General features: G+C 39.8%; 2 protein-coding genes and 2 long non-coding RNA genes across 10 annotated transcripts in view; 3 read left to right on the forward strand and 1 right to left on the reverse strand.

Annotated features, from left to right (window-relative positions):
* LOC131249029 (uncharacterized) overlaps positions 1-6,962 on the forward strand; it is an 8,144-nt gene extending 1,182 nt beyond the window's left edge. The window contains exons 1-8 of one of the 7 annotated variants that reach the window (XR_009172636.1): positions 1,461-1,560; positions 1,651-1,712; positions 3,094-3,369; positions 3,901-4,065; positions 4,291-4,544; positions 4,836-4,935; positions 6,222-6,328; positions 6,778-6,962. Coding sequence is in view for 1 of the 7 variants with exons in the window: in XM_058249598.1 (XP_058105581.1) it covers positions 1,002-1,154; positions 4,014-4,065; positions 4,291-4,402; positions 4,836-4,935; positions 6,222-6,251 (447 nt within the window). In the remaining 6 variants the exon portion in view is untranslated. Of the gene's footprint in view, positions 1-930; positions 1,155-1,460; positions 1,561-1,650; positions 1,713-3,093; positions 3,370-3,900; positions 4,066-4,290; positions 4,936-6,221; positions 6,487-6,777 lie in introns of those variants that run through there. The other 6 variants (XR_009172637.1, XR_009172635.1, XR_009172638.1 and 3 more) reach the window with 6 other exon arrangements.
* Positions 6,963-30,258: 23,296 nt separating this feature from the next.
* On the forward strand, positions 30,259-70,653 carry LOC131250109 (uncharacterized). Its single transcript, XR_009173067.1, has 3 exons — positions 30,259-30,418; positions 40,443-40,491; positions 70,553-70,653. It is a non-coding gene; the product is annotated as an uncharacterized LOC131250109 (long non-coding RNA).
* Positions 70,654-71,357: 704 nt separating this feature from the next.
* LOC131250110 (uncharacterized) lies at positions 71,358-71,898 on the forward strand. Its single transcript, XR_009173068.1, has 3 exons — positions 71,358-71,415; positions 71,513-71,599; positions 71,695-71,898. It is a non-coding gene; the product is annotated as an uncharacterized LOC131250110 (long non-coding RNA).
* Positions 71,899-79,478: 7,580 nt separating this feature from the next.
* Positions 79,479-111,669, reverse strand: LOC131249030 (uncharacterized). Its single transcript, XM_058249599.1, has 8 exons — positions 111,654-111,669; positions 111,495-111,555; positions 110,679-110,740; positions 80,428-80,488; positions 80,299-80,335; positions 80,114-80,204; positions 79,997-80,035; positions 79,479-79,912 (listed from the first exon to the last, which is right to left on the reverse strand). The coding sequence occupies exons 3-8, from the start codon at positions 110,718-110,720 to the stop codon at positions 79,697-79,699; spliced, it is 486 nt and encodes a 161-aa protein (XP_058105582.1). The 5' UTR covers positions 110,721-110,740; positions 111,495-111,555; positions 111,654-111,669; the 3' UTR covers positions 79,479-79,696.
* Positions 111,670-144,179: the final 32,510 nt, after the last annotated feature.

Below are 144,179 nucleotides of genomic sequence, written 5' to 3' on the forward strand. Positions count from 1 at the left end.
GTGAATGCTATGCTATAGGCTATTCATTCGCTATTTAAAACACTGGTGCTAATACAAAAGTTCAGTCGTAAATTTTACACCCATGTTTATGAGTTCTGTGTTCTTGAATTGTTTCTAGGCATATTTGTTTCTTTTCCTGTTCTTTCACCATTTATGCATCCTTAAACTAAGTGCTTAGGTTTTGGTTCTTTCTATCACCTTGCTCTTCTCTAGGTAGAGGGATTTTTGAGATCCATGTAAAAGCAGATCCAATCTGCTGGAAGACGTGGAGTTTTCTAAATGATCTGTCAGCCCTCAAGTTTGAGAGAAGTTTACTTTGGAGGACATGCGGTGTTTCCAAAGGGTGCTTGCTCCATTTGATTTCACTGCAGTCATTGATTTGAGAATACCTGGAAAAAGGTGGTTTACATTGCCATAGGGCTTTTAGATTTTTGAATTTTCAAGGGGGAAAAAAACGGGTTTTGTTCTTAAAGGTCTTTATAGTCATGTTCATGACTATTGTTGTATTCGGTGCATAGCTTATGCGAAATATATGCTAAAATTTTGACAGGATCCTATCCCTACTTCTTTATTTAAGATAAACAATGATCTGTTAAGTCATTCAATCAAATTATTCCAGATTATCTTGACGTATATGGGAATCGATTCATTGGATAGAGTGGCTCCTTTGAGTTAGAAGAGAGGATTGGGCATGCTAGAAATGTTTATAAGCAAACCATGAAGCGCCCGAAACTACTTGATGAACATTTTGTGCAGATTTGCATGCTCTTTCTTCGTCATAGGTTTCTTTGTTTCGATTTCTATTGTTGGTTTGTTTATTTCTATAGGCAATGGTTGATAAAGGCATAGGAATTAATGTATTTGTGTGCGTCTTCCATGCTTCGTAGTAAGGATATTGGGGATACCTATCTGAGCATGTTCATTGTGTAGCCTATGGGGTGAATGTTGATCCTGAAATCCAAACCCTTGCATTGAATACATGGGATGCTCTAAAGCCTCCTATGAAGGTTGGACCTAGGCAAACAATTCATGCACATGAGGAGATTGAAGATCTGTTGATCGGTAGAAAGCTTACGACCATAGTGTTTTTCTTGGATGAGATGGTTAAAGAAATTACATACAACATGGCAACAACTGTTGCTGATGCTATGAAGGTACTTCTAAACATTTTTTCCCGTTTCTTCTTTAGAGGTTTTCTGACATTCATTATAAATGGGTTCCGGTTCTATTTTGGGTTGCTTCACAAATACTATTTTATGCCATCTTTGGTTAAATCCTTTCGGCTTGAATCACTCTACAGTTTTGAATAATATATAGTGCAGCATAGTCATTGAAAATCGTATTATTCTACAAATGTGGGGATGTTTTAACAATGTATGTATTCAAGTAATGCCTCTCACGTGAAATTTATTGTTTATTACTGCATTCTTATATTTTAATGGACATACCAATTTCTTCAGGAACTTGCTGGGATCATCAAGCTTTCAACACCATCCAGTTTCAGTCTATTTGAAAGCAGAAAAGTTGTCATTTGTACTAAGTCACCTGACCTTGGCAACGGTAATAATTTTTATCACTCTCTTGAATCTATTTGTTTGCCAAAAAGAATATTTTGCAGACCCAATGTTTCTACAGTTATCTTATGTGCAGGTGAGTTTAATGTAGTGACCAGTCGATTGAAGCATTATGTTGCATTCCCTTTGATTTCAGTGGTAAGTTCATCTTCTTTGTTTCAAATTTAGGTAATTTTTGTTTTTCCCATGCCAGTTGCAACATAATTATATTTTGGGGAATTATCCTGTTGGGAGGGATGGTGCTGTGCAATTGTTTGCATTGCAAATTTTGGCCGAGTTTGGATTTGTTGGGAGTCCAGAAACATGCACATCAGAAATTTTATGTTTTTTGAGCATAGGTTTATCTTTTAACCACGGGTAAAATTCAGGTCAGGGTGTGGACTATTTACTAGTTAGGTCTTAAACTCAATCCATTCCTTGAACCTGTAATAAGTTCATCTTCTTTGTTTCAAATTCAGTACTTCATGGTAATTTTTATTTTTCCCATGCCAGTTGCAGCATAATTATATTTTGGAGAATTATCCTGTTGGGAGGGATGGTGCTGTGCAGTTATTTGCATTGCAAATTTTGGCCGAGTTTGGATTTGTTGGGAGTCCAGAAACATGCATATCAGTAATTTTATGTTTTTTTAGCATAGGTTTATCTTTTAACCATGGGTAAAATTCAGGTCAGGGTGTGGGCTATTTACTAGTTAGGTCTTAAACTCAATCCATTTCGTGAACTTCTAATAATCCTAAATATGCCTAGATTTGGTGGTGGCCACTGCTCAAGCATGGTCCATTTGCCACCCTCCTTAGAGGAGTGACAGTGGGTCGGGTTTGGCCCTGTTCAGCATCAGCCCATGCCGAACCCATTTACTAAAAGGGCCAAGAATTTTAGCCCAATCCTAACTCATGACCCATGACCATGCAGCCCGACCAAACTTAAAATTCACCAAGCACAATCCCAACCTGACCTAACCCACTGAACTGTGAATAGGTTGCGCTCGAATGACCTGACCCGCCACACCAAAGACCTTTTTATATCCATTGATTCTTTTACTTTACATGTGGCATACACGTATTGATCCAAACTCAAATCATTGGGCCATCTTTAGATGGGGCGGGGCCTCAAATTCAGATTCTTTGGGAAGTTGTAAGTTTTAACCTCTTACTAATGGAAATTTATTCTTTGAATTTGCTTCATTCCTTAATTTTCATTTTAGAGTCCATTTGACAATCACCAATTAGGTGGTTTCGTTCAGCGTAATATTTGAATCATGCAACATCTAGAACTAGGCCTAGGTAGTGTTTTAAATATCGATGATATCAGCCAATATATCCCACGTTATATCTTGTATCCCACCAGTGCGATACGAAACGTACAAGTAGTGCGATATATCCCACATGTTCAATCTGGCGAGCATTTTCGAATTTCAATCCTTTTATTTTCTGTAATTTATGTTTTCGTGCATTTCTTCAATGTTGTTGTAATTAATAATAAATATCTACTCCAATTGTTGTTTTTTAATGCATTTTAGGACAAGTTTTTCAATGATATGCCTACCACATCGCATATGAGTAATGCAGGGCTGCCCATTTTTGGAGGTTTGTGTCCTTGTCTCACATATGATGCTCTTGTGCATCTTTGGAGGGACAACATGTCTAATTTTGTTTCGGATCTGTCACACAGGAAATGGTTACTATAAGCGTAGATGGTTCTGTACTTGATCTAATATCCAAAATTATGTTGTATCTTTGACTTGGATCACCTGGGAAGTTTTTGAAGGAAAAGAAAAAGGATAGAGATGTAGAAGGTATATATATATTATATCACCGATATATCCCTCCTTCTCTTTAGTTATGTATATATTATATCACCAATATCACCCGTCATCTCTATAGTTCTGTAGTCTGTATACATTGCAGCACTTTATCAGGATTTTCGATGTCATGAGAATATCCATATGAGATAGCATTTGCTGTATTTCAAGACTTGATGAAAAATTTGTAATTTTGCCAAGCATTTTAATGTGAAGTATTGCTTTCTTACTTGCAGCCCCTTACTCTAACACCTTACTCATGTGAACATGTCTCATGTTTGGGAGGGCCTCACTGCCTCGCTATGGATGTAACCATTTCCATAATTATTTATTTATTTTTTTAAAAAAAAAGGTAGGTCAAATGATCCCAATCCAACCGGTAGGATTGTCCAATGGGGTGTGAATTTTGGGATATGGCCCATCCATGGTAGGACCTTCTTGATGGTTGGTACAGATCTCATTTACATTTTCCAATTGTACGAAAAGTGAGTTCCTATATCAAATGTCCTTACTTCTTTAATGCAGGTAAGATTTCTGTTGTTGGCAATGAATACAATGAGGATAACAAACCCTCATAACCTGCTCCCCAAAAGAATCAGTGTGATTTAACAACTGAATGAGATGTGCTTTTTCTGCAGTCAGCAGTAGGTATCCGAATTCAACCGAGAGTGTATAATCCAAAGATCAAAGGTATAGGATCTTCCAATCTTCTAAAACTTAGGGGAATTCCCTATCTCCTTGGTTAAGCATTGTACCTTGGTAAATAGCATTCAATACTACAGTTTTCTAGTCTGTTTGTCTACCTGGATTTGCCATTTGCCTCTCACTAGGCAGTTGCATTGATAGGGACAATCATATCGCATTGTAATGTCTCGCTTTTTGAGCTAATGTGTGACAGCTATTTCTGCTTTACAGTGCTATTGGCCAAAATCTGTAAACAAGTACTTGTGTTTGGGAGATTTTCTTTGTGGTTCTCATTTCCATCCGTGGCTTGGTTTTATTTTCACTTCTCATTGGTAATATGTAGGTTAGCACTAATTCTCATTTCCATTCGTGGCTTGGTTTTATTTTCAATTCTCCTTGGCAATATGCAAGTAACTAATTCCTCAACATCTCATGGCCAACATCAATTTGAGTCAGCATAAACCTTTGGATCCTCTTTTTGAAAGGTATATTGGCTCTAATCCAACTCCCAAGCCCACAAATAAATTCAGCCCACAAATGTATTTCTTGCAATATTTCAAAATCTGAATGATATTTGTCACATTGATGACAGTAACATTGTTTTCTAATATGTGCCACCAAAAAATTGGATATGGGCTGCCTTGCAATTCTATTTGTCATTGAATTGTTTTTACTCCATGTTTTATATTTACTTGATATGGATTTATTGATAGTTTTCAGCAATGATTATTGTATTTTTCAAAACTGCGATACTAATTCCTTACTTGAACTGTTAGGATTACCTTCATTCCAACCATCCAGCATTATAGCATGGCAACAGTTATTGGACTGTGTCTGCGAGTTAAGCTGATGTGTTGTTTCCCTCCACATTTCAAGGTCAGTTAGTGCACCTAATCCTATCTTGACAGGGCTAAGATTTGATTATTTATGTTCTCATGTAAACACTTGATCGGCTCCCGAATTGCAAGCATATCCTTCATTCCGGTCGGATCACATGGGCCTGATGTACATGTGTCAAAGTAACAATCTAAAACTTGTGCGTGCGAATAGAAATCCAAACATGAGTAGCCATCAGCATTCATCTTCGAAGTGAAGGTGGGGCCCAACTACTCTGCTCTTTGCAGGTTCTTCATGATGTCACTACCAAAAACCATCCATTATTGTCACAGCTGTAATAAGATTATATGGCATTATCATCAGCCTACCTTGTCACGTCAATTTGGATAAGCTTTTCAGTTTCTTTGCATTCTGTGAATTTTTCCTCATTATTTTCGATTTCATCCATGTTCAACCAGACCAAAGTCAATATGGCTTGGTCTAGTTACTGAGTAGCTCTGTGATTTTTGACAGTTTTTGAGTTCTGATAACTTATTCATCATACTATTTGCTCCTTCAAAGACAATATTCTGGTTGGTGGATTTTTTATTCATCATACTACTGTAGATTATATTGGAGAAAATGGGAGTATCATGATTGTAAATCCTCTTAAGCATGGTAAAGATGCAAGGAGAGTATTTTCTTTTAACAAAGTGTTCGGAACAAATGTCACACAACGTATGTTCTCTTTCTCAGAGAAGGTTTCTTTTATGAAATAAGGGGATATATATGATTTCTCCATGATATAATGGGAATTTTTCTGAACCGACTTTGCTTCAATATACCAATGAAAATGCCCTGCATTTTAAAAATGGTGAAAATACTTTTCTGTCAGAATAGACTCAATAACTGTCATGAAAGCATTTTGGTTTTTGCCTAAATACTAATGTTGATATGTGAGACTTGGAATTTTATGAGGTTACACCCTTCATAATATTCTTGTAAGAAACAAGAATCAAGCAGTTATTCCAGAATTAGATATTCTTGTCATTATCTACGGAAATATCCACTACTCTTCAATCTCCATCAAACATATACTTATAAACATTTGGGAACATGGGTTGACAGCTTTTTTTAAGCAAAATTTATTGTAATACATGAATACAATCATTCCAATAGTGATTTGGTTTTGTTGTTGATAAGTAGGACATATTGTTATGAAAATATCACTAAATGGTACCTAAAACTGGTGTTGTTGGGTTAATTTCTTTAAAAACATCAGGGATGCATGGTAGGCTTTGGGTAGACATTTTCTTCAGTCACTCATACTTATTGTTTCTGTGCAGAGCAAGTGTTTGCTGACCCACAACCATTGATCAGATCTGTTCTCAATGGTTACAATGCCTGCATCTTTGCATATGGGCAAACAGGCTCTGGGAAGACATACACAATGGTAATATCAATAGTGCACTCACTGAGATAATGTAGCTTTGATTTTCTTTAGATGAAGATGTCCAAGTTAGATAGAAAAACATTATGATCATTGGTATTTCTGCAAGTGAATATTATGATCACACTGTTGGTTCTATGCTTACTGGGCACTGACAAAAACACCATTTTCTATTGCTTGAAATGAATTGGAATTCATTGATATTATTAGAACTTAGATCCTTTTTGTCCTTGCTTTTATATCTTTTGCTTGATTCAGTGTACCCTACAAGTAATTAGGATAATGTCAAGAAGTAGATCAAATGAGGAATAATTTCTTCCTTTTCTATATATAACTGGACAACCAATAGGGGTTTTGTGGTTGTAGGTAGGGTTGTCAATGGGTAGGGTCCTATTAGGCCAATTTGAATGCTACATTTTGACTCTCTTTTTTTTTTTCCCCCTTGTGTGCAGGATTTTAATCAATTGTGCCTAAATTTAGGCCTACAAGCACTTCAGCCTTTTAACGCCACTCGTGCTAGGACTAGACCATATAGAGGATTTGTTATTTTTATTTTTAATTCAAGACCATTTTCAATTTATTATAATAAATATTATATTTTTTTTATTGTGTAGTAATATAAACTTTGTTTAATATTATCGCGTCATTTTTTATATTTCAAATATTAAAAAAATACAGGTTTCAATTGAATTATATATAATAAAAAAAAATTATTGGCTTGCTAGGGCCCCTCAAATCTATACAAAGACTTTTGCGGCGCTTGAATACATTTTAGCGGCGCTTATCCATAATTTAAAGTGTCCAGAAATCATCCTTTAACCGGCGCTTGGTTAGAATTTTCACGGCGCTTATTTTACTTTTCGCGGCGCTTCTTTCAGAAATACTAGCAACCACCAAAAGCGCCGCTGAAGCCAGAACAAGCGCCGAAAAGAATAGTTAGCGGCGCTCAGACAAGCGCCAGTAAATGTCTCTAAGCGCCGGTAGAAGCTTTATGGACAATCAAGCGCCGGTAAAAGAACTAGCAGCACTTTTCCCATTTCTTGTAGTGAGATTGAGGTTTTGATATTAATCCAAGAAGATGAAGATAGAGAAGAGATATTGGTTGCGGCACTGAGAGAATCAATTGATGATATGGCTTATCAGAGGACTAGGGCAGTCCCAGCATCAAAATCTTCAATCGAAGTTTTGGAAAGGATGAAGTTCAACAAGGAAAGTATGATGAAATCAAGTGTACAATTTGTTTGAATGACTTCTCTACAGGGATGGAAGTCATAGGATGCCGTGTTCACGTGTTTTTGATAGTGAATGTATACTTCAATGGTTGGAGATTAACCATGTATGCCCGCTTTGCCGGTTCAAGATGCCGCCTCAACAATTTGAAGAGATTTGATATTTTTTCTTTTTTCCTTTCCCCCTACTTGGGGAGTGGAGAAGCTAGGGGAAGGTTTTTAAAATCGACTGCACAATGCTGAATTTAGTTTGAGAATTTTTTGTGGCGCGCCATGGAGTCTTCATAAGCTTGCTAGTAGGGAGTTAGGGTTAATGGGTGGAGAGAAACGAGCAATTCCTACGAAACAAAATTAATAATGTAGAACAAGTTACTAGAAAAGTGACTCTTTATATTAGGAATGGGCTCTTTGTATATATGTTTTCAAAGTTCATTTTTTTTTTCTTCTCCTTCTTCATTATCTATTGATGCATAAAGGAGGTTAAAGGAATAATAAGAAAGATCACTGTCCGTGGAAGGGAGAATGCTGTAGTGGCGCCTTGCGGAGAATGCTAAAGGAGCGGGCTTGTCTGGAGGTGGGGGTGTCTGTCGGGGAGATAATGGAAATCTGATTTTCGCTTTCTCATCAGGATATGGGGTGTGCTCTAATAATATCACAGAAGTGAGGGCTATGCATGATGGTATCAATTTTTGTCTTTTGAGGGGTCTAAAGAATATCATCGTTGAATCAGACTTCAAGTTTGCCCTCAACCTCATCCTTGGAAAATCCCATATTCCGTGGTCTATGAGACCTTGGGTCTTGTGGATTCTTTCCCTTCTCAAGGGTTGTTCGGTGCCCTTTTCCTATACCTTCAGGGAGGGGAACGGGCCAGTGGATGCCATGGCTTGTATGGGTAGCGAGACCCAAGAGGCCTCCTTCCACGTGCATCCAAACTCCCTCCCATGGCGTCTGCGGGGGCTGCTCATCCTCGACAGGACTGGGTTGGGGGCCTTGAGATCATTTCGTGTTTAAAGTGTGTGTTTCTCGTTCCCGCCCGGTTTTTAGCTTCTTTTTTTTTTTTGGTGGGCCCGTCTCGGGTAGTCTGGGGAGTCTTGCGCTGCATCTCGAGTCTTTTTGTTTTTTTTTTTTCTTGTTGATATTGTAGAGCATATGATAGGAGAGGTCCGGATTTTTTTGTGGTTGCCCTCTTGAATCAGGTTAGTTGTATATCTATGGATTGCTCGTCAATGTAATTATTTTTCCTATATATATATATATATATATATATATATATATATATATATATATATATATATATATATATATATATATATATGGGTGATAAAAAAAAGAAGAAGAAGAAAGATCACTGTCTTTCTCAAGTGATTAAAATATTGAATTCATAAAGGTACTTTCTTCAATACATAAGAAAAATATAGAATTTTATTAATTAATAATTGTCGTGTGTATGCGTTTGAATTATACCATTAATAAAGAAAAAAAAAACTCAAAATTTTAACTCTAATAAAAGTACTAATTCTAGTAAAACTCTTTTAATGCCTAATTTCTAAAAATCAAAATTTTAAATAAACTTTTACTAAAAGAATCCTAACATGATTACAAGTTTTTTTTTTTTTTTATAAATAAAATCTAAAACTCTAAAAGTAAAAAAATAATACAACAATTGAAATTACTAAAAATTGTAATTTTTGTTTAAAATTTTGTTTTTGAGCTAAAAGCGCACGTCTTTTTTTTGAAAAACGGATAAACACAATCCATTTAATGAGTCGGGTTAAAGATTGATAGGTTATGCACCCCTTAACAGTACCTTGATTACAAGTTACCGTTAATTTACAATTTATCTCCCTTTGGTCTAACCATGTTAGGTATATATCTGTGCCCACGTCCTAGGAGGGAAGAAAAGAAAAAGAAAGTCTCTATTAACAAAATTATTTTAGACTTACATGATTTATAGTTTTAATTTGATATTTGGTTAATTTACGTGGAAGGGTGCAAGTAGCTTTTAGTAGGTTGCTGCTAATGCCATGATGACCATATTAGAGCCGTACATTAGTTGTCACCATCCAATATAAGCTTATTGGAAAAATTAGATCATATAAGAAAGAAAAAAAAAAAAAGACAAATGAGTCCCATCTATGCAGAAACATCCTGGCTCTATTTCTAGGGCTGCAATATGGGATCGGGTCAACATTAAGCCCGATTCATGTTGGGCTTGACCTAGCTTAAATTCAGCTTGGATTCAGCTTGGATTCAGGCTGAGCAGATTCATGTTGGCCCTGACATAGGTTGACTGGATATGTCTCACATTTTCAATTTTCGTGCCAAAATTTCCCCACACGACAGCTGCCTTGCAAAGCTGGTTCCACCGTTAGATGGTACGTATGTTTAGAGATCAGGACCATTGTTTATTTACTGTGTGAACATGCCCTGGACAAAACAAACAATAATATCAGTCTAACTGATCAGGTAGATCACATTTGTTTGAGAAAACTGAGTTATTAGAACCTCAACCGTCCAAATTCAAGGTATATGTGTAGTTCACGTGATGAGTGAACTATCCTGACTTTTGGCAGATCGCATGTCTAGATCACGCGACGCCCACGGTTGAAACCTTAAGGCCACCGTGATATTTATTTGCCATCAAATCTATTCATAAGGTCATACGGACCTGAATGAAAAGAAAACAAAAAATATTAGCTTGATTTAAAACTTCCGTGAACCAAGAAGTTTTTAATGGCAGGCATTCAATCCCCACTGTTTTTCCATGGTGTGGCCCACTTGAGTTGTGGTTGTCTCATTTTGGAGCTCATGACCTAAAATAATCTAAAAAAATAGATACACGGTGTGGATCTGACACATATATGGTGCGAACAATATTATGCCACGTGGTAGGAAGGTTGTTAGACGCGGATTTCCTCCGAAAGCCTTATACGCACGAAGTTACTGCGCAGGGATTCTGAGTGGGGTCCGCTGTGATGTTTGTGAGAAATCCAACCTGTTTATCCATTTTTCGAGATCATTTTAGGACATGCCACCAAAAATAATGTCAATCCAAAACTAAAATAGGCCACATGAGAGGAAACAGTGGAGATTTAATGACCACCGATTGAAATATTTATTTGGCTACAAAAGTTTTGCGTTGGTATAAGCTTCCGGTGATTTCACTTCATCCTAGTGAAAATTACCTTATACACGGTTTCGATGGCATATAAACATCAAGGTGGAGCTGCGGAAAGGTTTCAACGGTAGGAATTTCTTTTCCTACTGTTTTATCTTGTATGGCCCATTTGAATTTTGGATACTCCTCATTTGGGTAGCATGTCCTAAAATGATCTCTAAAAATGGATGGATAGGTTGGATTTCTCATAAACATCATGATGGACCTCACCTTGAATCTCAGAGTGCACCAATTCCTGCCGAAGGCTTTCCCAGTAAATCTACGTCGCTAATCAGGTGGATTGTGGGGGACCAATGCGTGTAACGGATTAGCTACTCCCCCCCTGCCACCAGCTGATGGTCGGTGCTCTGTGAGCCCCACCATGATGTATGTGTTTCGTCCATTCCGTCCATCTATTTTTCCAGATCATTTTATGGTATGAGACCCAAAATGAGGTATAAAAAAATCTCAAGTGGACCACATTACAGGAAACAGTGTTGAATGAGCATCAACCATTAAAAACCTTTTGGGGGCCATAAAAGTTTTGGATCAAGCTGATTTTTTTTTTAACCTTCATCTGAGCCTGTATGACCTAATCAACAGATTGGATGTCAAATAAACAGTACAGTGGGCCTTAGGAGGATTTTAATGGTGGATATCGAATCACTATTGTTTTCCTGTGGTGTGGTTCAAACGAGATTTATATCCCTCTAATTTTTTGTATAAAGCACTAAATTGATCTATAAAAATGGATGAACGGAATGGATGAAACGCACACATCATGGTGGGGCCCACAGAGCACCAACCACCAGCCACTGGGCTGGTGGCTGGGGGAGTAGCCAATCCGTTTCCGTGAATGCGAATGTGGATTTTTGCCAAAAGCCGTTCTCTGGAAATTCCTGGGCTGATAGGTGGGACCTACTAATATTTGTGAGAAATCCACTTCGCCTGTAGGTTTTGCAAGCTCATTTTAGGACATGTAACAAAAAATGAGATAATCCAAACTTCATGTGCATAACTGTTGTGGCATTTATATAGCTATAGGTGTTTTATATCAAAATAAGTCTTTCGTGTTTTCAGTTCATGCCTGTATCAATGACCTTATGTTTATAAGCAGTTTGGATGGCATATAAAAATCAACATGTAGGCAGCAGTCTCAACGGTAGCCATTTTATTCCTAATTTTCCCTCCCGTGTGGTTCACTTGAGTTTTGGATCCACTTCATTTTTATTATCATGTCCTAAAATGATATTTTTAAAAAAAGAAAAAAAGAAGAAGATGAATGGAGTGGATTTCTCACAAACATCACCATGGGACCCACCTAACAATAAAAGGGGAAGGACCCGCCTATCATGAAAGAACAGAAAATACAAAGAAACAACATTGCCAAAACGTATTCAAACATTCTTCAGATTCCCTAGACCCACTCTGTTGAGGAATAGAAGTCCTCTAGTCACACTACGTCAAAATCGTGGGTTTGCGACGCAGCAAAAATCTCTTGGTTTTAATGATGAATTTAATCTGTCGCTAATGGAAAAAGTCTGTTGCCAGTCCCGTCTTCCTCAAAAATCCATAGTTCAAACATCGCGGAATTTTGCGACGGACCAAAATCCGTCGCTAAAATCTGATCTGCAATAGATTTTGATCCGTCGTAAATTAGCGACGGACTAAATCCGTCGCAAATTGTGATTTTGCGACGGAATATGATTAGTGCAATTTCCCGCCCAAAATACTAGTTGGCGACGGTTTTCAGTTACTTTTGCCCTAAACATTAATTTTTTTTTTTCATTTTTTTTGGAAAATGGTGGAAAAATATGTTTTTTGTAGTATAATAATTATTTTTAATAGAATTTCAGTGGTTTAATTGTACATATTTGTATATAAGATTATTTTTTATCAATTGATTGAATGTAAAAAAAATTATATTATTTAGTTTCAATAACAAATGAGGGGAATTTTATTTTTTTTTAAATTTAAAACTAATATTTAAATGATTGGTAATATCACATGAAAAAGAATATTGAGAAAAAAAATTAACAATGTTAGAGAAAAAAAAATGAGATTTTAAAAAAATAAAAATCGTGATTTAATAAAAATCTATTTTGTGGGAAAAAAAAGAATATTGAATAAAGTTAATAAATTTGAAAAAAAACATTTGATTTTGAGAAAAAAAAATAATATCTTGAAAAAGAAAAATAAAAATATTTTAAAAAATATGAAAATTTTCACAATGTTGAAAAATGAAAATATTTTGAAAAAGAAAATGAGAGTTTGTATTTTGAAAAATAAAATAAAATTGAGAAGTTCGATAAAAATTGACAAGTTCGAATAAAATGCTTTTAAAAAAAAATGGAGAAGTTAAAAAGAATTGAAAATTTTAAAATACAACTATATTAAAAAATCGATACTTTATCAAAAAACAAACATTTTCAAACGAAAAATAAAGAAGTTGAAAAAATTTGTGATTTTGAAAAATAATTGAAAATGTTCAAAATTTGAAATTAAAAGAAAAAGTTATTTATAAAAACACAGAGATTTTGAAAAAAAATATATCATTTTAAAAAATAAAATTGAAGAGTTGAAAACAAAATGATGCTTTTGAAGAAAAAAATTTGGCATTTTGGAATTTTTGGGACAAAAAAATTGTGAAAATTTTAGAGATTTTGAAAATAAAAATTCAGAATTTGTATTTTAGATTTTTTTTTGAAATATTTTATAATAAAAATGATATTTTGTTAAAAGTTTTGAAAGAAAAATTAAGAGTAAAAAAAATATACATATTGAAAAAAAATGTTATTTTTAAATGGAACTTGAAATTTATTTGTGATTTTTTGTTTTTAAAAATAAATTATTAGGCACATCCACTAATTGAACATTTAACCATTTTTGGACAATCGAATTAGTCTAGATTGAAGAGTAAATAACTTCAGATGTTTAAATCAAATTTCACTCAAATTGTTGATCAATCTTGTATGCCCAATATCTTTCTCATATGTAGCTATCCTGATTGGGGCGAGTAACTAGTCAAATTGAGGGTATTGATCAGTAAAATAGAGTGAATGGACCATACATAAAATGGGCTAAATATTATTGTCAAAATTGTGACCCAACTTTGACCTCGTGAGAACCTATGAATTGATGTTAGTAAGTTTTGTGGGCCCCATCATGTTGTGTGTCGAACATCAACACCATGCATTTGATATGTCCCCTTTAGGTTATGAGATATCTCAAAAATCATCCGTATACAAAACTCAAGTGGGTCATACCATCTAAAACCATGTGAAGACATCCTAAAAAATATAAAAGCACTTGGTGGGGCTCACATGAGTTTTGGATGCGGCTACTTGGTCTGACCCCTCATCCAAGTGGGACACACATAATGAGTGGGTTGGATATGTGAATCACATTTTAGCAGGCTCAATATATGATTATGAATGTTTTAAGGAAACCTCTCTCCACTACATTTAGGTGAGTTACTCATAACCCTTTTGAGAGTAATCTTTGTGGGGTCCACCATTATTTATTTATTTTATTCACTCGTTCAACCATGTTAACAGATAATTTGAGGTCTAAAGAACAAAAAGGAAGCATATCCAAAGCTCAAGTGGAGCGCACCACAGGAAATAGTGTGATTGAACCTCTACCATTGAAAAATTCTTGGAGGCCATAGAAGTTTTAGATCAAGTTGATGTTTGTGTTTTCTCTTCATTCATATCTTTTTGATATTTTGAATAGGTTGGATGTCAAATAAACATTACTGTGAGCCTAAGGAAGGTATCAATGGTAGAAATAATTATTCCACATTGTTTCGTGTGGCATGGTCCACTTGAGTTTTAGATTTACCGAAAATTTGAGATCAACCCACCGTAAGACCCTTATCCTAGTCTGTACTGTTCCGTATGCTTCCGCGGTCCTCCCGGTCAAATTCTGACAATCCTCGACTCATATCCAACATTTGCGTGCCATCCTAAGTCAGGTCCCGCATACCAAAGTCAGCTCGAACTGAAACTTGTACCTTAGCGACCGCACTGTCGCCGCAGTTCCAACGCCTTGACTTGCGCACCGAACCGATACCCAGGCTAAAAGTTGTGGGTCCGCGTTCATTCCGAAGAAACGTCGCGCGTTGAGAATTTCGAGGGAATCTCTATGACATGTCCCATCAATCAATAATCAAGTACACTCCATACCTCAAGTACAAGTCAAGTACATGCAACCCATCTCTCTCTTTTCCATAAGTCAACTTTCTCTCTCCCTAACCATCCCTCTTTTACCAATTTTCAAACCAAACCATACCCATCCATCTCCTTTCCTTACAACCACCACATCATCCCATCCATATCATCCCATCCTCTCTCTCTCTCTCCCTCTCTCCCTCTCTCATTTCTCAAAACCTCCCAAGCAACACCACACGTCCAAGCTACTCTCTCCCAAGCCAAGTGTGGCCCACCCTCTCATCTCTCATCCCCACCATTGAAACCTCATCATCCACCGTTGGAAGTTGATCATAGGAGTTAAGGAGGCTAAGGAAGCAAGGAGAAGGCCGATAGGTGAGTGATCCACCGTTGATTTCAACTTTTGGGCCCACTTCTTAGTGGGACCCATTTTGATGTATGTAACGTATCCATGGAGGGCCCATAGTGGTGGGGTCCCTCCCCTCCATCACTCTCTCTCCCTCTCCCTCTCTCTCTCTCTCTCTCTCTCTCTCTCTCTCTCTTTCCATTGTGATGGTGTGGATCCCACCAATATATGTTATATCTACCACGTCCATCAACATCAGACGGTGTGGCCCACCCTATTGTAGGTGATGATCCACACCATCCACTGTGGAAATGGATCCAATGCCCTTCTTGTTATATATTATATTTTATATAATATATATGATATATACTATAATATATATTATATATATAATATAAGATATATATTATATATGTATATAAGTGCAGGTGGGCCACGTCCATGTGGAACCCACCATGATGCCTGTGTTTGCACCGTCCAGCGTCCCTGGACGCTGGACATGAGTTGGCTAACATGGAGTGCATGTACTGACGTGGGTGTGTACTAACAAAGTTAAGAAAAAAAATTGCTTTTGGGGTGGGCCGCTCATGTAGGCCCCACCTTGATGTATGCATATAATCCAAGCCGTCCATTCCATTCCCAACTCATTTTAAGCGTTGAGCCGAAAAATGAAGTTGATCCCATTTTTTGGTGGGCCATACCATAGGTAATAGTGGTGTTTACCGTTGAAAACCACCTGGATCTTTTTACTCGCCAAAAATAGGCTGCATATTGGACTCATTTAGTCAGTCTTGGACCATGGAATCCAATGGCTAGAGTGGATTCATCTGATGTGGGCCCCACATGGGAAAAACTGTAAAATCTCTGATTAAAAAAAACATTAGGCAGCAGCAGGCGTTGCTGCCGCTGACACTCCAGAGACACATGGCGTCCTAGGGGCGGACGGGCAGGGACCACGGGTCCCAGCCGTGGGCCCCACCATGATCTATGATGCCATCCACTCCGTGCATTGGGTGGGCCCCTAGGACAGTGGCCCCCCTCCCAAAAATCGGCTGTGTGTGGTGCTCAGGTGGCCCACATCACAGGGAACAGTAAGGATTAACATCTACCATTGAAACCCTTTTTGGGGCCAGGAGTTTTGGATCAATATGAAATTTATTTTTCCTCCTCAACCCTGGTCCACGTGACCTCATCAACTAGTTGGGTGGAAAATAAACATCACCATGGGCCCCCTAGTCCACGTGACCCTATCAACAGGTTGGATGCAAATAAATATTACAGTGGGCCCCCTGGTCCACGTGACCCTATCAACAGGTTGGATGCAAATAAATATTACAGTGGGCCCCCAGGTCCACGTGACCCTATCAACAGGTTGGATGGAAAACAAATATTATGGTGGGCCCCAGGTCCACGTGACCCTATCAACAGGTTGGGTGGAAAATAAACATTATGGCAGGCCGAGGTCTGTGTGACCTTTTCCATAGGTTGGGTGGAAAATAAACATTGTGGTGGGTCCCACATGGGACCCACTGATGTATGTATTGTACCCACACCTCTCATGAATGGGGACCTCCACCATGACATATGTGATTTATTTATGTCGCCCATCCTTATGGGACACACCGTAATGCATGTGTCGCATCCAACCCGTCCAACCATTTGAAAGCTCATTTTAAGGCATGAAATTAAAAATAAGGTAGATTTAGGATTAGGTGGGCCACATTTCAGAAAAGCAGTGGGTTTGAACATCCACCATTAAACCTTTGGGAATTCTAATGGTGGAAATCCTTATCATCACTCATTTTTGGGTGTGGCTTATTTGATATACGTGTGGCCCATGTGATGTGGCCCACTTACCTTAATTATGGCCCATGTTATGAGGCCCATTGTGATGTATGCAAGGCCCATGTGACTTGGCCCATCTTGATGCATTTGTGGCCCGTCATTGGGACCCACCTTGATATGTATATATACAAGACCCATGTATGAGGCCCATTTGATGTACTAGAGGCCCATGGGTCAAGGCCCAATAGGGCGTACGTAAGGCCCATTGTAGTGTGATTCCACCATGGTGTATGTGTTGACCTTTATAACGGGCTATGCCTTGGGAGCAATGATGGTTTGATGTCCACATTGTAAGGATAATGTTGGTTAAATGTCCACATTATGACTCTCCCTAGGGCCCATTGATAGGCCCATACTTGTAGCTCGTAGGCCGTCTAGGCCCGTCTTCGTTATGACAGAGCCCATCACCACATAACATATTTATTATAGATCCATAATTCATGATCATACACATCTTATGTATGCCTGATATGAGGATTGACTGATTATAGCATATACCTCCGGGCAGATTGTTTATGGGCTCCCTGATAGGCGGAGTTACCCCACATAAGCGCTCGGTATGCGCAGGATTGTTGCATGTCTGATAGTATGATTCATGCACTTGCATTTATGTGATTGTGATTATTGTATGCCCTAGCGACATCAGGGCCATAGCCTCTACAGACACATCGTGGGTGGCTGGATTGGATACCGAAAATATTGTTACTAAGCATCGGGGCGCTATAGATGTCCCTGGGTGAAAATCCTTAAACCCGATGGTACCAGAGGATGACTCCAAAGTCGAGACCGAGTAGATATATGAGCGCACGAGGGCCGAATACCAGGAGGCCGCGTCTCCCACTGTGTCGTGGTCGGTTGGAAATGGGTGTGACCTTACTCGCCCAAGAGTAGGGGGTAATACTAGGCTGAGTTTAACCAGCTCGTGAATGGGTCCGCTATCGACGTGCCGGATAGGTATTGGCAGACTATTGGCCAGGCGGATAGTGAGGTTTCTTACGCTCACTTAGACTGTGCGGCTAGGAGAGCGGCAATACCATTTGGAGTGTACTGAACCCCGGTGATTATCTAAAATGAGAACTGTACTGATATATGATGAGGATTGACATGCTTAAGTTGCATCTCGCATCGCATGGCCGTGTTATGGCCGATAGCATTCATATCTTGCACCGCATAGCCTTGGTACGGCTGATTTCATTCATGTACTCATCAGTATGATTCTGCATTTCTCTGACCTTACATTCTGAGCACGCTTATATTGCGCACACACTAATACCACCCTCTAAGCTTTCTTTAAGCTTATGCACGATTGATGTGTGCAGGTGACGACGGGACGCAGCCGTAGCCTTGTCGCAGTTGGAGTGTGTAGCCGAGCTTTTGGAGTTTCTGTTATTATCATTATCTTGTATTTCCCTTCATACGCACTATATTCAAAGTTTTTGATCATAGTGGATTTGTGACGGTGTTCTTGTGGTTATTGTTCGTGGGTTATGCTTATGGTTATGCTTATTATGGATCAAATTGATATTAAAAATCTCCTTGTAGGATCTCAGGATCGGAACCTAGTAAATGAGTGTCGGGAGCCAAGAATGGGGTTCTACGGAGCTGTCGGCGCCGGATTCGGCGATCGAAAATTTTGTGAGCCCGGTTTCTGAGTTTAGCGTGTGACAGAAGTTGGTATCAGAGCATAACTTGGGAATAATCGAGAACAACATCACATATTTGCTATGAGTTTTTGTTCTGAGTGCGTAACCTTCCGATTGAATTCCCTAACGTGTGATTCTTAAGGTTGATCGGCGTCCTTATTCTTCCTATAGGACATGCCACGTAGGAGAGTGACCCGATCAACTCCCGCTCTACCACTTGATGCTCCCACTTTACCACCCGCGCCTCTCGTTCCATCGCCAGAGATCCCTGCTCCCTTGCCTGAGGATGACGTTCGTCCACCTGATGCCGGTGCGGATCCGACCGTGCCTGTGAGTGCCTCGCAGCTACAGCAGATGTTGTAGGTCGTGACTGCTGCGCTTCAGGGATAGGGCAGGCGCCCAGTTATTTTGCTCGCACAGGCAGAGCAGGAGCGCACGAGCTCCCTTCTTTGTGAGTTCAGACAACTTGATCATCCACGTTTTCAGGGTGAGCCAGATCTGACTGCAGCTGAGAGATGGCGCTCCGATGTGGAGAAGATCTTCGATACTGTGGCATGTACGACCGAGCAGCGAGTCCGGTTGACAGTATTTCTTTTCCAGGGTGAGGCCGAGCACTGGTGGACCTCTGTTACCCGTGTTGCAGGACCTGATTATGTCTGGACATGAGAGGACTTTATCGACCGATTCAAGGAGCAGTACTTCCCTGACCACATTCGACGTCAGAGAGCACTGGATTTCGAGACTCTGGTGCAGGGGGACATGACCGTGGCGTAGTACGCGGCCCGTTTTGTGGCGCTATTGAGGTTCGTGCCATATATGGTTGATGATGAGGGGCGGAAGGCCCGCCGTTTTGAGAACGGATTACGTTATAGTCTTCGAGGCCGTGTGTTTGGGCACGAGCTCCTGACTTTCCAGGCAGTAGTGCGGAGGGCTCAGATTTATGAGATTGAGTGGGCCGGCGGGCAGAGCGATTGAGATTAGAGGAGAGGCCAGAAGAGGCAGGCCCTCTCCAGTAGCTCCCAGCAGCATCGACGACCGCAGAGGTACAAGAGCCACCCACCTGCTAGAGCACCAGCAGCCCCAACAGCACCTCCAGCGCCACCCCATCAGTCATTTGTAGGGACCTGTTTTGGATGTGGTGGGACAGGGCACCGCCTGTTTGAGTGCCCTCGCCCTCATCTACGGTAGTCGAGAGGGCCACAGTTAGAGCTGGGCATCAGACCGAGTCGGATCGGATTCGGTCCAACTCGACTCTGTTTGAGATTTGCAGGGCCTGACCCAAACCTGATCCGATTTGGGGCCGAGTCCGGGCCATCTAACCCGAACAGATCCGAACTCCTGCTGGCCTGAATCGATCCGAGTCTGACTCGGTCAGGAAAACCGAGTCGGATTGGATTTGGTAAGACTCGGTTAATTCATTTTTTTCAACGGTATGAAAATTATTATTCTCCGTCTCCTATGATGTGATCTACTTGATTATTAAATATACTTAAAATTTAGTATCAACCGCTAAAATGATCTGAAAAAACTAATGGACGGCGTGGATAAACTAAAAAGTTCAAGATGGGCCCCACACAGATAAAAGTGTACAGTTGTATAGCTTGCTGAAGAAGCATTACACCCACTACGTAGCTTCTCCAGGAAGCTTTATAAAGAAATCGGACTGCGTCAGTACGAGTACGCTCTTATCGTACTGAGTAAACTCTATGGTCCTACCGTCAATTCATTTGGTTTATCCACGCCGTCCATCCGTTTTTTCAGATTATTTTAGGGGTTGAGCCTAAAATCGAATCATATCCAAAGCTCAAATGGCCCATATCACAGGAAACAATGGAAGCATTGATTTCCACCGTTAAAACCTTTCCAAGGACTCCGGTAATGTTTATTTGTCATCCAACCTGTTAGTAAGATAAAAAAGACATGCATTAAGTGGAAAAAAAAACATCAGCTTGATCTAAAACTTCTGTGGCCATCAAGAACTTTTCAACAGTAGACGTTAAATTCACATTATTTCCAGTGGTGTGGTCCACTTGATCTTTGAATTTGTTTCATTTTTAGGCTAACCACTTAAAATTAACTAATAAAATGGATGAACAGAGTGGATAAAATGCATAAATGACGGTGGGCCCCACAGAGTTTACTCGCGTACCGAGTTGCTCAACACGCAATCCGCCACCCTTTATTATAAAGGTATAGCCTGTCTATTGCTAGCCTGCAGCTAGCACAGCTGTATTACAGCTGCTATAGTACGTGTCGTGCGAAGACAGCGCGGACGCTCCTCGAGCTCCGAGTTGTGAGAACGGTTCAAAGGAGATCAAAGTTACATGGGCCCCACAGTGATGTATTTATTATATCTACACCATTCATCTATTTTTAGAGATAATTTTAGAGTATTATCCAAAAAATAAATCATATCCAACGATCATCTAGACCACACCATAAATAGTGCCGGAGATAATGATTTTTACCGTTAAAAAATTTGTAGGGCCCACCATAATGTTTATTTTACATCCAATCTGTTCATACTATCACAAGTACCTGATTGAAAAGGAAAAATAAATCTTATAAGGTCACACGTACCTGAATGAAGAGGAAAAATAAATTTGATATTGATCCAAAACTTCGATGACCCTGAAAAGGGTTTCAATGGTAGACGTTCAATCTCTCACTAGTTTTTGCATTGTAGTCTAGTTGATGGTTAGATCTGTCTTATTTTCTGTTTCAAGCATTAAAATGAGCTTGCCAAATGGATGGACAGTTTGAATATAAAGCATACCTCGTGATCAGACCCACAAAAATTACTTCATACACCATTCTTCGATCGAGAGCTGCGACTCTCTTTCTCCTTCCCTCTTTCTTTCTTCCGTATATACCTACAGATCATTTCCCCTCTTTCTTTCTTCCGTATATACCTACGGATCATTTCTCAATATATCTCACCTTCTTCTTGCCTTCTTCTTCAACAGAGATAAAGAGATAAAATCACAGATATAAAGATAGAGATAGAGTTGACGGGAATGGGCGGGATTTTTTTAGCGTCGAACCTAAATCCTAGGCGATAAAAGTAAAAAAATATATATAAATATATATATATATATATACGGTCCGGATCGGATTGGATTGGTTCGAAACAGGGCCTATCCGGATTCGACCCGAAAATAATTCGGATCTGGATTCCGCTGACCGATCCTGACAGATCCTGACCATCGGTTCTGTTCGAATCGGGTCTGATCGGGCCGGATCCACCGGTTCGGGTATGAAATGCCCAGCTCTAGCCACAGCAACCTCAGCAGCAGACTCCAGCACAGCAGCGACCTCATCAGCAGTGACTGCAACCACCTTAGCCGCCGAGGCCCCATCAGCAGCACAGGCCGCCTTAGAGGCAGAAACAGCACCAGGGACCTCAAAGGGGACAGACACCTCCCCTTCCAGCTCAGGTTAGGTTCTACGTGGCTCAGCAGGATCCTCAGTCATCTGGAGGAGTCATTAAGGGTATTCTTTCAGTCTTCGCATGTATCACACGTGTACTGTTTGATTCCGGTGCATCGCATTCATTCATGTCTGAGAATTTTTGTCATTCGACTGGATTGTCGACAGAGTCTGCTTGCGAGGGGTTGACCGTATCGACGCCCTTGGGGAAGACTACAGTGTTGGGCCGTTTCTGTTCATCTTGCCCGGTTCTGGTCAGTGATATCTTTTTGCCCGCCGATTTATTTGTGTTACCGATGTTAGATTTCGACGTCATCCTGGGCATGGATTGGCTTGCCGAGTACCACGTCGTGTTGGACTGTTCTGCGAGGACCGTCACATTCTTTATACCCGGCTTGCCACAGTTCCAGTTCATTGCCAAGCCTAGAGGAGAGTCGTTATCTTGCCTCATGTCCTGCATAGTTAAGGAGCCCGTTGCCTTTTGTATCGATCAGTTGTCGGTGGTATGTGATTTTTCTGATGTGTTCCAGGAGATTCTAGGATTACCGCCGCGTCGGCATATTGAGTTCCAGATCAATCTTGTGCCCGGTACTGCGCCTATATCGAAGGCCTCGTACCGTTTGGCACCAATGGAGTTGTGTGAGCTGCAGCGACAGTTGGACGAGTTACGTGAGTTGGGATTCATTCGTTCGAGCAGTTCTCCATGGGGAGCACCGGTACTCTTCGTCAGGAAAAAGGATGGTTCGTTGAGGCTCTGTGTGGATTACCGCGAGCTCAATCGAGTCACGATTAAGAACAAGTACCAGCTCCCGAGGATAGATGACTTATTTGATCAGTTGAAGGGTGCATAGTTCTTTTCGAAGATTGACCTATGTTCCGGTTATTATCAGATTCGAGTCCGAGAGGAGGACATCCCGAAGACGGCTTTCAGGACACGTTATGGTCATTTTGAGTTTCAGGTTATGTCCTTCGGACTGACAAATGCACTTGCGGTCTTCATGTAGTTGATGAATGAGGTCTTCCGTCCATATCTCGATCAGTTTGTTGTGGTCTTCATTAACGATATTCTGATATAATCGAGGACCCGTGAGGATCATATGCAGCATCTAGAGATCGCCTTACAGACCCTTTATGCCCACCAGCTGTATGCGAAGCTGGAGAAGTGCGAGTTCTCGCAGGAGGAGGTGAAGTTCCTCGGTCACATGGTGACGAGAGAGGGTGTCGCAGTGGACCCCTCAAAGGTTGAGGCAGTGCGTCAGTGGGGCTAGCCCACGACTGCATCCGAGATCCATAGTTTCCTTGGTTTAGCGGGATACTATTGGCGTTTTATTGAAGGCTTCTCCTGTATTGCAGCCTCGTTGACCATGTTGACTCGGAAGGGCACAGATTTTGTTTGGTTTGACGCATGTGAGCAGGTATTTATGGAGTTGAAGGACTGTTTGACGTCCTCTCCTGTCCTCACTCTTTCCTCTGGGAGTGATGAATTTATTGTATTTAACGATGCCTCACATATTGGTTTAGGTGCTGTCCTGATGCAGCATGGCAGGGTTGTAGCCTTTGTGTCCCGTCAGCTCAAGGTTCATGAGCTGAACTACCCCACGCATGATTTGGAGCTGGGAGCAGTCGTCTTCGCACTGAAGGTGTGGAGACTATCTCTATGGGGTCAGGTTCGAGCTCTTCTCAACCACAAGAGCTTGAAGTACTTATTCTCTTAGTCCGAGTTGAACATGAGGCAGAGACGCTGGATGAAGCTTCCGAAGGACTATGATTTTGACCTCCAGTACCACCCAGACAAGGTGAATGTGGTGGCAGATGCCCTTAGCCGTTAGCCATGAGGCCTGGTGGCATATATGATGATTCAAGAGTGGAGGATGCTCGAGGATATAGTAGAGTATGACTTTGATTTTGGTCTACAGTCTACTATCGTCCAGCTATCGAGCCTATCGATTCAACCCTCACTTGTCGCTAGGGTAATCGAGGCTTAGCAGACAGATGAGTCGTTACAGGATTATCGAGCAGAGACAGCATCTGAGAGTCAGACAGATTGGCAGAGGCTGATTATGTGTCCCAGATATTCCTGAGTTGCGCAAAGATCTTATGACCGAGGCACATCGATTGTGGTTTTCTATCCACCCTGGCTCGACGAAGATGTATGGTGATATGAGGAGATAGTATTTTTGGGTGGGGATGAAGCACCAGATCGCCAGTTTTGTGGCAGAGTGTGACATGTGCCAGCGTGTCAAGGCTGATTATTAGAGACCCCCTGGTCTATTGCAGCCATTGAGTGTCCTGACGTGGAAGTGGGAGCACGTATCTACTGATTTTATCATGGGTTTGCCGAGGACTTAGCGCGGTCATGACGCTATCTGGGTTATCGTGGACTGTCTAACGAAGTTGGCACATTTCCTTGCGATTTATATGACTTGGCCTTTGGACTGGCTTGCGAGGTTATTCATTGAGGAGATTGTGAGACTGCACGGCGTTCCAGTCTCGATCATTTCTGACCGAGACCCGAGGTTCACGTCTTAGTTTTGGAGGAGCTTTCAGAGAGCGATGAGCACTGATTTGTAGCTCAGTACCGTGTATTATCCGCAGACCGAAGGCCAGACTGAGAGGGTCAATCAGATTCTTGAGGACATGCTTCTGTCCTACGTGATTGACTTCAGGGGTAGCTGGGATGAGCACCTGTGATTAGCTGAGTTCGCATACAATAACAACTATCAGGTAACCATTGGCATGGCTCCTTTTGAGGCATTGTATGACAGACCATGCAGATTTTCAAGTTGTTGGACCGAGGTCGGAGAGCGGCGTCTCCTAGGTCCCGAGCTTGTGCAGCAGACGTCAGAGGTTATCGATATCATCAGGCAGAGGATGCGCACAGCTCAGAGCCGATAGAAGAGTTTTGTTGATCGCCAGCGTCGTCCCTTGGAGTTTGATGTAGGGGACCACGTGTATCTCAAGGTCTCGCCTATGAAGGGCGTAGTTCGATTTGGAGCGAAGGGCAAGCTTGCCCCCAGATTCATTGGACCTTTCGAGATCACTGAGCGCATTGGCGTCGTGGCCTATCGACTTGCCTTACCATCTCAGTTGTCTGGCGTCCACAACGTTTTTCACGTCTCTATGTTGAGGAAGTGTGGGTCAGACGTAGTTCCTGTTATTGATTGGCAGCCATTGGAGGTTCGTGAGGACACTTCTTACATTGAGCAGCCAGTTCGTATCCTTGATTAGAAGGAGCAGGTCCTCTGGACCAAGGCCATTCCCTTGGTGAAGGTTCAGTGGGGTCACCATTCCGTTGATGAGGCGTCTTGGAAGTGCAAGGCTGAGATTTGAGAGCACTATCCTCATCTCTTTGATGATTGATGATATGTTGTAGCATGTATGCTGTCTCCGATTTTATCTGATGATATCATATTTCCTCTTTTTTTTAGTTATGTTTACATGCAATGATTGTGTAAATTTCGAGGATGAAATTTTTATTTGGAGGGAAGAGTTGTAAGACCCTTATCCTAGTCCGTACCGTTTCGTATGCTTCCGCGGTCCTCCCGGTCGAATTTCAGCAATCCTCGACCCATATCCAACGTTTGCGCGCGATCCTAAGTTGAGTCTTGTATACTGAAGTCCGCTCGAACCGAAACTTGTACCTTAACGACCGCGCTGTCGCCGCGGTTCCAACGCCGCGACTCGCGCACCGAACCGATACCCAGGCTAAAAGTTGTGGGTCCGCGTTCATTCCGAAGAAATGCTGCGCGTTGAGAATTTCGAGGGAATCTCTACGATATGTCCCATCAATCAATAATCAATTACACTCCATACCTCAAGTACAAGTCAAGTACATGCAACCCATCTCTCTCTTTTCCATAAGTAAACTCTCTCTCCTTAACCATCTCTCTTTTACCAATTTTCAAACCAAACCATACCCATCCATCTCCTTTCCTTACAACCCCCATATCATCCCATCCTCTCTCTCATTTCTCAAAACCTCCCAAGCAACACCACACGTCCAAGCTACTCTCTCCCAGGCCAAGTGTGGCCCACCCTCTCATCTCTCATCCCCACCATCGAAACTCCATCATCCACCGTTGGAAGTTGATCATAGGAGCTAAGGAGGCTAAGGAAGCAAGGAGAAGGCCGATAGGTGGGTGATCCACCGTTGATTTCAACTTTTGGGCCCACTTCTTGGTGGGACCCATTTTGATGTATGTAACGTATCCATGGAGGGCCCATAGTGGCAGGGTCCCTCCCCTCCATCACCGTCTCTCTCTCCCTCTCTCTCTCTCTCTCTCTCTCTCTCTCTCTCTCTCTCTCTCTTTCCATTGTGATGGTGTGGATCCCACCAATATGTGTTATATCTACCCGTTCATCAACATCAAACGGTGTGGCCCACCCTATTGTAGGTGATGATCCACACCATCCACTGTGGAAATGGATCCAATGCCCTTCTTGTTATATATTATATTTTATATAATATAAATATGATATATACTATAATATATATTATATATATAATATAAGATATATATTATATATGTATATAAGTGCAGGTGGGCCACGTCCATGTGGAACCCACCATGATGCCTGTGTTTGCACTGTCCAGCGTCCCTGGACACTGGACATGAGTTGGCTAACATGGAGTGCATGTATTGACGTAGGTGTGTACTTACGAAGCTAAGAAAAAAAAATTTACTTTTGGGGAGGGCCGCTCATGTAGGCCCCACCTTGTTGTATGCATATAATCTAAGCCGTCCATTCCGTTCCCCAGCTCATTTTAGGTGTTGAGCCGAAAATGAAGCTGATCCCATTTTTTGGCGAGCCATACCATAGGTAATAGTGGTGTTTACTATTGAAAACAACTTGGATCTTTTTACTCCCCAAAACAGGCCGCATATTGGACTCATTTAGTCGGTCTTGGACCATGGAATCCAATGGCTGGAGTGGATTCATCTGATGCGGGCCCCACATGGGAAAAACTGTAAAATCTCTGATTTCAAAAAAAAAACATTAGGCAGCAGTAGGCGTCCTAGGGGCGAACGGGCAGGGACCACGGGTCCCAGCCGTGGGCCCCACCGTGATGTATGATGCCATCCACTCCGTGCATTGGGTGGGCCCCTAGGACAGTGGCCCCCCTCCCAAAAATCGGCTATGTGTGGTGCTCAGGTGGCCCACATCACAGGGAACAGTAAGGATTGACGTCTATCATTGAAACCCTTTTTGGGGCCAGGAGTTTTGGATCAATATGAAATTTATTTTTCCTCCTCACCCTTGGTCCACGTGACCTCATCAACCGATTGGGTGGAAAATAAACATCACCGTGGGCCCCCTGGTCCACGTGACCCTATCAACTGGTTGGATGTAAATAAATCTTACAGTGGGGCCCCTGGTCCACGTGACCCTATCAACAGGTTGGATGTAAATAAATATTACAGTGCACCCCCAGGTCCACGTGACCCTATCAACAGGTTGGATGGAAAACAAATATTATGGTGGGCCCCAAGTCCACGTGACCCTATCAACAGGTTGGGTGGAAAACAAACATTATGGCAGGCCGAGGTCTGTGTGACCTTTTCCACAGGTTGGGTGGAAAATAAACATTGTGGTGGGTCCCACATGGGACCCACTGATGTATGTATTGTACCCACACCTCTCATGAATGGGGACCTCCACCATGACATATGTGATTTATTTATGCCGCCCATCCCTATGGGACACACCATAATGCATGTGTCGCATCCAACCCGTCCAACCATTTGAAAGCTCATTTTAAGGCATGAAATTAAAAATAAGGCAGATCTAGGATTAGGTGGGCCACATTTCAGGAAAGCAGTGGGTTTGAACGTCCACCATTAAACCCTTGGAAATTCTAATGGTGGAAATCCTTATCATCACTCATTTTTGGGTGTGACTCATTTGATATATGTGTGGCCCATGTGATGTGGCCCACTTACCTTAATTATGCCCATGTTATGAGGCCCATTGTGATGTATGCAAGGCCCATGTGACTAGGCCCATCTTGATTCATTTGTGGCCCGTCGTTGGGGCCCACTTTGATATATATATATATATATATATATATATATATATATATATATATACGAGACCCATGTATGAGGCCCATTTGATGTACTGGAGGCCCATGGGTCAAGGCCCAATAGGGCATACGTAAGGCCCATTGTAGTGTGATTCCACCATGGTGTATGTGTTGACCTTTATAACGGGCTATGCCTTGGGAGCAATGATGGTTTGACATCCACATTGTAAGGATAATGTTGGTTAAATATCCGCATTAATTGATAGGACCATACTTGTAGTACGTAGGCCGTCGGGGCCCGTCTTCGTTATGACAGAGCCCATCACCACATAACATATTTCGTATAGATCCATGATTCATGATCACACGTATCTTATGTATGCCTGATATGAGGAGTGACTGATTATAGCATATGCCTCCGGGCAGATTGTTTATGGGCTCCCTGATAGGCGGAGTTGCCCCACATGAGCGCTCGGTACGTGCAGGATTGTTGCATGTCTGATAGTATGATTCATGCACTTGCATTTGTGTGATTGTGATTATTGTATGCCCTAGCGACATCAGGGCCATAGCCTCCACAGACACATCGTGGGTGGCTGGATTGGATACTGAAAATATTGTTACTAAGCATCGGGGCGCCATAGATGTCCCTGGGTGAAAATCCTTAAACCCGATGGTACTAGAAGATGACTCCAACGTCGAGACCCAGTGGATATATGAGCACACGAGGGCCAAATACCAGGAGGCATCGTCTCCCACTGTGTCGTGGTCGGTTGGAAAGGAGTGTGGCCTTACTAGCCCAAGAGTAGGAGGCAATACTAGGCTGAGTTTGATCAGCTCGTGAATGGGTCCACTATCAACGTGCCGGATAAGTATTGGTAGACTATTGGCCAGGCGGATAGTGAGGTTTCTTATGCTCACTTGGACCGTGTGGCTAGGAGAGCGGCAGTGCCATTTGGAGTATACCAAACCCTGGCGATTATCCAGAATGAGAACTGTACTGATATATGATGAGGATTGACATGCTTGAGTTGCATCTCGCATCGCATGACCGTGTAATGGCCGATAACATTCATATCTTGCACCAGATAACGTTGGAGTGTGCAGCCGAGTTTTTGGAGTTTCTATTATTATCATTATCTTGTATTTCCCTTCATACGCATTGTATTCAAAGTTTTTGATCATACTGGATTTGTGACGATGTTCTTGTGGTTATTGTTTGTGAGTTATACTTATGGTTATGCTCATTATGGATCAAATTGATATTAGAAATCCTCCTTGTAGGATCCCAGGATCGGAACTTGGTAAATGGGTGCTAGGAGCCGGGAATGGGGTTCTACGGAGGCTATTGGCGCCGGATTCGGCGATCGGGAATTTTGTGAGCCCGGTTTTCGAGTTTGGGGCATGACATCCACACCATTCATCTATTTTTCGAGATCATTTTAACGAATTATCCAAAAAATGAATCATATCCAAAGATTAAATGGACCACACCACAAATACCAGCATGGATGGGAATGGATTGGCTACTCCCCTGCCACTAGCCTGTTGGCTAGTATTCGGTGCTATATGGGCCCCACCATGATGTATGTATTTCATCCATTATGTTCATCCATTTTTACAGATCATTTTAGGGCTTGATCAAAAAAATGATAGGGATATAAACCTAAGGTGGACCACATCATAGGAAAACAATATTGATTTGATATCCACCATTAAAATCCTCTTAAGGCCCACTGTACTGTTTATTTGACATCTAATCTGTTGATTAGATCATACATGCCCTGATGAAGGGAAAAAACAATGATCAGCTTGATCCAAAACTTTTATGGCCCCCAAAAGGGTTTCAATGGTAGATGTTCAATCCTCCACTGCTTTTTTCAGTGTCGTCCACTTGATAGTTAGATCTGTCTTATTTTTTATCTCAAGCCTTATGACGAGCTTGCCAGTTGGATGGATGGTTTGGATATAACACATACCTCATGATGGGACCCATATATAGAACTTGCTGATGTTAGCCAACTATTCCTCTCACTTTATTTTGCTGGCCCTAAAACGATCTCTGTTTCTCTCTCCCTCTCATCTGCTCTCCTCTCCGTCTGTCCCTCTCCCAGTGCCGGCCCTAAAATGATCTCTATTTCTCTCTCCCTCTCATCCGCTCTCCTCTCCATCTGTCCCTCTCCCAGCGCCTACCCTACAGATCTCTCCCACCTCTCTCTTCCTGTCGATCTCTTCACGAACATTGAGGTAATTCTCTCTCTCTCTCTCTCTCTCTCTCTCTCTCTCAATCGATTGATAGTGGTGGTTCTCTCTCAATCTCTCTCTCTCCCAGTACCAGCCCTAAACCCCCTGGATTTGGAACCCCTATGATTCGAAAGGGTTTTAAGTTTGAAAAATGCAAGCATAACTTGCTTAGGCATACCATATCTGCGGTGTGCTTACTAGTAATGTAGGAGGAGCATAACATAGGCATCCGGCCCACCCTAGTGCCCAGCATTTTCTGATTTTGAATTGTTTGTTGCAAGACTTGGGGCCTAAATGTTAGAGATCACATTTGCCATTTCTAAGCTGATGTTGAATTATGATTAAAGATTTTGGGTATTTAGCATATTTATTTTTGCTAGGCCAAATCTTTATTAGTTGGATTATTATTTTCTTAAATAAATTATAGATTGATTTAAAATCGATCTAATAATTGAGTGATTTTCATTGGAATTGCTTTTAGAGTCTATAGAAAGGGGGCGGTGTTGGAGGTAGGCATTCCACATTTTTTGAGTTGTGATTTTTCTTTAGTATTGTAGGAAAAGAAGTTTTACATAAATAAAGTTATTTCTCCATCTCCAATCAAATTTTCTTATGGGTGTGTTCTTGTATATTTCTTTGTGATTGGGCTGTCAAGATCTGATTGACTCAATAACCAGGTTGCACCAGAATGGCTTTATTTGCATGAGATCCACCCCATCCATCAAGTACGCCACCCCATATTCGGTCTTGATCCCAAAACTCAGGTGGGCCACCCCATATGGAACAATGTAAATGCCTAAAATCTCAGGGCTGTTTGTTTTTCAAAGAAATGGGAAATATCTGGGAAATAGTAATTATTACAATTTCTCTGCGTTTGAAAATTCATGGGAATTTGTGCCTTTGAAATTAGTTCAAAAGATGTAATTTTAATTTTTTAACTGCAAGGTAATGCGAATGATATATCCATTCTGTTAGTCTGTTTTATTACAATATTTTCAACCATGAGATAAAAAATGAAGCGGATCCAACACTCAAGTAGCCCACGCCAAAAGAAACAGTACAAAGTTTTTAACGGTAAGTATTCAATTCCCTTTTTTGTATGATGTGATCCAATTTAGTATTGGATATGCCTCAATTTTTTACTCATGCTATGAATTCAACTGGAATAATGGATGAACGGTGTAGATAAGTGAAATGCATCACAGTGGGACCCACAGATACTTTGTAATATTCTTGTTTTCGTGTCAAAAAGTAAGTAGTCAAATCAGGTAAGTTGTAAATGTAGGGGGGAGTAATTATTACTTTTTTACGCTGCATTTACCATTTCACCCGAAAATCAAGCACGCCCTAAATGCATCTGGTGTGTACCAAAAAATCAGGATATTACAGTAGCCGAAGTGAGCCACAATTGTACCTTGAATTTGCATCGGAGTTCTTTTACTAACCGACCATTTTTCTCTTACAAGCTTAACCAACATTATTTTAAGTCCCCTGGCAGGTTGGCAGTTGCCTTATCTGATGAATGGCCTGGATCTCTAACATCCCAGCCATTCTACTTCCTCACATGACAGGCCTTCATTGAATCACGAACGTGGAAATTACTGTTGTGACGGAAGCATCCTTTGAATTTTCCTGTGGGCCAACTCATTTCTTTATTATTTAAAAGAACTAATTGCGTACAACTATAAGTACACATACTTTCTGTCCAGCACCATCTTTCCCGCCAACATGCCCCTTTGGCAGGAAATCTGTTCCATGAAAGCCACCGTAAGTCTTGCATTGAGGACCATTTGGTAAGCAATCAGGCCCGTCATCAGGCAGCCACGACTATACCTGAGCCAGATCGTCGGCTGTCCATAGGTTACAATTGTACCCTATATTAACGAACGTACTGACCTGATTTTTGAACTTGCCTCATTTTGTCTCGTGAACTAAAATTTGTGCTAAAATGAAAGGACATTGTGGATGTCATAGAAACATCAACCACAAAATGTTCCATAAGGTGGAAGTAATATGTTATGTTAAAATGGGGGAAAATTGTCTTTTCAGCTGCTAATGTCCATTTTGGTTAATTCCTAGTCGGTCAAAGTCAAAGTTACTATTTATTTTTAAAACCATATGTCTAAAAAGTTCTTTGTTTCCCTTTTCAGATGTAATCTTAGATGTGAGGAATCAGAAGTTTTCCATTGCTTGATTTTTTATTTTTAACTACTTAAGACTCAGAGATTTTTTCAAATTCGAAAGATAAATCTCAAGTGATTAGAGGCAATGGAGGGAGAGAGATTTAAACCCTCAGTATGAATAACTCATACAATGGATTAACAATCCATTGCTTTAGTAGTGTTTATTTTGACGAATTTTTAAAGTAGATAGTTTTTGGAAAATCAACTAAAGGATAGGCATTTATATGAAAAAATCATTATATAATACCTAGGCTGTGTATGGTGCTTCATACCCAGGCACTAAGAAATTGTACACAAGTGGCATACATTAACTCGAATTAAACAGGCTAAATTGTGGAAGCCACTGTTTGCTAAGTCACAATCCTAAAATCAGATTGGTTGAACAATCTTGATCTCTGATTCGTGGAAACTTTTGCTTCTTAAAATAGGACCACTGGATTTAATTTTTTTCATTTGCTGTCCAATAAATCTCTACCAACTTGATGGTCAGATAATCAAATAAGCATAATTTTTGGATAGTTTAATTTGGCTTGACTGCCACATGCAATTTCTAAGTGCCTGTATATCATCCTTGCCAATAAGATGTGGATTTGGAACCCCCTCGATTTGGAATGGGAGGCGTTTTTCCACATGTGCACATTGCCCCTTTTCATATTTATATGTTGATGTGTTTGCTTAACTCATCAGAATGAGTGCCTGAACTCATGACCTGGTATTGAAACTCTTGTAGTTTTGTATGAGGGGAATGATCTGGTGTAAAAACTCTTGTAGTTTTTATCATACGATTACATCTATTTTCATCTCATTGCTACTTTTGTATGAGGGGAATAATATGGGGTAAAGTATCCATTTTGGAGATTTGATAGGGTAGTCTTATCATGATATGGTGTAAAGAATCTCTGCATAAAGCAAATTTATGAGGAATGCCAGAGTTGATATGCAAGTGCACATGGTATGTAATAACTGAAATTAATCTGCCCAAATTGCAGTACCTATTATGGGTAGGTTATTATTCAAAATCATATTAATTAAAAGATCTTAACCTTTGATTAATGGGCATTTTTTTGATGTTGCAGTGTTTATGTTTGCACTCCTATTTTGTACTAATGGTAATTGATTACTATTTTTGGCACTATTCTGATGGCAAAAAAAAAAAAAACTAGAAAAAAAGGGCGCATGCATAAGAAAGGCAGAGACTAAATGTTGTTTCCCATAATCATGTCTACTTTCATGTATGTCCACACCATCCATGAGAGATTACACCCATCTGTTAGAAAAGAATATCACCATCACCATGCTTAATAAAAAGAAAGGAGGATAAACCTGTTACACTTGGATTGAGCATTTTCTTTTTGTTACTACTAGTGAAAGGAGGATTCAATGTTATTCAATGTCATGCTCTAAGTTTTGTTTATCTGTTTATGTATGGAGAAATGGTGGTGCTGGTATTTGGTGAGACTGGTTGCAGGAAAACAACTCAGGTTACCAATTCTTTGGTTTGTCTTGTTTATGGTATCTATAATGTATTTTGTAGAGTTCTATTTAGAAATGTGTTGTTATCAACATATGCATCTATATGGTTATTTGCTTTTATTCTACATTTAGAAATGAGTTGTATTTTGAATTATGTTCATTTAGATTACAAATTTTGATATGATTGTATATAGATTAGGACAATCAGTTACCCATTTGAGGATTTTTATGTGGCCAGGCATAGATATAATGTGCTCCTTGGTGCATAAAAATCCTTAAATTGTCCCTGTTTGGACAGTTCAGGACCGGATAGAATGTAATGCTTTAATTTTAGCAATTCAAATGCACTTGCCTTTTCTATGCATCATCTCTCTTTTTCTCTCTGGATATATTTCTTGCATTTATTTTCATTGTCAAATATCCTCACTTTGTGTCGATACCTGACGTGGGAATCAAATACAAGATCAATATATCTAGAGAGACATGGGGAGATGCTATCGGAATTTTGGTGTAGGCATTTAAATTTGAAAATGGAAGCGTTACAATCAATCTGGTCATGGATGGGCGATTGATTTAGTCAATTAGATAGACATACTCATTTGTAATCTAACTTAAACACATCATGTACGTGTTACTAGAGATGGCTTCCATGACACCATACAAGAATTGAATGAGGGCAGGAAGGTTAATTGTTGAATGCATGGAAGGTGTTGCAATATTTCTAAAGTGCGTGAAACAAAATTCAAATGGGGATGACTGGCACAGCTGTCCTTGTGCCAAGTGTTGTAATATACATGGGAAGATGACATTAGAAACCATTTCCGAACACTTAGTTTTTAATGGCATAGATCAAACGTACACGACATGGTTTCTTCATGGGGAATGTCTCGAAACAAGTGTGAGTACATCTATCGATAATTGTAACGAAGATGTGTTGCCCAAAATGGTCGATTTGGTGAATGATGCTTTCGGTCGTTTTCAACCCGATGAGTTAGATGCATGTATGGATGAGGTTAATAATGAAGATGATATTGAACTTCATGATGACTTAGGTGATGAGGCTCGGTATAGGAAGTTAATGGAGGATGCAAAACAACCCCTATATCCATCGTGTAAACCCGAGCATACAAAGTTATCTATAACAGTGGAGTCGTTGAGTATGAAGGCTAGGTTTCGTTGTTTAGACAATAGCTTTACAGAGTTGTTAAACTTGCTCAAGAAAAATTTTCTGAAAGAGAACTCTTTGCTAGATAGTACTTATAATGCAAAGAGGCTGATCAGTTCATTGGGTATGAACTATGAGACAACACATGCATGCCCTAATGATTGTATTTTGTATTGGAAGGACCATGTTGATAAGCAATGTTGTCCAAAATGTGGAACAAACAGATGAAAATTTAATAGTGTTGTAAGGTCAACCGCCCCACGTGTACCTTGTAAGGTGCTAAGGTACTTCCCATTAACGCCGAGGTTAAAAAGACTCTACAATATACCAGAGATTGCAGAGAATATGATATGACATTCAAATTCGGCTCAAGATGATATTTGCATCCGTCATCCTGTGGATTCGTCTATGTGGAATATTGTAGATGAAAAGTATGCTGATTTTGTTGCTAGCCATGAAACGTTCGTCTGGGACTTGCAACGGATGGATTCAATCCTTTTGGTAATATGAGCAATTCATATAGTTGCTAGCCTGTTATGATTATTACGTATAATCTCCCACCTCATTTATGCATGTGGAAGGAGTTTATCATGTTAACACTTTTGATCCCCAGAAAAAATGGTCCAAGACATGACATTGACGTTTACTTGCAACCGTTGATTGCAAAGTTGCTTGAATTGTGGGAAGGATCTGTGACATATGACTCACACAGTAAGAATATGTTCACAATGAGGGCAATTTTATTATGGGCAATACACGATTTTCCAGCATATAGACATCTTTCTGGTTGTAGGATAGGAGGAAAGTACGCATGCCCTATTTGTAGTGAGGAGATGGAATCGGTTTGGCTTAAACATGGAAAGAAGTTTACATATATGGGACATAGAAGATTCCTGCCATCAGGTCATGACTTTAGGAGCGACAAAACCAAATTCAATGGGAAAGAGGAAAAAAAGGAAGGCTCCGAAGCGTATGAAAGGTTCAGATGTACTACGTAAAATGAATAATATTGAAACTATTTTTGGAAAGCAAGTGGGAAAGAATAGTAAAAAGTCTAAGAATGACCCGGACAACATTACTGCCTGGACGAAGAGATCAATCCTTTTTGACTTGCCATACTGGGAGCATTTGCCCATTCATCACAATCTGGATGTGATGCATGTTGAGAAAAATGTCACCGAGAACCTCATCGTAACAATCATGGATACAAAAGATAAGACTAAGGATGGTTTACAAGCCCGCCAGGATCTTCAGGCCATGAAAATAAGAAAGTCTATGTGGCTTAAAGAAAGGAACGAAAAGTTATTCTTACCCAAAGCTCTTTTCACGTTGTCCACATCTGAAAGAAACTTGTTTTGTTTGACACTGAGTAATTTGAAAGTCCCGAGAGGATATTGTGCAAATTGGACACATCGTGTCAATTTAGAGGATTGTCAGCTAAAGGCCCTCAATTCGCATAATTATCACATTGTGATGCAGTAATTGTTACCAGTTTTGTTGATGCACTCTTTTTTAGGAAAGAAGAAGACATTGCACACCGCCATTTGTGAAATGTCAAGATTCTTCAACGTCATATGTTCAAAAGTTATTAATTGCGAAGAGCTTCAAAATATAAAAAAATAAAATAGTGGAAACATTATGTGTATTTGAAAAATATTTTTCCCATCTTTTTTTGTTCCTATGACACACCTATTGGTATACTTAGCAGAGGAAGTACAACTTTATGGACCTATCAGATATCAGTAGATGTATCCTTTTGAGAGGTAACATGAATTATCAGAATTTATCAACTTTCTTTTTTTGATTTTTTTCTATTTATATCGATATCTAATTTTAATGTGTATAGGATGATGAGAACATACAAAAAGTATGTGACGAATCAAACTTATCCAGAGGGTTGTATTGCTGAATGCTACATACTAGAAGAGTCCATGATGTACTGCATGAACTACATGCCTGATAAGATGTTAGGAAGCCATAAGAGAGTAAAAAAGATATTCTATGATGAGGGTGATGATAATGCCGATAATTTCCAAATCGATAATAAAGGAAAAAGTTATCTTCTTACTAATGTCAATATCAACAAGCACGCAGATGGGTATTATAATATCACGCTGAAAATTCTCAATAGCTGGGGTATGTTGAAAAAAGTCTATGTTTCTATCCTTAATGTTTTTAGATTGTACCATGTAAAGTAAAATTTTAATTTTCATATTATATTATATGTGAATTGTAGGAAGTACAATGTATATATTCATGGCCAAACACGTAGGGGACAAAATTGGAGGGGCAATCCGTCGGTACAAAAAGAAGTATACTACAATGCTTGGTTAAGGGAACAATTAGAGAATGAAGAAATGTCACAATTTAAGAGAATCGTTGCTGGTCCTAGCTATGATGCCACATCATACAGTACATACTCAGTAAATCGATATGTTTTTTGCACATCAGACTCTGAAAAAAACTTAACAACAAAAAACAGCTGGGTAAGCCTTAACTATGTTCAGGGCGAGTGCCAGGGATAAGAACTTGGTAGAACAGGAAACCACCTACTATGGCATCATTAGACAAATTCTTGAATTAAACTACTTCACCTTCAAGATAACATTGTTCTACTGTGATTGGGTGCATATCGGAGATACTTCAAATGGATGTTATATAGATCCTGAAACAAATATGATATTTGTTAACCTAGGAAGGTTTAGAAGGAATATCAAGGGAGAGGATAAGCCATTTATCCATGCATCTCAGGCGGCTCAAGTCTTCTATTTCAAGGATCCGACAAGAGATGACTGACATGTTGTATTAGATGTTCCAAAGCGACTGACAAAAGATGCATATGCATTTGAGGATCCGCTAGTGTTTGAGGTCAGGTTGACTGCAGGTTCCTCGAGCCCTTTGTTAATAGACGATCTATATGACCCAACTAGTGAAGATATGCAAGAAGGGTCATCTGTAGAAATTGAATCAAGTAACCCACGTATTCGGAAGCGGATAGGAAACTGATCAATTTTCATATCAGGTTAAAGTAAATTTAATTACATTACTATATGAGATTATTTTTCCTTTTCAAATTTTTTTTTTTTTAAATTCTATAAAAATATATGCATGTGTATAGCGTCACCTCTTTATAATGTATAATAACATATTAAATGACTAATAATCTTATTTTTTTTAAAAGAATTATGTCATATGCAGGGCCTTCTTCTAGTTCTACCCCAGGAAGCACTACAAAGATAAAAGTTTCAATCAGTTTACTTGGAGAGATTACTGGAGATAACAAAAATCAATTCACCTCATTTTTAGGAAATTTGGTCAGGATACATTGTCCAATTTCATACAAAGACTTGTGGCTTCTACAAAAAACCATTAAGGATAATGTTTGGTCGACCGTTTTGGTAAGCATTGAAATACATGAGTTTTACTTTCTAATGTTTATAATATAATTATTGTTGACTAATTACCCTATGTAATGAAATACATAGGCTAAATATGATGTCGACAATAATGAGAGACGTAAAAATGTATAATTAAGCATGCTAATGATATGTGGAAGGACTGGAAGAACAGATTGTGAGTTTGTGTCTTGAATAAGTATGATCATGATGCAGACAGGAAAAAAATTGTCCTAATGGTGTGAAGCTAGAAGATTGGGTCAAATTCGTTGATTACGAATCTACAGAAGAGGTGAAGTCTCGTCGTGAAAAGGGAAAGGTATCTAAAATAGAGATGAAGTTCCCTCACATGATTGGTTGATGGGGATCTGCAAGGACGGCAAAGTTGATTGTAAGTTTTTAACATAACTTTAATTTCTTTTAATCCAATTTAAGAATATAGAATAATTAACATGATTTCTCATTGTAAATTACAACAACAAAAAAAATAAAATCTAAATACTCAAATCACGAGAACAGAATTGTTTCTGGCAACTCATACTAAATCCGATGGGTCTCTCCCTTCACAGGAGCTGAGCATCACAATGGAAAAAAAAATAAAAGAAATAGTTGCCAATGACCCGGCTAGTATACATAATGATTTAAATCATGACCTGGTTGCACAGGTTTTTCATTCATTCTCTTCACTTTGACATACTTAGCTTTCTGAATCTTTTCTGTTATTAATATACATGCATTACTAATAATGATGGATTATCATTTAGGTTTGTGGTCTTGATAAAAGAAGACGTGTTAGGGGGTTGGGTCATATTTCAAAAACTACCATTATTGCTTCAACCCCTTACATTAATGAAATTAGAGAAGGAAAGGGCGAAATTGCTGAGGTTAAAGCATCATTGAATGAATTAAAACAGCAAATGGAAAACAAGATGAACGAGAAATTTGACATGTGCCAGAACATGATATTCAACATTGGAGAACGTTTGGTTGAAGTTCAGAATCAAATAAATAGTCTAGTTCAACCAATGCAACGCTCTCCTAGCAATACTACTGGTTCTTAGGTATTTTAACAATTAAAGAATAATGTATAGTTACTATTTTATCCATGAAAATAATAAAAATTATTTATTGTAGGCATTTTTTTGATCTGGCGAGACCTCAAGTCATCGTGATGAGTCAGCTCCACCTCCACCTCCAACTCTGCGGGTGGAACAAATCTGTCGTTTGACAGATATTTGTAGTCATGTTGTTGCACGTGGGCGCCTGATTAGAGATAATGTAGGCATCCCTCTAGATTGCATCAAAGTTATATTGGATGTTGTTGAAGTTCCCAGTGCGGATGTGTTTGGTGACATTGGGAAGAAGACGTTGGCTGATTGCGACGTGGGTGATGTTCTCGTTTAGCCTAGAGTGCTGACGAAAACAATGATATTAAAGGAGTTTACTTAAAACTTTTCTTAAGTCAAGAACATACTTTTGTAATTTGGTTAGGACATGTGGATTGTGTTTCAGGTTATTTTGAAAATTATTTGACTAAATCTTTATCTTGAATTATTTAGTAGTTTTGCTTGACTAATCTAGTGATTTGTTTTAGCTTTTCATCTTCTCATCCGTAACAGAAGGTACACATATTTCTATTATGATTTGTTTTAATTTTTTCTTTGCTTATGCGTAAAATGTTCTGATTTAAATATTAAGAACTATGTAGTGGCTTGATCCCAATCTTCCAAACATTGGGTACGTAGGCAACTGTTCATACTAGACTGTATCGGTGCAACCACAAATTTTATTTTATTTTCCCCTTCTTGTAGTGTGGATGCATTTTCGTCAGGATTACTTGGCAGTAAGAGTGAGGTGGATGTAAGTTCTCGAAACGTTAAATTAATCTTAAATCATTTATATCTTTATCGCTTCATTTATATGCTATCGTCAGGGTCAACTTGTAACTCCTCAAAACCCGCTCTGTTGTAAGACATTACAGTGCATGACGGTTCCTAGTAGCTTAAGTTGCAAATTAGTATTTAGAGTTGGTTGGATATATTTTATTTTTTATAAATGTTGTTAATAGTTGGATGGATGATGAATGTATTTACGAATGTAAATGAAAATAAAAAACTTATATATATATATATATATATATATATATATATATATATATATATATATATATATATATATAGGGAAAAGGTACTATGCGCTCGACCTCACGAGTCCGTCCCATGAGGTCGAGCTGTGTGGGCCCCACCGTGATGCGTTTCGAACATCTACCCCATCAGTCAGATGCACCATTCCATCATGGGCCTAGGTCTCAAGAATCAAGTCAATCCGTGACTTGTGTGGGCCACACCACATACAGAAGTGGAGAGGGGCCGTGCACCATTAAAACATTCATAACCATTTTTTGGGCCCACCGAGATGTGGTTTGCAAATCCAGCCCATCCATTATGTGTGTCCCACTTGGATGAGGGTTCAGACCAAGTTTCAAACGCATGCAAATTTCAGGTGGGCCCCACCAAGTGCTTTTATATGTTTTAACGGTGTCTTCACATGATTTTAGATGGTATGGCCCATCTGAGTTTCGTATATGGCTGATTTTTAGGATATCCCATAATTTAAAGGGAACCCATCAAATGCACAGTGTTGATGGTCGACACGCATCACGGTGGGTCCCACACAGCTCGACCTCACGGGAGCTTATCGTGAGGTCGAGCACATAGTACCTTTTTCCCATATATATATATGTGTGTGTGTGTGTGTGTGTGTGTGTTATCAATGGAGGATACCTTGTTTAAGGGGACATGAAATTCTTGTAGCTTATGGTATGGTGCCCCAATATTGGTTGTATGTTACTAGTATGTAGTAGATAATACTAGGTCCAATATTTTTATATGTGAAATATTGGTTTGTGTAGCCCACTCGTGTGCGTTAGCCATGCCACTAATGCTTGATCATCTCTCTCCAGCAGGTGGGGCGCGCTATTTAGATCTGATACTCTAAAAATCAGGCCATTTCACACATGAGGGGGGCCATACATACGAAACAAATGGACGGCTAAAAAAAGTGTTTTAGTTTTAATGCGGCTAGTGTATGATGAAACTAGTTGCAGAAAATTGAATAATACATACCAGATTTAGAGCTTCAAAATATCATAAAAAAGAAGAAAATGTTAGTGCATAAATCTTTATATATAATGATAACAGTTTTGGATGATTTTACCTCTGCAATTAAATTTTAGGAGAGTCCTCGAATTAAAGATTTGAAAGGGCGTACAAGGGAATTCCAATATAGGCGGTATTTGAATTAAAAATGTGAGTCATTGAACCAAGGCTATTTTTGTCATTTCATCCCAGCGCTTGCTTTCTCTCTCCATGGTTCTCTAGCCATTACTTTCTCTCTCCCAGTCTCTCTTCCTTCATGGTTATACTTTGATGGCGAGTAATCTCCTTGACATCCTAGATTGCCTCTGTATGATGGTTATCCCCCCTTAAAATTAGCCACTAAAAAGAGACCTTCTCAGGATAATTTAATTCAAACTTATCATCAAAAGGCCATGCATGTGGCCAAAAAGCCATTTTTACAGAGAACCTAGTCACAATACGTCCTAAATTCATCAACAGAACATGGAATTCTAAGAAAATAAATGGCAATTAAAGAAAGAGCACAAAACTACGAGATGATATAATAGATTGCATACAAATGGAAATATCCCATCTCCATCTATGCATAGAATGTTGTGTTCGCAATCACAACACATTTGGTAAATCAACATAAGTCGGTGTGAACTAGGCTGTTACACGATGGGCCCCATCATGAATGCACCCTGGACCTAAATCAAACAGTTTGGTCACCGCTTGGGCCACATATGTACCTTGACACAGTTCAAATGTAATTTAGCTTGAAACACACAAGAACACACACACACACACACACACACAACTGATTGTACATCTAACTAGTTGGTATGTGGAGGCCACAATGTTGTTTGTGTGGTATCTTGCTACCCCAACAAGGTTGTCCCACCATGAAAGTGTGATGCCCCAAAGATCTAGTTAGTCCAACCATGAGAATGGGATCCCAAATGAATGTGGAGTTTTTTAGTTGGTTGTTCTTGGTTTTCTATGGTGTGTCCCACCTGATAGTTGGATTAACCTGATTTTTGGGGGATCCAATTTTCATAAAGGGACAACCTTGCTGGTTGGCGAGATGTCACGATATAAATACTATGGTGGGTCCCACAAGCCAACTAGTTGATGTACAGCTAGTTGTGTGTGAGCATTTCTCTATATATATTTTGAGGCAACTAAGTATCAATTTATCGTGAAGGCTAGTAGCAAGGCCATATTTAAGCAAGACTTTAATGTTTTAGTCAAGAAAATGATGTACTAGTAAAAGAAACAAATGTATAAGACAATCACAAGCATTGTCACAGAAGCAAGTGGATAAAATTGACATTGACTTCCAACATGCTAGTCTTGTGCACATTGTCGTAATCTACCAAATTGTCGATGTCTTGTAAGACCCATATCCTAGACCGTATCGTTCCGTAGGCTTCCGCGGTCTTCCCGGTCGAATTCCGACAACCTTCGATCTTTATTCAACGTTTGCACGCGATCCTAAGCCGAGTCCCACAAACCTGAGTCGACTCAACCCAAGATTGTACCTTAGCTTCCACAGGTATATCGTGGTTGGAATGATTGGATACCAAAAATCTTATTCTACATGGGGTGCTATAAATATCCCTGGGTTAAAGTCCTTAAACCCTTATGTTACCAGGAGGTTGCTCCAACGTCTAGACCAAGTGGGTGCATGAGCGCTGAGTGCCGATTACCAGAAGGTCGCGCTTTCCAGTGTGTCGTGATCGGTTGGAAGGGGGTGCGACCTTACCCACCCGAGTGGAGGGGACAAAGCTAGGCTGAGTTTGAGCAGCTCGAGGAATGAGTCCGCTACTGACAAGCCGAGCCCGATGTTGGTAGGCGGATAGTGAGGTCTCTTCCACTCACCTTATTACACGTGATGGGGCGACAATCTGGTTTGAAGTGCACTAGACCCCCGTTATATTTCAAAGTTGAGTTGTATTGATATGTGGACTTAGATGAGGATTCGTATGCTTGAGTTGCATCTCGCATCGCATGGCCTTGGTATGGCTGACATCATTCATGCCTTGCATCGCATGGCCTTAGTATGGCCGACATCATTCATGCTTTGCATCGCATGGCCTTGGTACGACCAATTGTATTCATGGATTCATCAGCATATTCCGCATTACTCTAATATTGCATAATTATATTATTACATTGTACACACACTTTCACCGCCCTCTAAGCTTTTCATAAGCTTATGCACGACCGTTGCGTGCAGGTGACGTTGGACCGCAGCAACGCTGAGGTAGGACCACTTAACAGATCATCTTGGAGCTTTTTTGTTCACCATTAGTGTATTTTCCTTTATGCGCTTTGTACTTGTAAATTTTTTTTATCATAGTGGAAATGTGATGGAGTTTTTGGTTGTTGTTTGTGGGTTATACTTTTGGTTATGCTTATTACAAATCAAACTGATGTTGAAAATCCTCCTCATAGCATCCCAGGATCGGAACCTGGCGAATGGGCGCTGGGAGCCGAGAATGGGGTACTATGGAGGCTGTCGACACGGGATTCGGTGATCGAGAATTTTGTGAGCCTAGTCTCTGAGTTTGGGGCATGACACGTCTTGTTGATGCAATCAATGGAACAACTGTCTAACAGAACCAAACTCAACATTCTCTTCTAAAGGAACACTAACAGAATAACAACTTGAGGTTAAGAAATATTCCATGAGAAATTAACTTAAAGGGTGTTTGGATGGAAGGAAATAAAAGTATGCATAACAAAATGTAACTTAGAATCCTCAAGAAATGGAAAACCAAGGATTCCAATTTTCATCTGTTGTTTGTTTTGAATTCCAATTATACATGAATTTCATCTCGGTTCTCTCATTTAATGTGTTTTCTCAACCTTGGAAATAATTGTAACATCATTTTTGGGAGAAATGAATGTCCTCAGGTTTTTTAAGTGGATTTTTCACTGAAATTGATGTCATTTCTAAGGTTTCCCACATTCCTAAGAAACCCTCTAGAAAAGTCATATTGGGTCACAGGTTTTTCATATTATTTATTGGTGGGTCAATACACCGATACTCAGTATTTCCATAATATGAAACTTCAACTATATTGTAAGTTGTTTTTATTATGTTCAAATGCAATGTGCGATGCTTACACATCCAACATGAGTACTTAAATAGTAGACAATCAAACACTACAATTGAAGTTTTATTAACTGAAGTTTTATTAACTGAAGTTTTCTGCTGTAGAAGCTCAGACGATATAGTTTAGAGTATCTCAACATGCTAACATGTCCATCCAATTACGTGATGATGTTCAAAAATAGTGTTCTCATAAAATTCTGTTCATGGTAAATATAAATGCAAAAAATGTGTAACCATGCAATCAGGAAAATGAATTAACAAGGGATTTTTTTATAGGATAGTTATGAGACCAGCCATGCTTTATGGTACAAAATGTTGAGCTGTCAAGGAACAACATGTTCATAGGATGAGCGTAGTAGATACGCTTGTAACACCCCGTACCTCTGATACTCGGGTGTTACCTTTTAAACCCACAATTATTAAAACTTGGGACCCGCCAACCTAACTACTTAACTTACACGCCCAGGGCAGGATTTCCCAAGCAGCATTGAGACCATCCGCCACGACTCGGGAGACTCAACTTACGCTCCACACCAATCAAAGAGGTAAGCATGATCGAATGATCTAAGCCAGATCAATTTTTAAGACAACTTGTGTTGGCATTATTTCAAGGACTAAATCCCCGAGAGTCAGCGGATAGCCAACAGGGTATCTCTGCCTTGAAGACACATATTTAACTATTGAAAACAAGTATCAAACTCCCTTGAACAATTGATCACATCATTCGGTCCAAAGTCAGTCCTAGAAGGCATGATACGACCCACCTGGGCCTCCGCCCCGCCCCAAACTGGGCCGGGACCCTTATGACCAGTCCCCAAGATAGTTGAACGAGGCAGATCAAGTACCAGGGGCATGATGAGCCCCCAAAGCTAGGTGCATATACACCCCAAACACTAGTACACGATGAGCGTTGGATGACCACTTGTGGTCAAATAGTGTTTGATCGAACTCAAATACAAAGTTCTCAAAACCATTCCCGCCAACACCCTATTTGAAAACGTTGGCCTTTGAGCTTTAAGTGGGCCACCATAGCTATTTTTCGGACGATCCAAGCCATCCATCTTCCTCATGGGGTCCGCCCGGCCAAAACGGTATAGCGATCCGGCCCCACGCATAGGGACTGGGGATTTGTATCCCAACCGTCCATTCCCTTCACTAGCGGATAGGATCAAGAGAGAGGAACCATTCGGTGGCGTGAGAGGCAAGCCACCGCCCCCTATCCAGAGGAGTGAGGTCTACACCGAACTAGCTGGGGAGAGTCCCCTCATAATCGACAATGGCTGAGAAAACCTTAAAGGCTGACACAGCCATCGAAGGTCTCCATTTCCGGCGGCGAAAGGCTGACACAGCCATCGGAGGTCCCCATCCTTTACCTATAAAAAGAGCATTTATGCCCTTTAGCTCCCTCACTAAAAGGAAGGAAACAAAGTGAGAAAAGAGAGAGAAAATAGGGAGAGGGAGAAAACAGAGAGAACGAGAGCATCCTTGGTGAGCTTGGAGCACATTGCCCTAATTCAGTCCATGAAAACCCGACCGAGCCGAGTCAGTGTGGGACCACAAAAACACCATTTGAGAGAGAAAGAAGAGAAAGAGAAGAAGTAGGTGAGGGTGGTGGGTGTGTGCGTGTCAGCCCAAGTTCGGGTCGGACCCATCTGTTGGAGGTGAGACCTTCTTTTCCATTCCTTTTCTCTCTAAAGATAAACCCAAAACCAGGGCCCCATCACACTTCACCCACACCTGTTCATGGCTGAAAAACACCCATCACCATGGACTATTCATGAAGCCAGAAACAAGCTCTGTTTTGAAGATAAACATGCCTTGCGTTTTAAGACAAAAAACAGACCTGAGTGCAGGCTTTATTTGGAGCCAAACAATGGTGTGGGAATGGCCTTTAGCTGGGGGACTGAAGCTCGGTCCTGGGACGGCCTACAAATGGACTCTGTTAAGCTGCTGCAGTCCCAAAAATCAGACCAGAAACTAGAGAGAAAATGCCCAGCTTCGGCCGTTTTCTTGGCTAAAAGAGATGGCAACCACCATGCCACCATTTAGGCGTCGATGTGAGCGTAAAACGGCCAGGAAATGGGCCATGTTTGAGCTAAAAAATAAGGCGGGAGCGGCCTCCAAAATAGCCTGCAACAGAGGTTGTTTCATGTCAGTTGCTGGGGGACAGCCCAAAGCACGTTGCAGGGGAGCTGTATTGCATGTAGGCTTCACCAAAATGACGGTGGGCCTCACCCAAAACCTATGGAATGCTCGAATTATGGGCTCTGTGCAAGTGCTGGTAGGCCGCACCCTACGTCAGCAGGTGGACCTCACCCTACCACGATTGGTGGGCCATGTATGTGGCCCCACCTTGGTGACGTGGATCACCTAGGCCGTCCATCAAAGGACGTCTGGCCCTGGGTAGTTTGCCTTACATGTTGAGAAAAAAAATAATAAAATAATGGTAATCATAAACAACATATAATAATATAATAAGAAAATAGTATGCATATATAATGTTATATAGGTTATGGTGGGCCCCACGTGGGACCCACCTGTTGTGATTATATGGAGTCTCTCTCCATTACATATAACATATAATAAAATAATATGTGGGCCCCACACCCATGTGGAACCCACGTTGTTATAATATATACATGTATTGTATATATGAGGTGGCCCTACGTGGGACCCACCTATTGTGACTAGCTGCAATACCATCCAGTGCATGTAGCATATAATAAAATATTATGGGGTCCCACATCCATGTAGGACCCAATAGGAGCATATGCCCGTACATATAATATTTATATATTCCATGATGGCCACACCACGTGGGAGGAGCTCCACTGATGGACGTACTCCATCCTAGCCATCTATCCACTTGTCGAGCTCGTATTTATGGCAGTTGGCCATGTATGTGGACCCCACCCTGATATGGGTGATTCATCCAAACCAACCATCTGTGCAGTGGACCCCACCATGATATATGAAAATATCCACAACATTGAACGGTGGGTGTGTTTGGCGGGCATACCTCACGCCAGTTACATAACTGTTGTATGTCACCAGCAGCCTATGAGGCCCCGTACATAATGTTTGTGTTAGATCCAAACCATTCGCCCATTGATGGACCACCATGATGTATACATTGTAATCCTCACCATCCAAATAACTGGATAGTGGCTCCACACCGATACTTATATTGCCTTAAGGTTTGAGGAAAAAATAAAACAGATCCATCAGGAGGACTGTAGTGCATAGTGGAGATTAAATGTCCAGCATTGAAACCTTTCAGGTCACAGAAGTTTTGGGATCAACGTGATAATTAATTATTTTCCCTGGTCCAAATCCTTGTGACCTCATGAGCGGCTTGTATGAAAAAAAAAACATGATGGGCCTTGTGGGGTCCAACAGTAGAGATCATTACCCCTTTTGAACTTTTGTACAAAGCCAGAGAAATGCCTGACAAATATGAACCATAATTTAAGGAAATTCCTCAAGCAACCTTGGACCACAAGAAGGCTCGGGCCAAGTTCGAGAACACTACCATACAAGTGATGACTTTCCCCCTGGGCTTTCCATTTTTAAATTAGCTAAACCTAGTTTGTACTAGATTACCACTATTGTGATACTTGCTTCCACTATATGATAAGCGCATATGCTAACCCTTGAACAATGACTTGGTAGCTTATCATTTGTAGTTATTAACTCATGATGCTTCCTTACATGTTTTATTTTCATATGTTGTCACATGCTAATATGATTACCTCGTTGTATAACCTTTTGATGCTACACATGGAAGATTCCATAATTACATGCAAGCCACACTTGGGAATGTAATTAGACAAAATATGTGGGGAGATGGGACCCTTGGACTAGTGTCATTTTGATCAAAGGTATCCTATCAAGACATCCCAAGGTGGGGAATCTCTTGAGCCGAGGATGGTGGTAATGGGACATTATGCTTGAGCTGTCGGCCTATGCTGGGTGACGAGCCCCCCTAGTGACCATTGAGTTACTTAAATTGGCTGATTGTAACTGGATTAATAACGGCTGATTAATCATGCATTCATAGCATATTGGCGATGACGGATGGCTATTCTGGATGCTGTAGCATGTGCTTCAGAGTTGTTGGGGTATCGTTTCCCTAGCTCCTAGACCATCGACTATCGACCCCTATCCGACTGGATGATCATTCCCAGGTCAATGATTGCATGGGTGACAAGCCCAAGTCCGGCTGGATGTGTATCCCCAGGCCGATGTGTATTTATGCATCCATGCATCTAATAAGACTGCATATTGCCTATTTTGGATTACTGTTAACTATGTTTGCTAAGGCAGAAATGTGTAATCTTGAGGAGAATTCACACTGAGCTAGCCACTCATCCATCGACTATCCAACCGTACAGAACATGCAGGGACGGATGTAGAGGGCGTCGGTGCCAGCCTTGATGATGCCACCATGGAGTAAGAGGAGTATTATGAGGATGAGCCGCATCAGGACGCAACACCATTTTTTGGTGTTAATTAGTAGCTTGAGATTTTAACTTCAGTAGTTTGATATTTTGGAAAATTTTGGGAACTTTGTAACTAAGACCCCTAGTTGAGCAGGTCAAATATTGGGCTCTCATGAATATACATGCTTCTTTTGGTTATTGCACTCTGAGTTTATATTCCGTTGTTTCTCCGATTTATAAACTCCTGGATTTCTGAAAACGAGTCTCATACTCAGGTTTTAGAAATCGGGGCGTTACAAGTTGGTATTAGAGCGGAGTCTGAGATAGCCTAGCTGTAGGATCTAAGTTTACAAAACCCTTAGGTAAATGACCTAGGACAAACATAGAGATTTCCCTTAGAAAGTAGCTAGGGTGAGAAAATGTAGAAACCAAAACACATAGGACCCCTTGAGAAACATCAAGACAGTCGTATGAACTTAGAAACAAAAATCTTAGCCTCCCCTCAGAAAAAAATTCAACCAGGGACAGCCCTCAGGCACACTCGCAATAGTCAAGTAATGAAATAACTAACCTTGACACTACTTCGCGGAAGATTAAGGACATTGAAAAGGCCAAGCTATATGTCCTAGAGGGGGGGTGAATAGGACAATGCCAAATAAAAACTTATAACAGTGGAATAATAAAGAATATGATAGCCAAAGTGAATAACAATGCAGTAAATTAAAATGACCTCAAAATTCAGATCTTGAGAGGTTGATACAAACGTTGTTCTAAGGACAACCTTACACCAAAAACAGAGTTTATGGTAGGACAACCTTATTTCTAGAAAGATCTTTGTATCAAGTCTCAAATCGAAGAGGAATACAAAAATAAATATAAACTGAATTGAAATAACTTGTAATAAAAAATGTATTGTTCTAGGGACAGCCATACACCATAAAAATGGCAGGGCAACCTTGCTGGAACAACTTTCAAATGAAATTGAAATTCAAGCTGATAAAGGAATAGCTGAAAATAAATTCTAAACTATTACAACATTCTCACAAAGCTTGAATTAAATGATTACAACATTCACCACCATACATACAACCCACAAAAGAATAATTAAAAATAAGAAGTATAAAATAATCAACCACAACACAAGGGTTTATAGTGGTTCGCCTGTGTGTCCACCAACTGTTAAACAACAGCCACACAAAAAGCTACTCCTCTCCTAATATCCTCACACAGGGGATATTAGCGTTCACTAAAAATAGGTTTTCCCAAGTTCACCCAAAACCCTTACAATTGTGTCTTTGTATGTGGGCTTACACAATTAAAAAAACCCCCACTTACGAGTTTCCTGGCTCTCCTCAGATAACCAATATAACAAGATTTTTCTGGCAAATCTTGAAAGAAACCAAAATAGGAAGGGATTTACAATATGTAAAATACCTGAATATCTTCTTCGTTGTAGCAGCCCGGTAGAACCAAATCAAAGTAGATGATTGAATGTCCACGTTCAATGTCCAGTACTCGATTACAATGGTTCTAGTTCTAATAGATTTTAAATTAAACCAAACAGGGCTTGCCTTAATTGATTTTGATTCCAAAGAAAGGGAATAACAATTCCTCTTTCAAATCAGATTGGAATAGCAGAAACAAAATCAATTAAAATAAAGCTAAGGAAAGAAGAATATTAAATAAGCACACTTAGCTTAGATGGAGCACAGAATTATCTCTCAGAAGTTCGACGAAGATTGGCTTGAAAGAATTAATTAAATCGATGATTTCTTCTGAGATTCATGCACTATTTATAAGTGAGAAGATCGGGTCTTCGACTGGTCTAGAGTGCTCTTCGACTAGTCGAAGCCATAACAGATATTTGAAAAAACCGGCGGGATATGCTTTGACCGTTCTACGACTGGTCGTAGGTTTCCTTCGACTGGTCGTAGGTCCTGTAAACCATCGCTGGACTTCGAGTCGAAGGTTTTATGACTGGTCGAAGATCAGTCGACACTGTTCCTACGACTGGTCGAATAGATTCCTGGACTAGTTGAAGGCTAACAGATTTTATCCGGAATTTGTAACAAACTCACGATTGGTCGAGGAATATCTTAGACTGGTCGAAGCAAGTCTAGGACTAGTCGAAGAAGACCTAGGACTAGTCGAAGAACAGACCAATCACATGTAAAATAAACATTCGGTTTATGTATCTGAAATGACCTACTTCTAAGGTCAACCTATGGTCAATCAAACCTCAATCATGAAGTATGGACATTGAAACATTAGGAACAAGTGACCTTGAAGTATGAGCCTTGTAATCTTGATGTAGATCAAACCTTGATGTAGCTCAATCTTGAAAGTATACAAACTGCCTTGAACTCTTCTTGAAGTCTTGCAGCTTGAGTCTTGTCTTGTGAGCAGTTCTTTCATTCAAGATTGATCCTTGTACTTGTGAGCTTTGCTTGTTGTGAGCTTAGCTTGTTCATGAATGTTGATCTTTGAAAGAGCTTCACTTAAGCAAGTTATATATAACATAACAGTGATTTTGTCATCACAAATTTGACAACAGATAGGGATAAAAACTATAGCACTTACAATCTCCCCCTTTGTCAAATTAGTGACAAAATACATAACCAAACAAAAGTAAAATAACTGGTTAATACCTGCAAATCAATATTCAATATTCAACATTCAACCAGTTTCATTCAACAAGATCAAACATATATTCCAGATCAAACATATACTCCCCTTGACTCCCCACTCCCCCTGAGTAACATAACCAATGCTGCTCCTCTCATAATCACATTAAGATCAAACCATTCTCCCCCTTTTTGTCACAATATGACAAAGGAGAACTAAATAAAGGAAGTCATGAGAGGAAACATGAGGAAGTAAGAGAGTATAGCAAAAGAGTCAGAGAGATAGTCAAGATAGCATCACATATATCCAGAATAAATATTACATCAAGAACAAATATCCATCATAAAATCCAACTCAAACTCAAGCAAACAAGTGCTAAGTAATAAAGTTATTACAGACCAGAAGTCTCATAAAAACTAGTCAGAACTAGAACTTGATGACGGAGCAGGAATAGAGGGATCAAGTTGGTGCATGCCTTTATTCAAGCGCCTTAGATATTTGCGCATGTATTTGAATTGCAAATCATGAGCAACAGACATGTTTTCCAACTTAACATCAATATCCTCAACTTTACCCTCTAATGCACTAAGACGTGCATCAACATCAGATGGTACAAAATCTGGATCAATAGCTGAGTCAGAATCTAGTTCCTCAAAAATGTCATCCATATTAATATCAACACCAGCTTCTTCATGACCACCATCACCACCACCACCTTGTTCAGGAAGCAGATCCAACTTCATCTTATTAATATTTGTATTGTTGAAGATCAGATGATGGATAGGTGCTTCATCAACAGGCATATCGACTAACATATGAGTAGCCAATACAATCATAAAATAGGTAAATGGAATGTCACTATGACCAGGATGGAGTCGAAACTGAATAATGAAATGACAGATTAAGGATGGCAAATAAATCTGAGTACCATTTGAGATAGCATGGATAACACGAACCATAAACGAAGTCAAGTCAGATTTATTACCCGAACGAGGATACAGATCAGACATAAAGATTCTGTGGAGAATTCTGTATTTGGGTAACAAATACCTTGCGGGGAGCGCATTCCCTTTTTGAGTCCATTGAACATCCATATTGCACAAGTCTCTAGTGAGCATGCGTTTTTTAGCCATTGAGGGTTTATCAGTTAAATTATGAATAGGAATACCCTCATCATTCACAGGAATTTCCCTAAGGGCTGAAATTAAATGACGATCAACGTCAAATGGCCCTTCTCTAGTAGAAATTTGAAAAGTTAAATTATCCTGTGAAAATGCACTAATACATGTAAACATGGATTGGGCAATGGACCGGTATGCGGCCCACCCCAATGCAATAAGTTAACCTAACCTACAACTTTAAGTATAGGAAGGATGTCAAAAGGTGCAATATGATTGACATCAACAGGATGTTCAACGATAACATTATGAGATCTAATGTCCCTAACATATGATGGATCATCATTAGGAACAAGAAGATGACGCTTAGAGATAGCGGTCGATCTGGAGGAAGAAGAAGGACCACGTGAAGTAGTTTTTCTACCTCTAGAAGCCATTTGCAACAAGGATTTCAAGAGAATAGGAAGTTACAAAGGATTGAGAAGTGGGTTTGCTCAAAACAGATTTTTCAAAATCTAAACCCCAAATCTCAATGATTTTCAAAATAGAAAGCTTCAAGAGAGAAAAGGAAACAATCTTGACACAAATATGCAAGAAAAAGAGGATTTAAAACACTAACCTTGAAGGATTTGAAGGATGGGTTCGACGAGTCGAAGTTCGGCTCCAAGGAGAAGAAAGAAGAAATGAGGAAGAAGGTAAAAAAATCCCCAATTTAAGTGAAACTCGTGTTCCACGACTGATCGTGGGTATCTACGACCGGTCGTAGTATGACTGGTCGTACAAACCCCAAAAATCAAAATTTCTTGCAATTTAAACAAAAATTGAAATTCAATCTAGCAAATATATACAATATTATACAAGAAGGCATAAATTATCAATTTAAAATGCACATGCCAAGATCAAATTTCATCTTTTTGAACCTGCTTTTATCAAGAGGTTTTGTGAAAATGTCAGCTCGTTGATCTTCAGTAGGAATATATTCTAGAGATATAACTTTTTCTTCTACTAATTCCCTTATATAATGAAATCTAATGTCAATATGCTTAGTACGAGAATGCTGAATAGGATTTTTTGAAATATTTATCGCACTGGAATTATCACAATGTAATAACATAGAATCCTATTTAATTCCATAATCACTTAGCATTCGTTGCATCCAAACAAGCTGTGTACATGCATTACCAGCTGCGATATACTCAGCTTCAGCTGTTGAAAGTGATATAGAATTTTGTTTCTTACTAAACCAGGAAACTAGACAATTTCCAATAAAAAAACAACCACCACTGGTTGATTTTCTATCATCTAGATTACCAGCCCAGTCAGCATCCGAGTACCCAGCTAATTGGACATTGGTTTCATGAGGATACCAGAGACCAAGATTTACAGTACTTGCGACATATCTAATAATTCGCTTGACAACAATCAAGTGAGATTCTTTTGGATCAGATTGATATCTTGCGCAAATACCAACACTTAGAGAAATATCAGGTCTTCGTACTTAAATATAACAAACTACCAATCATACTCCGATAAAGTTTTGAGTCAACATTTTTACCATTAGAGTCCTTTGATAGTTTTAGGGTAGTACTCATAGGAGTATCGAAATTTTTGCCATTCTCCAAATCTCTTGATTAGATTCAAAGCATACTTAGATTGAGAAATGAATATTCCTTCAGATTGTTGCTTTACTTGCAATCCAAGGAAATAAGTCAATTCCCCAACCATGCTCATTTCGAACTGTGATTTCATCAAATCTGCAAACTCAGTAGTCAAGTTGATCCATAAATGATATCATCAACATAAATCTGTACCATTAAGATATGATCATTATGTTTTTTAACAAACAGAGTTTTATCAACAGATCCCATTTGAAAATCATGACTTAAAAGAAATTTTGTTAGTTTCTCATACCATGCCCTAGGTGCTTGTTTTAAACCATGAAGTGCCTTTTTAAGCCGATATACATGATCAGTATTTCTGGAATCTTCAAATCCCATTGGCTGTTCAACATAAACTTCTTCATGTAAATCGCCATTTAGAAAAGCACTTTTCACATCCATCTGATAGATCTTTATCTTTCTAAAACATGCAATGGATATAAATAGTCTGATAGATTCAAGACGTGCTACTGGTGCAAAGGTTTCATCGAAATCGATTCCTTCAATTTGAGTATAACCTTGTACCACTGGTCTAGCCTTATTTCTAATTATATTTCCACATTCGTCAGACTTATTTTTGAATATCCATTTTGTTCCAATGATGTGTTTATCTTTAGGTCTTGGTACGAGATACCAAACATCATTTCTTATGAATTGGTTGAGTTCAACTTGCATCGCAACAATCCAGTTCTCATCAGCAAGAGCTTCTTTTACATTAGATGGTTCAATTTGGGATGTAAAACATACATAATTACATATATTCTCAAGTTGTCTACGGGTGCGAACACCAGTGAGAGGGTTTCCAAGAATTTGTGTGGTTGAATGATCTTTAACAGTCCTCAACTCAGAATCAGTCTAATTTGATGAAGTATCGGGTTTATCAATGATTAGTACTTCATCAATATCTGAATTAGAAATTGGTGTGTTTAAGTGATCATCAATGACAACATTAATGGATTCTTGAATCACACCAGTCCTTTTGTTTAGAACTCTATAAGCTCGACTGTTTAAAGAATATCCTAGAAAAATACCTTCATCACTCTTCGTATCGAATTTTCCCAAATTTTCACGATCACGTAAAATATAGCATTTGCTGCCAAAAACTCGAAAGTATTTAACAGTAGGCTTTCTATTGAACCACAATTCATAAGCCGTTTTATTTTTATCTTTGCTAGTGTAAACTCGGTTAATAATATAGCAAGCTGTGTTGACTGCTTCAGCCCAAAGATTTTTAGAGAGCTTCATGCTATTCAATATGACATTAGCCATTTCTTGAAGCACCCTATTCTTTCTTTCAACAATTCCATTTTGTTGTGGAGTTTTAGGAGCAGAGAATTCATGTAATATTCCTTGGTCGGAACAGAACTTCTCAAAATTGCTATTCTCAAATTCAGATCCATGATCACTACGAATTTTACTGATTTGAGAAGAGTTTTCAGTTTGAATCCTTTTGAGAAATTTTCTTACTTCTTCAAGGGTTTCAAATTTGTCCCTTAAGAAGACTACCCACGTATAACTGGTAAAGTCATCAACTATTACCAGGATATACTTTTTCCCACCACGACTTTCCGTTCTGGTAGGTCCTATCAGATCCATGTGGAGAAGTTCGAGTGGTCTTGATGTGGTATTTGAATTCACCTTTTTGTGTGAGTTCTTTGTTTGTTTGCCTATCTGGCACTTACCACATATTTTATCTAATTTCTGAAGTTTAGGTAAACCTCTTACAAGTTCTCGTTTGCTCAATCGATATAAATTTTGATAATGTACATGTCCAAGACGTTTGTGCCATAAATCAGTCTCGTCTGTATGGACCATGTAACATGTTTGATTAGATGAGCTGGATTCACTAATAATATAGCAATTTTCAGACGTTCTATGTCTAGTTAATATTACAGAACCCTTATTGTTTAGTATTTCACAGCTTTGATTAGAAAACCGAACATTATGGTTATTATCACATATTTGTGATATACTAAGCAAGTTGTGCTTTAGGCCTTCAATGTATAAAACATTTTTAAACACAGGAAGATTAAAAAGTTGAACCGTACCTTGGCCTATAATCTTGCAGTTGCTACCATCACCAAATTTGACTGAACCATCAATCATATCTTTCAGATCGGTGAATAAAGCTTTGTCACCTGTCATATGTCTGGAGCATCCACTGTCTAGGTACCACTTTGAATGACTTGTTGCTTTGAAAGCAGTGTGAGCAACCAAGCAGGTGACGTTAGGAACCCATTTCATAACTGTTTTGGGTTTAGGAACGTAGTTGGTCTTCTTTTGTGTACATTTGTAGGAATGACCTATAGAGTTAGATTTTAAGAGCTCCTTGAGTAAATCAACTATCTTTTCAGCTAGAGGATTTCGTTTCTAATTAAAGTTGACATGGCTGTTTCTAGGTTTTTGAAAAGTTTTTGAATTTTTAGAAAAATCTTGATAAGTATTTTTCACTTTTGAGTTTGAGGACTCTCCTTTAACAAACATAAGAGGAGTATACTTTTGTTTAGGAGGTAAATTTTTATCATAGCCCAACCCGGATCGATCACCACATTTTCTTGATCTGGATAAAAGTTTCTCTAACTTTGGATCACCTTGGGCATATTTCCATGTGTCCTTTAAACTCAGAAGAGAAGATACTTCTGTTTTAAGATTCTCAATTTCAGATTTTAAATCAACAATTAGTGAGTTTTTGAATTCCAAATCACATTTTGATTTTTCAAAACAATCTGAAATTTGTGATTTTTCTAAGACAAGTGATTCAAAATAATTTTTGAGTTTAGAAAACTTTTCTTTTTGAATTTTAAGTTTGACAGCAATTTTACAACTTTCCTTATATAGGGCATTGTAAGCATCTTGAAGATCATCTTCATTTTCACATTCACTATTCAGATTTTCTTCACTTGTAGAGTCATTATCTGAAAATGTGAATTTGGCTAGAGTCATAAGAGCTTTAATCTCATTGCCCGACTCAGTTTCAGAATCTTCTGATTCAGAAGAACCTTCAGAATCAGATGATTCATCCCATGTAGCCAACATACCCTTCTTCTTGGGTTTGTCCCTTTTAGGACATCTATTTGCTAAGTGCCCATATTCTAGACATTGTAACATTGACTATCTTTCAAAGATTTTCGAGATTTGGGTCTAAACTTCTTTTTGTCATTTGATTTTTGAAAATCAACCCTTTTCTTGCTTTTGAAAATCTTGTAAAATTTTTTAGCTAAAAGAGCCATATCATCTTCTGAATCAGAATTTTCTTCTGAATTACATTTAGAAGATTTTAGTGCGATAGATTTTCCTTTAGGAGCTTTAAAGTTTAACTCGTAGGTTTGTAGTGAACCAACTAGTTCTTTTACCCTCATATTATCCGTATCACGAAGTTCCTGGATCGCGGTTGCTTTAGAATTGAACCGTTCAGGAAGTGAGCATAGTATTTTTGCACACACTTTACTTTCTGGGATTTTATCGCCAAGACCCCACATTGAGTTTACAATGTCATTCAATCTAGTGTAAAAGTCTATAAACATTTCATTTTCCTCCATATGAATTTCTTCAAATCTGGTTGTGAGGAGTTGGACTTTAGATTTTTTGACAATTGTAGTACCCTCGTGTGTCATTTCTAATATATCTCAAGCTTGCTTTGCAGTATCACAGGAAATGATTCTTTTGAACTCATCCGGTGATAGTGCGCAAGTAATTACATTTAGTGCTTTAGCATTTGCACTACTCTCACTTTTCTGAAGTGTGGTCCATTGGTAATATGGTGTGACTTTCATTGATTTTGAACCGTCAACCCCAGTAACTTCCATGATAGGAGGATTTCATTCAGTCACTGTGGCTTGCCACACATTTTCATCCATTGATTTGAGGAAGATCCTTATTCTGGCTTTCCAATAGGCATAGTTGGAGCCATCAAAGGGTGGAGGCCTAGTGACTGAAAGGCTATCAAAATTTGACATCTTAAATAGCTTAAATCGTTAGCTCAGGAATTAAATCCAAGAATAAAAAAGAGCTATTAGGCTCTGATACCACTTGAAAAGGCCAAGCTATATGTCCTAGAGGGGGGGTGAATAGGACAATGCCAAATAAAAACTTATAACAACGGAATAATAAAGAATATGATAGCCAAAGTGAATAACAATGCAGTAAATTAAAATGACCTCAAAATTCAGATCTTGAGAGGTTGATACAAACGTTGTTCTAAGGACAACCTTACACCAAAAACAGAGTTTATGGTAGGACAACCTTATTTCTAGAAAGATCTTTGTATCAAGTCTCAAATCGAAGAGGAATACAAAAATAAATAGAAACTGAATTGAAATAACTTGTAATAAAAAATGTATTGTTCTAGGGACAGCCATACACCATAAAAATGGCAGGGCAACCTTGCTGGAACAACTTTCAAATGAAATTGAAATTCAAGCTGATAAAGGAATAGCTGAAAATAAATTTTAAACTATTACAACATTCTCACAAAGCTTGAATTAAATGATTACAACATTCACCACCATATATACAACCCACAAAAGAATAATTAAAAATAAGAAGTATAAAATAATCAACCACAACACAAGGGTTTATAGTGGTTCACCTGTGTGTCCACCAACTGTTAAACAACAGCCACACAAAAAGCTACTCCACTCCTAATATCCTCACACAGGGGATATTAGCGTTCACTAAAAATAGGTTTTCCCAGGTTCACCCAAAACCCTTACAATTGTGTCTTTGTATGTGGGCTTACACAATTAAAAACCCCACTTCGAGTTTTCCTGGCTCTCCTCGGATAACCAATATAACAAGATTTTTCCGCAAATCTTGAAAGAAACCAAAATAGAAAGGGATTTACAATATGTAAAATACGAATATCTTCTTCGTTGTAGCGGTAGAACCAAATCAAAGTAGATGATTGAATGTCCAAGTTCAATGTCCAAGTCTTGATTACAATGGTTCTAGTTCTAATAGATTTTAAATTAAACCAAATAGGGCTTGCCTTAATTGATTTTGATTCCAAAGAAAGGGAATAACAATTCCTCTTTTCAAATCAGATTGGAATAGCAGAAACAAAATCAATTAAAATAAAGCTAAGGAAAGAAGAACATTAAATAAGCACACTTAGCTTAGATGGAGCGCAGAATTATCTCTCAGAAGTTCGATGAAGATTGGCTTGAAAGAATTAATTAAATCGATGATTTCTTCTGAGATTCGTGCACTATTTATAAGTGAGAAGATCGGGTCTTCGACTGGTCTAGAGTGCTCTTCGACTAGTCGAAGCCATAACAGATATTTGAAAAAACCGGCGGGATATGCTTTGACCGTTCTACGACTGGTCGTAGGTCTCCTACGACTGGTCGTAGGTCCTGTAAACCATCACTGGACTTCGAGTCGAAGGTTTTACGACTGGTCGAAGATCAGTCGACACTGTTCCTACGACTGGTCGAACAGATTCCTGGACTAGTCGAAGGCTAACAGATTTTATCCGGAATTTGTAACAAACTCACGACTGGTCGAGGAATATCTTAGACTGGTCGAAGCAAGTCTAGGACTAGTCGAAGAAGACCTAGGACTAGTCGAAGAACAGACCAATCACATGTAAAATAAACATTCGGTTTATGTATCCGAAATGACCTACTTCTAAGGTCAACCTATGGTCAATCAAACCTCAATCATGAAGTATGGACATTGAAACATTAGGAACAAGTGACCTTGAAGTATGAGCCTTGTAATCTTGATGTAGATCAAACCTTGATGTAGCTCAATCTTGAAAGTGTACAAACTGCCTTGAACTCTTCTTGAAGTCTTGCAGCTTGAGTCTTGTCTTGTGAGTAGTTCTTTCATTCAAGATTGATCCTTGTACTTGTGAGCTTTGCTTGTTGTGAGCTTAGCTTGTTCATGAATGTTGATCTTTGAAAGAGCTTCACTTAAGCAAGTTATATATAACATAACAGTGATTTTGTCATCACAAATTTGACAACAGACAGGGATAAAAACTATAGCACTTACAGACATTCCCCCAAATAACTGAACCACGAATTTTAACTTCTTCGGGAATCATGCTGCCATTGTTGCGATCACACCATACTGACACGGTCGATATCCACCATATCCCCTCAAGTGAGCGTCGAAGAGAGCGCAGTCCAGAGTATACCCCAAGCCTTCCACCGGGCATCGCAAATATAGACAACACATCAGAAACGGTGGGGGAATTCTCCTTCCCCACGGGATTTCACCACCGGGCTACCATCCCAGTACTTCGCACAAGGGACGCCGACCGCTGGAGCATCTGCAAGAGATCAGACTAGGGTTGCAGCCTTTGCAGCCGTTGAGCAAATGGCTACAACTATGCAGCAACAACAAGAAGTATTCATGCGCCAACAACAGGATATGCATAATCTCTTGATGGAATCCTTAGGTAACAGAGATTGCAGGGAGGCATCCTGAGAAAGATACAGTCAAGGCGCAGACATTTTCAAAAGGTTCCTAAAGCTCTGACTGCCAACGTTTAAAGGATCGCCGGACCTCATACCAACAGAACGTTGGCTAGCAAGGATTTCTAAGATTATGCGGCCCCTGAAGTGCACCGATTCACAAATGGTAAACTTGGCCATGTTCCTGTTGGAGGGTGAGGCAGAGAACTGGTGGCAGGTCATACAACGGAGCGTCCCGCCCACATATGCATGGACATGGGCTGGGTTTAAGCTGAAGTTCCTCAAAAAATACTTCCCTCGATCATGTAGGAATGAGAAGATAGCTCAGTTCTTAAAGTTGGAATAGGGCAGTCTGATCGTTGCCCAATATGAGGCCCGGTTTGATGAACTTTCTCGATATGTGCCGAAAGCTCTGGAAGATGCTAAGTACGAGCTACAGAAATTCAAGGAGGGGCTCAGGCAAGGAATCCATTCACGACTGTGTGCTTGGGACTTCGAAGACTTCGCCGAGTTGGTGGATAAGGCTATGAGAGTCAAAAAGGATTTTGAACGCACCCTAAGGACTCGTTCCTCAGCTACGGAAGCCCCAGTCAGGCCCAGACAGGCACCTCCAGCCCCATCTACATTGAAAAGGGGGCCAGAGTCATGCCTGCAGGTGCACCCCCCATGCTTACCTTAAAAGGCTGCGAGTACTGCCACAAGACCGGGCATTCTGCATGAAGTTGTTTCAAAAAGATGAGAGACGAAGGCATCTCTCCACTAGCAGGTTGCCCTCAGACAGGACCAGTAGTTGCCAGGCCAACACCAAAGCTGCAGATACAGAGATCGGGACCTCCAGTCCACCAGAGGACCCCTGCTCGCGTATTCGCTGTAGCTGCGGTAGACACCGAGGAAGACCTCCATTAGACCATTCACGGTACCGCTCACATCCACGGTACCCATCTTTCTCTTATTTAATTCTGGTGCAACCTTATCTTTCATGGACTCTACTATTGCAAATAGATTAGGGCTGAACATAACTCGCATACATGCTCCCTTAGTCGTAGCATCCCCCATGGGTAAATTCATCGAAACAGACAAGATATGTAAAGATTGTCCCCTAACTCTCGCACACCATGAAGTGGTTAGGGACCTAATCCTCATGCCTATGAAACAATTCAACATCATCCTCAGGATGGATTGACTTTCTCGAGTCCGGGCAGTAATGGACTGTCTCAACAGAACGGTCACCATAACCGTCCCTGGGCAGGCCTCCTTCACCGTAAAAGGGAAAAGTAAGCACGGTATGCTGGAAAGTTTACAAGCCCTGAAAGAATCAGAATTAGTCGAATCCGTTGTGAGCCAAATCCCAGTAGTGCGGGAATTCTCTGAGGTATTTTAAGAGATACCAGGACTACCCCCAAGGTGAGTAGTAGATTTCTGCATCGACTTTAAACCAGGAACTGCCCATATATCATTACTACCATTCCGAATGCCCCCGTGTGAAATGGAAGAGCTTAAGAAGCAAATAAATGAGTTGCTGACCCAAGGTTTCATTCGCCCTAGCATCTCTCCTTGAGGAGCACCAGTCCTCTTCATGAAAAAGAAGGATGGATCGATGCGCCTTTGCATAGATTACCGGCGGTTGAATGAAGTGACGATAAAGAATAGATATCCTCTCCCGTGTATCAATGACTTGTTCGATCAGCTCAAGGGCGCCAGATATTTCTTGAAGATTGACCTACGATCAGGATATCACAAGCTAAGAATCAGGGATGAGGATATTCCTAAAAACGCATTCAGGACTCGTTATGGGCACTACGAGTTCCTATCAATGTCCTTTGGACTTACAAATGCTCCGGCGGTATTCATGGACCTCATAAACTGAGTCTTCATGCCATACGTAGATCAGTTTGTGATTGTGTTCATCGATGATATCTTAGTTTACTCCAAAAGCCAGGAGGAACACGAACAACATTTGCACACGGTCCTGAATACGCTGAAGGAAAATCAGCTGTATGCTAAGCTATCAAAATGCGAGTTCTAGGAAAGGGAAGTAAAGTTCCTAGGGCATGTAGTGAATGAAGAAGGCATCGTGGTCGATCCTACCAAAGTCGAAGCAGTGTCCAAGTGGAACCAGCCCATCATAGTCACCAAAGTTCGAAGCTTTTTAGGCATGACAGGATATTATAGGCGCTTCATCAAGGAGTTCTCTAGGATCGCGCGACCACTCACCCAACTAACGAAGAAGAACGCTTAATTCACATGGGATGAGAACACGGAGGCAGCCTTCCAGGAGTTGAAAATGAGGCTGACATCTACACCAGTACTCACCCTCCCATAAGAAGGAGAACAGTTTGTGGTGTATAGCGATGCCTCGAAGATGGGCCTTGGCTGTGTTCTGATGTAGAACGACAAAGTGATTGCTTATGCCTCCTGCCAACTGAAGAAGAATGAAGAGAACTACTTGACTCATGACCTGGAGTTGGCAGCGGTAGTCTTTGCCTTAAAAATATGGAGGCACTACCTATATGGTGAGGATTTTTAGCTGTTCTGCGATCACAAGAGCCTGAAATACATATTTATGCAGAAAGATTTGAATATGCGCCAGCACCGGTGGATGAAGACACTTAAGGACTTCCACTTTGATATCTTGTACCACCCTGGTAAAGTGAATTCTGTAGTTGATGCGCTGAGTTGGAAGAAGAAACATGAGCTGGTGGCCACTCTAATGATCAAGGAGTGGGAGATGATGGAGTTCATACAGGATTTCGACATCCAGCTTACCCTCGACGAACCCAATGCGTATGTAGCCTTATTGACTACAGAGCCGACCTTGGTTCGACATGTGATCTCTGCCCAGGACTAGGATGAATGGCTCGTCAAGAGGAAAGAAAGATGCAAGAGTGAAGAGATACCGGGCTGGAGGGTTGGTAGCGATAGCGGCCTTTGGTATCAAGGGCGGGTGTGCATACCCAACAATGCAGATTTAAGGAAAGGAGTAATAAAAGAAGCACACTACTTCAGAATGACCATACATCCGGGAAGTACAAAGATGTACAACAACATAAAAGGCAATACTGGTGGAGTAATATGAAAAGGGACATAGCCAGTTTCGTATCAAGATGTATGGTGTGCCAGGAGATAAAAGCCAAGCACCGCAAACCCGCATGCCTTCTTCAGCCCCTACCCATAGCTGAGTGGAAGTGGGACAACATCTCTATGGACTTCATCGTTGGACTTCTCAGGACTCAGAAAAAGCATGATTCGATTTGGGTCATTGTGGATAGGCTGACAAAGTCTGCTCGATTCCTTCCTATTCGAACGACAGATTCGACTGACAATCTAGCAAGACTCTATGTCTGTGAGGTTGTTCGGTCATATGGAGTTCCTCGGGAGATCATATCAGATCGCGACTCCTACTTTATGTCTACCTTTTGGAGAAGGTTGTAGGAGGCACTTGGCACAAAACTCAAGTTCAGCACGGCATTTCACCCCCAGACAAATGGACAGACAGAAAGAGTAAATCAGGTCCTGGAGGATATGCTAAGAACTTGTGCCCTCGACTTCAAGGGAAACTAGGACGACCATTTGGCCCTCGCCGAGTTTGTTTACAATAATAGCTTCTAGTCTAGTATAGGCATGGCACCATACGAAGCTCTATATGGTCGCCCCTGTCGAGCCCCACAGTGTTGGGCTAAAATAGGAGAACGAAGTTTGTTAGGACATGAGCTCGTCCAGATTACCACCCAAGTAATCGATGTCATTCGGAAGCGTTTGCGTACCGCTCAGAGTAGACAGAAAAGTTATGCAGATAATTGACGACACGATCTGGAGTTTGCGGTAGGCAATCACGTATTTTTAAAGGTCTCTCCTATGAAGGGTCTGATGAGGTTCGTCTGATGAGGTTCGAACAAAAAGGGAAGCTTGCACCTCGTTTCATCAGGCCTTTCAAGATCCTGGATCGTGTGGGAGCTGTAGCATATCGCCTTACGCTACTGACTGCACTGACCAGCTTCCACAACGTCTTCCATGTATCTATGTTAAAGAAGTACATGCTAGACGAATCAGACATTGTTAGCTGGGAGCAGATTGAACTTACCGACAATGCTTCTTATACCGAAGAACCCATCCGCATCTTGGACCATAAGGAGCAGGTCCTCCGAACTAAGACAATACCACTGGTCAAGGTTCTTTGGTCACATCATGGAGAAGAAGAGGCAACGTGGGAGCGAGAGGCCGAAGTTAGGGAAAAATATCCCCACCTATTCAGTGACACACTACAGGTAATTTCGAGGATAAATTTTTTTTTAGGGGGGGAGGCTATAACACCCCGTACTTCTGATACTCAGGTGTTACCTTTTAAACCCACAATTATTAAAACTTGGGACCTGTCAACCTAACAACTTAACTTAATACGCCCAGGGTAGGACTTCCCAAGCAGCTTTGAGACCATCCGCCATGACTCGGGAGACTCAACTTACGCTTCGCACCAATCAAAGAGGTAAGTATGATCGAATGACCTAAGCCAGATCAATTTTTAAGACAACTTGTGTTCGCATTATTTCAAGGACTAAATCCCCGAGAGTTAGCGGATAGCCAACAGGGTATCTCTACCTTGAAGACACATATTTAACCATTGAAAACAAGTATCAAACTCCCTTGACCAATAGATCACATCATTCGGGCCAAAGTCCGCCCTGAAAGGCGTGATACGACCCACCTGGGCCTTGGCCCCGCCCCAAACTAGGCCGGGACCCTTATGACCAGTTCCCATGATAGTTGAACGGGGCGGATCAAGCACCAGAGGCATGATGAGCCCCCAAAGCTAGGTGCATATACACACCAAACACTAGTACACGATGAGTGTTGGATGACCACTTGTGGTCAAACTGTGTTTGACCGAACTCAAATACAAAATTCTCAAAACCATTCCGGCCAACAACCTATTTGAAAACGTTGGCCTTTGAGCTTTAAGTGTGCCACCATAGCTATTTTTCGGACGATCCAAGCCGTCCATCTTCCTCATGGGGTCCGCCCGGCCAAAACGGTATAGCGATCCGACCCCACGCATAGGGACTTGGGATTTGTATCCCAACCGTCCATTCCCTTCACTAGCAGATAGGATCAAGAGAGAGGAACCATTCGGTAGTGTGAGAGGCAAGCCACCGCCCCCTATCCAGAGGAGTGAGGTCTACACCGAACCAGTTGGGGAGAGTCCCCTCATAACCGACAATGGCTGAGAAAACCTTAAATGTGATTTCCATTCCGGTGGTGAAAGGCTGACACAGCCATTGAAGGTCTCCATTTCCGACGGCGAAAGGCTGACACAGCCATCGGAGGTCCCCATCCTTTGCCTATAAAAAGAGCATTTCTGCCCTTTAGCTCCCTCACTGAAAGGAAGGAAACAAGGTGACAAAAGAGAGAGAAAATAGGGAGAGGGAGAAAACAAAGAGAATGAGAGCATCCTTGGTGAGCTTGGAGCACACTACCCCAACTCAGTCCATGAAAACCCGACCGAGTCGAGTCAGTGTGGGACCACAGCAACACCATCTGAGAGAGAAAGAAGAGAAAGAGAAGAAGTAGGTGAGGGTGGTGGGTGTGTGCGTGTCAACCTAAGTTCGGGTTGGACCCATCTGTTGGAGGTGAGACCTTTTTCATTCCTTTTCTCTCTAAAGATAAACCCAAAACCAAGGCCCCATCACACTTCACCCACACCTGTTCATGGCTGAAAAATACCAATCACCAGGGACCATTCATGAAGCCAAAAACAAGCTCTGTTTTGAAGATAAACATGCCCTGCATTTTAAGACCAAAAACAGACCTGAGTGCAGGCTTTGTTTGGAGCCAAACAATGGCGTGGGAATGGCCTTTAGCTGGGGGACTGAAGCTCGGTCCCGGGACAGCCTACAAATGGACTCTATTAAGCTGCTGGACGTCTCAAAAATTAGACCAGAAACCAGAGAGAAAATGCCCCGCTTCAGCCGTTTTCTTGGCTAAAAGAGATGGTAGCCACCATGCCACCATTTAGGCGTTGACATGAGCGTAAAACGGCCGGGAAACGGGCTGTGTTTGAGTCGAAAAATAAGACAGGAGCAGCCTCCAAAATAGCCTGCAACAAAGGTTGTTTCACGTCATTTGCTGGGGTACAGCCCAAAGCACGTTGCAGGGGAGCTGTATTGCATGTGGGCTTCACCAAAATGCAGGTGGGCCTCACCCAAAATCGATGGAATGCCCGAATTATGGGCTCTGTGCAAGTGCTGGTAGGCCGCACCCTGCGTCAGCAGGTGGACCTCACCCTATCACGATTGGTGGGCCATGTATGTGGCCCCACCTTAGTGACGTGGATCACCCAGGCCATCAATCAAAGGACGACAGGCCCTGGGTAGTTTGCCTTACATGTTGAGAAAATAAATAAAATAAAATAAAAATAATAATAATAATAATAATAATAATAAAATAATGGTAACCATAAATAACATATATTAATATAATAAGAAAATAGTACGTATATATAATGCTATATATGTTATGGTGGGCCCCACGTGGGACCCACCTGTTGTGATTATATGGAGTCTTTCTCCATTACATATAACATATAATAAAATAATATGTGGACCCCACACCCATGTGGAACCCACGTTGTTATAATATATACATGTATTGTATATATGAGGTTGCCCTACGTGGGACCCACCTTTTATGACTAGCTGGAATACCATCCAGTGCATGTAGCATATAATAATATATTATGGGGTCCCACATCCATGTAGGACCCAACAAGAGCATATGCCCTTACATATAATATGTATATATTCCATGATGGCCACACCACTTGGGAGGAGCTCCACTGATGGACGTACTCCATCCTAGTCGTCTATCCACTTGTCGAGCTCGTATTTATGGCAGTGGGCCATGTATGTGGACCCCACCCTGATATGGGTGATTCATCCAAACCAACCATCTATGCAATGGACCCCACCATGATATATGAAAATATCCACAACGTTGAATGGTGGGTGTGTTTGGCGAGCATACCTCACGCCAGTTACATAATTGTTGTACATCACCAGCAGCCTATGAGGCCCTGTACATAATGTTGGTGTTAGATCCAAACCATCCGCCCATTGATGGACCATCATGATGTAAACATTGTAATCCTCACCATCCAAATAACTGGACAGTGGCCCCACACCGATACTTATGTTGCCTTAAGGTTTGAGGCAAAAATAAAACAGATCCATCAGGAGGACTGCAGTGCATAGTGGAGATTAAATGTCCAACATTGAAACCTTTCAGGTGACAGAAGTTTTGGGATCAACGTGATAATTAATTATTTTCCCTGGTCCAAATCCTTGTGACCTCATGAGCGGCTTGTATGAAAAAAAAAACATGATGGGCCTTGTGGGGTCCAACAGTAGAGATCATTACCCCTTTTGAACTTTTGTACAAAGCCATAGAAATGCCTGACAAATATGAACCATAATTTAAGGAAATTCCTCAAGCTGGACCACAAGAAGGCTCGGGCCAAGTTCGAGAACACTACCATACAGGTGATGACTTTTCCCTTGAGCTTTCCATTTCTAAATTAGCTAAACCTAGTTTGTACTAGATTACCACTATTGTGATACTTGCTTCCACCATATGATTGGCTCACATGCTAACCCTTAAATAATGACTTAGTAGCTTATCATCTGTAGTTATTAACTCATGATGCTTCCTTACATGTTTTATTTTCATATGTTGTCACATGCTAATATGATTACCTCATTGTATAACCTTTTGATGCTACACATGGAAGATTCCATAATTACATGCAAGCCACACTTGGGAATGTAATTAGACAAAATATGTGGGGAGATGGAACCCTTGGACTAGTGTCATTTTGATCAAAGGTATCCTATCAAGACATCCCAAGGTGGGGAATCTCTTGAGCCAAGGATCGTGGTAATGGGACACTTTGCTCGAGCTGTCGTCCTACGCTGGGTGACGAGCTCCCCGTAGTGACCATTGAGTTACTTAAATTGGCTGATTATAACTAGATTAATAACGGCTGGCTAATTATGTATTCATAGCATATTGGCGATGATGGATGGCTATTCTAAATATTGTAGCACGTGCCCCAGAGTTGTTGGGATATCGTTTCGCTAGCTCCTAGACCATCGAATATCGACCCCTGTCTGACTGGATGATCATTCCTAGGTCCATGATTGCATGGGTGACGAGCCCAAGTCCGGCTGGATGTGCATCCCCAGGCCGATGTGCATTTATGCATCCATGCATCTAATAAGACTGCATATTGCCTATTTTGGATTACTGTTAACTATATTTGCTAAGGAGAAAATGGTTAATCTTGAGAGAAATTCACACTGAGCTGGTCACTCATCCATCGACTATCTAACCGTACAGAACATGCAGGGACGGATGTAGAGGGTGTCGATGTTAGCCTTGATGATGCCACCATGGTGTAAGAGGAGGAGTATTATGAGGACGAGCCGCATCAGGACGCAGTAGTGTATTTTGGTGTTAATCAGTAGCTTGAGATTTTAACTTTAGTAGTTTGATATTTTGGAAACTTTGTAACTAAGACCCCCAGCTGAGCGGGTCAAATATTGGGCTCTCATGAATTTACATGCTTCTTTTGGCTATTGCACTCTGTGTTTATATTCCGCTGTTTCTCTGATTTATAAACTCCCGGATTTTTGAAAACGAGTCTCGTACTCGGGTTTTAGAAATCGGGGCGTTACAATGCTGATCTTGAGATGGATGAGTGACAAGACAATAAAGGATAGAATTAGGCATCAATTCATTCAAGGGAACTTTGGAGTAACACCAATAGGTAATGACATGAGGGAAATAGACAAAGATGGTTTCATGTGCAGCGGAAACCAAGAACTGCGACAATTAGGAGTGAGTCAGTTCAAGTTGAAGGCTCTAAGGGAGAGGCCCCAAAGGATGTGGGTGGAGGTAGCAAGAAAAGACTTGGGGAACTACGGTTTAACTAAGGATATGGTCCCTGATAGGTTGGAACACGTAACAGGATTTGTGTAGCTGGCCTCAATTAGTCGGGATAAGGTTAGATGATGATGATCTAATCATAATAACATCAAAACTATAATTATAATACCGAAAACAATGAAAATGGTTGAAGTATTATCCAAGGTTCTATGTCAAATTGCAGTTACATGTCCAATGCAGTTGCTTAATTACCTGAAAATGAAGGAAACCAAACTGAGTTATTGTCATGGGTAATTTCAATACCTCATTTATTGCATTTTTTTAACAAATCGTTATCTTTTATACTGCTATGTTTTATGTGTGATTATGCGTGTTAGATCCTGAAAATTTCCTTCCTGATTTAGCACTAGGTCTTCCCTGTCAATGACCTCTACCACTACGCTGTTTTTCATTCAAACACAATTTTGACACCTTTGCAGGAAGTAGCTGAATTAGTAAAACATGACTTTGGAAGCATTGACATCCTTGTGCACACTCTCGCCAATGGCCCAGAGGTACCGTAGTAACTATATTATTCATGTCCCTTCTCATGTTTATGTTTGCTATTTTTGTCTAACTCGTAATTTCCTTTATAGGTCAGTAAACCTCTATTAGAGACATCCTGAAATGGATATCTTGCAATGAATTCAGCATCAAGTTATTCCTATGTGTCATTGCTCAAGCATTTTGTTCCAATAATGCATCCAGGCAAGCTTCTCAAAAAACGAAAAAGAAAAAGAACTGGTGGCACCGATTTTTTGGCTAGCTAGGGTCATCTGCACTAGGGGACCACTTGATGAATGGATGAGATTGGCACCTTGTGCCTTGTTGGAACTTGTGGCTTGGTGTAGATGGGCTGCCTAGCCAACATCTATATTTGTGTGTATGTGAAGTCAACTTACCATATGAACATGTGGTCCATGTAATGTTACAGGTGGTGCATCAATTTCTCTCACATACATTGTTGTCGAAAGGATCATTCTTTGGTAACTTGATTTACATACCTTGTGATTTTAGCAGCCCATGTAAACCATAACTATTAAAGAAAGGATTCTTATTCTTGTGTTGTTCTTTATATATTAATGCATACAGATATGGTGGGGGGCATGAGTTCAACTAAAGCTGCTCTAGAGAGTGATACGAAGGTGAGATTTTTGTAGCTGGTCGGTCCGTTGCCTTCAATGCAAAACATATATTTTCCTGAAGCAAATGGGGCTATATTTATAACATTTTCTGATCTGGCAAGTGCTTGCATTTGAAGCAGGAAGGTGCCATAAGATTTGAGTTAATACAATATCTGCTGGTATGACTGTTATCTTCATACTTTTATTTTCTGAGACATGGTACTTGCTAGAGTATCTGCCTGTCGTGACATTTTTCACATTGATGAAAACTCTCAGGTCCATTGAGAAGCCGTGCAGCCAAGGCCATTGGATTCATCGACATGATGATTGACTACTCATTAGCCAATGCAGGATTATATCATGGTGATTTCCCAGCAACTGCTGAAACTCCATCAGCTTTTAACAGAATTAAATTGTATTTCCCAACTGGTATTTTATTTTATTTTATTTTATTGTAGTGAAATGATAGGAGTTGGCCATGAATACATGGAAGAGATCTTCGATTGTTGCGAATTTGTTTTGGCTGAAGATGGTTTGTTTGTCCTATAGGTTACATGTTGTCTATTATAATTTTTCTTAATTATGGTTTGATTTGAATTATCTGAAAAGAAAGGTGTACCTATAGTAGTCCATTCAAATGGCCCCACTTAGCCATTTCCTCCTTATTGAATTGAGTTGTTACCAATTTTGTGAATGGGATTCTTATTAAACAATCATGTGAATTATTTTTTGAATGACTATTAGGTGTAAGATTCAAAAAAATAATAATAAAATAAAATAAAATCTGACGATATTTTTTAAAATTTTTTTACAGATAATTTAGCAACGGACCAAATCTGTAGCTAATTTCTCAACAAGTAGCACATCAACGACAGATTTGTCCGTCGCTCTTCTCATATTAGCGATGGACCTTATCCGTCGCTAATATTCTAATCGGGTGGATTTTACAGAATTTCAGCGACGGTTTTTTAATTTTTTTGCAATGGATCTTATCCATCGGTAATCTGCGATAGACATTATACGTTGCAGATTCAATGACGGATTTTATTTTTCGGGAAAAAAATGACCCAGTAAATAACGACAGATAAAGCGACGGATGAAATTTGTCGTTTATTTGGTTTTGCGATAGATTTGGTCCGTTGCAAATCCGCGATTTCGGCGTAGTGTCATCTGTGGAAGGTCTCCTAGGGAGGGGAAAGCGTTGGCTTGCCCATTACTACCCCTGCGCGCTAAGTCATCCGCTACTCCATTAGCTTCCCTAGGATAATGAGAGAAGGTCACGTCAAGCTATCACGCCAGACTGGATGTGTGCCAACCAGTAGCACATGGTCCATCAGGGAGACGATTTCCTAAGGATTAAGTCAACCACCTCCTTAGAGTAGCTCTTGATCTCCACCATAGTGAATCCCCTATCCTTGCAAAAGGACAATCCCTCCCAAAAAAAAGAATTCTAGCATCTTGAACTATTAGTTTACTATTGTGTTGATTGGTGACACTATCAAATGTAAAAATTGGCATGATGTTGTTTGGATTGAATCACATAAATTGGATTATCTGAAAATGAATAAGCATGCGGTTGATAATGTTTTCATGTATGAATTTGACAATCCTAACTTACATGGTACCTAAGCATGCCCAATGGGGAGTAAATGGCTGACACTCAGACAGAGTGTGATGGATGATATGCAGGCACTCAGAAATAACTTAGGAATTGTATGAGTGGTGGATAAAGTCAATTGAGTTATTAAAAAATTATGGGTCCTAGATTAGATGATCATGAACCAAAATTTACAACTTGATTATCTAACCATGGGATTGGTGGACATTTATTCGTGAACTAAGAAAAATATCCGATGCTCCTATTTCAACATACACGTGTCCACGGATCAAAGGTTAGGATTGTTCAATCAATCTGATTTTTGGGTTTATGACTTGGCAAGAGTGGGTTCTGCAATTTAGTTGGTTCAATTTGTGTTGATGGATGTCACTTATACAATTTTCGGGTGCCTATGTATCAAGTGTCATATGCTCCCTGTGTATAACATGGACCCGTAAAGAAATAAAAAAGACACCAGGCATCTAGCAATAAAAAAACACCTTTAAAATCTTATTAAAATAACCACTCAAGAGCATCTCCAATCTTATTGAAATAGCTGTCAAACATTTATATAGAAAAACAAGTGTTTTCTTTTATTCTTATGTTATTGTAAAATGATGGCTCAAATGATTTTTAGATATTTAAATGTTGTAGGGGCAGACACCCATATTCCCTAGTATCTTTGGCCATGAAGTTAAAGGGTATGCTTCTTTTTCTTAATTACATTTTTATTCTTTTAAGTATCATTCTTCTTGATTAATGTTTTGGCCTCTGGGCTCTTAACTTCAAGAGAATGATACAAGTACATTTATGATACTTTTGTGTGGACCGTTTTCAATTATTAATAGAATTGTAGAGAGAGTATCAGAGATGGCGCAGAAGATCTTGAACCAGGTGACCATCCTCCCTATATTCAATGAGGAATGCAAGGAATATGCCACTGCAAATCAGAGGAAAGCAACATGTGTGATCCCCATAAAAATTTGCCCATTTTGAGCGAGAGACGAGTGGAGTGTAGAGGCAATTTAATTCTAATAATTTGTAAACTTTTTAATGAGAAATGCTAATAGCTTTTAATCATCGGCGTTAGTCGAATGGGTCATCGGGAAAGGGGGTGTTGGCATTGCTTGCTGACAGCAATGCCGGCGCCATCTTTCTCGATGGCCCTTTTGACGACTTTTAGCCATCGGGGATGGATTACACCAACAGTTTTTAGCTGTTGGCGTTGCCCTAATTTTTTTTTAAAGTAGTGTTTTAGTGTTTTTTAACAAAGAAACATGATCAATGATTTTATGTCTTTTATGGAACAAGTCGAGACCTAAACACATTCAACTTAAACACAAATAACCCCAACACAACTTGACCACTATCTCAAAGAGCCACTTGTAAAGTACAAAGATAGAATTTTGATGTTTTCTGTAAGAATCGTATCCTAGCTCGTACCGTTTTGTAGGCTTCTGCGGTCCTCTCGGTCGAATTTCGGCAGCTCGCGACCTATAATCGGTAGTTGCGCCTGACCCTGACTCGTATCCCATTTTTCAGAGTCGGCTTGACCCGAGACCTATACCCTTGCGACTGCGTCATTGCCGCGGTTCCGACACCGCGTCACCGAGGCGATACCTGTGCCTGGAAGTGTGAGCCCGCGTTCAGTCTGAGGAAAACACCGCACATTGCAAATTTCAAGAGAATCTATCAAATCCATCACATCAATCACATCACTTGTCAAAAGTACACCCATCACTCAACCCATTACTCTCCCCATGCCCAAGTACAAAAGCAACCCCAAAAAGTCAACAAGCACCTTACCTCTCATGTCACTCCACCATCCCTCTCTCCCATCACCCATCTCTTTCTCACACTCTCTCTCTCATTCTCCAAAGACAAGTAACTCTAACGTCCATGGCTTCCATGGAGAACCTTGGTGTGGCCCACCTTCCTATCTCTCATCCCCACCCTCCAAAGTTCATCTCGACCGTTGAAATCGTCCCCTTGGAGCTCTAGATCATGTTGGTGGAAGAAGGACGAAGAGATCTTGAGGTGGGTGCTCCTTTCTTTCTCCTTCTCATTTTTTTGTGATGTGTGGCCCACTTGGATGGACCCCACCTTGAGGTATGTTTCATCCAAACTGTCCAAGTCATGTGGACCCTACCTTATGGTGGTGGAAACACACAAATATCAGATTGATTTATGTACGGTGGGCCACGTTCATGTGGGACCCACCCTGATGAAACGTGGGACACCTACACGTGGGACCCACCATGATGATTATGTTATATCCATGCTGTCCAGCGTCCAGGGAACGCTGGACAGGGAGCGGCTATCGTGGATTGCATGTACTGACATGGTAGTGTACTAACAAGCAAAAAAAAGGGGAAGAAGAATAGTGCTTTGGGGTGGGCCGCTCATACAGGCCCCACCTTGATGTATGTATAAAATCCACGCCGTCCATTTCACTTCTTAGCCCATTTTAGGCGTTGAGCCAAAAGATGAGGCTGATCTGACAATCAAGTGGGCCATACTATAAGAAATAGTAGTGTTTACCATTAAAACCCGCCTAGATGTTTTTATTCACCAAAAATATGCTACATATCGGGCTTGTTTGGATGGTCTTGGGATATAGAAGCCAATGAGTGGGGCGGATTTTTCTGATGAGGGCCCTGCCTATTAAAAACCGTGAGAAAACGGTATTAAAAAAAAACAGCAATGCAGCAGCAGCGCTGCCACTGTCAGTACGCGCAGGCAGCGCCTGCGGCTGGTGGGCGGATGGTGCGTTTCGACCATCAACTCCATGCATTGGATGACCCCCCTTGGACCAGGAGGCCACCCCAAAAATTAGCCGTATACGGAACTCAGGTGGGCCACGCCATTTAAAATCTTGTGAAGACATGCCTAAATATACAAAAACACTTGGTGGGGCCTACCTGAAATTTGGGTGCAACTAAAACTTGGTCTGGACCCTCAGCCAGGTGGGGCACACATAATGGGTGGATTGGATTTGTGGACCACATCACAGTGAGCTCCCTATCCATGTGACCCTATCAACAGGTTGGGTGGAAAATAAATATTACGGTGGGCCTACGCCCACGTGACCTTATAAACAAGTTGTAGTAAACATTGCAGTGGGCCCTTGGCCCATGTGACTTTATTAATAGATTGGATGCAAGTAAACATTGCAGTAGGTCCCATGATCGTGTGACCCTATTAACAGGTTGGGAGAAAAATAAATACTGTAGTGGGCCCCAGGTCATTATGACCTTATCAACAGGTTTGAATGGAAATAAACATTACGGTGGGGCCCCAATTGTATATGACCTTATCAACAGGTTGGATGCAAATAAATATTACAGTGGGCCCAAGGTCCACGTGACCTTATGAGTAGATTGGATTGCAAATAAATATTACAGTGGGCCCTAGGCCCATGTGACCCTATGACCAGTTTGGATGGAAAATAAACATCATGTTGGCCCCAGTCTGGATGGACAGTATGTTGGGCCCTAGGTTGGGTGGAAAATAAACATTTTGGTGGGTCTTACTTAAGACCCATTTATGTATGTGTTGTCCACAATTGTGGACCTCCATCACGGAATATGTGACTTATCTATACCTTCCATCCCTATGGGACCCACCATAATGCATGTGTTTCATCCAACCGTCCAACCGTTTTTGGAAAATGATTTTAAGGTTTGGACAAAAATAAGACAGATTTATTTATCAAGTGGACCATAGTGCACGGTGAGGTACCTTCGAAATCCTTGAGATCTTATAATTTGATTGGATGGGAAATAAATGTTATGGCGGGCCTTGGAAATTTTAGTAGTGGAAATCATTATCACCACTTATACTTTAGTGTGGCTCATTTGATATACATGTGGCCCATGTGGTGTGGCCCACTTACCATATTTATGGCCTATTGTTAAGGCCCACCTTGTTATGTATTTGAGGCCCGTGTGATGTGGCCCATTAGACGTATTTGGGCCCATGGGTTGAGGCCCAATATTTGTATATAAGGCCCATTTCAATGTGTGATTTTTCCATGATAAATGTATTGTATATCCGCACCATCTACCCGTCTTGATGGCGTAGGGCCCGCTTACTGCATGTGCTGGGCCCGCCTACCTACTCATCTTGATGGCCCAGGGCCCGCTTGCTGCATGTGCTGGGCCCGCCTACACTGTACAGGCCCACCATGCTGTGTGTACTTCACCCATACCATCCACTTGTGCGGCCCGCCTAGATGTACGTATTTTGTATCCACACTGTCCATAATGTTGGGATAGCGCTGGACAATGTTTGATTGGCGCCAATTTACATGGATATGTTTGGACAGTGCTGATCATCATACGTGGGCCATGAGTGGAGTAATACACATGTTATACCTACAACTATTGAAATGATTTTTGGTGCAGCCCATATAATGAGGCCCACCTTGATAAGTATATACGAGACCCATGTATGAGGCCCATTTGATGTACTGGAGGCCCATGGGTCAAGGCCCAATAGGATGTACATAAGGCCCATTGTAGTGTGATTCCACCATGGTATATATGTTGATTTTATAGTGGGCTATACCTTGGGAGCAATGATGGTTTGATGTCCACATTATAAGGATGATGTTGGTTTAATGTCCGCATTGTCCCTCTCTCCCTAGGGCCCATTAATAGGCCCATACCTGTAGCATATAGTCCGTCTAGGCCCATATTCATTTTGATCAGAGCCCACCTCATATGTTCCACCCTAACCATCCAGGTCATATAGGATTAGCCTCGATGTATGTTTTATTCACACCGTCCGTGGGATGTGTGACCCACTAGATGTATGCATTCTATGTCCTCACTAACCATCTGGTGGGCCCATCTGCTGCATGTATAGGGCCTACCTATTGTGCATTTGTGCGGCTCATTGATGCGACCCACTTGTTGTATATGAGGCCCATTGGTACGGCCCAATGTATCGACCCGCCGTGATGTGTAGGCCCATGTGCTTCATGTGTAAGGCTCACCTATGATTACTAATTAAGGCCACTTATTGGATATTTGGGCCCACCTTATGTTTGACTCTATGCGGACCACTGCTTGGGAGTAGTGTTGGTTGAATGTCCACATTTTTGGGTAATGATGGTTAAACGCCCACATGGTGACCTTTCCTTAAGCCTAGTTAGACCCATTCTCATCAATACCTATTGTATAGGCCGATTCTGATTGCCAAGGCCGAGTATCGAGGCTGGTTCCGAGTGTCGAATCCGATTATTAAGGCCGATTTCGAATGTCGAGACCTATATGATTATATGCGACCCGTAGTTGAGGCCCAATGAGATGTGTATTCAGCCTGCGTAAAGTATATGCAGCCCGTGTTTAAGGCCTAATATGAATAGGAGGTCTATCTAATAAGGCCCATTGTGATGTGTATTAGGCCCATGATGCATGGCCTATTTGATGTATTTGAGACTTATGTACAGGGCCCATATGTCATGTATTTGAGGCCCATGAGCAGGGCCCACTTATTGCGTATATGTGACCCTTGAGTAATGCTCATTGTGTTGTATATTAGGCCTTTATGTAAGGCCATGGGCCCATTATATGTTTGGCTTTATGAGGGTCATTCCTTGGGGGACAATGTTGGTTAAATGTCCACATTGTTGTGATTGATGGTCGATGCCGGTTATTGATACCGATTATGAGTATGTGACAGCATAACATCATAATACATGCCCATACGCATCATCTGCATGTTGGTTATGAGATGTGATTGATCATTGCATATGTCATTGAGCATATTGTTATGAGACTCCCTTATAGGTGGAGGTTATCTCACTTGAGCATGTAGTATGCGTAGGATTGATGCATGACTGGATTATATGACTCATGCATCTCACATTATGATTACTGTACGCCCTAGCAACATTAGGGCCGTAGCCTCCATAGGCATATCGTGGATGGCCAAATGGGACACCGAAAATGTTTGGTTCTAACATACGGGCGCTATAGATGTCCCTGGGTGAAAATTCATAAACCTCCGTGACCAGGAGACGCCCCAACGTCAAGACCGAGTGGATATATGAGCGCATGAGGGCCGTATACCGGTAGGCCGCGTTTCCCACTATGTCATGGTCGGTTGGCACTACAAGAAAAGGGGTTTTAGCCTCGGTTCAAAATTGAGGCTAAAAAGGTTAAAAACTGAGGCTAAAGCCTTTAGCCTCAATTTTACCTTAGTTATCCAAACCGAGGTTGAAACCCCTGTGGCTAAAGGCTTTAGCCTCAGTTTTTCCTTAGTTATCCAAACCGAGGTTGAAACCCCTGTGGCTAAAGGTTTTAGCCTCAGTTTTAGCAACCGAGGCTAAAATGACTTTTATAGCCTCGGTTCTTCAAATGAGGCTAAAAACCTTTTTAGCTTCAATTTTCTCAAAATGAGGCTAAATCAAAATTTTAGCCTCCATTATTTTCAACTGAGACTAAATCCAAATTTTAGCCTCAATTGCCTCCAACCGAAGCTAAATCTATTTTTAACCTCGATTCTCAACAACTGAGACTAAAGTCTTTAGCCATGGGCATTTCAGCCTTGGTTATCAACAACCGAGGCTAAATTCAAGCCTCAGTTACAAATTGAGGCTAAAAATGTTTTTTTTTAAATATTTATTCAATCCACTCATGAAACAATCAATCATGAAAGCCACAATACCAACAAAATAGTTAACAACGGTCTATTTAAAGTTTAACTCAATCAAATTGTTACACAACATTAGGTTTCACAAATAATACAAAGTCATGGTCGTGCCCGTCATCACCGGTGCCGTCGTGCTTGGCGGACCCTGAGATAACACTGCTCGTCCATTTTCTGTTGCTTCCAGGCCAATGTCATCATTGCCTCTACCAACATTCTCCATTCGAATTGTGCATAGCAGGCCCTGCAACCTCAATAGGTAGCTCTGGCCTGCTGGCTGCAAGACATGCTTGGCGATATCCTAGTTCTAGTTGTCTAGCAAGGCCGGCACAACCTGCTCTAGGACCTAAAGATATCCTCCGATCTCCAACTACTGCAGAAGCAATAGTAGGCACCACAGTCTGTGAACTATTGCAAGTGTCCTAAATAAACAAATCAACATCAAAACCACACAACCATGGGATTTAAATGATTATGGAGGATCTTTTGTTCACTTAGTAAAATACCTTAAAAAACATATATGGCTCATTGGGAGAAGAGTATATCTGAAAGACAGATACCATAATGGTAAGAAAGCCTTTAGGTTTGCAGCACAAAATATATTTTTTTAGTAATAAGCTTACCTGATTAACCTGGAACTCTATGCGATCAAATCCAGATATAACAATCTCATAGAATATCTTCATTTCTGGAAGCTCAGTTGCTAAGTTGCACCTATAAATAATGCCGGGAGTAAGGAAGCTAGTGAAGCTAATAAAAAATATGGATGTTGCAATAGACCTGTTTCAATAGACCTGTCTAGCAGTACCTATGTCTAGCGGTGAGGTTCCAGAAATGAAGATATTCTGTAAAAGATGTCTATTGTTAGACATAGGATGGGATCCAGAAATCCTGTAAACAGTACCTATGTCTAGCGGTATGGGATGTTGAAATAGACCTGTTTCCAAGTCCCTTATCTGCAGAACATACTTGCAATCACTTAAATAGCTCACTAAAAGTTGGTTACCATTCACAGCTTTTGTCGATTCGAGCACGTTCTTTTCACCTCCTTGGAGCACATCAGTTCATACACTTGGCTCCCTGAGAAGATATTGCAGGTTCAAATAAAATAAGTTAGCTACTTGGCTAGAAAAACTTTACACAAATCTTTCAGTCTATACTACAGAAAATAAGATGAAGATGTAATGTGATGCACTTATTTATGATACAAAATGTATAACTGGTAACTTTGATGAGTAATGACAAGTCATAAAGCACTGACTTATTTCTATTTGAAATGTCGAGTTCTACAATGTGAGCTATTGTAATGGTAGTAAAATGCTCAAATATGCATGGTTAGAAGCATTCATCTGATATCCAATCGATTGCAATAGAAGAAGAAATTAGCAATGTCTATTAACAAGTTGAGTGCTAAAATGATATAAAAAATATAAAGAGGATGCCAACATACATAGGTGTTCCACTGTGTTTGCTAAAAGCGATTTGGTTATGGTGTACTTGCGTGAGAAACGATTTTCAACCGGCACTTGTAATAAGTTAAACCCAAAGAAAGTTGGCCTTTGTTGGGTGTTGAAAAAAGTTGGTGATAATGTGTATCGTATTGAGTTATATAAAGGCTTAGATATCTCACATACTTTTAGTGTTCAAGAGAAACTGATCAGCCATCCAATAGCTGATATGGGATGGTTAAGATGGTCCAATTAAGAAATAGAAAAAACAGTTCAAGAAAAACTGATCAGCCATCCAAAATGGCAGAATTTGGAAAACATACCCAAATGGCGGAATTTGGAAAACAGCAAAGGAGATGATAATTAAAGCTTAAAAGAACCCTCACCTTTGCCAGCTTTCTCCGTGTCTCGACTGACTCGAATGAAAGCACCACGGTTAGCAACTCCCTGCACAAATCACAATGAGCAAAACAAAAAATGAATATGCGTTTTCCAGACATTGGTATTTAGAACATGTCTTGGATTGAATGAAGTGGAAGGAATACCCATAAGAAAGTATTGGAATCAAAATACAAAGAGAACCACAAGATGTTGTAAAACAATGAAAAAAAAAAAGAAAGAGAAGATAGGTGGCATCCAAAAATAAATTTACCTAGATAGGCTTCGGGTCAAATGAGAGAACAATGCCAGCAATCTCTGTAATCCTCTGTTTACATAGCAAAGAGAACGATCTTACGACTAGTTTTACAAAATGTAGAATCATACATATAATTAGATTCTTTTAAAATAAGTAAGACATTCCATGTAATTCCCCTTTTCAGACCTATATATATATATATATATATATATATATATCAAAATTAAGGTCTCCACAACAGCCATGGACTGTAATTCTCTGTTTACATAGCAAAGAGAACATATGAATCATACATATACTATGATTCTTTTAAAAATTTCACACAAGCAACATTCCATCATATAGGAATCATACATACAATAGGAATCCCATAACAGGTTGTAGGAATCATATGTCTGGTACGATTCCTTTTGAGACTAATTTTAGAAAATGGAGACAGGAAACATACATATAGTAGGAATGCCTGTCTGTTTTTTTAGAATGACACCATATCTACATTCAAATGAATAATAAAGATAAGCAAACCAGAGGGTCACATCATGATCGTTAAAAAGAAAAGCTTAAGATAGTAGATCTGCTTATTTCAACTTAATGGAACGTCTGCAGCCAAGAGACTCCTTAGAAATAAATTCAAGTTACGTAACTTGAATCCTTCTAATGAATGCAAATCTGTCAAGATCAAACTCAAGGGACAGGAACATTTTCAGCCATCCATCGACAAAGGCTATCACCAGGTACCATTTGTCAAGAACTTCAAACACAAACGATCAATTTATATCTACATAAATGATCATATATCTAGACAAACGATTATCATGAAAACAACAGAATCAGACAATAGAAGGAACCATTTTCAACTCTATCAATAACAAGCACAATTATAAAAACACTCCACCGACAAGATGTCCTACTATACAATCAAAGATTATTAAGTTATAGATATTAGAAGTATGACAAAAGACAACAACAACCAAAACAGCAAGAATTCTTCAGGATTAGGACGCTTCCATCCTTTCCGTAAAGAAATATACATGTGAACTGGAGAGCAACACCAGAAACAGAACGTCCTCCCAAATTGGAGGAGATGAGTTAAAGTGTTCCTAAAAGTCGAACACGAAGAAAAAGAAACCTACTCCAGACACACAACTTTTTCAAGACTGCAAATAAAACAAATTCGAAGTCAATGGTCAACACCTAAGACCATAACTACAACTTCATGTTTGCACAGATATCCATTCCCAGATGCATATTGGGAACATTTCGACTAAAAACTGAATGGTTCCATGCTTTGAAAATTAAACAAAAAAAAGATTTTAAATACAAAATATGTTTTTATTAGGAGGGCTACAGAGGCACAGTTACTTCAAAACCATTGAAATGCATATATCAATGATGACTTCAGGGAATGCTATCAGGTGGGGCTTCCAAAGGAGGAGCCCCATGATACTGAACACTTTCCATCTCCGTGCTCTATAGGAAAGATCTCCTGTGTGCATGAGGAAACTCCAGTTTAGGGGGCAATATGACATATTTGGGATTGTGATGCACCTTACTGATAACCCAGAGAGCATTTCATCATGAACAAAATTTACTTTCACTAGTTCAAAAGAAAAGGAAAAAAAAAAAAACAATGAAAAGAATATTAGTTGACAAGGAGACAGAAAACCAAAAGTTTACCTTCAATCCAAGAAATACCTGATTTTGTGCCAGAAAAATAGCTAAGAATTTTCATATGTATTACAGTAACAGAAACTATTAGTTCTGAAATGGATATACATCCCAAAAGACCAAACAGGCACACATATGCACACATGTACAAGTGGACACACCAGATCTCATTCCAAGAAGCAAATAGAGCAGCTTCTCAATTAATGGTTGTCCCAACTATGCTCCAACTATTGCATGCAAAAGCTCAATTCCATAATATATATATATATATATATATATATATATATATATATATATATATATATATATATATATATATATATATATAAAACCTCCAGACAATTGATTGTGCTCCTGAAAGTACATATAAATCAGAGCAACATCATAAATACTTTCAGACCATAACAAGTTGTACTTCTTCCACCTTAGCAGTAACCCAAAACCATCCAATTCGAAAGAACCTCTTTTTTATTTTTTCTTTTTTATTTACACACACTCACCCCTCCCACATACACTCACACCCCACACACTCTCGCACACTCGCACCACAAGGGGTGCACCAATCCGAGAGCCATGTTGGTGAAACTTCCCTAAGATCCACCCACCCATTAGGTATAAATTTATGGGGTGGTCCGACTGAGTGTTGAATGAGCCTGATATTTGGAATCAAGGTGAAATAATGGGTGGTGTGCCTGATGGATGGCGTGGATTTCATGCATGTCAAGTCATTTCCCCCACATTAGAGAAATTAACCTAGTAGGTTAATTTCCCCCACATTAGATAATTAACCTAGTAGGTATCTAGGCGAGGTGCGCAAGCATTTTTCATTTCCAAGAAGGGCAAAATATCAAGAGAACTAATAAATATCAGAAACCAACAGATATCTTTTGTTCATTCTTAGGATTTAAGAAAATCACAATGAAAGCAGCAATCTCTCCCAATCAGAAAATTTTGAATAAATACAACTAAAACATATAGAATTGTGAATTTCGATAGTAAAAAAGAACAAAAGATAATCATTCATATTCATTCTAAAAATCATAACGTCGTGTGGAAAGAACAAACAAATCCTTCGGAATTCGAACAAATCAAACAAAATGAAATCAGCAACTCCAAGATGCCTTCCAATTCATCCAAAAACATCCAATTCAGGAGTAGAAATAAAAGGAAAAAAAAAGCAAAACACAAGAAAATCAACAAAAGATTTTCTAAATCACTCTATAAATATGAAAGTCATGCCAAAACAAAATTCTTTCAAAATCAATACAAAATCGAATTCTACCTAGGGAACTACCAAAAATTCCGGATATTCCAAGAGGCCTTCTAGAGTTCGGATCAAAAAGAAAAAGAAGAAGAAGAAGAAGAAGAAGAAAAACAACACAATTCTTTGGAACCGAAAATCGGCATCCAACTAGACAAAAAATAAATAAATAAATAAAATCCCAACCTCAGGTCCTTCACCCACAATTCAACACATTCCTTCCAAGAAATTCATTTCAAGGCTCCGTAAATCAAGAAAAAAAATACAACAAAAAACGTAAAAAATAAAATAATAAATAAAAATAAAAGAACGAAACGAAATTACCGTTTTTCCACAGATCGAACAAATTGCCTTTCAATCCATCACAAATTCAGTTTAGACATCAAAAAAGGTACGAAAATCACAAGACTAGACAGGATTTACTGCAAATCGAACAAAGTATCATCCAATTCATCCAAGATATCTAAAGCAGCAATCGAAAATGGTGAAAACTTTCAGAAAAGAAGAAAAAGGGGCTAATATACGGGTCTTTAAAACCTAACTGCCATCAGAAACCAAATTCTTCTCTCCAAGTCCAAAAATTTAGGGTCTCATATAGGAAAAAATGTATACAAAGGATAGAGAAAAGATCATCAAAATGAAGAAAATGAAAAATAAGAGCAATGAGAAGTATTTCCAAAGAAATTCGTAAAATTTTAAGTTCCACTCTCTAAATTTCCACTTCTAAAGTCACGAATCAACAGAAACTCAAAATAGCAAAAAAAAAAAAAAAATCATTAAAAGAAAAAAGAAAATGAGAAATCAAGAGCAAGAGTAAGCAAAATTTTCCCAACATTTTAAAAAATCGATGAAATTTCCATGTGAAATCTCCGTTTCTAGGGTTTCGACTAGAAAAAAACTCGAAAACATGCTAAAAGAATCAAAATCTGCAAACAAGGAAATCGCAAAGGTCTTCTTTATGGGAATCCGACAGAATTCCATAAAAGAAAAAAAAAGTCTCTGCATTCCTCTCTAAACCAGACGATCTAGGGTTCTCGATCGAGAAAAAATAGAAAAACAGCAAAGAAATTCCAAACAAATCAAGAAAAATGAAATTGAGAGCTAGAACATCCGATCTTCAACGAGATTTAACGAGAAAATGCGGAAATAAGAGCAATACCGACCGACCTGCATGTCCGAGAAACGAGAATTCCAAAGCTCCTTTCGCCATCAATCGATGAAATGGTTGGAACTGAAGAAAGAAATGGCGATTTTCGAGCAAAAATCGAGAGAAATGAGGGTTTTGGGAGACTTGCTTGGACTCACAGAGACCTTTTTCCTGAAAAGCCTCTTAGTGAGAGATGGTGGCTTGCTTTTGTAGCTGGGCTTTACGGGAAATAACGAAAATGCAAGGTCGAAAGTACCCTTGCTCCTTTCTTAGTATAACGGCACGTGTCTGGGGCGATATTGGCCTTAGTTTTCCATAACTGAGGCAAAAAGGGCATTGAACCAGAGACCTCTGTAGGGCCCACCATGACATGACATCTGCTCCATCCATCTCCTATGATAGGTTATTTTAGAATGGACCTGAAATAGTAGGTTGATTCAACACTTTAATGGGCTATAATGCATAAATCAGTGATAATAGGACCATTTACCTTTGAAATCTTACCGTGGCCAACCGTGATGAGTTCGGTAGCCTCAAGAAGGCTTCAATGATAGACGTCTTCAAGAAATAGTTTTTCAGCCCACTTCCATAAATGAGTTTTCAAAAATGATGGATAGACTTTTAGCCTTGGTTACTAACCAACCGAGGCAAAATGATAGACTTTTGGCCTCAGTTACTCACCAACCGAGGTAAAAGGATAGACATTTGGCCTCAGTTGTTCACCAACCAAGGCAAAAGGGCAGACTTTTAGCCTCGGTTGCTCACCAACTGAGGCAAAAGGGCAAACTTTTGGCCTCAAATTTTCGCCAACCGAGGCAAAATTATAGACTTTTGGCCTTAGTTTTCAATAACTGAGGCAAAAGGGTAGACTTTTAGCCTCAGTTGATCACCAACCGAGACAAAAGGGTAGACTTTTGGCCTCAGTTTTCAATAACCGAGGCAAAAAGGCAAGCTTTTGGCCTCAGTTTTCAATATCGAGGCAAAAGGGCAGACTTTTGGCCTCAGTTTCTCACCAATCGAGGCAAAAGGGCAGACTTTTAGCCTCAGTTTCTCAACAACCGAGGCAAAAAGGCAGACTTTTAGCCTCAGTTGCTCACCAACCGAGGCAAAAGGGCAGACTTTTGGCCTCGATTTCTCACCACCCGAGGCAAAGGGGTAGACTCTTGGTCTCAATTTCTCATCAACCGAGGCAAAAGGGTAGACTTTTGGCCCCAGTTCTCAACCACCGAGGCAAAAGAGCAAACTTTTAGCTTAGTTGCTCACCAATCGAGACAAAAGGATAGACTTTTGGCCTCGGTTGCTCGCCAATCGAGGCAAAAGGGTAGACTTTTAGCCTCAGTTCTCAACAGCCAAGGCAAAATGGCAGACTTTTAAGCTCAGTTGTTCACTAACTGAGGCAAAAGGGTAGACTTTTGGCCTCAGTTGCTCACCAATCGAGGTAAAAGGGCAGACTTTTAGCCTCAGTTTCTCACTGACCGAGGCAATAGGGAAGAGTTTTGGCTTCAGTTTCTCATCAATCGAGGCAAAAAGTGAATTTTTAACCTCAATTCCTTTACAACCGAGGCTAAAAACCATATTTAGCCCCCTTTTTTGAACTGAGGCTAAAAAATTAAGGCTAAAGGCCTACTTTCTTGTAGTGTGGGAAGGGGTGTGACCTTACCCGCCTGAATGAGGGGGCAATGTCTAGGTTGAGTTTGACCAGCTTGAGGAATGGGTCCGCTATTGACGAGTCAGGCCCGATATTGGTAAGCGGATAGTGAGGTCTCTTCTACTTACCTAGTTGTGCGCTAAGATAGGGGCGGCAAGCTGGCGTAGAGTGTAATAGACCCCGGTGATGATCCCAGAGATGAATTGTACTGATATATGGATTTAGTGAGCAGGAGTTGCATACTCATTCATGCATTTATTCATTCACTATCAACTCGGGTTGGTGATGCGCAACTATTTGTTACGTGTGCCTTCGCAATGGCCAGGATTTCGGTTGGGACGCGCGACCAACCTGAGATCAGGAGTTTACCACATTGAGTCTAGTTATCCAAATTTAGGTATGTGACTGGTTTGGATAAAAGTCCCTTGTGATGGACCGTATAGCCTGCGATACTACATACTATCATCCCGACTTCACACTCCAGCATGGTCATTCCATTCGCACCACGTATTGCATAATATCTACGGCATATGATATTTTGGGTTATTGTGTCCCTGCATTTATATGGCCTAGGTACGGCTGACACTATTGTGTTACTCATCAGGAATGTATGTTGTATTGCATCTGATATTTGGCTATCTATGATTCATCATTTGCATAGTTGTTCTACATTGTATATTCTGACATTGATTGATTCATGAACTTGTCTGTATTTTCGCTTACTCTGTTATCGTATGATTTATGATCTTGTCAATATTCCGTTTACTATGATAATTCATGCTCTTGTCAGTATTTCTGCTTATTTCGACATTATACAATTTATAGATTACCAGTACTTTCGATATTGTGTGATTTATGGCATTGTATCCTCGGCATCTAATATTTAGCTCACTTTACCCTGATATTGTATGATCCATGGACTTGTTAGTACTTCCGCTCAATCTGATTACTCTGATATTGAATACTTGGCACTTACCTTGTATACACACTCACACCACCCTCTAAGCTTTCAATAAGCTTATGCACGATAGATGCCTGCAGGTGATGTTAGGTTACAGCAGTGTTGAGCTTGGAGCATGCGGTGGTCTTCTGGTGCTTGATTTTAGATTTATGTATTTCCCTTTCAGCATTGTACTCAAATGATTATATTAGTGGATATGTGATGATAATGTTACTTTTGTGAATTGGCTAATCTTGTGGTTGTCCTTATTACGAGTTAAATGTAAAAAAAAAAAATCCTCCTTGTAGGATCCTAGGATCGAAATCTGGCGTATGAACGCTAGGAGCTGAGAATGGGGTACTACGGAGGCTGTCGGCACCGGATTCGGTAATCGGGATTCCTGTGAGTCCGATTTTCGAATTTGGGGCGTGACATTTTCGACTAGGAGAAGTTAAAGGCTCCTGAATCATAGTATCATGTGCTCTCATTATTGGCATAAGACATTGTCAATTCTAATTTCAATTGTGGAGTCAAAATCTACTTTTAGCATAGGGAGTAGTGTCGTGAACAAGTATTTAATCTCACTTACATCGGAATTAATTGAAGCACTCATTTGTACACATGATTTGTTGCGTCCGATTTGGAAAAAAGTCACTCTATGGATGAAGAGTTTAAGGAAGAGGAGAGTGAGAAGCAAGATGAGATAATATATATAACAATTGCATGAAGTAGGATGAGACAATATCTATAACATTTACATGAAGCAGGATGAGACAATATCTTTTATCTCCTATTGCATTTGCTTACGACACTTTGACAATCATTATTTGTAGACTTGAATTGTAACATTTGATGGGTAGATGGATATTTTATATGCTTATAAACTTATGTATTTTAATATTTTTTTATATTTATCTCCTTTTCATTTATGCTTTTAAATAATTTAATGTTGCTTAAATTTCATATGGTTGGCTTGTTGCATTTTTTTATATCCATTCCTTAATTATTTATGTTCCTTCAGCCTAACCAAATATTATTTCATTCAAAATTCATAGTTATAAATATGTCATTAAAAGATGATCCTTCAATAAATATTTTGGATTATGAAGCCCAAGTTTACTCAAGGACCAAAAGATAAAGTTACATTACAAGTTGTGTGGAAAACAACCTATAAACAAAACAAATCGGTTAAAATTATATGTCTTGTTGGGGAGGAGATGCTGGCCAATGTAGCAAAGCTCCTCCAAAAGTTTAAGATTTATTTCGAGACATTTTCGATTCAAATACAAATGTTGTCACCCTTCCCCTACAGCCAATACAGCCAGCCATAGAAGATATAGAAGTGCGCTTATTACAACTAAATAAGGGTTAAGCAAAGGAAGAGCCCCCACACTTAGTAAAGAAGAAGAAGACATACTATTAGGGGAATAAGAATAATGAAATTACAAATAAGTTGTAAATTAAAGTCTGGAATTGGCTTCTTGGATGAGACAACATCAACTCCCTTTGGGACAATATGATGCTGAAGCAGGCACGAGTACGGAACATAAGATAGGTGATAAATAATCAAAGTTTCTTAAAAGTCTCACTGTATTTTATAGGCAACTGGGAATTTTGTACAAAATAGATTATAAAAAGAGGTTGTAAAAACTTGTTAAATATATGAAATGAGGACAATGGAAAGGCATCTCCATCATCCAATTCAAAAGAGATAAATAACCATCTTTTTGACACCTCCAGCTCAAATTTAACCTACAGTTCTCTCACAATCCAAAGGATAATTCTGGTAACAAATGTGGGAGATGTGGTTACTATTATGGACAAGGTAACTCGGGTTATATGCCACAAATGCGTTCATCATACAGAGGTGTTGAGGGTCAAATATTACATATTAGACCTCAGTTATTACTTGCTTTTATGAACATGATAATGTTTGATGTCCTGTTGTAATCATGTTTGTGTTGCAAGGTGAATTTAAGAGCTTAGACTGAAAAAGGGTGCTAAAAGCATGGATATGATGCTTAAGAATCACCAAGGCAAAGGACGAATCTTAGGGGACCGAGATCGAAGAATTTACACCCCAAAGATTCGAGAAAATCAAGTGATTAATTATAAAGAGGCCTGAAAGTCATCCTGAATGCAAGATCACAGGGTTCTCACCATCCGTTTGGCTCAAAACTTTATATCTGGCCTGATGACCCTAAATTAACCGTACACGTCAAATTTCAGCCATTGGATCCTTGTGAAAGTGGCCCAACGGACAGATCAGCCCATATAACACTGATCTAGCTAGGGCCCACCTGATATTTAGATATACTTCAATTTTGGTCTCAACCCCTTAAATGAGGTAGCAAAACGGATGGATGGAGCAGATTTCACGTAAACATCACAGTGGGCCCCACTTAAGGACGTGCGTGTACATAGCACGTCCGCACGCGAGCCACACCTGTCGGTCAGCCCGGTTAAAGTCGGGTTGACCCAAGTCTTCTCGCGCAAGAAGACAGCAGACAGACGCATGATCGCCGGGCATGCTCAGTGGGCCACCATGATTGTTCTGTTGGACGGTTTGAACCGTCCATTCGCTCAAGGGGTGGCCATGACCGTACCCATGCTTTCCTTTGGTCTCATGTACGCGTACACATGCAGATCACTGTGAAACGCAGGATGAATGGCGGGGTGATTTGATACAGTAGGCCACACTAAAACTCGACCAAAAATACTCCTTTTCAACTGAAATTTCGCCAGGAATCCAATCAACCGGGAGGGTTCCTCCGAAAACATCACTATGGGGCCCACCGAACACGTCAGCGCAGGTTTTTTTCGCAACTTATGCACGTCCGGGAAAACTGGACGGTGCGGGGAGTTGTACAGCCCAGATCATGATCGGATCTTTGATTCGAATCGTCCAAAAGCTTGGGAAGGAGATCTTATCCCTAACCATGGAGCCAAAATCAGTCCGTGGGACATTTTCCGGCTAAAAATTCCGTCCAAACGCAGTCGGGTTGCGTTTTTTAGTTGTGCATGCGTAAGGAGTTGCGTAAAAATGCTCCCACTGACTCCAGCCATTCCACCACCCCTGTTCTCTATAAAAGGAGAAGAAAAGAGAGAGGAAATCATCATCTAACGTGGGAAGAGAGAGAGAGAGAGAGAGAGAGAGAGAGAGAGAGAGAGAGGACGGTCGGCTTCAAGGAGTTTGTCTCATTCTTCTTCAGTTTTCTTCCTTTCCTTTATTACTCTTCTTTAAGTTTTCCTTAAGAGATGTAAGCTTCATTATGTCTATGATAGGTTAAACCTCTTAGATAGGGCTAAGAGGTGAAGCTTGTAGTGTGATGTGAGACTTTTCTTTTTGCCTTTGATTCATGTTTAAGTTGAACTGATTTTGATTCTAGTTTAATTATAAGGAAAGTTTTTAATTTTTAATAGTTTATTGTGACTTAAATTACAATGGATTTGCGATAGCTCTAAGCATGTCCTTTTCAGTATTATGATTGTGAAGTTGGGAAGCCTTGTTGTTCACCATCGTCTCATGAACATGGTTGGATGATGGACTCCTTCCTAATGTTCATAACCTTTTTAGATTAGTTGTGGATTGGTTAAATTTTATTATTTGTTTTGTCTCATGGGCATGATTTTGTGATGGAATCAATTATAATTCTCATACCTCTCATCTCTTGAAAGCTAGATTAAATGAAGTTTAGAATTGGTTTATCTTCCAACTGGATGAAGATGGGTCTCTGATTCCAGTTGTGTTCTTGAATCAAGCATTGATCTCCTTGATTGCTATAAGTAGATCCTTGGCACCCTAATTTCTCACCTTTGAATTTTACAAGTTTTAGTTTAATATTTCACGATTATTCTCTTAAATTTCTCTGATTTAGATTACATCTTCTTCTAGTTCTAATTCTGATTACTTTCAGAATACGTACAAGGTTCGGTCCCTGTGGATTCGACCTTGGTCTTACCGAGATTATTACTACATTGCGACCCTATACTTGGGGTTGTGAACAAGAGGATATTGAATGAATGAATGGATTGTATGTGTAACTCTCTCTGAACATACTTTTGAGTTTTATCAATGTTTATTTATTTTGTTCATATTTTTTTCTATTACAAATTACTTATGATAATATTTATTTTGAACAACTCAACTCAACTACACTACTGAATCAAGATACAAGCAATAAAATACAGTCAATATGAAGAAAAAGAAGGTCAACTTGACCTGACTTCATCCTTTTGACTAGGTCGAACTCAATCCAGGTTAATGCAGGCCAGACCCGGACTCAGATCAGGTCAAGCATGCTTGATTTAGTATCGAGTCGGGTTGAGTTCATGTCATGCCTATTTCAAAACAGAGTTGGGTCAGGTCAGCCCTAACTCGATCCGACTCGACTCAATGCATAGCTCTAGATGGGAGTGGGGGTGTTAATGGACAAGTTCGGGCTTGAAAAATCAGAATTTTGAATAGGATTGGCCCAATGGCGCACTCAAAACAGTTCAGAAACTGGGCCAAGACCTACCCTGGCCCGGCCCTTGACAGCCCTGGATGGGAGCCGATCAGGTGTTACCCGGGTAACACTTTAATGAGTGTTAACCTTACCTTCACCTTCAGGCCTACCTTAATGACTTTTTGGGTATCCATGCCGTCCATCTGCTTTTCCAGCGCATTTTAGGACGTGTTCCCAACATTTAATTAGATAAATATCTCAGGTGGACCACACCGTAGGAAACAGTGGTGATTGAGCTCCCACATTTAAGGGCACATGGTAATGCTCACCGTACTGTTTCTTTTCCATCGAAACTATTGATAAGGTAAAAAAAGACCCGATTGAATGCAAAATATAAAGATAACCTTGATCCAACACTTTTGCTCCCCAAAAAAGAAATTTAATCGTCATTCATTACTCTTTCCTATGGTGTGGTCTACCTAAAATTTAGATATTCTTAAGTTTTGTGATCACATTCTAAAATAAACTGTAAAACCAGATGGACGGCGTGGATTTAAAAAAAAAATAATCAAGGTAAGCTCCACACAAGAACAATAACACCCACTTAGGTGCTACCCGGTTAACCCATAATCCGCTCCCGGGTGGCATCCAGCCTCATTCAATTAATTCCCTGTCACAAATCGACGAGTTTCTTTTGTCTGTTGCTCTTTAACCGTTGGATCATCTTCCACCTGTTTTAGCAAGGTTCTTAAAGGCTTTATAGCCACGCTTTGCTTCCAGCCATGGTATATTTATAGCTCAAAACGTTAAGGCCAACTACTAGCTTTCCATTAATGGCCCCCAACAATTTAGAATTTCCATTTTCGTTTTCGTTCGATGGATGGAAACATCCGTCCTCTCGAGGGCAATCACTGGAAGTTAAAAAGTTCTGGTGTAGTCATTTGGTAATCTGGTGGAGGGAGATGCTTGGTATGCAGGCATCCTCAGATTGTACATATGGCACATCTCCATTCAATCAAACCATCCAAATTGAGGAATCTACTGTAGAAGGTGGTCTTTTAAAATATTTTTGACCGATTCTAAACTTTTATCAATGGACATTTGGTTGTTAAATTCAGACCGTTGATACCAAATATTAAACGATCAGCTAGTAGGAAACTCAAATCAGTTTAAATTCCAGTCGTCCAGCCATCTAAAGTGGGACCAACAAATATGATAGCTTATACATTAACTGTATTCCACGTGTACAATTTGTTAAGGCGAGTTTATCAACCATCATAGTACGGCAGAGTATTAAATTTCTCGCACCCATTTGGCTCTATAAATTGGGGTCAGACCTCAATACCTCTTACAAGTTCTAGAGAAAGATGGGAGGTGTCGGTTGCCCTGGTAAAAGCTTCTCTAATTTATTTATTTATTTATTTATAGCTTCTCTACTTGAAGAGGTTTGCTAGTACCAGACGCCACCAGGAAATCTGAGCCGTGTATGTGGTGGGCCTACCTTGAAGGGACTCAAGTTCCCCACAGGTAGCTGGTGCAACAAAAAGCTCTATGGGCCCAATTTGATGTGGTAGAAATCCACTCCATCCATCGCTTTCTACAGCCCATTTTACAACGTGAGCCCAAATATTAGGTCGATCCAAAACTCAATTGGGTCATACCACAAGGAAAACTAGGGCTTCTTTTCCTTCTTAGTCTGTTCTAGGTATTCTTGTGGCCCACGTAATGTTTTTATGCCATCCAACCCACTCGTATGGTGTGAATAAACAGGGTTAAGATAAAACCCAAAAATGAGCCTGATCCGAAACTTAGGTGGACCCGAAGAAGGTGTGAATGGTAGGTATCCCCATCCCACTTTTTTGTGTTGTAGTCCACTTGTCTTTTGGATCGGACTTAATTTTTGGGCTCAGGTCCTAACATGCGCTAGGGCAAATGATAGACCTAGTGGATGTCAACCACGCATCCTGGTGGGCATCACATAGCTTTCTGTTGCATGGGTGTTACAGGAAATCTGCGTACAGCTCGAAGATGAGTGGCCCCGAAAAATCACGCTAGTTTACTTATATCAAGCGGCCACACGACTGCTTTGAAAATGGGCCACAATTCTTTAATCTATCCATTGTTTTTATTTTGGAGTTGGTCCAACTGATGAGTGGATGAGTCTGATATTTGTTCCAGATCATCTGCATGGTGGGGCCCACCTTATGCACAGTTTAGATGTCTTGCTCATATGTCAGGTTGGCACGCAGAACTCTCGACTAAGAATTTTGTAAGGTCTCTTTATATACATATTTGCATGGTGTATGTGTATTCTATCTGGTTAGCCCCACCTTAGATGGCCCAAGCTGAAAGATTCACCTTGATTGGTCAACTTAAGCTTAAGTCGGTGGCCTACAAAATGGATGGTTACAATTGCCTGTCTGCGATTCGAAATGCATCCCATCCTCTCATTAAGAGTGGCTTGAGCAAGTGAATATTCCATAATGATGTTTGGACCGTCCACGTGTCCAATTTAGGTGGGTAGCACCATGTATTGTGTGTATATACACAGATGCGGTGAAAATGAGTGATCGAAAAACCTATCAGTTTTTACAATTGGGGCCCATCGTTCAGTGATCTAGCAGTGCTACTGTAGGCCTCTTCTGGGTTGCATGCCGAGAATTGGATGGCTAAGAAAGAAACTACAATAGCCATCCATTTTCAATTGGGGAAAGGCCAAATAGTAAATGGCTAGGATCCTGCGACATGGGAAATTTTTGATGCATGAGGTATGAACAATGGCCCTAACACATCAATGGTTTGATTCACTGATCCATGGGCAACATCAGTAAAAGTTGAAGTCTCGAGCATACTATAGACATTTTCAGGTAGCCCCTGTTTAATGGGCCACACTGGTGTTTGTCCTTTCTTACGGTGAACTGATTAGTGACGTTCTTTTCATGCACTTGGCAAATGAGCGTAAGATCCTAACCTTTCATCACGTAGGATCAAGTTTGGATGGGGCGCCACAGCCCAAAAATCACACTGATCAGATCATGTTAACCATTCCAACGGATCTAGGTGAGCATAACCGGGTCCATCTATGATCAAGAAAGACCATTAGATATGTGTGTAGCCCAACGCACATTGCTTGTGATCCGAAAATATCCAGAAGTGATGAAGGGCATATAAATGGATGCGGTGAAGAGTGAGGGAAAAAAAGGGTCTTACTACCAATTTTGCAGGCCTTATTTGAATGGCCGTGATCTCAGATTACGGTAATATGGGGACCATTTCGACCCTTAGTGGAACCCTCTTATCCAATGATCCACCCAAATCAGTATCTGACTTGGGTCCCACAAATAAATTAGCACCGTAAGTAGAAAATATTCGGGAGTAGCGTAAGCATCATATCTTATATCTCTTAATAGATTGTAAGAGCATATAGCTCAGTTTGTACAAGTGGGGCACATGATTCAGTGATCCAAACCATAGATATTACGGCCCTCTCTCTGAATGGCCCATTTACTAAAAACATCTGAGATGGAATAACCGTAAACCTTCAATAAGTTGCCAACAAACAGGCGGTTTTCAAAGAAAATACGCAATGGGGGACATTCAACCAAGAACAGGCCCGGATGTTGTATAGCTAAGAATGTTGCAATCTGGATAGTTTTTGTTCATGGGTCCATGCCAATGGTTTGGATCACTGGACCATGAACCCACTTATATAGATTGAAAATGCAACATACACTTTTGGCCACCATTGGTTGATTGGAGGGGGTGTTTTACCTCTTTCTTTTTTTCTTTTTTCTTTTTTTATTCTTTTTTTTTTTTTTTTTCAATATTTTCATTTAAAGGCCTGTTTGGATTCATTAAAATATAAACTGAGGAAATGGCATTTCTATTATGTTTTTACTATTGTTAATTTTGAACACGCAATTCTCATTTTCAGAAAAAAATTCATTTTTTTATTCTCATTTCTAAAACATTGAGAAAAATAAAAGGAAATGACCACCATTTTATGAAGTGATTTACATGGTAGTCACATATGCCACTCTCCTATTTTCTAAGTCTAATTTCTAAGTTATGGGCACGTGCAACCATTTATCTTCAATGCCTCACACATGCCAATATTTTACATTTACAACATGTGCCACCATCTATCTTAAAGCTCCACGCATGTGCCATTGTGTCACATGTGCAATATGTGACATCACCCATCTTTTAGTGATGCTCATTATTTATTTTTGTTTTTAAGAAAAAGAAAATATCCATTGAAGAAAAGAATGGTGCACAACAGGGCCAACCCAAACCCCCAAAAAATACACCACGACCTATTTTATACTCCATTTAAGATACCTCTTATGCCTTAGAACCCTTCTTGATGTTCCCCAGCCTACTCCAACAAGGAAAACGGTTCCCCTAATTAGAGCTGGGCACAGGATGACTTGATTCGGGTGACTTGACTCGTCTGACTCTTTCAGACTTGACTCAACCTGAACCGAATGGCGGTGAGTTGGTCCGAACCGAGTAGGATCTGAACTCAAACTGAGTCGAGTCCAAGTTACCCAGTAACTCGACCGTCTTGACCGCAAACTCGATCTGGTCAAACTCGACTCGATTCAAAACTCGACTCGACTAGGATTTGGGTATTAAAAAAAAAAAATCCTAATTTCTAACTATAACCCTACCTGCCACACCCAACCTCGACCCGATCCCAAACTCTCTCTCTCCCTCCCTCCCTCATCCTTTTCCAAGTCCGACGACCACCCACCACCACCCGATCCTCCTCCTCCTCCTCCTCTCTCTCTCTCTCTCTCTCTCTCTCTCTCTCTCTCTCTCTCTCTCTCTCTCTCTCTCATCTCCAGTCCCTCCCTCCCTCATCTCTCAATCTGACTTGGTGCCAACTCGACTCAACTCGCTACTTTTGACTGGGTCGGACTCGGTCCGAATCAGTCCAGGCCAGACCCGGACTCAAATTGAGTCAGACATGCTGGACTCAGTACTGAGTCGGATTGAGTTCGAGTCAGGCCTATTTCAAAATCGAATTGAGTTAGGTCAGCCCTAACTTGGTCCAACTTGACCTGATGCCAGCTCTACCCCTAATGGTAGTCAGGAGGCTAGCCATACTAAAGAAGGTCCTATTGCCCTGCACCTCACTTCCTAAGCTAGCCAAAGCATCCGCAATCCCATTCACCTCTCTCAGTTCATACATTATACAAATTGAAGGCTTCCTTTTGAGGGAATTGGTCATTGCCCTCCAATACCACAGGCTTCAATGGGTCGAAGTAACCTTGTTAAGCATATCAACCTTTGATTCGCATGTTCAAGTTTTGACTTGAATGGTCAACATCTTAATATAGATTTGCTATCTTTTTAGATATATCAACATATGTGAAAGAAGGGAGTTGGCAGAATATTTTTAGTATATGTTGAACTATAAGTGTTGAATAGATCTCAAGATTGTCAACATATCTTACAAAAATGTTCTTAAGAGAAAAGTGCAGAAGGGTAGATATGACAGTTCAAGGCTATGGATGGATTGATATACGAATGTTCTTATGTTTCTGAACTATAATATCTAGGATTCAAAGAATCGTAAGGACATGATGTCCTTTGTGACGCTTCTCTACCTCTTCAAGATATTTACACACCTAGTCACATATAGCAACCATTTTACCAGTTACACCAAAAATAAAAAATAAAAAAAAATTACCACATTGACAACATATGTAACTACTACCCAAATCCAAGACAATCCAACTGGCGGCTTGTTTACAATGTATCACCAATGCCATGGTTATAACAAGTGTCAAACATACTCAACCAACACTTTGTCCAGCATCTTAGACATCATTGGGTCAAACCTCTAACTAGACCATAGTTCACTCCCTAATTATCACACGATGGCTAAGATGGATCCAAATTAAGTGTTAAAATGATTAGGCAGATGATGGACACTTGGAAGTGAGCCTAGTAAGGAAAGCGCTCGTGGAAATTTGAACTCGGGTTTTACATGGCAAAAATTCCTCGTCTTTCCACTAACTCATATGAGTATTTTTTTAAAAGTTCCATGGATATTTGAACACAAGTTCTTCTTCTTCTTTTTGCTACTATCCTTGCTATTTTAAAGAGTTCTTTGAATACTTCTCATGGTAACTAATTTCCTGTAATTATATAATTTAACTTGTGGATGTAGAGAATATGCTCAAGTTCAATTAGTACAAGAGGGTCTTTGGGTCAGTAATCCAGATCATTCATCTGACGAACCCAACTGTTGAGGGACCATGCCCAGACAATTCGTTTGATTAAAAGATCCTAACACTCAACCTCACAATCATTCACTATGCCTGATCCATGGGATGGACATCCAATGATGGCCAACTATGGATGGATCATCCTTTCATCAGTATTAATTTGCACTGTCAGCCATGTGCCAAGCACCTTGATCATGAGACTGACCCACGGCTTACCAAACTGACACAGGGAAGGATGTATAGAGGTCGAGCACCGTCTTACTCTAGGATAACTAGTCCAAATCCATGAAGCTTATCTGGACTTCTCTAAGAGATGCCTCAAATCCACGAGGAAAAATAGAAATTAATTCTAAAAAATTCAAAATAAGTTTATTGATGATGAAAAGGGAGTTTATAAGTCTTTAAATAAAGGTATGAAGCCTAGGGAGAAGTTTCAGAATTCAACTACAACTAAAACTCCCTGAAATCATGACTTACTATAAATAGTAAACTTACTATTTATAGATGGGCATGCTTTATACTAGTGCGCATGGTTTTTGGCCAAAAATAGTAAGTATCTTATTTGGCTGAACCATGATGATTCCCCTAACTTTTCTAAGCACTTTTCGTGTTGGACACAACTCCTAAAGCCCAACCTACGAAGAGTTGCAATCAAATGAAAACTTACTAAAAGAAGTAAAAAGGAAAATAAATAAAGATTTTGACTGATGGAATCTCACAATTTTAGCACGAGTAACCTGGGATAGTGGGGTTGGTTGGCTAAAGTAGCTCATCCTACCCCAAAATCATATATGGTATGTCCAATAACTCATTTTGGTTTGCGAGAGACGTCCGTTTTAAGTTCTGTCTGTCTAGATCACCTCCATCTCCGATCGGGTCTTTTCTGGTCCATCTTTGCTATGAAATTATCCGCGACCCGCTCTACATCACAAACCAAGCTCAAGAGAGCTTCCTTGCATGGAAGGCACTAAACTGCTTTTTTTGTTTGTTTAAATGCAGGAAAGCTTGCATGGCCTGAGTTGCTGGGAGCAAAGGCAGAGGTGGCCAAAGAGACCATTGAGAGAGAGAACAGACTGGTGAAAGTATGGTTTATAGTAGAAGGCAACCGTAAGACCGAAGATTTTCTGTGTGATCGTGTCTGGCTATGGACCACTAAATATCACACCGGCACCGTTGTTGAAATCCCAACGGTTGGATAGAAAATCGATGGAGGACCCATATAAGAGGCATTATACAATGTTCGAGCCTCAATGTTTGTACGGTGGCTTTCAGGGCTTTCAGTTTGTACAAGTGGGATCCACGGTTTGCTCATCCAGACAGTTGATTTGATGGGTCTCATTATCGATGGCCCATGCATAAAAAATCTCCAAGATTGGACAAGTCCTAGCCCTTAAATAGGTGCCCAATAAACAGATGGTTAAGAATTAAAACCTAGTATTGGTTGGTACTCAACCAAGAAAAGTTTAAACATTTTGTGGCTAAGATATTTAATCTAGGTCATTTTTAGTGCATTGGCCATCCATGAGAGACCTATCAAACCAACGGCTTGGATAATGAACCATGGGCCACACTTGCAGCAGGAACTGAAAGTCGGAACATATTTTACAAACATTGGGTTAAGAGCATTTTATAATGCCTCTATATATAATAAGATCATATAACCGATAGATGCAGGGTGAATCCGGATCTTCTGCTTGCCACAAGCAGGAAAATCCAGATTCATGGTGGAAAGAATAAGACAACATCTTCATTGTAGTTGGGATTTAAGGTTTCAAATGGTAATATGCTACTCATGCTATTACTCTATGTATGGCTTGTTCCATGATGGAAGTACAGTGTTTGTTTGAGTATGGTTTTCAATGTGTCTGATTCGGGTTGGGTTCTACATATCCCATAACCCATGATCAGGTCTGGCTCTTGCTAGGTCAAGGTCTTGCTTTTCAGATCAGGTTTGGGTACCCATTGGATGCATGTTTCCACTCTAGTTTCAAGTTAGATCCAAATTAAACAAGGGCATTTACATTGTCAAGCTCACATAAATAAATGGATAAATAAATGAATTGGATGAAACACACATGTGCCACATTGACACATGCGAAGTGTAATGAGCTCTTTTAGTTGCATCTGGCTTAGCAAATCTCATTCCAATGCTAGATTAATTAATATACATACTTTGTTGTGGAAAAACACCCACACACAATTGATGTAGGCCAAGATAAACTAAAAAAAAGAAAACGAAAAAAAGAAAAGAAAAAAGGCCAAACAAAAAGCCAAATAACCAAATAAGATATAGGATGCATTGAGATTCATGTGGTTTGATAATATGTTTATGTTCACCAAGTAGCAATGTCTTGAGATTCTGCTTCTAGGGATTTTGTTGCCCCTCCCTTATGGGAGACGGGCATTCCCGTCCGACTACAAACTTCTCTCTCTTTATTGGCAATCTCCCATTCGATTGAAACCCTCAGGACATTGGGAAGATATTTGGAAAATATGACAAGGTGGTGGATGTGCTTGCATTTGAAGCAGGAAGGTGCCATAAGATTTGAGTTAATACAATATCTGCTGGTATGACTGTTATCTTCATACTTTTATTTTCTGAGACATGGTACTTGCTAGAGTATCTGCCTGTCGTGACATTTTTCACATTGATGAAAACTCTCAGGTCCATTGAGAAGCCGTGCAGCCAAGGCCATTGGATTCATTGATATGATGATTGGCTACTCATCAACCAATGCAGGATTATATCACGGTGATTTCCCGACAACTGCTGAAACTCCATCAGCTTTTAACAGAATTAAATTGCATTTCCCAACTGGTGATTTTATTTTATTTTATTTTATTGTAGTGAAATGATAGGACTTGGCCATGATTACATGGAAGAGATCTTCGATTGTTGCGAATCTGTTTTGGCTGAAGATGGTTTGTTTGTCCTATAGGTTACATGTTGTCTATTATAATTTTTCTTAATTATGGTTTGATTTGAATTATCTGAAAAGAAAGGTGTACCTATAGTAGTCCATTCAAATGGCCTCACTTAGCCATTTCCTCCTTATTGAATTGAGTTGTTACCAATTTTGTGAATGGGATTCTTATTAAACAATCATGTGAATTATTTTTTGAATGACTATTAGGTGTAAGATTCAAAAAAATAATAATAAAATAAAATAAAATCTGACGATATTTTTTAAATTTTTTTTACAGATAATTTAGCAACGGACCAAATCTGTAGCTAATTTCTCAACAAGTAGCACATCAACGACAGATTTGTCCGTCGCTCTTCTCATATTAGCAATGGACCTTATCCGTCGCTAATATTCTAATCGGGTGGTTTTTACAGAATTTCAGCGACGGTTTTTTAATTTTTTTGCGATGGATCTTATCCATCGGTAATCTGCGATAGACATTATATGTTGCAGATTCAATGACGGATTTTATTTTTCGGGAAAAAAATGACCCAGTAAATAACGACAGATAAAGCGACGGATGAAATTTGTCGTTTATTTGGTTTTGCGATAGATTTGGTCCGTTGCAAATCCGCGATTTCGGCGTAGTGTCATCTGTGGAAGGTCTCCTAGGGAGGGGAAAGCGTTGGCTTGCCCATTACTACCCCTGCGCGCTAAGTCATCCGCTACTCCATTAGCTTCCCTAGGATAATGCGAGAAGGTCACGTCAAGCTATCACGCCAGACTAGATGTGTGCCAACCAGTAGCACATGGTCCATGAGGGAGACGATTTCCTAAGGATTAAGTCAACCACCTCCTTAGAGTAGCTCTCAATCTCCACCATAGTGAATCCCCTATCCTTGCAAAAGGACAATCCCTCCCAAAAAAAAAAAAAAGGAATTCTAGCATCTTGATCTATTAGTTTACTATTGTGTTGATTGGTGACACTATCAGATGTAAAAATTGGCATGATGTTGTTTGGATTGAATCACATAAATTGGATTATCTGAAAATGAATAAGCATGCGGTTGATAATGTTTTCATGTATGAATTTGACAATCCTAACTTACATGGTACCTAAGCATGCCCAATGGGGAGTAAATGGCTGGCACTCAGACAGAGTGTGATGGATGATATGCAGGCACTCAGAAATAACTTAGAAATTGTATGAGTGGTGGATAAAGTCAATTGAGTTATTAAAAAATTATGGGTCCTAGATTAGATGATCATGAACCAAAATTTACAACTTGATTATCTAACCATGGGATTGGTGGACATTTATTCGTGAACTAAGAAAAATATCCGATGCTCCTATTTCAACATACAAGTGTCCACGGATCAAAGGTTAGGATTGTTCAATCAATCTGATTTTTGGGTTTGTGACTTGGCAAGAGTGGGTTCTGCAATTTAGTTGGTTCAATTTGTGTTGATGGATGTCACTTATACAATTTTCGGGTGCCTGTGTATCAAGTGTCATATGCTCCCTGTGTATAACATGGACCCGTAAAGAAATCAAAAAGACACCAGGCATCTAGCAATAAAAAAACACCTTTAAAATCTTATTAAAATAACCACTCAAGAGCATCTCCAATCTGATTGAAATAGCTATCAAACATTTATATAGAAAAACAAGTGTTTTCTTTTATTATTATGTTATTGTAAAATGATGGCTCAAATGATTTTTAGATATTTAAATGTTGTAGGGGCAGACACCCATATTCCGTAGTATCTTTGGCCATGAAGTTAAAGGGTATGCTTCTTTATCTTAATTACATTTTTATTCTTTTAAGTATCATTCTTCTTGATTAATGTTTTGGCCTTTGGGCTCTTAGCTTCAAGAGAATGATACAAGTACATTTATGATACTTTTGTGTGGACCGTTTTCAATTATTAATAGAATTGTAGAGAGAGTATCAGAGATGGCGTGGAAGATCTTGAACCAGGTGACCATCCTCCCTATATTCAATGAGGAATGCAAGGAATATGCCCACTGCAAATCAGAGGAAAGCAACATGTGTGATCCCCATAAAAATTTGCCCATTTTGAGCGAGAGACGAGTGGAGTGTAGAGGCAATTTAATTCTAATAATTTGTAAACTTTTTAATGAGAAATTCTAATAGCTTTTAATCATCGGCGTTGGTCGAATGGGTCATCGGGAAAGGGGGTGTTGGCATTGCTTGCTGACAGCAATGCCGGCGCCATCTTTCTCGATGGCCCTTTTGACGACTTTTAGCCGTCGGGGATGGATTACGCCGACAGTTTTTAGCTGTCGGCGTTGCCCTAATTTTTTTTTAAAGTAGTGTTTTAGTGTTTTTTAACAAAGAAACATGATCAATGATTTCATGTCTTTTATGGAACAAGTCGAGACCTAAACACATTCAACTTAAACACAAATAACCCCAACACAACTTGACCACTATCTCAAAGAGCCACTTGTAAAGTACAAAGATAGAATTTTGATGTTTTCTGTAAGAATCGTATCCTAGCTTGTACCGTTCTGTAGGCTTCTGCGGTCCTCTCGGTCGAATTCCGGCAGCTTGCGACCTATAATCGGTAGTTGTGCCCGACCCTGACTCGTATCCCATTTTTTAGAGTCGGCTTGACCCGAGACCTATACCCTTGCGACTGCATCATTGCCGCAGTTCCGACACCGCGTCTCGCTCGCCGAGACGATACCCGTGCCAGGAAGTGTGAGCCCGCGTTCAGTTTGAGGAAAACACCGCACATTGCAAATTTCAAGAGAATCTATCAAATCCATCACATCACTTGTCAAAAGTACACCCATCACTCAACCCATTACTCTCCCCATGCCCAAGTACAAAAGCAACCCCAAAAAGTCAACAAGCACCTTACCTCTCATGTCACTCCACCATCCCTCTCTCCCATCACCCATCTCTTTCTCACACTCTCTCTCTCATTCTCCAAAGACAAGTAACTCTAACGTCCATGGCTTCCATGGAGAACCTTGGTGTGGCCCACCTTCCTATCTCTCATCCCCACCCTCCAAAGTTCATCTCGACCGTTGAAATCGTCCCCTTGGAGCTCTAGATCATGTTGGTGGAAGAAGGACGAAGAGATCTTAAGGTGGGTGCTCCTTTCTTTCTCCTTCTCATTTTTTTTTTGTGATGTGTGGCCCACTTGGATGGACCCCACCTTGAGGTATGTTTCATCCAAACTGTCCAAGTCATGTGGACCCTACCTTATGGTGGTGGAAACACACAAATATCAGATTGATTTATGTATGGTGGGCCACGTTCATGTGGGACCCACCCTGATGACACGTGGGACCCCTACACGTGGGACCCACCATGATGATTGTGTTATATCCATGCTTTCCAGTGTCCAGGGGACGCTGGACAGGGAGCGGCTATCGTGGATTGCATGTACTGACATGGTAGTGTACTAACAAGCAAATAAAAGGGGAAGAAGAATAGTGCTTTGGGGTGGGCCGCTCATACAGGCCCCACCTTGATGTATGTATAAAATCCACGCCGTCCATTTCACTTCTCAGCCCATTTTAGGCGTTGAGCCAAAAGATGAGGCTGATCTGACAATCAAGTGGGCCATACTATAAGAAATAGTAGTGTTTACCATTAAAACCCGCCTAGATGTTTTTATTCACCAAAAATATGCTACATATCGGGCTTGTTTGGATGGTCTTGGGATATGGAAGCCAATGAGTGGGGCGGATTTTTCTGATGAGGGCCCTGCCTATTAAAAACCGTGAGAAAACGGTATTAAAAAAAAACAGCAATGCAGCAGCAGCGCTGCCACTGTCAGTACGCGCAGGCAGCGCCTGCGGCTGGTGGGCGGAAGGTCTGGCAGGGCCTCACGGCCCCAGTTGTGGGCCCCACCCTGATGCGTTTCGACCATCAACTCCATGCATTGGATGACCCCCCTCGGACCAGGAGGCCACCCCAAAAATCAGCCGTATACGGAACTCAGGTGGGCCATGCCATTTAAAATCTTGTGAAGACATGCCTAAATATATAAAAACACTTGGTGAGGCCTACCTGAAATTAGGGTGCAACTAAAACTTGGTCTGGACCCTCAGCCAGGTGGGGCACACATAATGGGTGGACTGGATTTGTGGACCACATCACAGTGAGCTCCCTATCCATGTGACCCTATCAACAGGTTGGGTGGAAAATAAATATTACGGTGGGCCTAGGCCCACGTGACCTTATAAACAGGTTGTATGGCAAGTAAACATTGCAGTGGGCCCTTGGCCCATGTGACTTTATTAATAGATTGGATGCAAGTAAACATTGCAGTAGGTCCCATGATCGTGTGACCCTATCAACAGGTTGGGAGAAAAATAAATACTGTAGTGGGCCCCAGGTCATTATGACCTTATCAACAGGTTTGAATGGAAATAAACATTACGGTGGGGCCCCAATTGTATATGACCTTATCAACAGGTTGGATGCAAATAAATATTACAGTGGGCCCAAGGTCCACGTGACCTTATGAATAGATTGGATTGCAAATAAATATTACAGTGGGCCCTGGGCCCATGTGACCCTATGACCAGTTTGGATGGAAAATAAACATCATGTTGGGCCCAGTCTGGATGGACAGTATGTTGGGCCCTAGGTTGGGTGGAAAATAAACATTTTGGTGGGTCTTACTTAAGACCCATTTATGTATGTGTTGTGTCCACAATTGTGGACCTCCATCACGGAATATGTGACTTATCTATACCTTCTATCCCTATGGGACCCACCATAATGCATGTGTTTCATCCAACCGTCCAACCGTTTTTGGAAAATGATTTTAAGGTTTGGACGAAAATAAGACAGATTTATTTATCAAGTGGACCATAGTGCACGGTGAGGATTGAACGACTACCTTCGAAATCCTTAAGATCTTATGATTTGATTGGATGGGAAATAAATGTTATGGCGGGCCTTGGAAATTTTAGTAGTGAAAATCATTATCACCACTTATATTTGAGTGTGGCTCATTTAATATACATGTGGCCCATGTGGTGTGGCCCACTTGCCATATTTATGGCCCATTGTTAAGGCCCACCTTGTTATGTATTTGAGGCACGTGTGATGCGGCCTATTAGATGTATTTGGGCCCATGGGTCGAGGCCCAATATTATGTATATAAGGCCCATTTCAATGTGTGATTTCGCCATGATAAATGTATTGTATATCTGCATCATTTAGCCCGCTAGATGGTGGGACTCCCCCCCCCCCCACCCCCCCCCCCGATGTATGTATTTTATATCCGCACTGTCTACCCGTCTTGATGGCGTAGGGCCCACTTGCTGCATGTGCTGGGCCCACCTACACTGTACAGGCCCACCATGCTATGTGTACTTCACCCATACCGTCCACCTGTGCGGCCCGCCTAGATGTACATATTTTGTATCCACACTGTCCATAATGTTGGGATAGTGCTGGACAATGTTTGATTGGCGCCAATCTACATGGATATGTTTGGACAGTGCTGATCATCATACGTGGGCCATGAGTGGAGTAATACACATGTTATACCTACAACTATTGAAATGATTTTTGGTGCAGCCCATATAATGAGGCCCACCTTGATAAGTATATACGAGACCCATGTATAAGGCCCATTTGATGTACTGGAGGCCCATGGGTCAAGGCCCAATAGGATGTACATAAGGCCCATTGTAGTGTGATTCCACCATGGTATATATGTTGATTTTATAGTGGGCTATACCTTGGGAGCAATGATGGTATGATGTCCACATTATAAGGATGATGTTGGTTTAATGTCCGCATTGTCCCTCTCTCCCTAGGGCCCATTAATAGGCCCATACCTGTAGCATATAGTCCGTCTAGGCCCATATTCATTTTGATCAGAGCCCACCTCATATGTTCCACCCTAACCATCCAGGTCATATAGGATTAGCCTCGATGTATGTTTTATTCACACCGTCCGTGGGATGTGTGACCCACTAGATGTATGCATTCTATGTCCTCACTAACCATCTGGTGGGCCCATCTGCTGCATGTGCAGGGCCTACCTATTGTGCATTTGTGCGGCTCATTGATGCGACCCACTTGTTGTATATGAGGCTCATTGGTACGGCCCAATGTATCGACCCGCCGTGATGTGTAGGCCCATGTGCTTCATGTGTCAGGCCCACCTATGATTACTAATTAAGGCCACTTATTGGATATTTGGGCCCACCTTATGTTTGACTCTATGCGGACCACTGCTTGGGAGTAGTGTTGGTTGAATGTCCACATTTTTAGGTAATGATGGTTAAACGCCCACATGGTGACCTTTCCTTAAGCCTAGTTAGACCCATTCTCATCAATACCTATTGTATAGGCCGATTCTGATTGCCAAGGCCGAGTATCGAGGCTGGTTCCGAGTGTCGAATCCGATTATTACGGCCGATTTCGAATGTCGAGACCTATATGATGTATATGCGACCCGTAGTTGAGGCCCAATGAGATGTGTATTCGGCCTGCGTAAAGTATATGCAGCCCGTGTTTAAGGCCTAATATGAATAGGAGGTCTATCTAATAAGGCCCATTGTGATGTGTATTAGGCCCATGATGCATGGCCTATTTGATGTATTTGAGACTTATGTACAGGGCCCATATGTCATGTATTTGAGGCCCATGAGCAGGGCCCACTTATTGCGTATATGTGACCCTTGAGTAATGCTCATTGTGTTGTATATTAGGACTTTATGTAAGGCTATGGGCCCATTATATGTTTGGCATTATGAGGGCCATTCCTTGGGGGACAATGTTGGTTAAATGTCCACATTGTTGTGATTGATGGTCGATGCCGGTTATTGATACCGATTATGAGTATGTGACAGCATAACATCATGATACATGCCCATACGCATCATCTGCATGTTGGTTATGAGATGTGATTGATCATTGCATATGTCATTGAGCATGTTGTTATGAGACTCCCTCATAGGTGGAGGTTATCTCACTTGAGCACGCAGTATGCGTAGGATTGATGCATGACTGGATTGTATGACTCATGCATCTCACATTTTGATTACTGTACGCCCTAGCGACATTAGGGCCGTAGCCTCCATAGGCATATCGTGGATGGCCAAATGGGACACCGAAAATGTTTGGTTTTAACATACGAGCGCTATAGATGTCCCTGGGTGAAAATTCATAAACCTCCGTGGCCAGGAGACGCCCCAACGTCAAGACCGAGTGGATATATGAGCGCATGAGGGCCGTATACCGGTAGGCCGCATTTCCCACTATGTCATGGTCGGTTGGCACTACAAGAAAAGGGGTTTTAGCCTCGGTTCAAAATTGAGGCTAAAAAGGTTAAAAACTGAGGCTAAAGCCTTTAGCCTCAGTTTTGCCTTAGTTATCCAAACCGAGGTTGAAACCCCTGTGGCTAAAGGCTTTAGCCTCAATTTTTCCTTAGTTATCCAAACCGAGGTTGAAACCCCTGTGGCTAAAGGCTTTAGCCTCAGTTTTAGCAACCGAGGCTAAAATGACTTTTATAGCCTCGGTTCTTCAAGTGAGGCTAAAAACTTTTTTAGCTTCAATTTTTTGAAAATGAGGCTAAATAAAAATTTTGGCCTCCATTATTTTCAACTGAGACTAAATCCAAATTTTAGCCTCAATTGCCTCCAACCGAAGCTAAATCTATTTTTAACCTCGATTCTCAACAACTGAGACTAAAGTCTTTAGCCATGGGCATTTCAGCCTTGGTTATCAACAACCGAGGCTAAATTCAAGCCTCAGTTACAAATTGAGGCTAAAAATGTTTTTTTTTAAATATTTATTCAATCCACTCATGAAACAATCAATCATGAAAGCCACAATACCAACAAAATAGTTAACAACGGTCTATTTAAAGTTTAACTCAATCAAATTGTTACACAACATTAGGTTTCACAAATAATACAAAGTCATGGTCGTGCCCGTCATCACCGGTGTCGTTGTGCTTGGCGGACCCTAAGATAACACTGCTCGTCCATTTTCTGTTGCTTCCAGGCCAATGTCATCATTGCCTCTACCAACATTCTCCAATCGAATTGTGCATAGCAGGCCCTGCAACCTCAATAGGTAGCTCTGGCCTGCTGGCTGCAAGACATGCTTGGCGATATCCTAGTTCTAGTTGTCTAGCAAGGCCGGCACAACCTGCTCTAGGACCTAAAGATATCCTCCGATCTCCAACTACTGCAGAAGCAATAGTAGGCACCACAGTCTGTGAACTATTGCAAGTGTCCTAAATAAACAAATCAACATCAAAACCACACAACCATGGGATTTAAATGATTATGGAGGATCTTTTGTTCACTTAGTAAAATACCTTAAAAAACATATATGGCTCATTGGGAGAAGAGTATATCTGAAAGACAGATACCATAACGGTAAGAAAGCCTTTAGGTTTGCAGCACAAAATATATTTTTTTAGTAATAAGCTTACCTGATTAACCTGGAACTCTGTGCGATCAAATCCAGATATAACAATCTCATAGAATATCTTCATTTCTGGAAGCTCAGTTGCTAAGTTGCACCTATAAATAATGCCAGGAGTAAGGAAGCTAGTGAAGCTAATAAAAAATATGGATGTTGCAATAGACCTGTTTCAATAGACCTGTCTAGCGGTACCTATGTCTAGCGGTGAGGTTCCAGAAATGAAGATATTCTGTAGAAGATGTCTATTGTTAGACATAGGATGGGATCCAGAAATCCTGTAAACAGTACCTATGTCTAGCGGTATGGGATGTTGAAATAGACCTGTTTCCAAGTCCCTTATCTGCAGAACATACTTGCAATCACTTAAATAGCTCACTAAAAGTTGGTTACCATTCACAGCTTTTGTCGATTCGAGCACGTTCTTTTCACCTCCTTGGAGCACATCAGTTCATACACTTGGCTCCCTAAGAAGATATTGCAGGTTCAAATAAAATAAGTTAGCTACTTGGCTAGAAAAACTTTACACAAATCTTTCAGTCTATACTACAGAAAATAAGATGAAGATGTAATGTGATGCACTTATTTATGATACAAAATGTATAACTGGTAACTTTGATGAGTAATGACAAATCATAAAGCACTGACTTATTTCTATTTGAAATGTCGAGTTCTACAATGTGAGCTATTGTAATGGTAGTAAAATGCTCAAATATGCATGGTTAGAAGCATTCATCTTATATCCAATCGGTTGCAACAGAAGAAGAAATTAGCAATGTCTATTAACAAGTTGAGTGCTAAAATGATATAAAAAATATAAAGAGGATGCCAACATACATAGGTGTTCCATGGTGTTTGCTAAAAGCGATTTGCTTATGGTGTACTTGCGTGAGAAACGATTTTCAACCGGCACTTGTAATAAGTTAAACCCAAAGAAAGTTGGCCTTTGTTGGGTGTTGAAAAAAGTCGGTGATAATGTGTATCGTATTGAGTTATATAAAGGCTTAGATATCTCACATACTTTTAGTGTTTAAGAGAAACTAATTAGCCATCCAATAGCTGATATGGGATGGTTAAGATGGTCCAATTAAGAAATAGAAAAAATAGTTCAAGAGAAACTGATCAGCCATCCAAAATGGCAGAATTTGGAAAACATACCCAAATGGCGGAATTTGGAAAACAGCAAAGGAGATGATGATTAAAGCTTAAAAGAACCCTCACCTTTGCCAGCTTTCTCCGTGTCTCGACCGACTCGAATGAAAGCACCACGGTTAGCAACTCCCTGCACAAATCACAATGAGCAAAACGAAAAATGAATATGCGTTTTCCAGACATTGGTATTTAGAACATGTCTTGGATTGAATGAAGTGGAAGGAATACCCATAAGAAAGTATTGGAATCAAAATACAAAGAGAACCACAAGATGTTGTAAAACAATGAAAAAAAAAAGAAGAGAAGATAGGTGGCATCCAAAAATAAATTTACCTAGATAGGCTTCGGGTCAAATGAGAGAACAATGCCAGCAATCTCTGTAATCCTCTGTTTACATAGCAAAGAGAACGATCTTACGACTAGTTTTACAAAATGTAGAATCATACATATAATTAGATTCTTTTAAAATAAGCAAGACATTCCATGTAATTCCCCTTTTTAGACCTATATGTATATATATATATATATATATATCAAATTAAGGTCTCCACAACAGCCATGGACTGTAATTCTCTATTTACATAGCAAAGAGAACATATGAATCATACATATACTATGATTCTTTTAAAAATTTCACACAAGCAACATTCCATCATATAGGAATCATACATACAATAGGAATCCCATAACAGGTTGTAGGAATCATATGTCTGGTACGATTCCTTTTGAGACTAATTTTAGAAAATGGAGACAGGAAACATACATATAGTAGGAATGCCTGTCTGTTTTTTTAGAATGACACCATATCTACATTCAAATGAATAATAAAGATAAGCAAACCAGAGGGTCACATCATGATCGTTAAAAAGAAAAGCTTAAGATAGTAGATCTGCTTATTTCAACTTAATGGAACGTCTGCAGCCAAGAGACTCCTTAGAAATAAATTCAAGTTACGTAACTTGAATCCTTCTAATGAATGCAAATCTGTCAAGATCAAACTCAAGGGACAGGAACATTTTCAGCCATCCATCGACAAAGGCTATCACCAGGTACCATTTGTCAAGAACTTCAAACACAAACGATCAATTTATATCTACATAAATGATCATATATCTAGACAAACGATTATCATGAAAACGACAGAATCAAACAATAAAAGGAACCATTTTCAACTCTATCAATAACAAGCACAATTACAAAAACACTCCACCAACAAGATGTCCTACTATACAATCAAAGATTATTAAGTTATAGATATTAGAAATATGACAAAAGACAACAACAACCAAAACAACAAGAATTCTTCAGGATTAGGACGCTTCCATCCTTTCCGTAAAGAAATATACATGTGAACTGGAGAGCAACACCAGAAACAGAACGTCCTCCCAAATTGGAGGAGATGAGTTAAAGTGTTCCTAAAAGTCGAACACGAAGAAAAAGAAACCTACTCCAGACACAACTTTTTCAAGACTGCAAATAAAACAAATTCGAAGTCAATGGTCAACACCTAAGACCATAACTACAACTTCATGTTTGCACAGATATCCATTCCCAGATGCATATTGGGAACATTTCGACAAAAAACTGAATGGTTCCATGCTTTGAAAATTAAACAAAAAAAAGATTTTAAATACAAAATATGTTTTTATTGGGAGGGCTACAGAGGCACAGTTACTCCAAAACCATTGAAATGCATATATCAATGATGACTTCAGGGAATGCTATCAGGTGGGGCTTCCAAAGGAGGAGCCCCATGATACTGAACACTTTCCATCTCCGTGCTCTATAGGAAAGATCTCCTGTGTGCATGAGGAAACTCCAGTTTAGGGGGCAATATGGCATATTTGGGATTGTGATGCACCTTGCTGATAACCCAGAGAGCATTTCATCATGAACAAAATTTACTTTCACTCGTTCAAAAGAAAAGGAAAAAAAAAAAAAAAAACAATGAAAAGAATATTAGTTGACAAGGAGACAGAAAACCAAAAGTTTACCTTCAATCCAAGAAATACCTGATTTTGTGCCAGAAAAATAGCTAAGAATTTTCATATGTATTACAGTAACAGAAACTATTAGTTCTGAAATGGATATACATCCCAAAAGACCAAACAGGCACACATATGCACACATGTACAAGTGGACACACCAGATCTCATTCCAAGAAGCAAATAGAGCAGCTTCTCAATTAATGGTTGTCCCAACTATGCTCCAACTAATGCATGCAAAAGCTCAATTCCATAATATATATATATATATATATATATATATATATATTAAAAATTATTCCAAACAGTAAGAGATTAAAAAAAAACGTCCAGACAATTGATTGTGCTCCTGAAAGTACATATAAATCAGAGCAACATCATAAATACTTTCAGACCATAACAAGTTGTACTTCTTCCACCTTAGCAGTAACCCAAAGCCATCCAATTCGAAAGAACCTCTTTTTATTTTTATTATTTTTTTTTTACACACACTCCCCTCCCACATACACTCACACCCCACACACTCTCGCACACTCGCACCACAAGGGGTGCTCCAATCCGAGAGCCATGTTGGTGAAACTTCCCTAAGATCCACCCACCCATCAGGTATAAATTTATGGGGTGGTCCGATTGAGTGTTGAATGAGCCTGATATTTGGAATCAAGGTGAAACAATGGGTGGTGTGCTTGATGGATGGCGTGGATTTCATGCATGTCAAGTCATTTCCCCCACATTAGAGAAATTAACCTAGTAGGTTAATTTCCCCCACATTAGATAATTAACCTAGTAGGTATCTAGGTGAGGTGCGCAAGCATTTTTCATTTCCAAGAAGGGCAAAATATCAAGAGAACTAATAAATATCAGAAACCAATAGATATCTTTTGTTCATTCTTAGGATTTAAGAAAATCACAATGAAAGCAGCAATCTCTCCCAATCAGAAAATTTTGAATGAATACAACTAAAACATATAGAATTGTGAATTTCGATAGTAAAAAAGAACAAAAGATAATCATTCATATTCATTCTAAAAATCATAACGTCGTGTGGAAAGAACAAACAAATCCTTCGGAATTCGAACAAATCAAACAAAATGAAATCAGCAACTCCAAGATGCCTTCCAATTCATCCAAAAACTTCCAATTCAGGAGTAGAAATAAAAGGAAAAAAAGCAAAACACAAGAAAATCAACAAAAGATTTTCTAAATCACTCTATAAATATGAAAGTCATGCCAAAACAAAATTCTTTCAAAATCAATACAAAATCGAATTCTACCTAGGGAACTACCAAAAATTCCGGATATTCCAAGAGGCCTTCTAGAGTTCGGATCAAAAAGAAAAAGAAGAAGAAGAAGAAGAAGAAGAAAAACAACACAATTCTTTGGAACCGAAAATCAGCATCCAACTAGACAAAAAATAAATAAATAAATAAAATCCCAACCTCAGATCCTTCACCCACAATTCAACACATTCCTTCCAAGAAATTCAATTCAAGGCTCCGTAAATCAAGAAAAAAAAATACAACAAAAAACGTAAAAAATAAAATAATAAATAAAAATAAAAGAACGAAACGAAATTACCGTTTTTCCACAGATCGAACAAATTGCCTTTCAATCCATCACAAATTCAGTTTAGACATCAAAAAAGGTACGAAAATCACAAGACTAGAAAGGATTTACTGCAAATCGAACAAAGTATCATCCAATTCATCCAAGATATCTAAAGCAGCAATCGAAAATGGTGAAAACTTTCAGAAAAGAAGAAAAAGGGGCTAATATACGGGTCTTTAAAACCTAACTGCCATCAGAAACCAAATTCTTCTCTCCAAGTCCAAAAATTTAGGGTCTCATATAGGAAAAAATGTATACAAAGGATAGAGAAAAGATCATCAAAATGAAGAAAATGAAAAATAAGAGCAATGAGAAGTATTTCCAAAGAAATTCGTAAAATTTTAAGTTCCACTCTCTAAATTTCCACTTCTAAAGTCACGAATCAACAGAAACTCAAAATAGCAAAAAAAAAAAAGTCATTAAAAGAAAAAAGAAAATGAGAAATCAAGAGCAAGAGTAAGCAAAATTTTCCCAACATTTTAAAAAATCGATGAAATTTCCATGTGAAATCTCCGTTTCTAGGGTTTCGACTAGAAAAAAACTCGAAAACATGCTAAAAGAATCAAAATCTGCAAACAAGGAAATCGCAAAGGTCTTCTTTATGGGAATCCGACAGAATTCCACAAAAAAAAAAAAAATCTCTGCATTCCTCTCTAAACCAGACGATCTAGGGTTCTCGATCGAGAAAAAATAGAAAAACAGCAAAGAAATTCCAAACAAATCAAGAAAAATGAAATTGAGAGCTAGAACATCCGATCTTCAACGAGATTTAACGAGAAAATGCAGGAATAAGAGCAATACCGACCGACCTGCATGTCCGAGAAACGAGAATTCCAAAGCTCCTTTCACCATCAATCGATGAAATGGTTGGAACTGAAGAAAGAAATGGCAATTTTCGAGCAAAAATCGAGAGAAATGAGGGTTTTGGGAGACTTGCTTGGACTCACAGAGACCTTTTGCCTGAAAAGCCTCTTAGTGAGAGATGGTGGCTTGCTTTTGTAGCTGGGCTTTATGGGAAATAACGAAAATGCAAGGTCGAAAGTACCCTTGCTCCTTTCTTAGTATAACGACACGTGTCTGGGGCGATATTGGCCTTAGTTTTCCATAACTGAGGCAAAAAGGGCATTGAACCAGAGACCTCTGTAGGGCCCACCATGACATGACATCTACTCCATCCATCTCTTATGATAGATTATTTTAGAATGGACCTGAAATAGTAGGTTGATTCAACACTTTAATGGGCTATAATGCATAAATCAGTGATAATAGGACCATTTACCTTTGAAATCTTACCGTGGCCAACCGTGATGAGTTTGGTAGCCTCAAGAAGGCTTCAATGATAGACGTCTTCAAGAAATAATTTTTCAGCCCACTTCCATAAATGAGTTTTCAAAAATGATGGACAGACTTTTAGCCTTGGTTACTAACCAACCGAGGCAAAATGATAGACTTTTGGCCTCAGTTACTCACCAACCGAGGCAAAAGGATAGACATTTGGCCTCAGTTGTTCACCAACCAAGGCAAAAGGGCAGACTTTTAGCCTCGGTTGGTCACCAACTGAAGCAAAAGGGCAAACTTTTGGCCTCAAATTTTCACCAACCGAGGCAAAATTACATACTTTTGGCCTTAGTTTTCAATAACTAAGGCAAAAGGGTAGACTTTTAGCCTCAGTTGCTCACCAACCGAGACAAAAGGGTAGACTTTTGGCCTCAGTTTTCAATAACCGAGGTAAAAAGGCAAGCTTTTGGCCTCAGTTTTCAATACCGAGGCAAAAGGGCAGACTTTTGGCCTCAGTTTCTCACCAATCGAGGCAAAAGGGCAGACTTTTAGCCTCAGTTTCTCAACAATTGAGGCAAAAAGGCAGACTTTTAGCCTCAGTTGCTCACCAACCGAGGCAAAAGGGCAGACTTTTGACCTCGATTTCTCACCACCCGAGGCAAAGGGGTAGACTCTTGGTCTCAATTTCTCATCAACCGAGGCAAAAGGGCAGACTTTTGGCCCCAGTTCTCAACCACCGAGGCAAAAGAGCAAACTTTTAGCTTAGTTGCTCACCAACCGAGGCAAAAGGACAGACTTTTGGCCTCGGTTGCTCGCCAATCGAGGCAAAAGGGTAGACTTTTAGCCTCAGTTCTCAACAGCCAAGGCAAAATGGCAGACTTTTAAGCTCAGTTGTTCACTAACTGAGGCAAAAGGGTAGACTTTTGGCCTCAGTTACTCACCAACCGAGGTAAAAGGGCAAACTTTTAGCCTCAGTTTCTCACTAACCGAGGCAATAGGGAAGAGTTTTGGCTTCAGTTTCTCATCAATCGAGGCAAAAAGTGAATTTTTAACCTCAATTCCTTTACAACCGAGGCTAAAAACCATATTTAGCCCCCTTTTTTGAACTGAGGCTAAAAAATTGAGGCTAAAGGCCTACTTTCTTGTAGTGTGGGAAGGGGTGTGACCTTAACCGCCTGAATGAGGGGGCAATGTCTAGGTTGAGTTTGACCAGCTTGAGGAATGGGTCCGTTATTGACGAGTCGGGCCCGATATTGGTAGGCGGATAGTGAGGTCTCTTTTACTTACCTAGTTGTGCGCTAGGATAGGGGCGGCAAGCTGGCGTAGAGTGTAATAGACCCCGGTGATGATCCCAGAGATGAACTGTACTGATATATGGATTTAGTGAGCAGGAGTTGCATACTCATTCATGCATTTATTCATTCACTATCAACTCGGGTTGTTGGTGCGTAACTATTTGTTACGTGTGCCTTCGTAATGGCCAGGATTTCGGTTGGGGCGCGCGACCAACCTGAGATCAGGAGTTTACCACATTGAGTCTGGTTATCCAAATTTAGGTATGTGACTGGTTTGGATAAAAGTCCCTTGTGATAGACCGTATAGCTTGCGATACTACATACTATCATCCCGACTTCACACTCCAGCATGGTCATTCCATTCGCACCGCGTATTGCATAATATCTGCGGCATACGATATTTTGGGTTATTGTGTCCCTGCATTTATATGGCCTAGGTACGGTTGACACTATTGTGTTACTCATCAGGAATGTATGTTGTATTGCATCTGATATTTGGCTATCTATGATTCATCATTTGCATAGTTGTTCTACATTGTATATTCTGACATTGATTGATTCATGAACTTGTCTGTATTTTCGCTTACTCTGTTATCGTATGATTTATGATCTTGTCAATATTCCGTTTACTATGATAATTCATGCTCTTGTCAGTATTTCTGCTTATTTCGACATTATACAATTTATAGATTACCAGTACTTTCGATATTGTGTGATTTATGGTATTGTATCCTCGGCATCTAATATTTGACTCACTTTACCCTGATATTGTATGATCCATGGACTTGTTAGTACTTCCGCTCAATCTGATTACTCTGATATTGAATACTTGGCACTTACCTTATATACACACTCACACCACCCTTTAAGCTTTCAATAAGCTTATGCACGATAGATGCATGCAGGTGATGTTAGGTTGCAGCAGTGTTGAGCTTGGAGCATGCGGTGGTCTTCTAGTGCTTAATTTTAGATTTATGTATTTCCCTTTTAGCATTGTACTCAAATGATTATATTAGTGGATATGTGATGATGATGTTGCTTTTGTGAATTGGGTAATCTTGTGGTTGTCCTTATTACGAGTTAAATGTAAAAAAAAAATCCTCCTTATAGGATCCTAGGATCGAAATCTGGCGTATGAACGCTAGGAGCCGAGAATGGGGTACTACGGAGGCTGTCGGCACCGGATTCGGCAATCGGGATTCCTGTGAGTCCGATTTTCGAATTTGGGGCGTGACATTTTCGACTAGGAGAAGTTAAAGGCTCCTGAATCATAGTATCATGTGCTCTCATTATCGGCACAAGACATTGTCAATTCTAATTTCAATTGTGGAGTCAAAATCTACTTTTAGCATAGGGAGTAGTGTCGTGAACAAGTATTTAATCTCACTTACATCAGAATTAATTGAAGCACTCATTTGTACACATGATTTGTTGCGTCCGATTTGGAAAAAAAGTCACTCTATGGATGAAGAGTTTAAGGAAGAGGAGAGTGAGAAGCAAGATGAGATAATATATATAACAATTTCATAAAGTAGGATGAGACAATATCTATAACATTTACATGAAGCAGGATGAGACAATATCTTTTATCTCCTATTGCATTTGCTTAGGACAATTTGACAATCATTATTTGTAGACTTGAATTGTAACATTTGATGGGTAGATGGATATTTTATAGGCTTATAAACTTATGTATTTTAATATTTTTTTATATTTATCTCCTTTTCATTTATGCTTTTAAATAATTTAATGTTGCTTAAATTTCACATGGTTGGCTTGTTGCATTTTTTTATATCCATTCCTTAATTATTTATGTTCCTTCAGCCTAACCAAATATTATTTCATTCAAAATTCATAGTTATAAATATGTCATTAAAAGATGATCCTTCAATAAATATTTTGGATTATGAAGCCCAAGTTTACTCAAAGACCAAAAGATAAAGTTACATTACAAGTTGTGTGGAAAACAACCTATAAACAAAACAAATCGGTTAAAATTATATGTCTTGTTGGGGAGGAGATGCTGGCCAATGTAGCAAACCTCCTCCAAAAGTTTAAGATTTATTTCGAGACATTTTCAATTCAAATACAAATGTTGTCACCCTTCCCCTACAGCCAATACAACCAGCCATAGAAGATATAGAAGTGCGCTTATTACAAATAAATAAGGGTTAAGCAAAGGAAGAGCCCCCACACTTAGTTAAGAAGAAGAAGACATACTATTAGGGGAATAAGAATAATGAAATTACAAAGAAGTTGTAAATTAAAGTCTGGAATTGGCATCTAGGATGAGACAACATCAACTCCCTTTGGGACAATATGATGCCGAAGCAGGCACGAGTATGGAACATAAGATAGGTGATAAATAATCAAAGTTTCTTAAAAGTCTCACTGTATTTTATAGGCAACTGGGAATTTTGTACAAAATAGATTATAAAAAGAGGTTGTAAAAACTTGTTAAATATATGAAATGAGGACAATGGAAAGGCATCTCCATCATCCAATTCAAAAGAGATAAATAACCATCTTTTTGACACCTCCAGCTCAAATTCAACCTACAGTTCTCTCACAATACAAAGGATAATTCTGGTAACAAATGTGGGAGATGTGGTTACTATTATGGACAAGGTAACTCGGGTTACATGCCACAAATGTGTTCATCATACAGAGGTGTTGAGGGTCAAATGTTACATATTAGACCCCAGTTATTACTTGCTTTTATGAACATGATAATGTTTGATGTCCTGTTGTAATCATGTTTGTGTTGCAAGGTGAATTTAAGAGCTTAGACTGAAAAAGGGTGCTAAAAGCATGGATATGATGCTCAAGAATCACCAAGGCAAAGGACGGATCTTAGGGGACCGAGATCGAAGAATTTACACCCCAAAGATCCGAGAAAATCAAGTGATCAACGATAAATAGGTCTGAAAGTCATCCTGAATGCAAGATCACAGGGTTCCTGCCATCCTTTTGGCTCGAAACTTTATATTTGGCCTGATGACCCTAAATTAATCATACACGTCGAATTTTAGCTATTGAATCCTTGTGAAAGTGGCCCAACGGACAGATCAGCCCATATAACACTGATCTAGGGCCCACCTGATATCTGGATATGCTTCAATTTTGGTCACAACCCCTTAAATGAGGAAGAAAAACGGATAGATGGAGCAAATTTCATGTAAACATCACAGTGGGCCCCACTTAAGAACGTGCATGTACATAGCACGTCCGCACGCAAGCCACACCGGTCGGTCAGCCCGGTTAAAGTCGGGTTGACCCGAGTCTTCTCGCTCAAGCAGACAGCGGACAGACACATGATCGTCGGGTGTGCTCAGTGGGCCACCATAATCGTTCTGTTGGACGGTTTGAACCGTCCATTCGCTCAGGGGGTGGCCACGACCGTACCCATGCTTTCCTTTGGTCTCATGTACGCGAACACATGTAAATCACTGTGAAACACAGGATGAATAGCGTTGTGATTTGATACAGTAGGCCGCACTAAAACTCAACCAAAACTACTCCTTTTCAACTGAAATTTCGCCAGGAATCCAATGAACCGGGAGGGTTCCTCCGAAAACATCATTATGGGGCCCACCGAACACGTTAGCGCAGGTTTTTTTCGCAACTTATGCACGTCCGGGAAAACTGGACGGTGCGGGGAGTTGTACGGCCTAGATCATGATCGGATCTTTGATTCGAATCGTCCAAAAGCTTGGGAAGGGGATCTTATCCCTAACCATGGAGCCAAAATCAGTCCGTGGGACATTTTCCGGCTAAAAATTCCGTCCAAACGCAGTCGGGTTGCATTTTTTGGTTGTGCATGCGTAAGGAGTTGCGTAAAAATGCTCCCACCGACTCCAGCCATTCCACCACCCCTGTTCTCTATAAAAGGAGAAGAAAAGAGAGAGGAAATCATCATCTAACGTGGGAAGAGAGAGAGAGAGAGAGAGAGAGAGAGAGAGAGAGAGAGGACGATCGGCTTCAAGGAGTTTGTCTCATTCTTCTTCAGTTTTCTTCCTTTCCTTTATTACTCTTCTTTAAGTTTTCCTTAAGAGATGTGAGCTTCATCATGTCTATGATAGGTTAAACCTCTTAGATAGGGCTAAGAGGTGAAGCTTGTAGTGTGATGTGAGACTTTTCTTTTTGCCTTTGATTCATGTTTAAGTTGAACTGATTTTGATTCTAGTTTAATTATAAGGAATGTTTTTAATTTTTAATGGTTTATTGTGACTTAAATTACAATGGATTTGCGATAGCTCTAAGCATGTCCTTTTCAGTATTATGATTGTGAAGTTGGGAAGCCTTGTTGTTCACCATCGTCTCATGAACATGGTTGGATGATGGACTCCTTCCTAATGTTCATAACCCTTTTAGATTAGTTGTGGATTGGTTAAATTTTATTGTTTGTTTTGTCTCATGGGCATGGTTTTGTGATGGAATCAATTATAATTCTCATACCTCTCATCTCTTGAAAGCTAGATTAAAGGAAGTTTAGAATTGGTTTATCTTCCAACTGGATGAAGATGGGTCTCTGATTCCAGTTGTGTTCTTGAATCAAGCATAGATCTCCTTGATTGCTACAAGTAGATCATTGGCACCCTAATTTCCCACCTTTGAATTTTACAAGTTTTAGTTTAATATTTCACGATTATTCTCTTAAATTTTCCTGATTTAGATTACATCTTCTTCTAGTTCTAATTCTGATTACTTTCAGAATACGTACAAGGTTCGGTCCCTGTGGATTCGACCTTGGTCTTACCGAGATTATTACTACATTGCGACCCTATACTTGGGGTTGTGAACAAGAGGATATTGAATGAATGAATGGATTGTATGTGTAACTCTCTCTGAACATACTTTTGAGTTTTATCAATGTTTATTTATTTTGTTCATATTTTTTTCTATTACAAATTACTTATGATAATATTTATTATGAACAACTCAACTCAACTACACTACTGAATCAAGATACAAGCAATAAAATACAGTCAATATGAAAAAAAAAAGAAAAAAAAGAAAAAAAAAGGTCAACTCGACCTGACTTCATCCTTTTGAGTAGGTCGAACTCAATCCAGGTTAATGCAGGCCAGACCCAGACTCAGATCAGGTCAGGCATGCTTGATTTAGTATCGAGTCGGGTTGAGTTCATGTCATGCCTATTTCAAAACAGAGTCGGGTCAGGTCAGCCCTAACTCGATCCGACTCGACTCAATGCATAGCTCTAGATGGGAGTAGGGGTGTTAATGGACAAGTTCGGGCTTGAAAAATCAGAATTTTGAATAGGATTGGCCCAATGGCGCACTCAAAACAGTTCAGAAACTGGGCCAAGACCTACCCTGGCCCGGCCCTTGACAGCCCTGGATGGGAGCCAATCAGGTGTTACCCAGGTAACACTTTAATGAGTGTTAACCTTACCTTTACCTTCAGGCCTACCTTAATGACTTTTTGGGTATCCACGCCGTCCATCTGCTTTTCCAGCGCATTTTAGGACGTGTTCCCAACATTTAATTAGATAAATATCTCAGGTGGACCACACCGTAGGAAACAGTGGTGATTGAGCTCCCACATTTAAGGGCACATGGTAATGCTCACCGTACTGTTTCTTTTCCATCGAAACTATTGATAAGGTAAAAAAAGACCCGATTGAATGCAAAATATAAAGATAACCTTGATCCAACACTTTTGCTCCCCAAAAAAGAAATTTAATCGTCATTCATTACTCTTTCCTATGGTGTGGTCTACCTAAAATTTAGATATTCTTAAGTTTTGTGATCACATTCTAAAATAAACTGTAAAACCAGATGGACGGCGTGGATTTTAAAAAAAATTAATCAAGGTAAGCTCCACACAAGAACGATAACACCCACTTAGGTGCTACCCGGTTAACCCATAATCCGCTCCCGGGTGGCATCCAGCCTCATTCCATTAATTCCCTGTCACAAATCGACAAGTTTCTTTTGTCTGTTGCTCTTTAACCGTTGGATCATCTTCCACCTGTTTTAGCAAGGTTCTTAAAGGCTTTATAGCCACGCTTTGCTTCCAGCCATGGTATATTTATAGCTCAAAACGTTAAGGCCAACTACTAGCTTTCCATTAATGGCTCCCAACAATTTAGAATTTCCATTTTCGTTTTCGATTCGATGGATGGAAACATCCATCCTCTCGAGGGCAATCACTGGAAGTTAAAAAGTTCCGGTGTAGTCATTTGGTAATCTGGTGGAGGGAGATGCTTGGTATGCAGGCATCCTCAGATTGTACATATGGCACATCTCCATTCAATCAAACCATCTAAATTGAGGGATCTACCGTAGAAGGTGGTCTTTTAAAATATTTTTGACCGATTCTAAACTTTTATCAATGGACATTTGGTTGTTAAATTCAGACCGTTGATACCAAATATTAAACGATCAGCTAGTAAGAAACTCAAATCAGTTTAAATTCCAGTTGTCCAGCCATCTAAAGTGGGACCAACAAATATGATAGCTTATACATTAACTGTATTCCACGTGTACAATTTGTTAAGGCGAGTTTATCAACCATCGTAGTACGGCAGAGTATTAAATTTCTCGCACCCATTTTGGCTGTATAAATTGTGGTCAGACCTCAATACCTCTTACAAGTTCTAGAGAAAGATGGGAGGTGTCGGTTGCCCTGGTAAAAGCTTCTCTAATTTATTTATTTATTTATTTAAAGCTTCTCTACTTGAAGAGGTTTGCTAGTACCAGACGCCACCAGGAAATCTGAGCCGTGCATATGGTGGGCCTACCTTGAAGGGACTCAAGTTCCCCACAGGTAGCTGGTGCAACAAAAAGCTCTATGGGCCCAATTTGATGTGGTAGAAATCTACTCCATCCATCGCTTTCTACAGCCCATTTTACAACGTGAGCCCAAATATTAGGTCGATCCAAAACTCAATTGGGTCATACCACAAGGAAAACTAGGGCTTCTTTTCCTTCTTAGTCTGTTCTAGGTATTCTTGTGGCCCATCGTAATGTTTTTATGCCATCCAACCCACTCGTATGGTGTGAATAAACAGGGTTAAGATAAAACCCGAAAATGAGCCTGATCCGAAACTTAGGTGGACCCGAAGAAGGTGTGAATGGTAGGTATCCCCATCCCACTTTTTTGTGTTGTGGTCCACTTGTCTTTTGGATTAGACTTAATTTTTGGGCTCAGGTCCTAACATGCGCTAGGGCAAATGATAGACCTAGTGGATGTCAACCACGCATCATGGTGGGCATCACATAGCTTTCTGTTGCATGGGTGTTACAGGGAATCTGCGTACAGCTCGAAGATGAGTGGCCCCGAAAAATCACGCTAGTTTACTTATATCAAGCGGCCACACGACTGCTTTGAAAATGGGCCACAATTCTTTAATCTATCCATTGTTTTTATTTTGGAGTTGGTCCAACTGATGAGTGGATGAGTCTGATATTTGTTCCAGATCATCTGCATGGTGGGGCCCACCTTATGCACAGTTCAGATGTCTTGCTCATATGTCAGGTTGGCACGCAGAACTCTCGACTAAGAATTTTGTAAGGTCTCTTTATATACATATTTGCATGGTGTATGTGTATTCTATCTGGTTAGCCCCACCTTAGATGGCCCAAGCTGAAAGATTCACCTTGATTGGTCGACTTAAGCTTAAGTCCGTGGCCTACAAAATGGATGGTTACAATTGCCTGTCTGCGATTCGAAATGCATCCCATCCTCTCATTAAGAGTGGCTTGAGCAAGTGAATATTCCATAATGATGTTTGGACCGTCCACGTGTCCAATTTAGGTGGGTAGCACCATGTATTGTGTGTATATACACAGATGCGGTGAAAATGAGTGATCGAAAAACTTATCAGTTTTTACAACTGGGGCCCATCGTTCAGTGATCTAGCAGTGCTACTGTAGGCCTCTTCTGGGTTGCATGCCGAGAATTGGATGGCTAAGAAAGAAACTACAATAGCCATCCATTTTCAATTGGGGAAAGGCCAAATAGTAAATGGCTAGGATCCTGCGACATGGGAAATTTTTGATGCATGAGGTATGAACAATGGCCCTAACACATCAATGGTTTGATTCACTGATCCATGGGCAACATCAGTAAAAGTTGAAGTCTCGAGCATACTATAGACATTTTCAGGTAGCCCCTGTTTAATGGGCCACACTGGTGTTTGTCCTTTCTTACGGTGAACTGATTAGTGACGTTCTTTTCATGCACTTGGCAAATGAGCGTAAGATCCTAACCTTTCATCACGTAGGATCAAGTTTGGATGGGGCGCCACAGCCCAAAAATCACACTGATCAGATCATGTTGACCATTCCAACGGATCTAGGTGAGCATAACCGGGTCCATCTATGATCAAGAAAGACCATTAGATATGTGTGTAGCCCAACGCACATTGCTTGTGATCCAAAAATATCCAGAAGCGATGAAGGGCATATAAATGGATGCGGTGAGAGTGGGGGAAAAAAAAGGGTCTTACTACCAATTTTGCAGGCCTTATTTGAATGGCCGTGATCTCAGATTACGGTAATATGGGGGCCATTTCGACCCTTAGTGGAACCCTCTTATCCAACGATCCACCCAAATCAGTATCTGACTTGGGTCCCACAAATAAATTAGCACCGTAAGTAGAAAATATTCGGGAGTAGCGTAACCATCATATCTTATATCTCTTAATAGATTGTAAGAGCATATAGCTCAGTTTGTACAAGTGGGGCACATGATTCAGTGATCCAAACCATAGATATTACGACCCTCTCTCTGAATGGCCCATTTACTAAAAACATCTGAGATGGAATAACCGTAAACCTTCAATAAGTTGCCAACAAACAGGCGGTTTTCAAAGAAAATACGCAATGGGGGACATTCAACCAAGAACAGGCCCGGATGTTGTATAGCTAAGAATGTTGCAATCTGGATAGTTTTTGTTCATGGGTCCATGCCAATGGTTTGGATCACCGGACCATGAACCCACTTATATAGATTGAAAATGCAACATACACTTTTGGCCACCATTGCTTGATTGGAGGGGGTGTTTTACCTCTTTCTTTTTTCCTTTCTTTTTTTTTTTTTTCTTTTTTTTTTTTTTTTCAATATTTTCATTTAAAGGCCTGTTTGGATTCATTAAAATATAAACTGAGGAAATGGCATTTCTATTATGTTTTTACTATTGTTAATTTTGAACACGCAATTCTCACTTTCAGAAAAAAAATTCATTTTTTTTTCTCATTTCTAAAACATTGAGAAAAATAAAAGGAAATGACCACCATTTTATGAAGTGATTTACATGGTAGTCACATATGCCACTCTCCTATTTTCTAAGTCTAATTTCTAAGTTATGGGCGCGTGCAACCATTTATCTTCAATGCCTCACACATGCCAATATTTTACATTTACAACATGTGCCACCATCTATCTTAAAACTCCACGCATGTGCCATTGTGTCACATGTGCAATATGTGACATCACCCATCTTTTAGTGATGCTCATTATTTATTTTCGTTTTTAAGAAAAAGAAAATATCCATTGAAGAAAAGAATGGTGCACAACAGGGCCAACCCAAACCCCCAAAAAATACACCACGACCTATTTTATACTCCATTTAAGATACCTCTTACGCCTTAGAACCCTTCTTGATGTTCCCCAGCCTACTCCAACAAGGACAACGGTTCCCCTAATTAGAGCTAGGCACAGGATGACTTGACTCGGGTGACTTGACTCGTCTGACTCTTTCAGACTTGACTCAACCTGAACCGAATGGCGGTGAGTTGGTCCGAACCGAGTAGGATCTGAACTCAAACTGAGTCGAGTCCAAGTTACCCAGTAACTCGACCGTCTTGACTGCAAACTCGATCTGGTCAAACTCGACTCGATTCAAAACTCGACTCAACTAGGATTTGGGTATTAAATAAAAAAAAAAATCCTAATTTCTAACTATCTCTAACCCTACCTGCCACACCCAACCTCAACCCGATCCCAAACTCTCTCTCTCCCTCCCTCCCTCATCCTTTTCCAAGTCCGACGACCACCCACCACCACCCGATCCTCCTCCTCCTCCTCCTCCTCCTCCTCCTCCTCTCTCTCTCTCTCTCTCTCTCTCTCTCTCTCTCTCTCTCTCTCTCTCTCTCTCTCTCTCATCTCCAGTCCCTCCCTCCCTCATCTCTCAATCTGACTTGGTGCCAACTCAACTTGACTCGGTACTTTTGACTGGGTCGGACTCGGTCCGAATCAGTCCAGGCCAGACCCAGACTCAAATTGAGTCAGACATGCTGGACTCAGTACTGAGTCGGATTGAGTTCGAGTCAGGCCTATTTCAAAATCGAATTGAGTTAGGTCAGCCCTAACTTGGTCCAACTCGACCTGATGCCAGCTCTACCCCTAATGGTAGTCAGGAGGCTAGCCATACTAAAGAAGGTCCTATTGCCCCGCACCTCACTTCCTAAGCTAGCCAAAGCATCCGCAATCCCATTCACCTCTCTCAGTTCATACATTATACAAACTGAAGGCTTCCTTTTGAGGGAATTGGTCATTGCCCTCCAATACCACAGGCTTCAATGGGTCGAAGTAACCTTGTTAAGCATATCAACCTTTGATTCGCATGTTCAAGTTTTGACTTGAATGGTCAACATCTTAATATAGATTTGCTATCTTTTTAGATATATCAACATATGTGAAAGAAGGGAGTTGGCAGAATATTTTTAGTATATGATGAACTATAAGTGTTGAATAGATCTCAAGATTGTGAACATATCTTACAAAAATGTTCTTAAGAGAAAAGTGCAGAAGGGTAGATATGACAGTTCAAGGCTATGGATGGATTGATATACGAATGTTCTTATGTTTCTGAACTATAATATCTAGGATTCAAAGAATCGTAAGGACATGATGTCCTTTGTGACGCTTCTCTACCTCTTCAAGATATTTACACACCTAGTCACATATAGCAACCATTTTACCAGTTACACCAAAAATAAAAAAAAAATAAAAAAATTACCACATTGACAACATATGTAACTACTACCCAAATCCAAGACAATCCAACTGGCGGCTTGTTTACAATGTATCACCAATGCCATGGTTATAACAAGTGTCAAACATACTCAACCAACACTTTGTCCAGCATCTTAGACATCATTGGGTCAAACCTCTAAGACCATAGTTCACTCCCTAATTATCACACGATGGCTAAGATGGATCCGAATTAAGTGTTAAAATGATTAGGCAGATGATGGACACTTGGAAGTGAGCCTAGTAAGGAAAGCGCTCGTGGAAATTTGAACTCGGGTTTTACATGGCAAAAATTCCTCGTCTTTCCACTAACTCATATGAGTATTTTTTTTAAAAGTTCCATGGATATTTGAACACAAGTTCTTCTTCTTTTTGCTACTATCCTTGCTATTTTAAAGAGTTCTTTGAATACTTCTCATGGTAACTAATTTCCTGTAATTATATAATTTAACTTGTGGATGTAGAGAATATGCTCAAGTTCAATTCGTACAAGAGGGTCTTTGGGTCAGTAATCCAGATCATTCATCTGACGAACCCAACTGTTGAGGGAACATGCCCAGACAATTCGTTTGATTAAAAGATCTTAACACTCAACCTCACAATCATTCACTATGCCTGATCCATGGGATGGACATCCAATGATGGCCAACTATGGATGGATCATCCTTTCATCAGTATTAATTTGCACTGTCAGCCATGTGCCAAGCACCTTGATCATGAGACTGACCCACGGCTTACCAAACTGACACAGGGAAGGATGTATAGAGGTCGAGCACCATCTTACTCTAGGATAACTAGTCCAAATCCATGAAGCTTATCTGGACTTCTCTAAGAGATGCCTCAAATCCACGAGGAAAAATAGAAATTAATTCTAGAAAATTCAAAATAAGTTTATTGATGATGAAAAAGGAGTTTATAAGTCTTTAAATAAAGCTATGAAGCCTAGGGAGAAGTTTCAGAATTCAACTACAACTAAAACTCCCTGAAATCATGACTTACTATAAATAGTAAACTTACTATTTATAGATGGGCATGCTTTATACTAGTGCGCATGGTTTTTGGCCAAAAATAGTAAGTATCTTATTTGGCTGAACCATGATGATTCCCCTAACTTTTCTAAGCACTTTTCGTGTTGGACACAACTCCTAAAGCCCAATCTACGAAGAGTTGCAATCAAATGAAAACTTACTAAAAGAAGTAAAAAGGAAAATAAATAAAGATTTTGACTAATGGAATCTCACAATTTTAGCACGAGTAACCTGGGATAGTGGGGTTGGTTGGCTAAAGTAGCTCATCCTACCCCAAAATCATATATGGTATGTCCAATAACTCATTTTGGTTTGCGAGAGACGTCCGTTTTAAGTTCTGTCTGTCTAGATCACCTCCATCTCCGATCAGGTCTTTTCTGGTCCATCTTTGCTATGAAATTATCCGCGACCCGCTCTACATCACAAACCGTGCTCAAGAGAGCTTCCTTGCATGGAAGGCACTAAACTGCTTTTTTTTTTTTTATTAAATGCAGGAAAGCTTGCATGGCCTGAGTTGCTGGGAGCAAAGGCAGAGGTGGCCAAAGAGACCATTGAGAGAGAGAACAGACTGGTGAAAGTATGGTTTATAGTAGAAGGCAACCGTAAGACCGAAGATTTTCTGTGTAATCGTGTCTGGCTATGGACCACTAAATATCACACTGGCACCGTTGTTGAAATCCCAACGGTTGGATAGAAAATCGACGGAGGACCCATAGAAGAGGCATTATACAATGTTCGAGCCTCAATGTTTGTACGGTGGCTTTCAGGGCTTTCAGTTTGTACAAGTGGGATCCACGGTTTGCTCATCCAGACAGTTGATTTGATGGGTCTCATTATCGATGGCCCATGCATAAAAAATCTCCAAGATTGGACAAGTCCTAGCCCTTAAATAGGTGCCCAATAAACAGATGGTTAAGAATTAAAACCTAGTATTGGTTGGTACTCAACCAAGAAAAGTTTAAACATTTTGTGGCTAAGATATTTAATCTAGGTCATTTTTAGTGCATTGGCCATCCATGAGAGACCTATCAAACCAACGGCTTGGATAATGAACCGTGGGCCACACTTGCAGCAGGAACTGAAAGTCGGAACATACTGTACAAACATTGGGTTAAGAGCATTTTATAATGCCTCTATATATAATAAGATCGTATAACCGATAGATGCAGGGTGAATCCGGATCCTCTGCTTGCCACAAGCAGGAAAATCCAGATTCATGGTGGAAAGAATAAGACAACATCTTCATTGTAGTTGGGATTTAAGGTTTCAAATGGTAATATGCTACTCATGCTATTACTCTATGTATGGCTTGTTCCATGATGGAAGTACAGTGTTTGTTTGAGTATGGTTTTCAATGCGTCTGATTCGGGTTGGGTTCTACATATCCCATAACCCATGATCAGGTCTGGCTCTTGCTAGGTCAAGGTCTTGCTTTTCAGATCAGGTTTGGGTACCCATTGGATGCATGTTTCCACTCTAGTTTCAAGTTAGATCCAAATTAAACAAGGGCATTTACATTGTCAAGCTCACATAAATAAATGGATAAATAAATGAATTGGATGAAACACACATGTGCCACATTGACACATGCGAAGTGTAATGAGCTCTTTTAGTTGCATCTGGCTTAGCAAATCTCATTCCAATGCTAGATTAATTAATATACAGACTTTGTTGTGGAAAAACACCCACACACAATTGATGTAGGCCAAGATAAACTAAAAAAAAAAAAAAAAAAAAAGAAAAAAAGAAAAAAAAGAAAAAAGGCCAAACAAAAAGCCAAATAACCAAATAAGATATAGGATGTATTGAGATTCATGTAGTTTGATAATATGTTTATGTTCACCAAGTAGCAATGTCCTGAGATTCTGCTTCTAGGGATTTTGTTGCCCCTCCCTTATGGGAGACGGGCATTCCCGTTCGACTATAAACTTCTCTCTCTTTATTGGCAATCTCCCATTCGATTGCAACCCTCAGGACATTGGGAAGATATTTGGAAAATATGGCAAGGTGGTGGATGTGTATATCCCCAAATATCTGAACTCCTCAAGGCCAAGAGGATTCTCCTTCGTTCGCTTCCTTTATGCTGCAAATGGGAATGCGGCTCAGGACATCCTCGATGGCAAGATAATTGATGATGGGGAGTGAAAAGGCCAAGCTATATGTCCTAGAGGGGGTGAATAGGACAATGCCAAATAAAAACTTATAATAGCGGAATAATAAAGAAAATAATAGCCAAATTAAATAACATGCAGTAAATTAAAATGACCTCAAAATTCAGATCTTGAGAGGTTGATACAAACGTTGTTCTAAGGACAACCTTACACCAAAAACGAGTTTATGATAGGACAACCTTATTTCTAGAAATATCTTTGTATCAACTCTCAAATCGAAGAGGAATACAAAAATAAATATAATCTGAATTGAAAAACTTGTAATTAAAAATGTATTATTCTAGGGACATCCATACACCATAAAAATGGCGGGGCAACCTTTGGAACAACTTTCAAATGAAATTGAAATTCAAGCTGATAAAGGAATAGCTGAAAATAAATTCTAAACTATTACAACATTCTCACAAAACTTGAATTAAATGATTACAACATTCACCACCATACATACAACCCACAAAAGAATAATTAAAAATAAGAAGTATAAAATAATCAACCACAACACAAGGGTTTATAGTGGTTCGCCTGTGTGTCCACCAACTGTTAAACAACAGCCACACAAAAAGCTACTCCACTCCTAATATCCTCACACAGGGGATATTAGCGTTCACTAAAAATAGGTTTTCCCAGGTTCACCCAAAACCCTTACAATTGTGTCTTTGTATGTGGGCTTACACAATTAAAAAAACCCCCACTTCTGAGTTTTCCTGGCTCTCCTCAGATAACCAATATAACAAGATTTTTTTGGCAAGTCTTGAAAGAAACCAAAATAGAAAGGGATTTACAATATGTAAAATACCTGAATATCTTCTTCATTGTAGCAGCCCAGTAGAACCAAATCAAAGTAGATGATTGAATGTCCAAGTTCAATGTCCAGTACTCGATTACAATGGTTCTAGTTCTAATAGATTTTAAATTAAACCAAATAGGGCTTGCCTTAATTGATTTTGATTCCAAAGAAAGGGAATAACAATTCCTCTTTTCAAATCAGATTGGAATAGCAGAAACAAAATCAATTAAAATAAAGCTAAGGAAAGAAGAATATTAAATAAGCACACTTAGCTTAGATGGAGCACAGAATTATCTCTCAGAAGTTCGACGAAGATTGGCTTGAATACTATAATTAATTCGATGATTTCTTCTGAGATTCGTGCACTATTTATAAGTGAGAAGATCGGGTCTTCGACTGGTCTAGAGTGCTCTTCGACTAGTCGAAGCCATAACAGATATTTGAAAGATTAGGCGGGATAAGCTTTGACCGTTCTACGACTGGTCGTAGGTCCTGTAAACCATCGCTGGACTTCGAGTCGAAGGTTGTACGACTGGTCGAAGATCAGTCGACACTGTTCCTTCGACTGGTCGAACAGATTCCTGGACTAGTCGAAGGCTAACTGATTTTATCCGGAATTTGTAACAAACTTACGACTGGTCGAGGAATTTCGTAGACTGGTCGAAGCAAGTCTAGGACTAGTCGAAGAAGACCTAGGACTAGTCGAAGAACAGACCAATCACATGTAAAATAAACATTCGGTTTATGTATCCGAAATGACCTACTTCTAAGGTCAACCTATGGTCAATCAAACCTCAATCATGAAGTATGGACATTGAAACATTAGGAACAAGTGACCTTGAAGTATGAGCCTTGTAATCTTGATGTAGATCAAACCTTGATGTAGCTCAATCTTGAAAGTGTACAAACTGCCTTGAACTCTTCTTGAAGTCTTGCAGCTTGAGTCTTGTCTTGTGAGCAGTTCTTTCATTCAAGATCTTGAGTCTTGTCTTGTGAGCAGTTCTTTCATTCAAGATTGATCCTTGTACTAGTGAGCTTTGCTTGATGTGAGCTTAGCTTGTTCATGAATGTTGATCTTTGAGAGAGCTTCACTTAAGCAAGTTATATATAACATAACAGTTATTTTGTCATCACAAATTTGACAACAGACAGGGATAAAAACTATAGCACTTACATGTACTTTCCCAATAGCCAGGATTTCGGTTGGGGCGCGCGACTAACCTAAGATCAGGAGCTTACCACATTGAGTCTATCTATCCAAATTTAGGATTCAACCAGTTTCATTCAACAAGATCAAACATATATTCCCCCTAACTCCCCTGAGAAACATAACCAATGCTACTCCTCTCACAATCACATAAAGAACAAACCATTCTCCCCCTTTTTGTCACAATATGACAAAGGAGAACTAAATAAAGGAAGTCATGAGAGGAAACATGAGGAAGTAAGAGAGTATAGCAAAAGAGTCATATAGATACTCAAGATAGCATCACATATATCCAGCATAAATATTACATCAAGAACAAATATCCAGCATAAAATCCAACTCAAACTCAAGCAAACAAGTGCTAAGTAATAAAGTTATTACAGACCAAAAGTCTCATAAAAACTAGTCAGAACTAGAACTTGATGGCGGAGCAGGAATAGAAGGATCAAGTTGGTGCATGCCTTTGTTCAAGCGCCTAAGATATTTGTGCATGTACTTGAATTGCAAATCATGAGCAACAGACATGTTTTCCAACTTAACATTAATATTCTCAACTTTACCCTCTAATGCACTCAGACGTGCATCAACATCAGATGGTACAAAATCTGGATTATTAGAATTCATATTTCTTGCAAATTCTATTAGAATTCAATCTATCAAATATATACACTATAATACAAGAAGGCATAAATAATCAATTTAAAATGCACATGCCAAGATCAAATTTCATCTTTTTGAACCTGCTTTTATCAAGAGGTTTTGTGAAAATATCAGCACGTGAACTTCGTAGGAATATATTCTAGAGATATAACTTTTTCTTCTACCGATTCCCTTATATAATGAAATCTAATGTCAATATGCTTAGTACGAAAATGTTGAATAGGATTTTTGAAATATTTATCGCACCGTTGGAATTATCACAATGTAATAACATAGAATCTGTTTAATTCCATAATCACTTAGCATTCGTTGCATCCAAACAAGTGTGTACATGCATTACCAGTGCGATATACTCAGCTTCAGTTGTTGAAAGTGATATAGAATTTTGTTTCTTACTAAACTAGGAAACTAGACAATTTTCAATAAAAAAACAACCACCACTAGTTGATTTTCTATCATCTAGATTACCACCCCAGTCAGCATCCAAGTACCCAACTAATTGAACATTGGTTTCATGAGGATACCGGAGACCAAATTTACAGTACTTGCGACATATCTAATAATTCGCTTGACAGCAATCAAGTGAGATTCTTTTGGATCAGATTGATATCTTGCGCAAATACCAACACTTAATGAAATATCAGGTCTACTAACAGTTAAATATAACAAACTACTAATCATACTCCGATAAAGTTTTGAGTCAACATTTTTACCATTAGAGTCTTTTGACAGTTTCAGTGTAGTACTCATAGGAGTATCGAAATTCTTGCCATTCTCAAATCCAAATCTTTTGATTAGATTCAAGGCATACTTAGATTGAGAAATGAATATTCCTTCAGGTTGTTGCTTTACTTGCAATCCAAGGAAATAAGTCAATTCCCCAACCATGCTCATTTCGAACTGTGATTTCATCAAATCTGCAAACTCAGTAGTCAAGTCAGTACAAGTTGATCCATAAATGATATCATCAACATAAATCTGCACCATTAAGATATGATCATTATGTTTCTTAACAAACAGAGTTTTATCAACAGATCCCATTTGAAAATTATGACTTAAAAGAAATTTCGTTAGTTTCTCATACCATGCCCTAGGTGCTTGTTTTAATCCATAAAGCGCCTTTTTAAGCCGATATACATGATCAGTATTTTTGGAATCTTCAAATCCCATTAGTTCAACATAGACTTCTTCATGTAAATCGCCATTTAGAAAAGCACTTTTCACATCCATCTGATAGATCTTTATCTTTCTAAAACATGCAATGGATATAAATAGTCTGATAGATTCAAGACGTGCTACTGGTGCAAAGGTTTCATCGAAATCAATCCCTTCAATTTGAGTATAACCTTGTACCACCAGTCTAGCCTTGTTTCTAATTATATTTCCACACTCGTCAGACTTATTTTTGAAAATCCATTTTGTTCCAATGATGTGTTTATCTTTAGGTCTTGGTATGAGATACCAAACATCATTTCTTACGAATTGGTTGAGTTCATCTTGCATCGCAACAATCCAGTTCTCATCAGCCAGAGCTTCTTTTACGTTAGATGGTTCAATTTGGGATGTAAAACATACATAATTACATATATCCTCAAGTTGTCTACGGGTGTGAACACCGGTGAGAGGGTTTCCAAGAATTTGTGTGGTTGGATGATCTTTAACAGTCCTCAACTCAGAATCAGTCTGATTTGATGAAGTATCGGGTTTATCAATGATTAGTACTTCATCATTATCTGAATTAGAAATTGGTGTGTTTAAATGATCATCAATGACAACATTAATGGATTCTTGAATCACACCAGTCCTTTTGTTCAGGACCCTATAAGCTCGACTGTTTAAAGAATATCCTAGAAAAATACCTTCATCACTCTTTGTATCGAACTTTCCCAAATTTTCACGATCACGTAAAATATAGCATTTACTGCCAAAAACTCGAAAGTATTTAACAGTAGGCTTTCTATTGAACCACAATTCATAAGTCGTTTTATTTTTATCTTTGCTAGTGTAGACTCGGTTAATAATATAGCAAGCTGTGTTGACTACTTCAACCCAAAGATTTTTAGAGAGCTTCATGCTATTCAATATGACATTAGCCATTTCTTGAAGCACCCTATTCTTTCTTTCAACAATTCCATTTTGTTGTGGAGTTTTGGGAGCAGAGAATTCATGTAATATTCCTTGGTCGGTACAGAACTTCTCAAAATTGCTATTCTCAAATTCAGATCCATGATCACTATGAATTTTACTGATTTGAGAAGATTTTTCAGTTTGAATCCTTTTGAGAACTTTTCTTACTTCTTCAAGGGTTTCAGATTTGTCCCTTAAGAAGACTACCCACGTATATCTGGTAAAGTCATCAACTATTACCAGGATATACTTTTTCCCACCACGACTTTCCATTCTGGTAGGTCCTATCAGATCCATGTGGAGAAGTTCGAGTGGTCTTGATGTGGTATTTGAATTCACCTTTTTGTGTGAGTTCTTTGTTTGTTTGCCTATCTGGCACTCACCACATATTTTATCTAATTTCTGAAGTTTGGGTAAACCTCTTACAAGTTCTCGTTTGCTCAATCGATATAAATTTTGATAATGTACATGTCCAAGACGTTTGTGCCATAAATCAGTCTCGTCTGTATGGACCATGTAACATGTTTGATTAGATGAGCTGGATTCACTAATAATATAGCAATTTTCAGACGTTCTATGTCCAGTTAATATTACAGAACCCTTATTATTTAATATCTCACAGCTTTGATTAGAAAACCGAACATTATGGTTATTATCACATATTTGTGATATACTAAGCAAGTTGTGCTTTAGGCCTTCAACGTATAAAACATTTTTAAACACTGGAAGATTAAAAAGTTGAACCGTACCTTGGCCTATAATCTTGCAGTTGCTACCATCACCAAATGTGACTGAACCATCAGTCATATCTTTCAGATCGGTGAATAAAGCTTTGTCACCTGTCATATGCCTGGAGCATCCACTGTCTAGGTACCACTTTGAATGACTTGTTGCTTTGAAAGCAGTGTGAGCAACCAAGCAGGTGACTTTAGGAACCCATTTCATAACTGTTTTGGGTTTAGGAACATAGTTGGTCTTCTTTTGTGTACATTTGTAGGAATGACCTATAGAGTTAGATTTTAAGAGCTCCTTGAGTAAATCAACTATCTTTTCAGCTAGAGGATTTCGTTTCTGATTAAAGTTGACATGGCTGTTTCTAGGTTTTTGAAAAGTTTTTGAATTTTTAGAAAAATCTTGATAAGTATTTTTCACTTTTGAGTTTGAGGACTCTCCTTTAACAAACATAGGAGGAATATACTTTTGTTTAGGAGGTAAATTTTTATCATAGCCCAACCTGGATCGATCGCCACATTTTCTTGATCCGGATAAAAGTTTCTCTAACTTTGGATCACCTTAGGCATATTTCCATGTGTCCTTTAAACTCAGAAGAGAAGATACTTCTGTTTTAAGATTCTCAATTTCAAATTTTAAATCAATAATTAGTGAGTTTTTGATTTCCAAATCACATTTTGATTTTTCAAAACAATCTGAAATTTGTGATTTTTCTAAGACAAGTGATTCAAAACAATTTTTGAGTTTAGAAAACTTTTCTTTTTGAATTTTAAGTTTGACAGCAATTTTACAACTTTCCTTATATAGGGCATTGTAAGCATCTTGAAGATCATCTTCATTTTCACATTCACTACTCAGATTTTCCTCACTTGTTGACTCAGTTTCAGAATCTTCTGATTCAGAAGAACCTTCAAAATCAGATGATTCATCCCATGTAGCCAACATACCCTTCTTCTTGGGTTTGTCCCTTTTAGGACATCTATTTGCTAAGTGCCCATATTCTAGACAGTTGTAACATTGACTATCTTTCAAAGATTTTCGAGATTTGGGTCTAAACTTCTTTTTGTCATTTGATTTTTGAAAATCAACCCTTTTCTTGCTTTTGAAAATCTTGTAAAATTTTTAGCTAAAAGAGCCATATCATCTTCTGAATCAGAATTTTCTTCTGAATTACATTTAGAAGATTTTAGTGCGATAGATTTTCCTTTAGGAGCTTTAAAGTTTAACTCGTAGGTTTATAGTGAACCAACTAGTTCTTCTACCCTCATATTATCCGTATCACGAAGTTCTTGGATCGCGGTTACTTTAGAATTGAACCGTTCAGGAAGTGAGCGTAGTATTTTTGCACACACTTTACTTTCTGGGATTTTATTGCCAAGACCCCACATTGAGTTTACAATGTCATTCAATCTAGTGTAAAAGTCCATAAACATTTCATTTTCCTCCATATGAATTTCTTCAAATCTGGTTGTGAGGAGTTGGACTTTAGATTTTTTGACAATTGTAGTACCCTCGTGTGTCATTTCTAATATATCCCAAGCTTGCTTTGCAGTATCACAGGAAATGATTCTTTTGAACTCATCCGGTGATAGTGTGCAAGTAATTGCATTTAGTGCTTTAGCATTTGCACTACTCTCACTTTTCTGAAGAGTGGTCCATTGGTAATATGGTGTGTCTTTCATTGATTTTGAACCATTAACCCAATAACTTCCATGACAGGAGGTTTCCATTCAGTCACTGTGGCTTGCCACACATTTTCATCCATTGATTTGAGGAAGATCCTCATTCTGGCTTTCCAATAGGCATAGTTGGAGCCATCAAAGGGTGGAGGCCTAGTGACTGAAAGGCTATCAAAATTTGACATCTTAAATAGCTTAAATCGTTAGCTCAGGAATTAAATCCAAGAATAAAAAAGAGCTATTAGGCTCTGATACCACTTGAAAAGGCCAAGCTATATGTCCTAGAGGGGGGGTGAATAGGACAATGCCAAATAAAAACTTATAACAGCGGAATAATAAAGAATATGATAGCCAAAGTGAATAACAATGCAGTAAATTAAAATGACCTCAAAATTCAGATCTTGAGAGGTTGATACAAACGTTGTTCTAAGGACAACCTTACACCAAAAACAGAGTTTATGGTAGGACAACCTTATTTCTAGAAAGATCTTTGTATCAAGTCTCAAATCGAAGAGGAATACAAAATTAAATACAAACTGAATTGAAATGAATTGTAATAAAAAATGTATTGTTCTAGGGACAGCCATACACCATAAAAATGGCAGGGCAACCTTGCTGGAACAACTTTCAAATGAAATTAAAATTCAAGCTGATAAAGGAATAGCTGAAAATAAATTCTAAACTATTACAACATTCTCACAAAGCTTGAATTAAATGATTACAACATTCACCACCATACATACAACCCACAAAAGAATAATTAAAAATAAGAAGTATAAAATAATCAACCACAACACAAGGGTTTATAGTGGTTCGCCTGTGTGTTCACCAACTGTTAAACAACAGCCACACAAAAAGCTACTCCACTCCTAATATCCTCACACAGGGGATATTAGCGTTCACTAAAAATAGGTTTTCCCAGGTTCACCCAAAACCCTTACAATTGTGTCTTTGTATGTGGGCTTACACAATTAAAAAAACCCCACTTCTGAGTTTTCCTGGCTTTCCTCAGATAACCAATATAACAAGATTTTTCTGGCAAATCTTGAAAGAAACCAAAATAATAGAAAGGAATTTACAATATGTAAAATACCTGAATATCTTCTTCGTTGTAGCAGCCCGGTAGAACCAAATCAAAGTAGATGATTGAATGTCCAAGTTCAATGTCCAGTACTCGATTACAATGGTTCTAGTTCTAATAGATTTTAAATTAAACCAAATAGGGCTTGCCTTAATTGATTTTGATTCCAAAGAAAGGGAATAACAATTCCTCTTTTCAAATCAGATTGGAATAGCAGAAACAAAATCAATTAAAATAAAGCTAAGGAAAGAAGAATATTAAATAAGCACACTTAGCTTAGATGGAGCACAGAATTATCTCTCAGAAGTTCGACGAAGATTGGCTTGAATACTATAATTAATTCGATGATTTCTTCTGAGATTCGTGCACTATTTATAAGTGAGAAGATCGGGTCTTCGACTGGTCTAGAGTGCTCTTCGACTAGTCGAAGCCATAACAGATATTTGAAAAAATCGGCGGGATATACTTTGACCGTTCTACGACTGGTCATAGGTCCTGTAAACCATCGCTAGACTTCGAGTCGAAGGTTTTACGACTAGTCGAAGATCAGTCGACACTGTTCCTACGACTGGTCGAACAGATTCCTAGACTAGTCCAAGGCTAACAGATTTTATCCGGAATTTGTAACAAACTCACGACTGGTCGAGGAATATCTTAGACTGGTCGAAGCAAGTCTAGGACTAGTCGAAGAAGACCTAGGACTAGTCGAAGAACAGACCAATCACATGTAAAATAAACATTCAGTTTATGTATCCGAAATGACCTACTTCTAAGGTCAACCTATGGTCAATCAAACCTCAATCATGAAGTATGGACATTGAAACATTAGGAACAAGTGACCTTGAAGTATGAGCCTTGTAATCTTGATGTAGATCAAACCTTGATGTAGCTCAATCTTGAAAGTGTACAAACTGCCTTGAACTCTTCTTGAAGTCTTGCAGCTTGAGTCTTGTCTTGTGAGCAGTTCTTTCATTCAAGATCTTGAGTCTTGTCTTGTGAGCAGTTCTTTCATTCAAGATTGATCCTTGTACTTGTGAGCTTTGCTTGATGTGAGCTTAGCTTGTTCATGAATGTTGATCTTTGAGAGAGCTTCACTTAAGCAAGTTATATATAACATAACAGTGATTTTGTCATCACAAATTTGACAGACAGGGATAAAAAATAATTGATGATAGGGAGGTATCAGTCAAGTTTGCAAGACCTAGGGCATCCTTCACTCGTGCCCGAAGCCAGCCTCTAGCATCAAAGACCCTATCCACAGTGAGAAGAGCACATCCCAGAGTGGAAGGGCACAACCCAAGTCTAGCGGGTGGAACTCCGCTCCCCACAGCAACTGAGGCTCCTACATCTTTTAGTACATTAACACCCCCCCACCCCCACCCCCCTCCACGATTTTTCCTCGAAGCAGCTTCTACTCACCCCAAACTAAAATCTCAGGATGTAGCCCATCTCTCAGAACCACTTACCGCGCATACTGATGAGAAGATAGTGGCATCGAAGCTTGAAAGCCCTGAAGCTGGCTCTGGTTGGTACAACTACAGTTAATCATGTGTCTGTAACTTATTCGATTTGGGTATAATCAGATTATGCTAGAATCTAATTCGAAATGTGTGGTGATGCATTCATTGGGAAGTCCTCTCCAGCATGGAAGTGGCGATATTGGTGGGCTAGGATCACCAAGTTGAGGGAAAGGGGTACTTTCTCAATTTCCCTCATCCTGAGAGAAGGTAATGGCCCAGCCGATGGCTGGGCGAAGGCCGCTACAATGAATCAATATCAATCGAGATTTGATACTGTTAGAGACCTCCCGGCATGCATCAGGGGCCCATATATTTTAGATAAGATTGGTCTGGGCTCCATAAGGGAGGCCTGATGTCGTCTCGATTCAGGTTTGGATTTTTTGAGTCTGTACAGGGATATGATTTGGCGCTCCTAGGAGCTTTTTCTCCCCGGGAGGCCCAAATTGCTGTAAATCTTTTTTAGGAAATATGTACACACTTAATTTATTTTTATTTTTTAAAAAAAAACCCCTCATTCGATTGATGCCATCTGGGGATCAAGATTTATTTCCTCGACTATAGATTTCACTAGAATCTCTGACAAGAGATTTCTAATGGTGTTTAAATCTCATGTAGAATTGATTGATTTCTTATCTAATCGGAATATATATGCATAGTCAAATGGGTCTTGAGCAAGTTCAGGCCTGGGATTTAGAATTGGTGTCGGGGAGAAGTGGTTATTGGATTCGCATTTATGGAATCCCAACATAATCGTGGTTCGAATTGGCGATAGTGGAGCTTGGCCAACATTTTGAGCAGGTGGTGGAGATTGACGTGATGTCGAGATATGGTATCTTTTAGGTGTTTGCTCGTTTAAAGGTGGTATTACGTCTGGGTTGCTAGGGACATCTTCCAAGTCATTAATCTGGTGGCAGCAAGGAAAACCTACCCAGTCTTCACAAAAATTGAAGAGCTATCAGTAAAACTAGATACCCTGAACCAACTCGGAGGCAGAGCCCCAAGGACATCTATCGAAGACAATGTTCAAGGTGTCTGGTGCATCTAACAAAGGATACAGGGATCTCAACTAAGGCTTGGGTGGAAGCATCCTTTGCTAAACAAGTCCCTCGCTCATCAGATTAACCTCTTTGTCAAAATGTTTCAACCCTGGCCGAAATTAATGGGAATGAAGACATCAGTTGGATTTCTCCTCACTTATCCTCTTAGGACCAAGATAGGGCCTAAGATGTTCTCCTCATTGCATCTGAACAGGCTACACCCCTTTTCCCAATTACCCTCTAACCCCCAATTAAGCCCCTCACTTACCCCCTCTTCCGGGCTCAGGGACAACTCATCTCCATCTTGGGGAGTCGTCTGATAGCAGGGGTGGACAAAATGAAGGAGACCCAAGAAGATAATACATCCTCCCTATAGGAGTGAAGCCCCAAAATTACGCTAGCTCCTCCCCTGGAGATTTAAGCTGAGGAAACTTTCTACCTTTCTGTAGCAGAGGACATTCAACTCCTGTTAGGAAGAGAAAGCTCAACTGTCCAACTAAATTTCATCCAGCCCCAATCTGTTAGCGCATTGTTGGGAGGGTCTCCCACCCCCTCAGTCCTAGTCCAACAACAAGAAGTTCCTAATCAATCCAAACAACATGAAGCTCAATAGGGAACCTTCGATCATCTTGGATACTAGTCTAAACCCTCCTCGTTCCTTGAGGATGGGGAACAGCTAGGTGGGAGAATCTATAATAATAAACAAGTTCTTACAAGGAGAGTAAGAGCTAGATCAGTGGGTTGTAGCCCGTTGAAATCCATGGAGGGGCATTGTTTAAAATTTAGCGTTGTTAAAAGCGACCTTTTCCGAGAAGGCATTCCCGACCTCTCAATAGTGGCAGATTTCATGGTAATTAACTCAGAAGATGATGAGCTGGAGGATAACCAGTCACATAGTAACAACCATTTACTCTTTGAAGACGATCATCTTATAAAGGGACCTCCCTCAGGTCTTCATTTGGAGATAGACCTTTCATTGTTTGTCCTTAATCATCATCGGGATCTAACATGGGTAAAGGACGCCATCCATCTTCAACCATGGGTTTCACCCCCTAAACTGGTTTTAGGGCAGAGAGCTAAGATTTTAGTTATTGGGAAGGATCCTCAGAGTTAAGCTACTATTGTTGATAAAATAGGCTAACCATCCGAAGCCCAACCAGCAAAGAAAAAGAAGGAACTCAAAAAATCACGACTCAATAGAATTAGGTGCCCCTCGGGAGGAAAGTAAAGGTATCAGGCCGAGATAAGGGGTCTTTCCCCACTCAAGTTTTGTAAGGTATTTATTTGGTAAATTGGACGGATAAGTCGTCGAGGCAGAAGAAGAGGGCTACGAATTCTAATGTAGTGTCTGATGGGATAGTATCCTCATCTAAAATGTCCGAGGAGTGGGAAATAATGCCACACTCAAAACTCTGAAATTACTAGTAATGAGGTTTTTGCCAGGGATTCTGGCCATCCTGGAACCTATATGGTCAGGGATAATCATAGAATCAGAACAAGTCTGGGGCTGGGTTATCATGCCTCACTATCTAATGCGAGTGATGGAGGGAGAATA

The sequence above is a fragment of the Magnolia sinica genome, chromosome 6 (assembly GCF_029962835.1).
Source record: "Magnolia sinica isolate HGM2019 chromosome 6, MsV1, whole genome shotgun sequence".
Taxonomy (NCBI): Eukaryota; Viridiplantae; Streptophyta; class Magnoliopsida; order Magnoliales; family Magnoliaceae; genus Magnolia; species Magnolia sinica.

What these genes read in the sequence shown, in the direction of transcription:
- LOC131249030 (XM_058249599.1), bottom strand. Translation starts at nt 110,720, where the DNA reads ATGTGCTCCAAGGAGGTGAAAAGAACGTGCTCGAATCGACAA. An exon ending in AACCTCACCGCTAGACATAG is followed by an intron (nt 80,205 to 80,298) that starts GTACTGCTAGAC and finishes CATTATTTATAG; the next exon opens with GTGCAACTTAGCAACTGAGC. An exon ending in TAGAGTTCCAGGTTAATCAG is followed by an intron (nt 80,036 to 80,113) that starts GTAAGCTTATTA and finishes TCTGTCTTTCAG; the next exon opens with ATATACTCTTCTCCCAATGA.